General features: G+C 40.7%; 1 non-coding gene across 1 annotated transcript; it reads left to right on the forward strand.

The window, feature by feature from the left end:
* The first annotated feature begins 79,437 nt into the window (after positions 1 to 79,437).
* LOC122744847 lies at positions 79,438 to 79,544 on the forward strand. Its single transcript, XR_006355188.1, has one exon. It is a non-coding gene; the product is annotated as a U6 spliceosomal RNA (small nuclear RNA).
* Positions 79,545 to 144,179: the final 64,635 nt, after the last annotated feature.

Below are 144,179 nucleotides of genomic sequence, written 5' to 3' on the forward strand. Positions count from 1 at the left end.
AGGTGATGTAGGGTTGAAGAAGACCACAAGGGTAGACAGGGGCATGGCAGTTGAGGTGTAGGCTGTAAAGGGTCTTAAACACCAGAAGATTTTCTATTTGATCCTGGAGGCAATAGGGAACTGCTGGAGTTTATTGAGTGGAAGCGGTCGATGACGTGATCAGATCTAGGCTTTAGGAAGATCCATTTGACGTCTGAATGGAAGATGGACTGGAGCAGGGAGACCCTTGAGGCAGGAAAGACCCACCAGCAGGTTATTGCAATGGTGCAAACATCAGGAGGTGAGGGACTACACCAGGATAAAGGCAACGACGTTGGAGAGAAGGGGGCATATTTAAGAGATTTACAAAGGTGCTGGTATAGAGGATTAGGTGCTATTGGGAACATCAAGATTTCCTTGAAAACGTGTGTTAAATGATGGGAAGCCACAGTGCTTCTCAGACTGGGAATAAAGGGGGAAATCATAGGATCATAGATTTAGAGCTAGAAAGAACTTCGTGGGCCATTGAGTCTAACCCCCCTCCCATTTTACAGCTGAGGAAACTGAGGCTTAAAGAGGTTAAGGCATTTTTCCAGGATCACATAACTCGTAATAACTAGCTCAGCCCTGTGGTATAATAGAAAGAGTTAGAAGTCAATTGCAATCCTTGCCTTCAAGGATGTGACGTTCTAGCAGGAGAGAAAAGTTATACACACCTGAAAAGGTAACTAACCTGGTCATGTGATCAACAACAAAATGAAGGGAGGGTAATGGGGCAACTGGGTGGCACAGTGGATAAAGCACTGGCCCTGGATTCAGGAGGACCTGAGTTCAAATCTGGCCTCAGACACTTGACACTTACTAGCTGTGTGACCCTGGGCAAGTCACTTAACCCTCATTGCCCTGAAATGAAGGGAGGGACAATAGGTATTATAGAAGGTTAGAAGAGGATGATGTGACTATGATGGGCTGGACTCATCATGGAGGAGTTTGGAATTTGATCAGGATCCTGGAGCCTAGGCAGGACTGAGACATTTAGGGAAGTGTGAGGTGGTCCTTGCAGGCAATGAAAATAATGTGGTCAAGAATATAGAGTGAGGAATGCTCATTAACATTGTTGGATTTAGGGGCAAAAATGTACTTTAGAACATAGATTGTAAAATATAGGAAGTGGAATGGGACTTATAGAATCTCTGGTCAGTCATTCCTCTTAAGTTATGTTTGGGCCAAAGAACTGGGGCCTATCTGGCTGGAGGGTGGAGGGCATTTGTGAGAGGAGTGATGTGAAGCAAGGATTAGATGCTGATTAGGACTAGATTGTGGGGGTTTTGAATGGCAGCCTTGGGAGTTTGGACATTACTCTATAAGCAGTATAAATCCACGGAAGCTTGTTGAACAAAGGAGCAAGATTATGAAAGAGGAATTTCAGAAAGATTAATTAGGAATAACTTGAAAAAACAATGTCAAGTGCATGAGTCCTTCTGTGTGTATGTGAGGGGGGAGAATTTGGGTGGGGGTGGCTACATAAGACTAATGTTTAATGAAGTATGTAATTATTTCCCAAAGGCAACATGTCAGTCTTGTCATGCAGTGATTACCAAAATAAATGTCCTTGCTAAGCTTGTCAAACAGTCTCTTCTAAGTGACCAAATAGAAGGGAGACTTGGCCTTAAGGCAGTCTAGCCTTCATCCAAGAATGCTGAAAAAGCTGACCTGCCAAACTCAGTGATGGAACAATGAAAAGTGTGTGTACTTATACTTGTGCAAGTGTGTTAGGGGCCAGTTAGTGCCGGGCAGGGGCTTTCCTTAGAGTTGGCAAAAATGCAAAGGCACATGGGGAGCTAGCCTAATTAACCTTAACCTATAAGTTCACAATTATTATGGTGGCTTTGCATGGGCATTTTGTTTGTAGAATCATGGAAGGTCAGAGCTGGGAAGGATCTTAGAAGAATATAGACTTTCAGAGCTGGGAGGGGACTTAGAAGAGAATATCAGAGCTTGATGGCTCTTCAGAACATAGGATAGGACAGGATAGAATGGGATGGGATGGAATAAAGCAGGACAGGACAGAATAGAATAGAACATAATGTCATGGAGCAGAATAAACTAATCCAGACTACAGTAGACAAGATTAAAAAATATTAGCCTAGAATTACCCCTATTTTATTATTTTCAGTTAAAGAAACTGAGGCAGAGTTTAAATGATTTGACAAGGCTCACAGAATTAGTAAATTTCTAAGGCTGGATTTGAACTAAAGACTTCCTGACTCCAGAGCCAACCTTCAATCCACTGAGCCATTGAGCTGAAGAAGAACAGAGAATTAAGATCCATACACCAAAGAGAAACAGCATGGACATCATGTCTGGGCATGAATTCTTCGGGTCCCAGGCCCATGAACCTGGACATCAGTGTGATGTTTGAGACCTATGAGAGAATCTCAGATGACCATCACATTGCAGACTTCACATTGTAGTTGTCCTGGAAGCAAATACTTCCTCAAACCCATGAAAACCAGATTTGAGATTTCCATAAGCTACCTCATGTGATTGTTCCTCTTTCCTGCTTTAGGTATTTGGCATTGGGGTGGGATGGGGGGGCGGCAATGCCCAGTAGTCCTTCTGTTCAAACAGTCCCTATGTATACCTATTCCCTTGACATAATAATTCATTTAACAAGGAGTCACCACAGCTTCTAGGAAGCTGAGATTTCAGACCTTTTTTTTAGAAGTATCTGGGATGCTGATGACTAGGAGTTTTCATATTTTATTTATTTATTTGGATTCCATTATGAAAATTTACTCTGATCTCTAAGGTAAGTGTGTAGTCCTCTTGGGTCACACAAAGTTGGGAAGGATATTATGATCTGAATGGGAATGGGGATATGAGCTCCAAAAGTGTTATGAAAATTTATACTTTAGAAAATCTTATACTCTAGACTAAATGAGATGAGATAGAACTTGGGCAGGCACTGAAAGTAAGGCTCAAAAAGGCAGGGTGTAATTCAATTTATTTTCACATGGACAGATGGACTAGAAGACCTGGTCTCTGGAGCACTTTGGATCTAGAGTGTCACTTGGTGGCTAATGCAAAACCTGCACTCTGAGTAGTTCTTCCAGCCCCACCTCAGGGAGGTACATGTTCATTGCCTTATCATCTATTTGCCTTTTCTTGTCAATATAAAGAAAATGATCCTATCAATGAAAAACTCAATCTGTGTTGGCAGCATGCTGTAGCAGCCCAAAAGTTAACATGCTCTTGGACTTCAAAGGCAGGCATGGCTTTAAGGAGTCAGAAGGTGACACTGTGTTGCACCTGCATCAGATCTCATCTGGAGTATTGTGTTCTCTTCTGGTGCCACTGTCTAGGAAGGAGATTGAGAAGCTGAAGAGTATCCAGTGGAAGACAACCAAGATGGGCAAGGGCCTTTGGTCTTTAGGATATGGGATGTCAGAATTGGAAGGACCTTAAATAAAAATGATAATCATGTGTCATGTGAGGAACAGTTGAAGTAACTGGGATTGTCTAGTCTGGAGAAGAGAAGAGGGAACATGATAAATGACTTCGAGTATTTGAAGGACCGTCATGTGAAGGAGGGCTTACTTGTTCTGTTTTCTCCAAGCAAGAAGAACCATAAACAGTGGTTGGACATTGCAGAGGGCAATTTCAGCTGGTCAGGAAAAATAACAACCACCACAGCTTCGTAATCATCTGAGCTTCCTAATGACCCCACCCCTCTCTTCTAACACTTCTACCATCCTGTTATAGGTCCTCCTCATCTCACTCATGAAATATTGAAGTAGCTGCTGGTGGGTCTTCCTGAATCAAGTCTCTCTCCACTTCAATCCATCCTCTATTCAGCTACCAGAGTGATTTTTTCTAAAGTGCAGGCCTGACCACGTCACCTTCATACTCAATAAACTCTACTAGCTTCCTATTGCATCCAGGATAAAATACAAAACCCTCTGTTTGGTGTTCAAAGCCCTTTATTCACCCTCACCCATGGAAGATGTTTTCAGTCTTTGTATAACTTACTCCCTACCACATACTTTTTTTTTTTCAGGGCAATGGGGGTCAAGTGACTTGCCCAGGGTCACACAGCTAGTAAGTGTCAAGTGTCTGAGGCTGGATTTGAACTCAGGTACTCCTGAATCCAGGCCTGGTGCTTTATCCACTGCGCCACCTAGCTGCCCCCATGCCACATACTTTTTGATCCAGTGACATTGGTCACCTTTCTATCCCTTGAAACAAGATATCGCATCTCTTGGCTCTGGGCATTATCTCTGACCGTCTCCCATGCCTGAAAAGTTCTTCCTCCTCATCTCTGCCAACTGGTTTCCTTTAAATCCCAATTAAAATCCCACCTTCTACAGGAAGCCTTCCACAATCCCTCATCATTCTAGTGATTTCCTTCTTTCATTTATTTCCTTGTTGTCTTATATATAACTTGTTAGTACATATTTGTTTGCTTGTTGTCTCCCCCATTAGACTGTGAGTTCTTTGAGGGTAGGGGCTTCCTTTGCTTCTTTTTGTATCCCAGAGCTTAGCACAGTGCCTGACACATAGTAGATATATAATAAATGTTGGTGGGTTGGTTGATTGAACTGTACAAAATTGGAATGAACTGCCTCATATATTTGTATGTATATGTACATGAACGTATATGTATATATGTGAATGTATATGTATGCATATATGTAAATATATATGTAAATTATGTATTATATATGAGGTAGCCCATTCCAATGTACACATTCCAATATAGATATACATATACACACATATGTATACATACACATATGCATTTGCATATATATGTATATACACATACATACACACATATATACATGCATATATATTGTCCCTCCCAATTACATGTTAAAACAGTTTTTTAACATTTGAACAATGTTTTGAGTTCTAAATTGTATACCTTTCTCCTTCCATCCCCTCCTCCCTCCCTCAGGTGGTAAGCAATCAGATACAGGTGCAATGATGTAAAACATTTCCTTATTATGGACTGCCTCTTAAAAGGTTATAGATTCCCCCTCTGTGTATACCTATTCAAGCAGAGGATAGGTGACTACATGTGACATCCATATTCCTTTCATGTGTGGGTTGGAAAAGATGGGAGCTGAGATACTGTCAAACTCTCAAATCCTAGCATTTTGCAAGTGCTGTCTTCCCTTCTAGAATGTAAGCTCTTTTTTTTCCCTCTTCTTACCTTGGTCTCCATGGTGCCTGGCAATGGAGTAGTCATTTTATAAATGCTTGTTGATTGAATGATTGAGAGGAGAAACAATGGTCACTTAGATGGGTAAATACAAGGTCTATATAAAATTATGCAAAATAATTTCAAGAAGGAGAAAGCATTAACAACGTGAGATATTCGTGAAAGGCTTCATGGAGGAGAGGACATCCTGGCTTGAAAGAACGGGGCAATCACCTGTTCAAAAGGATGGCGATGAGATCAAGAATATCATGTGTAGGGTTCAATCAAGGTGCAGGTGAAGAGGGAGCTCATTCCATGACTTGGAGAATACCTGTGCAAAGGTATGAAAGCGTGAGATGGAGATTTTCAAAGGGTAAATAGAGAGAGTATTTCTATTATAAGACAACAACCTTCAGGCTACTTTCTTAATTCTCTTCTTTAAACGTTCAATTATCTTTCAAAAGAAGCTCAAAAGAGCTTGTTCAGACATGGAAGGTCATCCAATGCATCCTGGGCCCTTGCGAGTCATCTTGACTTTTGTCCTGCCACTGGACTTGGATGACTCTGGAAGAGAGAGTGAAACTGAAGACTGTGTACAACTCTGCCTCGCTTAAATCCAATTCCTAAGCAAGTCAAGGCATCACTCCATCATGTCATTGGTTCTCTCTGAAAATGAAAGACGAACAACAACAGTCTCCTTGAGGGCAGACACTGTCTTTCTACTTGTATTTGAATTTTTAGCATGTAGGCAGTACTTGGAAAAAAGCAAGTATTTAATAAATGCTGATTGACTTAAGTTGATATAGACTTTTGAAGAGGGATATTTTTTTCTTTATAACCTTTATTTTTCATCAAAATCTTAGGGATATAGAATATCTCTTTAAGAAGTGGGAGGCGAGGGGCAGCTAGATGACACAGTGGATAGAGCACTGGCCTTGGAGTCAGGAGTACCTGAGTTCAAATCCGGCCTCAGACACTTAACACTTACTAGCTGTGTGACCCTGGGCAAGTCATTTAACCCCAATTGCCTCACCAAAAAAAAAAAAAAAAAAAGTGGGAGGCAGGGGAGAGTATTGTAGGGATTATCATTCAAATAAATAGCCTGCCTTCTAGGCTAACACTCCAGTCTTTTCAAGGCAATGGGAGCCTTTGTTGTTGAACTACTAATTCTAATCCTTGTAACTATTCTTAGCCCTTGAATAAAACTCTGCTGATCCTGTCAACTCATATGCCATTTCTTTTCTTTTCATGCCTCTAGGCTGGTGTTGTTCAGGCTTAACTTTAGGTTCCTCACAGGCCAGAGGAGGAGAATTAGAAAGGATTTTGTGGATCTTGTCAATGCAGGAATATGACTCAGGCCTACTCATGTGGCTTGGCATCAACTTTTTCCAGGAGGAAAGATCTGCCAATCATCTAGAAAAATAAGAAACTGAGATTCACAGCTGGTCAGAGATAGAGGGGACTTGGGAGGTCCCCAAATCACAGAATTTAAGCAGAAAGAAATCTCCTGAGATTAAGGAAAATTTTTCTTCCTTGCATCATTTCCAATGCCTCATTTTACAGATAAGAAAATTGAGGCCTCAAGAAGTTAAATGAATAGACTAAACGTGATCCAGTTAGCAAATGGCAGAACTAGGATTTTATTCCATGTTTTCTAATTTAAAATTTTTTGGGTAGAGGGCAGAACAACGAGGGTTAAGTGACTTGCCCAGGGTCATACAACTAGTAAGTGTCAAGTGTCTGAGGCCAGATTTGAACTCAGATCCTCTGGAATCCAGGGCCGGTGCTTTATCCACTGTGCCACCTCGCTGCCCCTTCTAATTTACATTTAATAGCAATTTAATAATAAGCGGTTAATCTAACCCTGAACTTTACAGGCAAGGAAACTGAGGCCCCCAAATAGAGAAATGGCTTATTCCAGGTCACACAGAAAGATTTGAATGGGTTTCTACCTATACTGTCTCCTGACCCACCTAGCTCCCCACACTCTCCAATCTCGACCTCCCAATGTTCCAGGCAACACATTCAGATATATATATATATATATATATATATATATATATATATATATATACCCAGGAAGTTCACTGCTCTCCTTTGGGTTTTGAATTCCAGAAGGGGTGAGTTATAGGCTTAGCGATGACTTGGGAGGCCACATCCTATGGTAAAAAGAAGCTAGAATGTGATTCTGCTGCATATTTCCTGTGTAACTTTGGGCAAGTGGCTTCCACAGCTGAAAAATGAATGAGGTGGACTAGATTGTCTCTTAGTTTCTTCCAGATTTGTTCAGTTTCCTCCTGGCTTCCGGCCCTAGATCTGCTTTGTTTTTGAGTCCTCTCAGTCTCAGTTTCCTCTTCCGTAAAATGGACATAATAATAGCACTTACTCCACTGAGGATTGCATAACATGACATAGAAAGTGCTTTGCAGACTTTAAAAGCACTATGTAAATGGTAGCTATTATTATTATTACTACTAATAAAGTGCTTTGTTTTGGGGCAGGGTAAGGGCAACTGTTCACAAGTGATAATATGATTACTCTTAGGAGAGGGACCTGATGAGAGCAGCTGAGGAGCCATTGAAGATTCTGGAGCCAAGGGAGCCACACGACGAAAGATTTGTTTCTAGGAAGCTTAAACTGGAAACTATATGGGAAGGATCAGGATGGGAGAAACTACTCAGGGATATAAGCTTTTGTTGTTGTTCAGTCATGTTCAACTCTGCGGCAAAGATACTAGAGAGGTCTGACATTTCCTTCTGCAGTTCGTTTGTCAGATGGGGAAACTGAGGAAAACAGGGTCAAGTGATTTGCTCAGGGTCACACGGCTAGTAAGTGTCTGAGGCTGGATTTGAACTCAGAGTCTTTTTGACTTCCAGCCTGTTGCACTATGCACTATGGTGTCCCCAGTGGCCCTGGGAGATAAGCTAGGAGACACTTAAAGAGAGAGATATGACATTTTGAGGGTCTGAGCTAAGATGTGGCAGTGTGAATTAGAGAAGGGAGACATTAAAAAAAGCAGATGCTTGGTCTCAATTTCCTCTTTTGAAAAAAGGGAGTATTAGACCAAATAAGGTATAGAATGGATAACAGAAGGTGTAAAAAACAATTTTGATTACATAAAATTAAAAAAGCTTTTAGACAAATAAAACCAGTGTAGTTAAAATTATAACTGAAGAAGGAAAATGGGGGAAATATTTGCACAAATTTTTCTGATAATGGTCTCTTATTTTTTTTAAATAATAAACATTTTTATTTAAAATTGAGTTCCAAATTTTATCCCTCCTTCCCTCTCTCTCCTCCCCCCTCCCTGAGGCAGTAAGCAATCACATATGGGTTATACATGTGCAATTATGTAAAACATTACCATATTAGTCATTTTGTACAAGAAAACTTGAATAAAAGAAAAAATGAAAGAAAGTGAAAAACAGCATGCTTCCGTCTGTGTTCAATCAATATCAGTTCTTTTTTTTTTTGGAGATGGATTAGTATGTTTCATCATTAGTCCTTTGGGATTGTCTTGGATCATTGTATTGTTGAAAATAGTTAAATCATTCACAGTTCTTCATCAAACAATATTGCTGTCTCTGTGCACAATGTTCTCCTGGTTCTGCTTACTTCGCTATACATCATTTCATATATGTCTTTCCAGGTGTTTCTGAAATCATCCTGCTTGTCATTTCTTATAGCCCAATAGTATTCCATCACCATCATATACCACAGCTTATTTAGCCATTCCCCAAGTGATGGGCATTCCTTTGATTTCCAATTCTCAGCCACCACAAAAAGAGCTGTTATAAATGTTTTTGCACAAATAGGTCTTTTTCTCTTTGGGGGGATGTCGTTGGGATATAAACCTAGCAGTGGTATTTCTGGATCAAAGGGTATGCAGTTCCATGGCCCTTTTGGCATAATTCCAAATTGATCTCCAGAATGGTTGGATCTTTTCACAACTCCACCAACGGTCCCAGTTTTCCCACATTCCCTCCAACATCCAATATTTTCTAAAGGTCTCATTTATAAGATACACAAAAGACATATTTAAATTTATAAGAATAAAAGCTATTCCTCAATGGATAGATTTAGTCAAAGGATATGAATAAGCAGTTTTCTAAGGAAAAAACTCAAGCTCTCAATAGCCATATGGAAAAAAAAATTGGTCCCAAATCACTAATAATTAGAAAAATGCAAGTTCTCTGAGGTTCTACTTACATTCATCTGATTGGCAAAGTTGGCAAAAATAAAAACCCAAGGAAAAATGATAAGTGATGGAGAGGCTGTGGCAAAATAGGCATATTAATATACATTATTGATTGATCTGTGAATTGGTCTGGAAAGAAATATGAAGCTATGTCCAAAAAGTTACTAAACTGTACATATCCTTTGAATCAGCAATGTCGCTGCTGGACTCATATGGTAGCACTTATAGCAAAGAATTGGAAATTGAGCCATTAATTAGGGAATGACTAAACAAATTATGTTATGTTGTGCTATATGAAATGAAATGGACGGTCTCATGAAAAATTGAGAAGACATATGACTTGATGGAGAGTGAAGTGAGCAGAACTGGGAGAACAATTTATAAAATAACACCACCATCATGATAAATAGGACATCTAGGTGCCACAGTGGATAGAGTGTTAGGCTTGAAGTCAGGAAGACTCATCTTGGTGAGTTCAAATCTGACTTCAGACACTCATTATCTGTGTGGCCCTGGGTAAGTCACTTAAATCTGTTTGCCTCAGTTTCCTCATCTGTAAAATGAACTGAAGAGGGAAATGGCAAACTCTTCCAGTATTTCTTTCTTTCTTTCTTTCTTTTTTGGGTGAGGCAATTGGGGTTAAGTGACTTGCCCAGGGTCACACAGCTAGTAAATGTTAAGTGTCTGAGGCGGGATTTGAACTCAGGTCCTCCTGACTCCAGGGCCGGTACTCTATCCACTGCGCCACCTAGCTGCCCCTTCCAGTATCTTTTAAAAAAAACAACAACAACCCACATGGGGTCACAAAGTCAGACACGACTGAAAAATTACTGAGCAACAACAACAATGATCAATCACTTTAAAAGACTTTAAGAATTATGATCAACACATTGGCTGACTGTGATTCCAGAGGATCAATGGTGAAGGATGATGCTCACCTTCCAACAGATAGATGATGAACTCAGGGGGTAGGAGACATCTGAGATATCTCTGAGACCAATTTCCATTTTAAGGAAAGTGGCTGGGCCAACTATGTTTTCATTCCACTCTGGGCTAGGCTTTACCTCTAAATCTCTGGAGTTTTCTATCTGCCCTTCCATGCATACTTTCTTCTTCTCCCCTAACCTCCCCACTTTGGCAGCTTCCTTACTTACAAAAAGCTTACTATTTTTTGAACATGGACAATGTAGGAATGTGTTTTGTTTGATTGTGCAAATTTCTTACAATGCTTTGTTTTTTCCTCCCCTTCCCACCCTTGCCCAATGTGGATGGAAGAAAAATAGATTTTTCATAAATTGAAAAGATACGATGAAATGAAAAAGAAATAAAGATGGAGAAATTAGACCACCCCACCTCTAACTTTCTATGATTTTATGATTTCATGAGCTCTTCTTTTTCTTGCTATTTGTAGAATCAGAGGTTCTTAGCACCAGGAGGTCATTCAGTCCCAACTTCCTGTCCTCTGAATTTTAAACATGACCTCTAAGATCCTTTCCTGCTTTATGATACAATGAGATAACTGTTAGGTCCTTCATGAAACCATTAAGGATCTTAGCAGAGAAATGAAGGCATAGCACTGCTTCATGAATACTGGATTGAGAATCAAAGGGACCTGGGTTCAAATTCTAGTTCTGTCACTTATAATCTATGTGAATTTAGGCAAATCACTTAACTGTTGAAAAACAGTTAACTGAAACTTAACTTTTGAAATCTGCTGAATTAGGGGGTTGGACCAGAAAGACTCTGAGGTCCCTTACAACTCTTAGTTTATGTTATTTTTTATTATAAATTCTGAGTCTGAGTGAAAGAATTGGTAGAACCCTTCTAGTACTTGCTATGAAGTTCTACTTTAGGAAAAATATCAGATGAGTGGTCAGGGAAGCAAGGCGAAAAACTCACTCGAAAGCATTATTAATTAGGAATGTTTGAGGAACACTTTAGAGATTATCTAGTCTATGGGGTCCTTAACCTGGGGTCCACCAACTCCCAAGGGGTCTGTGAATTTGGAAGGGAAAAATGACATCTTTATTTTCCCTAATCTTTGGTTTTCTTTATAATCCCACAGGATTTTGTTTTATGCATTTAAAAGTATTATTTAAAGCAATGGTCCATAGGCTTCCCTAGACTGGCAAAGGGATTTACAATACAAAAAAGGTTAAAGAATTCCTTGCCTAGTCTAACTCTTGGTTTTATGGGTAAGGAAAGTGAAGTCCAGATAAGACAAGGGATTTGCCCTATATCAAACAGTAAGCGAGTGAACTGAACTGTGGCTCTACTGGGGGAGTTTTCAGCTTAGAGAGTGAGGGGAGATGGAAATAAAACTTTCTAGCTTCCAAAGGAGAGAGGACATGCTTATCTCCCTGAAAAGTTTCCCTGGGGAGAGGCCTCACAACTCATTTCCAGCACAATTTAAGGCACTAGGGACCTCTCTCAGGCTCAGATTGTCTCCAAAAGGAGAAAGATCAAAGCCAACAAACTCTAAATTAAGAGGGAGGAATTTGGGTTGCCCAGATCATTCGGTCATGAGGTTAGACAAGTGATAACACCCCTGGGAGATATCTCAGCCACTTGAAACCTTTTCCCCTTTCAAAGAGCACCCCTTGATTCCAGCACACTTTTTGCATTCTGAGATCCTGACTAGATTAGAAACATTCTCCACCCCCACGTTTGAGATCTCAAAGGGAAAGACCCACCAGGGTTTCTCTCTGGAAACTTAAAAGAGGTTTGTGACTCTGGGCCCACTTTTCCAAACACATAAGAAAAGGATTTAGGGGATGCTACTTCTTCACCCCTTTTGCTGGCCCACTATTAACCTCCAACTCCCAATTTCCCATATGACTTTGGGATGGAGAGGACCTCTCTTCGGTGCCTCTGCTTTGAGTGTCTATTTTCTAACTTGGTGATGACTCCTTCCTTCGGACCCCTTCCCCACCCTGCAATGTTCTCATAAAGGAAACTGGGCAATTCCTGGAAAAAAGCTTAGAGTATGTTCTTTCTTAACTGAATTTGAACAGAACAGAGAGCCTTAATACAAAGGAATAAAAACTCAAATGGTGGAATTACAGGCAGCAGTTCCTGGAAACAGGAGAGCCAGAGGTCACTATAGTCAGCAAGATGTTAGTAGACTCTTTAAACAGTGATCCAACGTGAAGTGATGAGGACGTGAACGGGGTGGGAATGTAAAGGAAGGGAGACATCATCAAGGGAGAATCTAGACCTCAACTATTCTCTAAAATGAGGGGATTAGAACCTTCCATCTCAAACATTTCCCATTTAGAATGTCCTCAGAATATTCAAGGTGGAAGGGAACTTAGAACGTAAAATGCTAGAGCTGGAAAGAATCAGAATAGATCATGTTAGAGCTAGAAGGGGCCTTGTAGCATAGAATGTGGGAGCTAGACAGGATATAGGATCATAGAGTTTACATATAATATAATATAGATCCAGAGCTAGAAGGGGCCTCAGAGACCACCTAGTTCAACTCTTTCCTTTTACAGATGAGGAAACTGAGGCCCAAAATCATGACTAGCCAACATGAGAAGCAGCGTTTGACTCCAGGATCCCAGAGTCAGTGTGCTTTCCCTTATAGTACACATTTTCCCAAAGGCTTTAGAGCGTTGAATGTTATAACTGGAAGGGGCTTGACAATGTAGAATATAAGAACAGCTGGGAAAGGCCTTAGAACATAGAAGGTCAGAGCTGGCAGGGCCCTTGGAACATGGAATGTCAGAGCTGGGAAGGCCCTTAGAACACAGAAGGTCAGAGATGGGAGGGTCCTTGGAACATGGAATGTCAGAGCTGGGAAGGCCCTTAGAACACAGAATGTCATATTGAGAATGGAACTTAGAGATCTTCATACTCATTACTTTTGTTTCATTCTCATACCAACCCAATAAGAGATGTCATGGACTTAGGAATACTTTTATTAACCCCATTATGAAGATGGGAAATGTGTGGGTCTAAGTAGTTCTGACTTGACTAAGTCCTCAATCTAGTAAGTGTTTAGCTGAGACCTGGAGTCGGGTCTCCAAGTCTGACCCTCTTGGTGCTATGCCCGACTTCCATTTGGAAAGACCAGGGCTCGATGCCAGAGGAGACATGGAGGAGTGAGGATATGTGGGAGGAGGCCAAACCCTACCAAAACAACAAAGAAACCTGTCCAACTTAGTATTTCCTGGGAGACAATTCCCATGTCATAGAGTGGTAGTCACTGAAGACTAGGCTCTGGCACCAGGCTGTAGTGGCCCATTTTGCAGGCCCCTCACCCAGCCTTGGGATCCCAATTGGGCTCATTCCTCTCCCAGCTGCAGGCTTAGGTGTTTGCCTGGCTTTCAAGTCAGCTCCTTAATTGGGGGAGAAAAGCAATGCACTCGCCACCAGGCCCTGAGAGGCCGACTCCCTGAAAGTGAATTGGTGAATGGTTGACTGCTCATTATGTGCCTGAGGGTCGTAATTTTTCCCTCCATGCCAGTCCTGAGGAGGAAGTTTGCAGGATGTTATCAATATCCTGTTTCTATGACCTGCTGTGTAAAAATGTCTCCTGGTCACCCCACCCAAGCTTCAACCTTTTGGCTCCTGTCTACCGGCCGTGTTGTACAAGATTAATGTGTTTTCCAACAGGATTGCTGACAGACGTGGATTGCTAATTGCTGCAGTTTACATATGTCTTGTGTATTTTTCTCCCACTTAAATCCATCTTTTGGCAGAGATGTGAAAGTCAGGCCCTGACTAATTATGATCATAAAAGCAGCTTGGATTTCTGGAGCCCTTTAAGATTTATAAGAAGTGCTTTCCACAAGATAATAACCCTGGGAGAGAGGTAGTGAGGGAGTAGTACTGATCCCCATTTTACAGATGGGAAATCTGAGGTACTGAGTGGAAAAGGAGGCTGAGGCCTTGAAGCAGGGTAGGAAATTTTCCTAGGCCCTGGGGGCAGAGCAGACAGGAATCCAAGTCTACTGATACAGCCTAGAACTTTTGGCACTGCCCTCTGTAGAGACAGACTGAGGTCAGATTTCCTAAGGGCTCCCTTGTTGGAGATGTTGCATGGTTTTCAAGTATGAGCTTGACTAGGTGGTCTCCAAGATCCCCGCCAGCTCTGAGATTCTGTATCTTACCTAAGGTCACACGACTTGTGTTCACACAAATGTGTTTGAATCCAGACCTCATATAATTCTTAACACTGTTTCTACACTACAATCCCCTGATCTAGTCCTGCTGCAAGTGACCCTCAAAACTCCCCTAGTGCTGGTCAGAATCAGATTAAAATGTAACTGGGAAATATTTAACAGAATAAAAAAAATACAAGGTAACACCGAAAATCCTAATTTATGGTTTGACACTTGCTTTACAGCATTATTTGGAAGAGATAGGGAATGAAAATATTATCGTTTTACAGATGAGAAAATGGAGGCCCTCTCTGTCTCTCTGTCTCTGTTTCTCTCTGTCTTTGTCTCTTTCTGTCTCTGTCTCTCTTCCTCTGTCTTTGTCTCTGTCTTTCTGTCTCTGTCTCTGTCTTTTCTATTTCTCTCTCTTTCTCTCTCTCTCTGTCTCTCTGTCTGTCTCTCTGTCTCTGTCTGTCTGTCTGTCTGTCTCTCTCACTTTCTCTCTCTCTGTGTCTCCCTCTGTCTCTCTCTGTCTCTCTCTGTCTCTGTCTGTCTGTCTGTCTGTCTGTCTCACTTTCTCTCTGTCTCTCTCTGTCTCTGTCTCTGTCTGTCTGTCTGTCTCTCTCTCTGTCTCTCTCTGTCTCTCTCTCTCTCTCTCTCTGGGCTAGAACTAACCCTGATGCCTTGGCCAGTGTGGCTAATTACTTTCAGCTAACATTGGATCTCTCCATCTTCACTGAAAGCCCATTTTTTCACTTATGGTTCCAGGGTGGGATGATGCTGTGTGATCTAATGATGTATCTGTGTTCTACCCAAGCTGGCCGAAATAAAGCCTCTTTATTCCTAAGAATGGGGGAATATTTGACCATTTCAGCTAAGATGGACCCTAGGGGGTCATTTCGTCTGACTTCATTGTTCCTAGGAGAAGATCCAGGCCCAGAGATGGGAAATTATTTGCTCTGGGACATACATCAAGTTAATGTCATGGCCAGGATTGCAGCTGAGGCTCCCTGATTTCAGATCTAGGGCTCTCTTCACCATACTATAATGAAGGGGATCTTAATCTTTTTTCTATTCTTTGCTTGTTTGTTGAAGCTTTTGAAACCATTCTCAGAATTTTTGTTTGTTTGTTCATTTTTGTTTATTTTTATTTATATATATATTTTATCATATAAGCATTTTTTAATCCAAATTCTCTTTCTCATTCCCTCCCCCCTCCTTGATGTGGCAAGCAACCAGATATAGGTTATATATATATATATATGTGCAATTATGTAAAACATTACCATATTAATAATTTTATAAAGACTCAAGTAAAAAAAAAGCGCAGAATAGCATGCTTCAATCTGTGTTCAATCAATATCAATTCCTTCTGTGGAGGTGAATAGTATGCTTCATAATTAGTCTTTTGGGATTGTCTTGGATCGTTGTATTGCTGAAAGTAGTTAAGTTATTCACAATTGCTCATAGAACAATAATGCTGTCACTGCACAATATTCTCCTGGTTCTGCTTACTTCACTATATATCAGTTCATATGAGTCTCTCCAGGTTTTCCTGAAATCACCCTGCTTGTCATTTCTTATAGCACAATAATATTCCATTGCAACTATATACCACAGCTTGTTTTGTCATTCCCCGATTGATGGGCACTCAGAATGTTTTATAAATGCATAAAATAAAATGCATTGGATTATAAAGGAAACCCAAAGCTTAGAGAAAGAAAGATGTATTTTTTTTCTCCATCCAAATTTGCAGTGAATTCTCTTTCTAGAACCTCAGCTAAAGAATGCCTGCTATAATCTGTCTCTCCCTCTCTCTCCCTCCCTCCACCCCTTTCTCTCCCTCTTTTTTTCATTCATGCATCACATAAAGGTTTTTCCTCTTTTGGCTATCATGCTGCTGCTTTGTTTCATGCTTCTGGATTGAACCATCCTGATTCTCAGAAGTAATACAAAAATCTGGGAAGCCCAAGATGAGTATTTGATGTGTCTCAGTACAGAACTAAGATATAAAGCAGGAGCCCAATAAGAATCCGACTAATTGAATGGAACCCACGGGATCTGGGGTAGGGAGTGAAGAACAGTGGGTCTGTCATCAGAAGACCTGAATTTAAATCCCACTTGCTACCTGTGTTATCTTGGGCAAGGATTTTCTATTCTATGGGCCTCAGTTTCTTCATCTGTAAAATGAGTGGGTCAGTTGATGATTTCTAAAGTTTGTTGTTGTTGTTTTAGCTATAGCTGATGAACAGAAGGCTATGTAGAATGAATGACATCTTGACAACGAGTCCATGTTTAATAATAAAGTATACTTAGGTAAGGGGCAGGGGCTACATATCTCTGAGTACTGAGGTGAGGAACATAGAGGCCCCTCCCTAGTCTTTAGAGCTAAGCACTGTAGAAGCTATAGGTACCCACACTTTCTTTGCTACCTAGACAGTGGGATCCAAAAAGTGCTGAGTGAGAATCTGTGTAATGACTGGTATCTGTCCAAATGAACATATTTTTCAATGTGCCAAAGGAGCAGAATGATATATGAAAAATATCATGGTGGAGTAGAAAGTATGGAGGGATTGAAAGTCACCTGTGGTTCTTTTATCATTCCTTAAGGGTCTGGATATTTGCCATGGATATTTAGGAAATTTTCATGCTAATCCCACTTTGTATCTGCTATTCTGCCTGGTTTCAACTCCATGAACAAGATATTCTCCCATTGCCCCAGGTTTAATTCATCATTTAAAAAAAATGTTTTTATTTCATTAAATATTGCCCAATGGCATGCAAATTTTAAAAAATTGACTTAAAAAATTGAGTTCCAAATTCCTTCTTTTCCTCTTGCCCCCCCCCCCCCCCATTGAGAAGGCAGGCGATATGCTAATCAACTAGACATGTGAAATTATGCAAGCATGTTTCCATATTAGCCGCTTTGCAAAGGAAAACACTCACAAAACCAAGAAGGATAAAGAAAGTAAAAGGAAAAAGTATTTTTTAATCTGCACTCAGAGTTCATCAATTCTCTTTCTGGAGGGGGATAGTATATTTCACCATGGATCCTTTGGAATCAATTTGGATCATTGCCTTAATCAGAGTAGCTGAGTCTTTCACAGTTGATCATTGTACAATATTGCTGTTACTATGAACAATGTCATCCCGGTTCTGCTCACGTCACCTTGCATCACTTCATATAAGCCGTTTCAGGTTTTTCTGAAACCATTCTAATTTGCCATTTCTCATGGCACAAAAGTATTCCATCAAAATCATTTGCTACAACTTGCTCAGTCATTCCTCACCTGATGGGTATCCCCTCAATTTCCAATTCTTTGCCACCACAAAAAGAGCAGGTATAAATATTTTTGTACATCTAGGTCTTTTTCTCTTTTCTTTACTCTTTTTGGGATATTGTCCTAGTTTTGGTATTTATGGGTCAAAGAGTATGCAGTTTTATAGCCCTTTGGGTATCATTCCAAATTATTCTCCAGAATGGTGGGAATAATTAAGAACTGTGTCAATAGTGCATTAGTGTACCTGTTTTCCATCATTCATCTTTTTTCCTTTTCTGTTATATTATCCATTCCGATAGGTGTTAGGTGCTACCTCAGAGTTGTTTTCATTTGCATTTCTCTAATCACTAGTGATTTAGAGCACTATTGATAGCTTTGATTTCTTCCTCTGAAAACTGCCTTTTCATATCCTTTTACTATTTTTCAATTTGGGAATGGCTCTTGTTTTTATAAGTTTTCTCAGTTCCCTATATATTTGAGAAATGAGTAAGTTTATTGCTTCCAGTCACATCACCATGCTTCTAACTCAAGCCTTGCTTGGCATTACTTTCTTCAGCCTCTTTTCCCCTTTGCTTGAAGGGCTAGAGGGTGGAGTAACAATGTGTTCCTTTATAAAGGGCAGAAAGTGAACTCAGATTTCCCTGCTTTGTATTTGCTGTCCTGCCTGGTTTCAACTCCATGGAACAAGATGCCCCCGTGCTGGGAACCTCCTGTGCCCCTCCTACCTTTTCATGCCTCCTTTTGTGTGTTGTCTCCCCTCATTAGATGGTAAGCTTCTTCAGGGCAGGAACTACCTCTCTTTTGATTAATTGTATCCCTAGCTTTTAGCACAATGTTCTGTACATAGTAGGCATTTAATAAATGTTTATTGGATTAGTTTCCTCCCAAAAGATGAGAAACAAGTAGCAGGAGAGTCCCTATGAGTCTTAAGAAAAGGCTTTGGTGGGCAGCTAAGTGGCATAGTAGATAGAGCACTGGCCCTGGATTCAAGAGGACCTGAGTTCAAATCTGACCTCAGACACTTGACACTTACTAGATGTGTGACCCTGGGCAAGTCACTTAACTCCAATCACCTAGCCAAAAAAAAAAAAAAAAGGCTTTGGTGTCAACCATTTCAACTGGGTTTACTATCCTGTGTGGGGGACATTGGCTTTGAAAGTTGGGCTGTACTATTCTAGGGCTGGTTTTTCTCCCCACTCTCAAGATAATTGTGCATCACCATTAACAGGATCCACTTAGCTCAAGACCAACAGCATCTTTCTAGGGAAAGAGGAAGGGGGGAAGGTAAATATTGTTGGCAGGGAAGAGAAATTGAACCCCTCCTTCTTTGACCTTCTGGCTTTGGATGAATGACTGTGGGTGTGTATAAAACATACGTATGTGTCTGTACAGGTGAATATCAAATCCAATTCCTTCATTTTACTTACAGATGAGGAAATTGGGGCCCAGGGAGGTTAAAGTATTTGTCAGCATCACCCAATTAGTAAGTATCTGAAGCAGGTTTCAAACCCAGGCTTCCCTGATGGCAAGTCCAGCACTCTATCCCTATATTATATATGGCCATGGCTAAGTTGCATTCTTTCCAGAGCCTGGAAAATGGGGACAGTGGTCTACCTCTTGAGACTGTAATGAAGCAAGGGCTTTGTATAGTGCCACATAAATGTGAATTATCATTTATTCCTGAGTAACTAGGATGTCCGGGGTTTAATGCCTAGAACCATGTGGGATCCAAAGATGAATGAGACAGTTCCCCCTCCTTCAAGGAGTCCATAGGCCAGTTGGCAAGATAAGATGTAACAACAACAACAACAACAAAAAAAAACCTGGAGCACAAGCTTGTATCAGGGGAGGGACTGTGTCTGACTTATCCCCAGACCTTTATCTGTCTTCTTTAGTATGTAGTCTCCCTTGGTTAGATTGTAAGAATATTGAGGGCAGGGATTGGATTGTCTTTTTGTTTATTTTATTTATTCTTTCATTTTTAATTCATTCATTCATTCATTATTATTAATTATATCACTAGCACTTATCACAGTGCCTGACAGTAGGAGCTTAATTAATGTTTATTGGATAGGCTTTTTCTCAGCACCCAGTACCTCTTTAATATATGTTTACTGAATAAATTCAAGATGAATTGAGCAAAAGCTATGGGGTCGATGATAAAAATATTTAGTTTCTGTTTTCCCTGGATAGGCCAGCTTCTCCATTTTGGGCCACATAAAGACAATCAAGTTTCCTTGCTTTCGTTTGCTGTTGTTTCTCTTTCCCTGAGTGGTGGTCAAGGTTATTCAGCTGATAAGTGACAGAACACATACATGCTGTGTGCTTGGTAATTTTTTGTTGTTGTTGATTGGCTAATTGATCAATTGAAACTCTGGAGAGGAGGTTTCCAACCCTGTCCTCTTTCTAATCTGATATTCCAGTTGATGCTAAAGAAGATGGTAAGCCCCTCCTCATCCCTGGGACCAGGTTCAGAGAGGATGAAGCATGGTTCTCTGGTGCTGGTGAGAGATTTCCATGTCAAGTGGGAAGGGAGCACACTAAGCATTCCGACTCATCTCCCAGAAAATGCCTCCCCAAGCAGTTCTAATGCACACTTAGGCAGGCTGCTCACAGGGGACAGGAAGTTTGAGAGGAGAGGAGTTTCTCTCAGCTGCTCACACAGGGCAAGGTCACGAAAAGCCCCCAGATCTTCCCTCACATGCCATACCAGGTGGCAGATGCCTTCCTGGTAAGGGCCCCTTGGCCTGTCCACCACAGCCCGGACTGCGGGGCCCTGGGAAGGCCATGTGCCCTTTCTCATTTTCCTGTTCTCCGGAGCCAGTTGTCAAGGTGGTGAGAAATTGTTCCCCAAAGGCAGCTTGGGAATACAAAGGAACATGCTGCAGAGGCAATAAATCACGCTTAATGTCTTCTCTGGGGCCACATGGGCATCCCAAACTTGTCAGGGGATTAATCTAACCCGATGACAGGCAGATCCCAGGAGGGATGGTTATTGAACGGTAGAAATGATGCCCCAATGGAGATTGAAGCCCCTCAGAAAATGTCTTGCTTCTGGGAGATTCCTGCACTTGGGTTTTGGGGACTTGGGTGTTGAGATGGCTTAGAAATAACAAAGGACCCTGTTAGATATCATTAATAGAATATATTATCCTTTATGATGAAGACCTCATGAAACTCATCAATTTCATATGGTCTTGATTTAATTGACCCGGACACCCTGCATGGAAAGCTGTTCTCCTCCACACTTAGAATGCCATCCCTCCTTACTTCTGCCTCCTGGATTTCCTGGCTTCCTTTAGGGTTCACCTTCAATACTACCTTCTGCTACTCAGAGGTAGGAAGGAAACAAGCATGGAGTAAACACCTTCTACAAACTAGGCAAACTAGGTGCTGTGTGAAGTTGTTTACTCATAGGATCTCATTGGAACCTCACTACAACCCTGCGATGAAGGGGCTATTATGATTCATATTTTACAGCTGAGGAAACTGAGGCAAGCAGAGGTTGAGTGACTCGCCCAGAGTCACACAGGTAGTAAGTATCTGAGGCTAGATTTGAACTCAGATCTTCCTGATTTCATCCCTCTATTCACCATGCCCTCTAGCTAAAACAATGTTCTTGTTGTTGTTGAGTTGTATCTGATTTGTGGTGACTCCATTTGGGGGTTTCTTAGCACAGATATGGGCATGGTTTGACATTTCCTTCTCCAGCTCATTTGACAGATGAGGAAACTGAGGCAAACAGGATTAAGTGAATTGGCCAGAGTCACACAGCTAGGAGATGTCTGAGACCAGATTTGAACTCAGCACTTCCTGACTCAATGCTCAGGTGTTCTTTCTACTCAGATGCAAAGATTTTACTTTCCATCTATTCAAGATATCTTTCATGTACCCAATTACTTACAAGTTATTTCCTTCATTAGAATATGAGCTTCATAAGATGGGGGCTTTTTATTTTTATTTTACCTTTCCTCATATCCTCAGCCCATAGCATGGTGCTTGGAACATAGTAGGTGATTAATAATTGCTTGTTGATTGATTGACTGACTGGGTCACTTGTCCTAATAATAAGAAGGTAGAATAACTGGATTTGTATTGGCAGTCATTAGTTGGACCAACACTTTCCTATCAGGGGCTATTCAGCTGTGGGGAGAAGTGGGGGATGGAAGAGATGGGAGCTCCATGGGGATCCCCTTTGGATGTCTTCATGGCTTTGTCCTTTAATGAGAAGCCATAGTACTCCCCCCAGGCACCATGGCTATGTGGAGCCCTGCTCTGGAATACAGCAGCGGGTAGTGGTACTCTGGTGGGCCTAGTGAAGCCAGAATACTGGCTGTGGATACCTGGAACCAGAGATCTCAAGAGAGAACAGTGAAGACCTAAATGGAGGAAGAGAGAGTCAATTTTTAAAAAGCTTTCTTAATAATAATAGCTAACATTGACATAATGCTTTAAGATTTGCAAAGTTCTTTTTGTAGACTTTTTTCAGTTGATTCTTGCAAGAACCCTGTGAGGAAAGTGCTATTATTATGATTTTCATCCTTTTACAGATGAGGAAATAGATGAGAGACCCCAAAGTATCTTGTCCAGGGTCACCCAGCTGGTAAGTGCTTAAGGTGGGATTTGAACTCAGGCTTTCCAGTGTAACTTAAAATCTAAAGCTTGGGGTAGTGGATAGAGCACTGGCCCTGAAGTCAGGAGGACCTGAGTTTGTCATTTAACTCCAATTGCCTTAAACATCCAGGGCCATCTCTAGTCATCTGTGTGTGTGTGTGTGTGTGTGTGTGTGTGTGTATATATATATATATATATATATATATATATATATATATGCATACATACACATCTATCCATCTATCCACCAATCCATCCATCTGTACATACATGTATACATACACACCCAGATGGACCCAGATGGCTATGGAGGAGAGAGTAAAATTGGTGATTTTGCACCTCTCTCACTTTTTCTTTTGGTAGGGCAATGAGGGTTAAGTGACTTGCCCAGGGTCACACAGTTAGTAAGTGTCAAGTGTCTGAGGCTGGATTTGAACTCAGGTCCTCCTGAATCCAGGGCCAATGGCTTTACCCACTAAACCACCTAGTTGCCCACCCCCAACTTAAATCCAATTCACTACAACCCATGAAATCACCTCCTGATGTCATGGTCCTCTTCGAAATCGAAGGACAAACAACAATAAATCCAGAGCTTTCTCTACTCCACTGCCTATCTGCCCCATGTTAAGTTGACCAGTTGAAAAACCTGGGAGTGATGAAAAGACAAAAAATGTAAATAGAACTGAACTGGATGTGAAGCCATCAACTTTAACCTAAATGAATCAGAAACTCTTTTTATTGTGCCTAAAAACCAAAAGCCTTCCCCAAACCAGAGCCACTTTGGCAGGATTTAAGACCTACCTTTGGCTCAGCCTAGATAAGTGACCCTGGCCATGGCCCTTAACCTCAAGACCCCATTCAGGGCCCCTGGGTTCTTTCTGCTAAACTTCTGCTACTGCTGGATGTTCTCTTCCCCTCTCTGGGAGGCGGTTTCTAAATCTATAAAACAACAGGATTTGTACCGCATGATCTCTTAGGTCTCTTCCAATGTTCTGAGTCATCTCATATTAAAATTTCCTCCCTGAGCCTCAGTTTCCCCTTCTCTGAAATGAGGGGGTTGGTCTAGGTGTTCTCTGACATCCTTTCTTGCTCTAAATGTTGCAAATCAATGATTTCTGTTGTCTAAGAAGGTGCTTATTTTTTCTGCTGTGTTTGGAGTCTGGTGCTTCAGACGGGTATTAGATAATGCTATTTTTAGTGTGACTTACAGAATCTAAGGGCTAGAGGTGAGGGGAGAGAATATTTCAGGCATGAGGGACACCCCACATAAAATCCTGGAGATAGGAATGGAATGCCATGGACAGGGCACAACAGCTCAGTCAACTTGGCTGGAATAGAGAGTATGAGAAGGGGAGTCAGAATCAGATTCTAACCCTAAATTCTTGTAATTAACCTGGAAAGCAGACTGTGAAGGACTTTTCATACCAAACTGAGGAATTGGAATTTTATGCTGGAAGCAATAGGGAATCACTGAAGTTTCTTGAGCAAAGGGAGTGATGTGATCAGACCTGTGCCTTAAGAATATCGATTTGGTAGGGAGATGGGACAGGGAATAATGAAACTGAGGCAGACAGAGGGTTAAGCAACTTGAGTAGGGGTCCCATAGCTAGTAAATAGTCCAGAAGCAAAGTACCTTCTAGACCCTTGGGACTGAAGTTTAGAAGATTGGAGTTCAAATTCAGCTGCAGACACTTATTAGTTTTGTGATCCTGGGCGGGTCACCTGACTTGTTTGCTTCAATGTTTTTCAGCTGGAAAATGGGTACCTTCCTAATATGGTGGTTGTTAAGATTAAATGAGATATTCTTTGTGAAGTACTTAGTACCACAGTGCCTGATGCGTACCCTTCCCTTCTAGGTCCAAATATTGATCTAAACATCTAAGCAATTAAGCCAGAATTCACTGCATAGGGTAACCAAATAGAAGTTAGCACAGCAGATAGATCACTGTTGCTAGAGCCAAGAAGATTTGAATTTAAATTCAAATCCAACTGCAGAAATTTACTAGCTATGTAACCCCTGGGCAAGTTACTTAACCTCTATCTGCCTCAGTTTCCTTATTTGTAGATTAGGGATCATAATAGCACCTACCTTGAGGGGTTGTGAGGATCAAATGAGTTAATTTTTGTAAATCACATAGCATAGTGCCTGGCATACAGTAGGTGCTATATAAATGCTTATATCCTTCCCCCCTCCCCTAAGGATTAAATAAGAGGTGAGAAGTGCTCCTATACTTGATTGTAAACCCAGGCAATTCAGTTTATAGTCGAGCCAACAAACATTTATTAAGCACTTACTATTTGCTATATTCTAGATATATAAAGAAAGGTGAAAGTAGTGTGTGCCCACCCTCAAGGAGCTCACATGTAGTAAGGGAGACAATATATAAATAACTAGGTACATAGAAGATATCAACAGAGGGTTGTCTCAGAGGGGAAGACGCCAGCAGTGAAGGGGAGGGGGCTGCATCAGGAAAGGCCTCCTGCAGAAAGTAGGTTTGAGCTGAGTCTTATAGGCACCCAGGGAGACCAATAGGCTGCACAGGATTGCAGCTGATGTTGCAAGATGACATTTGTCTTCCCCAATCTTCTCTGCCTAAGACAAAGTCAGCGTATTGCAGCAAAGAGCTCCTTATTCTGCTGAGCTGACATCAGCGTGGAACCTGCAACCCATGGGGTTTGGGCCAAAAGCAAAAGGAAGAAGTCATGTAAACCCTTTGGATTATTGTTGAGTCGTGTCTGACTCTTCGTGACTCCATTTAGGGTTTTCTTGGCAGAGATGCTGGTGTGGTTTGCCATTTCTTTCTCCAACTTATTTTACAGATGAGGAAACTGAGGTAAGCAGGGTTAAGTGACTTGCTTAGAGTCTTTGTTTTTCAGGGCAATGAGGGTTAAGTGACTTGCCCAGGGTCACACAGCTAGTATGTCAAGTGGCTGAGGCTGGATTTGAACTCAGGTCCTCTTGAATCCAAGGCCGGTGCTTTATCCACTGCGCCACCTACCTGCCCCCGACTTGCTTAAAATCTTACAGCTAGTAAGTGCCTGAGGCCATATTTGAACCCAGAAATATGAAGCTTTCTGACTCTAGGCCCGGGCGCTCTATCCACTGTTTCACCTAGCTGTCCTGCCATGCCATCTACCACTTCCCAAATTCTCCCCCTTACTGCCTACCTGCTGCCTGACTCTAAGCCTCTTAGATCCATGCTCATTCCATGACACTACTCTGCCAAACTGGTGGGTTAATTCCAGTCTGGACCCTAATGGCTTTTCCTCAGTCACTCAAATTTATCAGTGGCAAGTAATTGGTGCAAATGCGTAATGTCAATGCTATGTAAGAAGTAGTGAGGGGGTAGAGGTGGGGGGAAGACCTCCGAGAACAGTTCTGGTGCCTTCGTGGACAACCTCTGAAATCCTCAGCTCATTCCTTTTTCTCTCTCTCAGGGAGGTCCAAGGGTGGGAGGAATTTGTGCCTGGCAAGAATGCAGAGTGGAGCTGCCTGGGCAGACTCAGGCTCAGAGTAAATTATGTGCTATTCTGATCCACAAAACTTTTTATCTCTGAGGCTCTGCTCGTTCTTCCCTCTGCCCAGCCGACTAGGGACAAAGTTGGCTCAGAAAGGACCAGGTTACACCCCAAATTAGAAACCTCCCTTATCTCGTCTGAGGCCGTGACTGCTGCACTCAGCAGTAATTGAAATGCAGCATCGCCATTTTTACCTCTTTTAGAAAAATATATATTTTATTTACCTTATTGAATATCTCCCAATTACATGTAAATTTTTTTTTAATACTCATTAAAAAAAATTCAAATTCTAAATTGTCTCCCTCTTCCCCATCCCATGAGAAGGCAATCGGGATGGTATTGATTATATATGAAATCAGCACAGTCATTTACAAATTTATCTTTTGGGCTATGAATTTATCCAGTTCCTGTTCAATGTGATCAAATGAAAGGCAGCTGCCTTTGGCGTCTCCTCCTCCTCCTCCATCCCCTGCCTGCTAGTGCCCTTCTGCCTCATCCCAGGCCCCTGCTGTGCTCTCCCTGGGCCATGAATGACTATCCCTGAAAGCTTTCCCTCTGAGGGCACCAGAGCATATTACTGGGGAGAAGAGAAGACCGGGGAAGAACATGAAAGCTCTCTTCACCTATAAGAAGGACTTTGATCTGGAGGGCAGAGCATTAGACTTCTGTTTCCCCACCCCACGAGGTAATGAGAGTTAAGTGACTTGCCCAGGATCACACAGCTAGGAAGTGTCAAGTGTCTGAGGTCAGATTGGAACTCAGATCCTCCCGAATCTGGAGCTGGTGCTCTATCCACTGTACCACCCAGCTGCCCTAGACTTCTGTTTAATCCCAAAGTGCTGGACTAGATAGATGGACACAGAGGTTCTTTCCAACTCCCAAATCCTGTGATTCTGTGAACGTTTAATGAGAAGAGATTCTGAGTTGCAACAGGTAGGTAATTAGGATGGAAAGACCTACTTAAGAAGCATAGGAGAGAATGTGTTTTAGTTCAAGAACTCTGGACCAGAAGACCAAGAAACTCGAGCTTTAGTCCTGGCCCTGCCAACTATGTGCCCCGAGTCGGGCTGCTTCCCTTTCCCCTTCCCTGGGCCTCCATTTCATGTGAAATAAAGAGCTTGGACCCAATGGTCACTGTAGCCCATTGTGGCTCTCGGGTAGTCTAGTTCTGTGGGTCTGATTTTCTCCAGCTATCAAATGGGATTAATATATCAACGTTAGCTATTTCATAGGGCTCTCATGAGTTTCCACTCAAGAAGTCAAATGTGGAAGTGCTTTGGAAAACAGGAAATTCTCAACACACGTAAGGAATCATTAAGGACTCAGCAATTTTGAGTGTATGGTTTTTTTCCTCTGAGGAAGGAATAATTCTAGTGCCTTGGGTGCACTAAATGAAATTTTTGGTACTTAAGGAGGATGCTTTTTGTTTGTTTGTTTGTTTGGCAGGCTGGAAGGAGAACAAGAGTTCGATTGTGGACATCATTGGAGAAGAAATTTACCTTGGCAAGTTCACTGCTAATCCCCATATTTATGACCCTTGCTGTGTTTGGAGGCTACAGGACAATTTTACCTCTTTCTGCAGAAGTGACTTCAAAGGTTTAGTCAACCCACAGGTGTTTATTGAAAAGCCTACTCTATTTCCAATTCTGTACCAGGCACCAGGCTATGCAACTTTAGAAGTAAGTCCTCGCCTCTAAGCTTCAGGAAAGGGGCAAGTAGGTGGCACAATGGATGCCAGGAAGTTATCTTCCTGAATTCATGTCTGGTCTCAGACACTTACTACCTGAGCAAGTCACTCAATCCTATTGGCCTCAGTTTCCTCACCTGTAAAATGAGCTGGAGAAGAAAATGGCAAAGCCCTCCAGTATCTTTGCCAAGAAAACCCCAAATGGGGTCAGGGAGAGTTGGACACAACTGAGCAACAACAAAGCTTTAGTTTTCCTCTTTGCAAAATAAGGGGGGTTGGATGAGTTGTTCTATAAGGTGCCTTCTAACTCTAATATTCTACGTTCTATTTTTTTTTAACATTTTACATTCTGAGACTCCCCTAGCTCTGACATTTCCATTTTAAGGTCTCCTCCATCTCGAACATTCTATATGGGGAGAACATGGTACAGGATAATCGATCGATCAATTAATAAACACATATTCAGAATCTACTATTTGCCAGGCATTATGCTAAACTCTGGGGATACAGAAAGAGGCAAAAGCCTACTTCTACTCATGTCATTCCCCAGACTCCCTAAGCAATAAATTCTAGTGGTTCTTATTGCCTCCAGAATTTCGCTGAGAAGGGCAAACTAAAATATATGAAGCAATTGAAAATGAGTTAATAGCTAACCTGTATGTCCTAACTCTGAGTTCTCTTGTAGGTCAGAAGAGAGGCGAGCGTGGGCTGGAGGACTTAGAGAAAGCTGCCTGGGGGAGATGGGACTTATCTCAACCTGTCTTGAAGCATTAGTAGGATTTAGATAGGTGATGGGGAGGAGGGCATTCTCAACCAGGCAGGTCTGTGCTATTTTGGCCTCTGATATGTTCCCCCTCCATAATTCTTGTCTACACTGTGTACTGGAGGGAAGCTAAAGACAAAACAAATGGCTTGTGTGCCAGGCTGTCCATTTACTACTATCAAGATCCTTCCCTTTGCCCACCCGATGGCTGACCTTGACCTTGGATCCATGCTGTCCACTTGTCTGTGCCGTCCACACCTGGATTTAATGTGGGCATGTGGAAGATAAGAGTATTAGATGAGAGGGTGTTGAAGTATACTGAATATTTCTCAATTCACTTTTAAAAAAATCTGGATATAAAAATGAATAGTGGAAAATATATGGTTTAGGAGTCAGGACATCTGGGTTCTGGTCCAAACTCTACCACTGATTCACTGTTTGATCTTGGACAAGTCACCTTCCTTCATCTCAGTCAAATGAGGGGGCTGGGCTAGATCATCTGTTGGATCCCATTCGCTGCTAATATTTCATGGTTCTATGAAAGGAATTAAAAGGTCGCACAATATACATGGAAATTTCCCCCTCACATACATTACCCTTTACTTTTCTTCCCTCAGTAAAGATAATTAGAACTGGAAGAGACATAAGAAATCATCTTCTCCAATTCCCTTTTTTGACAGATGGGGAATCTGAGCCCCAAACAGGTTAAATTAATTGCCCAAAGTCATGTAGGGCATAAATGGCAAAGGGAGGACTCAAAGTAAGGTCTCTCGGTTCCATGTTCTGTTCCTGTTCCCTTGTACCATCCTCTCTCTCCCTGGGAATCCTGTAGAAACATTAGAGTTCATTTAACTGCAGCATTCATTCAAAGAGCATTTATTAAGCACCTACTACATACCAGGCCCTGCACTAGGTGCTGGAGATACGGAGGAAAAAAAAAGAACGTTTTTGCCCTCTAGAGCTTGCATTTTATTGGAAGAATAACATGTATACATATAAGTGAATAAAAAAATAAATATAAATTAATTAGGGAGTGGGCTTCGCTGGCAGCTTTAGGAATCAGGGAAGGCCTCATGTGGGAGGTGGCAGAGCTGAAAATAAAGGAGTTCAAAGGTTCTAGGAGGTGGAGTTGAGGAGGGAAGGCATGCCAGGCATGGAGGACAGCTTGGGGAAGGCATGGAGGCTAGAAATGGACTGTTGTGTATATAGAAAGGTCTGCGGACAAGTTTGGCTGTAATGTGGAGTGGTTTAAGAGAGAGTGATGTGTCATCAGCCTGTAAAGACAGGTTGGAGACAGTTTGTAAAGGGTTTTAAATACTAAACGAAGTGAGGACACCTGAATTTTGTCTCAGAGGGGATGGGGAGCCGTTTCTTAAGCAGAAGAGTGATGTGGTCATATTTAAGAATTTCACTTTGGCAGCTGTGTGGAGGAGAGAGACTGGAGACAGAAGGTTAATTAGGAGCCTGTTGTAATAGTCCAGGTAATGGAAGAATGAGCTAGTGTGGAGGTCGTCCTAGTGTGGAGAAGGGGATGAGTGATGAGGATTCGTGGAGATGAAACTGACCAGATTTGGTAACCGATGGAGGCAAATTGAGGATGATTCTGAGGTTTTGAAACTGGGAGGTTGGCAGCATGACCTTCATACCTCAAGATCAACAATATACCTTCTCAGCCATTCTGAGAGGTCGGTAGTACATGAATTATTGTCCCCATTTTATAGATAAGAATACTGAGTCTCATGGACAGTACCTCAGACCAGATTTGAACATAGGTTCAAATGATTGAAAATAGGTTCATGATTGAAAGTCTTTCGCTCTATCCACCAAGCCATCTAATTTCTCTATTTAAAGAGACAAAGGAATGGCTCTAGTATGTTGGGTGGGTCCTCTGTGGTATGGTAGATAGAGTGCTCAATGGGGAATTGGAAAGATAGACAGCATTGATATGACTCAATTGATTTTTAATTTATGAGGGGCGGTGAGCAGGGGGGGAAAGAAAATATAGAAATATAAATAAGATAAAAACAAATTGGTTTTCATTAATTGAAGTAGTTAAACTTTAATGGCTAGATCCTCACAACAACCCCATGAGGCCAGTGCTATTATTATTATCATCCCCATTTTGCAGATCTGGGTAGGAATCCTGCCTCACTTCCTACCTGTGTGATGTTGGGCAGGTCACTCAAACTCTGTGCCTCAGTTTCCCAGCTTGGACTAGATAACCTCTAAGGCTCCTTCCAGTTCTAAATCTATGAGCCTGTGATTATAGAACATAGATAAGAATTGCCCAAGAAGAAGAACGGATGAGGTATAATTTGAAACAGTAAAGAAACTGTTGATGTAGATGTGGTCACACATTCTTCAAAATATTTGCGTTCCACAATTCCAGAGGACCAAATGATGAAATACTCTACCCATCTCTTCTCAGAAAGGTGATAGACTCAGGGAAGAAATGACCTATCCCTCTATCTATCTACCTACCTATCTACCCATCCATCCATCTATCACCTATCATCTGTCTATCATCTAGCTGTCTATATTCTATGTCTATTTGTCTATCTGTGTATCTATCATCTATCTATCTATCCGACATAGGCAATGTGGGATTTTGTTTTGCTTGCTCATGCCTATTTGTTACAGGGTTTTTTAATCAATGGGGGTGGTGGTCAAAGGGAGAGAAAAAATTTATTTTTATTAATTGAAGAAATTAAATTAAACTTCTCAAAGTATTTCAGTGTCTATCCTCAGTGAGTTCTTCCTGACATTGAGACAGAATTGGCCTCTCTGTAACTAATGTGTAGATGGTTCCATATGACAGATCCATATTGATGATTACAGTGGGTTATTTGGGGACTGGCAGGTTTTAGGGGGTTAACCTTAGGATGATAGGATTATAGATCTAGAGTTGGAACAGACCCCAGAGGTAGTCTAATTGGAGCCCCTTGTTTTCTAGATGAGGAGACTGAGAAGTAGAAATCGCCAGGTCATAAAGTACAGTCTTTGACCCTAACTTCTCTTCCTCCAGATTCAGTGTTCTTCCTAGTTTCTCTTCCATGATCACCGCGCCCCCCCCCATAGATTAAAAATCAATCTAGTCATATCAACGCTAGCTATCTTCTCAATTCAGCACTCCATCTAACATACCACAGAGGACACACCCAGAATATTAGTCATTCCTTTGGCTCTCTTAATAGAGAAGCTAGATGGCTTTGCATCTATCTTTTAAATTTGCCTATTTCCATCATTGCCCATCTAGGAGCCTCAGAGTTAGGCGAATTAACTGATTGGTTGCACAAGCATAACCCCAGTGAACTGCCATATTGGTACGGTGGGAATGGAATCAGGCTTGGAAAGCTGGAGGTGACTGACAGAGTGTGAAGGACATACAGGAAAAAAACACATTCAATTGGGGCAGTTGTTGGTTGCCTGTAGCGTCCGGCAGGAACGACTTCCTCTGTTTCCCGACCTTTGGGGAAGAAGAGCTAAATGGGAAACCGGGGGAAAAAACAGGGCACTGGGAACAACAGAAACGTCTCACTTTCCCCCTCCTTCCCCCAAGTCCTTGGAATGATTTACATGGGAACGAAGGAGCGGAAGTGGTATTTTAGAGGCTGTTTTCCAAATTGGATGAATAACAGAAGATACAATGGTGAAGACAACTGAACCACACTTCCTGTGTTAAAAATCTCAGGTGCCACACAGGGTGTTGGCAATGTCTCTGTGGGGATTTTGCATCAAGGGATTGAAAGGCTGATATCATAGAATCATACAATCATGATATGTCAGATATAGATTGGACTTTAGAGCTCCAATCTCTTCCAAGGGCTCTTAACCATTTTTTGTACCATGAACCTCTTTGGGAGTCTCATGAAGCCTCTGGACCCTTTCTCTCAATAATATTTTTAAATGAATAAAATTAACTGTGTAAGATTGCAAGCAGGAAACCAATTACATTGAAATAGAGTTATCAAAATATATTTTTAAATGTCTATAGATTCTAGGTTAAGCACCCCTAATTTAGCCCAACACCTTCATTTTTATAGATGGGGAAACTGAGGCTCAGAGAGACTGAGTGATTCATAAACTGCAGAACTAAAAGGAGCCATAGATATCATTTAACCAACCTCTTAATTTTGTAAAGGTAGAATCTGAGACTAGGGATGCAAATTGTCTTGTAAGCTTGGAATAGAACTCCTGTAGTTTCTATGGGCCCAATAATGGGATCTTCTGACTCCCAGCCTAGGCACTTGATAAGACACTGGCTCAGATACTGAGCGTGTGCTGTGCATGAGGCCTTCCCTCTGGATCCCAAAGGTTCACCAAAGTGAAGAGCAGTTTGGTAGCACTATGAAATGTGAAAGGTTGGTTTTCCCTGACTCCTTCCTATCCTGGTATTCGGTGTCAGGGAAGTAGAAACACCAGTTTTGTTATTTGAATAGAATTAATGTACCCTCCCTTCCATTTCCCCATAATCCTTTGGCTGCCCCTCATCTGCTTGGTGAGAAGCTGCCTGGAGCCCTATTTCAGCAAGGGTCCAGGTCACTCGTGTTCACTTCTCTCCTGGCTCTGCTCTTGACTCTCCAGCTTCATTCACCTCTGGGCCAACAGCTTTTGAAGATGCTTCTGCCCCCAAGGCCCATTTCACCCCTGCTCTGATTGGGGAATTCTTGCCAGGAGTCCTATTTCATGAAAAGCCCAGGCCATCCATGCTCACTTTTTTCCTGAGTCTATTCCTGACTCCTTGGACTTTCCTACATTGCCCATGAGTAAGCGCCATCCCTCTCCTTTCTCCTTCCCGTTTTCCAGTTCCCTTTTATGTATTATCTTCCCTCATTATTCCTTGAAAGTAACAACTGTCTTTTTGCTGTTGTTGTTACTTGTATTACCAGAAGCTTAGTACAATGTCCTGCATGTAGTAATTACTTAATAAATGTTTTATCTACCATCTATTAATCTATTATATGTCTACCTCAGTATCTATCTGTCTATCTATCTATGTCTGTGTCTGTCTGTCCATCTTCCATCATCTGTCTATCTATCTATCTAGTAGTTATCTATCCATCATGCATCTATTTATCCATTATTTATCCATATCTATCTATCATCCATCTATTTATCATTATCCATTATCCATATACCTACCATTTATTATCTATCCATCATCCATCTATCTATCTATTATCTATTATCTACCTACCTACCTATCTACCTGTCTATCTATGTATCTATGTATCTATCTATGTCTGTGTGTGCGTGTCCATCTTCTGTCCATCCATCCATCCATCCATCCATCCATCCATCCATCCATCCATCCATCCATCCATCTATCTATCTATCTATCTATCTATCTATCTATCTATCTATCTATCTATCTATCTATCTATCTATCCATCTATCTATCTATCCATCTATCTCTCTTTTATTGGTATATTATCTATTCTTTCTCTCTGTCTCTCTCTCTCTTTGTCTCTCTCTCTCATCTGTCTGTCTGATGTGAGTACCTTTTCTGTTCTGCAGTCAGTGTGATCTAGTGGAAAGAATGTCAGATTTGGCATCAGGAACATCCAGGTTCACCTTCATTCACTCTTGTGAAACAAAATCTTAATTGAAAGTGCCCTTATTTTTGGTAGAATCCTGTTTCCAGCATTTCCCAAGTTTACATCACATCATGGGGATGCAAAGGGGGAGGGGCCAAGTGGGGGAAGGAGAAAATTATTTTGTCTTCAAGACACAGAACAAGTTGAAGGAGTAGAATCAGGGGCTTATATTGACTGGGTCTATTCAAGATTAGGGAATGCCCTCTCCAGAGCACAAAGCAAGGAAGAAAATTTTTTGATGCATTCAATTTCATTTTGTTTTGTTTTTTGCAGGGCAATGAGGGTGAAGTGATTTGCCCAGGGTCACACATCTAGTAAATGTCAAGTGTATGAGGTCGGATTTGAACTCAGGTCCTCCTGAATTCAGGGCCAGTGCTTTATCCACTGTGCCACCTAGGTGCCCCCAAATCTCTTCTTTTTAAAAATTATTATTGTTAACTTGAAAAAGCTCTAGCTCTGGAGCCAAATGATGTCGCTTCAAATCCTGGCTCTGATGCTTGCTATGTATGGAACTCTGGGCCATTTATGTAACTCCTTGGGACCTCCGTCTTCTCATCTGTAAACTGGGCGGGGGTGGGGGGAGTAAGGGCTAGGTGGCACAGTGGATAGAGTTCTAGGCCTGGAGTCAGGAAGCCTCATCTTCTTGAATTCAAATATGACCTGATATTTACTGGATGAGTAACCGTGGGCAAATCACTTAACCCTGTCTGCCTCAGTTTCCTCATCTGTCAAATGAGTTAGAGAAGGAAATGGCAAACCACTGCAGTATCTTTGCCAAGAAAACCTCAAATGGGGTCCCAAAGAGTCAGGCATGACTGAAAAGGACTAGAGACCTTTGAGCTCCCTTCTAGCTAGAAATCTATGAAGCTAGGAATGTGTGTGCAGTGGGACTGAAGACCCCTAGTGGAGACTTAGGAACGAGTCCACTTTAGATGTGCCCTGTGTTTTCCTGGGTGAGGATAAAAGGATCATTATTGAGAAGCCTTCCAGACTGAAGCTGGGCTCTGTGCTCCCAGAGCTGTGTTCCTAAATGTATTGATGGGGATAGAGGAGGTGAATTCTTTTTTTTTTTAAGCATTTTCCATGTGTCCTTGGTAATTTGCATGTGATAGAGACAAATAATTTTGAAACACTGACAGATGCTGGCTGAAGCAACAACAGCAATTTTCAGCAAAGGGACTTAAGTAATGAATGAGAGCTGTTAGCTGTCCTCAGGCTGTTAGGGTCCCCAAGAGGCACTTTGGGGCTTTTGTGCAAGGCTCTCAGCCAAAGGATCAGAGGGTTTAGGTCAAAAAGGAACCTTAGGTGGCAGCTAGGTGGCGCAGTGGACAAAGCACAGGCCCTGAATTCAGGAGGACCTGAGTTCAAATTTGACCTCAGACACATGACACTTACTAGCTGTGTGACCCTGGGCAAATCATTTAACCCTCATTGCCCTGCAAAACAAACAAACAAATAGATAAATGAACGAACGAATGAATATATATGTATATAAATGAATAAATAAATAAACAAAAAGGAACCTTAGAGAGCATTATTTTATAGATGAAACAAAACCATGGAATAAACAAATAAAATGCTTCCTACAAGGCCACTCAGCTAGAAAACCTCAGAGACAAGATCTAAACCCTGATGCTATTAGAGGCAACAGAGTATAGTATAATGTCTATTTTCAAAGGACTTAGATTCAAAACATGAGACTTTGGATAAGCCACAAGACATCATCTATAGGCCTCAGTTTCCTTATCTGTAAAAGGAGATTGGACTAGTTGACCTTTAAGGTCCCTTTTAGCTCTAAATTTATGGTTTCATATTGTATACTTCCCACAATGCCAAACTTAACCTTATAAGTTAAGCATGCTAGGCATAGGCACAGTGGATAGAATAGGGAGTCTGGAATTAGGAAGACCTGAGTTTGAATTTGGTTTCAGATAGCTGTGTGATCCCAGGGCCAATCATTTAATCTAACCCCTGTCTGCCTCAGTTTCCTTAAGTATAAAAAGGGAATAATAATATGAATTTGATAGTAATAATAATAGGGTTATTGTAAGGCTCAAAAGAGATAAAATTGGTATAGTATTTAACACAGTTCCTGGAATAAAGTAAGCACTTAATAATTTTTTTTTCATTTCTTTGTTGCATATAGTGAGTACTTAATTAATGTCTGTTGCTGAATTTGAGAGGAGAAAGAGGAAGAGGGTGTGGTGATGGTGTTGGTAAGCATGTATCCTTTGCAATGAGGGTTATTCCCTAGCTCAAGGCTAAACACATCGGGTTGAGTTATCTAAGGAACCTGTGTATGCAGTAATTCAGCAAACAATAATTCAATAGCTAATGAATGAATAAATGAATAAATACATATGAATAAGTGAATAACTAAAGCATTTATTAAACACTTACTGTATATGAGGTATTAGAGATAAAAATAGAAAAGTTATATAGTCCCTGTTCTCAAGGAGCTCATATTCTAAAGGTGAAGACAGCACACGTGGAAGGTTTTAGCTGCAAGTCAAATGGAAAGGTCCTGCAGTCATTGGACTGCAGGGTTCGAGCAGATGGTAATGTACCCAAGATGCTAAGCTACAAGAGAGTGCTTTGGGAATTTTGTGGAAGTCTATGAACAAAGCCAAGGGGAGTTGTCTCCTTAGACGATGGCTATGAGGATTGGACTAGAAGGACTGTAAGTGGTAGGGGATGCTGCCAAGGATCACGGGATTTGGGCTGTGAAAAGACCTTAGAGACAATCCAGTCCTACTCACCCTATTTTACAGATGAGAGGCTAAGGAATAGATAGATAATCAAAGTTCTTCACCCAAGGTCTCCCCAAAGTTAGAACAGTGATTCAGTAGGAGAGGTACTGACTCTGGAGTCTCATGATCTGGGTTTGAATCTTGCTTCTGATGCTTGCTCCCAGTTAGACTTTGGGGCAAGTCCCAAGTCTCAAGGACCTCCTTGGGCCTCAGTCTATTCATCTATAAAATGAGGATATCGGATACTAGCCAGCCTGTGAGGTCCTTCCATTTCTGGGTCAATGTCCCAATGAACATTGGCTGGAGACCTTTCAAAACTATGACGCTCTTGGGTCAAATGAACTGGGCACACAACTCAAGTGCACAGTTAGACACAACTTTCCTAGCTTCTCTCCTCCCCATCCCCCCAGCCTCCATCCCCCCCTCACTCCCAGGCTGCTAAGCCATCATTCTCTATTGGAGCTGTCAGGGACAGTTTGTTTGAAGGAGCTAAAATCAAGCTAAGAAAACACCTTTGGGCACCCAGAATGCCAAACCCATTGTGAAAAATGCATCCAGGGGTGCAGGAGTCTTGGGTTCCTTTTCTCAGACTAGTTCCCACATTAGCTAGTTTTCCCCCCAATCATATCATCCATCGGCTCCCTGACCCCACTCACAGGTTCCCAAAACTACTTGCAGCAGCTTTCAAGGGTCCATGAATTACTGCAGAAGCCACATCCCCTGCTTCCTGTGAAGCACATTCAGATGTCAGCCCTCTGAGAAGTGCTTTCCTCTCCTAGACTAGCTGAGGCCCTGAGGCAAAGGAAAAAGTGCTTATGCGCTTCTAACTAATTGTTATAGGGTTGGCTGGAGTGGGAGTCTGGGAATGCCTTTTGGAACCTGGACAGGAGACAGTGGCTGGAGTGGCCAGCTTGGGACCAATGTCGCTGTTTGAGCAATGAAGAGGAGGATCACAGGATTTAGAGTTAGGAGGAACAATAGTGGTCACATAGTCCAACCACCTTACAGAGTAGGAAAGGGAGGCCTAGAGAAGGTCAATGACTTACTCAAGTTCATACAGCTTTAAGGGCAGAGCCTCAAGACTAAAAATAGAAAGTGTCTGAATTGGGTCCCCTGAAGGATGTGGAGGTTTTTTTTTTCAAAGCCTCCTTTTCCCATAAAGCTCTGTCTCTTCTAGGTGCCATAACCCCCTTTTAGAGTTTTAGCCAATAAGGCTTAGTTACCTTAGGGGTAGTTGAATTTTTTTTTTTTTTTAGTGAGGCAATTGGGGTTAAGTGACTTGCCCAGGGTCACACAGCTAGTTAAGTGTTAAGTGTCCGAGGCCGGATTTGAACTCAGGTACTCCTGACTCCAGGGCCGGTGCTCTATCCACTGCGCCATCTAGCTGCCCCAGGGGTAGTTGAATTTTAATAGAGGTTTTGCCAGACATTAAGACCCACCAAAATCTGTAATGTGACAGGTCAGGAAGGAAGAAAACAAGTATTTATTAATTTCCTTCTATATTTTAGGCACCAGCTTAGGGCCTCACAAATATTATCTCTTTTGAGCCTTACCTGGGAATTAGGTACTATTATTCTCTCCATTTTACAGTTGAGGAAACTGAGGCAGATCACAGTTAAGTGACTTACCTAGGGTCACACATCTAGTAAGTGTCCAAGGCTGAATTTGAACTCAGGCCTTCCTACCTCTAGACCCTGGCTCTATCCACCTCTATCCACTTTGACATCTAGATATCTCCTCTCCTTGCCAACTTCCAACCTCCAATCTTTGACTCCCTCACTCCCAAGGAGGTATAGGGATGGGCAGGGAGACTTGACACAGGAACAATTTATTAGGCAGCCACTGAGACCAAGAGAAATGAAGTGACTTGTCCCAGGTCACATATGTAGTTAATGACAAAGTTTCGTGGCTAATAAGAGACAGTAAAAGTTGTAGGAGAGGAAACCAAGTCTCAGGTTAAGTCCAGTGACTTGCCCATGATCACCCGGCTGAGTCAGAGTTGGGATTTGATCTCAGGGCTCTGTCCACATTTCTCTTCCTACATTTGACTCCGAGCCTGGCCCTTTACTTCAGGGCTTCTGGCTTCCTTAAGGGGCAGGGGATGGAAGCCCACTTACTGAATTCTCCTTATAGATTCATGGGCTTTAGAGACAGAAGGGTCCCTGAAGATCATCCGGCGTCTGACGGGAACAATTGCAGAGTCCATAAAGTGTGATTCAGACATAGGACTTCTCCATTCTTGCCCCACTCTGCCTCATGGTACCCTCCGATTGCTTTTGCTCATCTGAAAATACAAACTCCTCTCTTTGGCCTTTAAAGACTTCCATAATCTGGCTCCACCCTATATTTCAGGGTAATCAAACATTACTGTCTGTCAGACACTCTATCCTCCAGCCAAAGTGACTGCCCCACTCCATGACATTCCCTCTCCTTCCTTACAGCCTTCTTCCATACTGTTCCCTATGCCTAGAGTGCTCCACTTTCCCTTTGTCTCATAGACCTCCTCCTTTCCTTTTCCATTCTGTCCAAATGCCACCTCCTACTCAAGGCTTTTTAAAAACGGCCTTCCTTATTAGTGCTGTTTCCCCAATCCCAATACTTTGCATTTATTTTGTATTAAATTATATTCTATAAGCGGTTCCCTTCCCTCTCCCCGAGTCAAATATAAGCTACCTGAGGTCAGGGGCTATTTCTTTTTGTGACTATTTCTTTTTCTAGGCTATTTCTAATATGGCTAAATAAGCCTTGGTCCAACATCAAACTGATTAATCAATGCTTATTCATTTGAATCGAACCCATTCTCAGATTCTCATTCACCCTGAGGACTCCATGACAGAGAAGAGCTCAAAGTGTGGTTTTCCATTTTAAAATCCGCATCAAAGGCTAAAGGGAATTGCAGGCATTAGCTAGGGGAAGAGGTACAGACAGACCACTTGAAATGATATCAGAATGTTCTTGCCTCCTCTTCTTGTCCTCCTAGGGAGGGAAATAACTGGGAGATCCTGTGGGACTGCTTCAGGAAGCCTGGGAACTTTCCTTAGTGAAATCACTCCTGCCTAGGAAAGCCTGCTCTGTGCTCCCGTTGACCTAGGGGTCAGTCCTCGTGGCCCACACCAGATCCAGGCAAGGTTCTTCCCTGGGAAGGAACTGGGATCTGGGGATAGGGATGGGGGTTGGGGGCAGGGGGAGGAGGGGAGAGGGCTCGTAGAGAAGATAGTCTATGACCATCTTGGCCAGGGGGCCGGGCAAGGAGGAGGAGAAGGGCTTTTGATAGAGGTGACCCTGCTGGAAGGGAGCCTTAGGGAATCCTGGTCCTCCTGGGGGAGGCTCAAAAACTCCAGAGAAGTCTGCTGGCTCCCAGCAGCCATTTCCCCTGATACAAAGGCAGCATTCAAGCCAGGCTTTTGGGGGGAGGAGAAAATTTGAGTGGAGGAAAGCCTTCCAAAGTGGAGCTGATGTGGCCAAGGAAGGAAAATCCCTTCTCCTTAAGGATGAGAGAGTGCTGAAGACCTCGGGCTGGGGCAAGGCAAATACTGCTGCTGGTGGGTGGAGCCCTCTAAATTCAGGCAGAGTGAAGAGCCGGACTTGGAATCAGAAAGAACTGAGTTCAAATCCAGCCTCAGATGACCCTGGCAAATCGTGCCTGCCTCAGTTTCCCCATCTGTAAAATGGGAATAGTAACAGCACCTCCTTCGGCTGGTTTGTTGTGAGGATCAAATGAGATCGTATATGGAAAATGCTTTGTAAATTATAAGGCACTCGGCAGCACCTATTCCAAAACCCCTCCTCTGGCATTGTGGTCTGCAGTCTGAGTTACCCCTGGGGAGGGCACACTGTCAGGTTTTGCTGTGGTGTGCTGATGTTTCCTTAGGTATCTTGCATGGTGCGTAATGTGACCCTGGCACTGTTTGGAAACCAGAACCCATAGTATATCCCAAGGACAACGGAAGACCTTTTAGCTGACCAGACTTTGGCCATCTAGTCTGATCCTTTCATTTTACAGAATAGGAAACTGCTTCCTAGGGAGACCACAGGTAAGTAATGTCAGAAGTGAGAACAGAACCTACCTCTGCACACTCTCCTCAGTGATGACATATTTTTGACCTCTAAAGCAACCACAATGAATTCTTTATGAATGAATTCAATCTCCTGTCACTGAGAATTGGCTTCCCAGTTAATGGGGTCTTTCTTTAGGACAGAGCTGACAATAGCCCCATCCTGGGGGCCTGCCTCCATCCCATAGGCCCCTTTCCTGGCTTGGAATCTCTTCTCTGAACTGAAGATTTCCATTTTTCTAATTCAACCCTGGGAATTTGGGCGTTCCTAAGAAACTCTGGCTCCTGACTGACTGCTCATCCTCTCATTGCTGCTCTCTTGGATCCTGATTTCTGTTCCCCAGAGGGAGGTTTTCCCATAGTTCCAATGACTGCCCTCATTACCACTGTGGGTCAGCTCCCCCAACCCCAAACAGTCACTGGCCTAGCAATTGGTTTCCCTGCCTCATCTCTCCCTTCTCCAATCTATCCTCCACATAGTCCCAAAGGTATATTCCCAAAGAATTGACCTGACCATTTCACTCCCATATTCAAGAAACTGCAGCGGCTCCCTATTGCCCTGGGGATCGGCTTTAAAACCATTACAAACCACCCTTTCCAGCCCCGTTCTACTTTACTCACCTTCCCATGCTCCCCAGTCCAGACATCTTGCTGTTATTCACACAGATCAGTCTCTAGATCTCTTGTCTCCATTCCTACATTCACTAACTATCTCCCATTCCTGGAAGGCACTCCTGCCATACCTCTGCTGTCATAATCTCTCATTCCCTTTTTTCTTCCTCCTTCCTTCCTTCCTTCCTTCCTTCCTTCCTTCCTTCCTTCCTTCCTTCCTTCCTTCCTTCCTTCCTTCCTTCCTTCCTTCCTTCCTTCCTTCCTTTCTTTCTTTCTTTCTTTCTTTCTTTCTTTCTTTCTTTCTTTCTTTCTTTCTTTCTTTCTTTCTTTCTTTCTTTCTTTCTTTCTTTCTTTCTGCAGGGCAATGAGGGTTAGATGACTTGCCCAGGGTCACATAGCTAGTAAGTGTCAAGTGTCTGAGGCCGGATTTGAACTCGAGTCTTCCTGAATCCAGGACCAGTGCTTTATCTACTATGCCACCTAGCTGCCCCTCATTTTTTTTTTAAATCTCAAGTTGGAGGCAGCTAGCTGGTTCAGTGGTGAGATCCCTGGGCTTGAAGTCAGGAAGAGTTTATAATCCAGCCTCAGACATATATTAGATGTGTGACCCTGGACAAATTGCTTTCCTTCTGACTACTTCAGTTTCCTCAACTGTAAAATAGAGTTAATAATAGCACCCACCTCCCAGGGGTGTTGGGAGGATTAAATGAGGTAATATTTGTAAAGTGCCTAGCATAGTGCCCCTGTATGTAGTAGGTGCTCAATAAATGCTTGTTTCTTCTTTCCTTTCTCAATTGTTGCCTTCTACACGGAACCTTTCCCGATCCCTTCAATTGCAAGTGCCTTCTCCTACAAATTACTTTATATTTATTTTATAAACATTTATGTTGAATCCCTCACCAGAATGTTAATTCTTTGAGAACAGGCTTCATTTTTGTCTTTGGATCCCCAGTACCTAGCATAGTCACTGGCTCTGTCGTAGGTGAGCAATAAATGCTCTTTGATTGGATGACTGAGAACAGACTGTCTTTGTTTGGGGGAGTGTCTGTGTATCCTCACAGCCTATTACAATCTCTTCACATATTAGGAGCTTAATAAATGTTGATTTAAATTGAATGCATGCCCCAGTCCTATCACTTCCCTTCCTCAACCTCTGCTCTTAATTCATTCCAGGTATGACCGTTAACACCAAGTCACTAACGCTGCAGCTTGGGCCAATTCAAGTGGGAGCATCACCATCATTACTGGATCTCGGGATTCAGTGCTGCCAAGAGCTATAGGCTTCATCCAGTGCAACCTCTTCTTTTTGCTCAGCAGCAAACTGAGGCTGAGAGACAAAGAATGACCTGTTCAAGGTCACACAGGCAGTTAGCAGCAGAGACAGACATTTAAACTTCTGATTCCCAGCCTAGTGTCCCTTCTGCTATGCCACCCCTGTGCTTATGACAAATATAACCATCCTACAAATCTCATATTTCTGGGATACTTCTCAAAGTGTATACTTAGAGTAAAGAGGAGTGTGGGGGGTGGCTAGGTGGCGCAGTGGATAAAGCACTGGCCTTGGATTCAGGAGGACCCGAGTTCAAATCCAGCCTCAGACACTTGACACTTACTAGCTGTGTGACCTTGGGCAAGTCGCTTAACCCTCATTGCCCTACAAAAAAACAAAACAAAACAAAAAGAGGAGTGTGTATACTTCTCAGAACACTTCCATCACCACTGGGGTGGTGGCACATGCCTGTAATCCGTGATGCTGCAGGGAGCCAAGGTCAGTGGATCTCATTTTTTAAAAACACTTACAATACTGCAGGTCTGGAAGGCATGAATGGAGTATAATCTCAATTATTATTGTGAATGCTGACCTTGAAGAGAAAGCAAGCACCTGAGTATATTTGGGCTTGTCAAGGGAAGTTTCAATAAAATTCATTTTAAAATGAGAAACTTAGAAAAAAAAAACTGGATCACATGGAGTAGTTACTGAGTACCATTGTTTTTGTTTTTGTTGTTTGTTTGTTTGTTTGTTTTTGCTGGGCAATGAGGGTTAAGTGACCTACCCAGGGTCACACAGCTAGTAAGTGTCAAATGAGTACCATTGTTTCAACCAATATAGACGGCCCCAGATATGGCTCTCCTCCTTTTCCGGTTCATAGGCTTCTTGTCCAGAAGGAAAGCACCTGCTGTAGATAAATTGGGAGTCAGGAGACCTGGGTTTCTCAGTCTCTGTTGACATATTGGAGAGATGACTTCACCTCTCTGTTTCCCTTTACATGAAATAAAGAGCTGGGACTAAATCAGGTGTTCTCCACCTAGGCTCCCAAGGGGTTCATGAATAGATTTGAGGGCATCCAAGAACTTGGACTGTAAGCTCCTTGAGGGTAGACATTGTCTTTTGCCTCTTTGTTTCCCGAGTGCTTAGCATAGTGCCTGGTGTATAGTAGGCATTTAATAAATGTTGATTAAATTTTTAAAAGTTAGATTTTTATCTGCACTAATTTTTGGAATGATAACTTTCTGTTTTATAATTGTACATATATGTTCATATTTTCTTATTTTTATATAATTTATCATCGTACATATTTTATTTTACGCATTTAAAAGAAGGATTGTTCTATAAGGGGTCCATAGGCTTGGCCAGATCGCCCAAGCGAGGCAAGACACTCAAAAAATGGTCAAGAACCCCTGCTCTCTGGGGGTCCTTTCTGCTCTAGGTTACTGTGGTCTCTCTCCATAGAGGCTGAGAAATCTGCAAACATCTTTCAAGGTCTTTTTGCCAGCAGAGGGGAGTGTTTCCCACCAACTTGGCTACAAACATCCTGTCCACGCTGCATCTCTGCCTTGGAATCCTGGAGTTTAATACGCTGCGGTCAGGCTTCCCGTGGGGGCTGTTTTTGAGGGGGGGGGCTGTGTTTGAGGGAGAGCTATTCTATCAGGGCAAACTGGACTCTTCCAACTTCCTAACTTGATTTGTTCTTTCCGCCTTCTGTCCTTTAGTCTGGAAAAATCACTTACGACAGTGTTTGTCATCCTCGATGGAGGACAGCTCGGCAATCGACTCTCATCTACTGTTATCCTTATTTTTCTTTAGAAACTCAAGCGAATCTGATGAAAACCTATTCTAACACGAAAGGTCCCACTGACCAAGCATACGTCTCAGCGGCGTCTATTGTGGGGACGGAATGTCCTTACTGTGTGTGTGTGTGTGTGTGTGTGTGTGTGTGTGTGTGTGTGTGTGTGTGTGTGTGTGTGTTGGAATGAATCGAGTCCCAGGCGTCGGAAGACAGGGGTTGTGAATCCTGTCCCTGATCTGGCTGGCTGGGGGTTGGGTTAGGGGGCTGGCTAGGGGTGGGAAGGAAGGGGGCTCAGCTTTCCTATCTATAAAATGGGAACGAGAATATTTGTCCTCCGTGCCTTGGGGGGTTGTGGTCTGGAAGGAATTCTGTAAAGCCTTGAGCACTAAGAAAAATGGGAGCTGGTATGTGGAGGCAGCACGGGAAAGCACCCAGCATCATCTGCTGTTTTGATGGAATGCCTTGGCTGACATGACACATGGTCTAGGATGAACTAAGCCTTGGAGTTAGAGTTCAGGAGAACTCATTTCTTGCCCAAGTTCTATTACTACATTGCTGTGGGACTCCGGAAAAAATGCCTTCCCTTCTCTGTGCCTCAGCTTCCTCCTTTGTAAAATGAAGGGGTGGGGAGGGGGAGGGGGGGAATCAAGCCCCAAATTGGTTGTTCTGTCTCTAAGGTCTCTTTTAGTGGTGACCTTATGGCCAGTGCTTCTTTGGATTATATTATCTAAGTTCCTCACACACTTACTAGCTGTGTGACCCAGGGCAAGTCACTTATCTGCTATGTGCCTCAGTTTCCTCATCTGTAAAACAGGATTATAATAGCATTGACTTCATAGGATTGCTATGGGGATCCAATGAGATAACATGCATAAAGCACATTGTCAGCCTTAAGGTCTACATAAATACTAGCTCTTATTATTATTGGGGATAACAATCTGCAGAGATTATCCTGGGGGAAATTGTGAAGTAGGTGAAGTTTTTCTTGGTGGTTTTCCTTCCTAAGCCACAAACTCTTTCTTTCCCCTGACACTCCCAGACATACAGGTTGCTTTTGTCAGTTTAAGGCCATGAACTGTGTCATTCTACCAGGTCTAGACATAAGAGTAATATTGAGAAGTCCCAATGGCATAGGACTTTATGGGGAAGGTAGTATGGTATAGTGGGTGGTGTATTGAATCTGAGTGTCAGGTGACCTGGATTAAAATCTTAGCTTTTTTGTTGCCTAGGTGGTGATCCTAAAAAAGTTACTTCTTCCTTTTGAAGCCTCAATTTTCCTATCTGTAAAATGGGATGATAACCATTGCATTGTAAATTTCATAGGACTATTACAAAGATGAACATCCTTGTTTGCATCCAAAATCGCTATGGAAAGGGGGAAGGGCGTGATCTTATTAGGAGGCATTTGGAGCCTTGGACCTAGATTTAAATCCTGGCCTTGTAACCTTCACCTTTCTGGATCACAGTATCCTTCTCTACAGATTGAGGTGATCCTATGGAAGTATTTTCTAAGCAGTTTCTTTCCAGTTCTCAACTCCCATGTTGACCAAGCATTTCACACACATTACCTCATATCCTGCTTATACCAGCCCTGTGAGGTATGCAGGGCAGGGTGGGGCTGGGATTACTCAAAGCAGGAACCAGGGGTCGTGAAGGAAGGCAGCCCTTAGGGGACAACACAGAGAGGTTAATGGAGGCAACCTTTTCATATTTCTTTTCCTAAATGTTGTCCTCTCCTCTCCTCTCCTCTCCTTTTTTTTTCTATCATAAAACTCCTTTGTGGAAGGGAAGGATTCATTTTTCGATGAGCCAAGTTGTTGATGGTTTAATAGAGTCTCAAAGCTTCTGGTGGATGCTCACATAGAAGGGGGCACAGTTTTCAGCTTCTGCCCCTTTCTAGCTTGGTTATAACACTCATTTGATGGGGGCAGGGGTGGTATCCTTTCCTCTTCCCTTTTCCTAATGTCTCCTGCCATGTTTTCCTTCCCATTAATGCACTTTCAAAAGTCTCTTCAAACATATTATTTTTAAAAAACAAACAAACAAACCTATTTATTATTTGTTTTTAACATTCTATTCTTTTCAAACTTTGAGTTGCAGATTCTCTCCCTCCTATCTGCTATTCCCCTATCCAGTGGGAAGGCAAATGATACAATATCATATTGTCATGTAAAACATTTCCACATTAGACATATTACAAAAAAAAAGCAAAAAAATAAAGAAAGCAAGAAAATCTATGCTTCGATTTTCACTCAGAGTTGACCAATTCTTTCTCTGGAGATGAATAGCATTTTTTTCATCATGAGTTCTTTAGAATTATCTTGAATCACCATTCTGATCAGAATAGCCACATTTTTTTGACAGTTGATCATCATTACAACATTCATCCTATTATACACAATGATTTCTTTGTTTTTCTCACTTCACTTTGTGTCACTTCATGTAGGTTTTCATGCTGTTTTGTCCAAAAACATCTCCATCATTTATTATAGTACAGTAGTATTTCATCACAATCATATGCCACAACTTGTTCAGCCATTCCCCAATTGATGAAGTAATTCAATTTCCGAATTTTTTCTGCCACAAAAAGATTTGCTATAATTATTTTTGTACATCTAGACAATTTTCCTTTTTCTTTGATCTCTTTGAGCTATAACCCTAGTAGTGGCATTGCTGTTTTATACTTCTTTAGCTATAGTTTCAAATTGCTGTCCAGAATGGCTGAATCAGTTCACAATTCCACCAAAAGTGCATGTGTCAAAATTTTCCCCCACCCCTTCAGACATTTGTTGTTTTCCTTTTCTGTCCTATTTGCCAATCTGATAGACGTGAGGTGGTACCTCAGAATTGTTTTAATTTGCATTTCTATAATCAATAGCATTTTTTCACGTACCTAGAGATAACTTTGAGTTCTTCTTCAGAAAATTGCCTGTTCACATCCTTTGACCATGTATCCATTGGGGAATGGCTCTTATTTTTATAAATTTGACTCCATTCCTTATATATTTGTGAAATGAAGTCTTTATGAAAGAAGTGATGTAAATTCGTTGTCTATGATATGTTTCAGCAAAATATAGTTTCCCTGATTATCTCTTTCAATTATGTCTATTTCTGTTTTGCTTTTTCTGAGGTCATGATTGACAAACCTGCTTTCTTCACTTCAACTGAAAAATAATAGACTGTGTTCTAGCCTTTCATTTCAACTCTGCATGTATCTTTCTGTCTCAAGTATGCCTCTTATACATAACATATTGTTTAATTGGTTTCCAGTCCATTATCCTATCCACTTTCATTATATGGAAGGAGGATGTGAAAACTTCAAGTGGACAGTGGGATGACCATTTGTCAAGAGTTTTCTAAAAGGGGGAGGATAGAAATTGGACTTGATGGCCTCTAAATTAATTTTCCCCTCCAACATTCCATGACCCAAGGACCCTTCCAAACTCAGGCATTATATATTCTAAGGTATCAAGCACCTCTGACACTATATTCTAGATTAGGGCTTCTTAAATCTATTTTTGTTTCATGGCCCCCTTTTGGCAGTATGGTAAAGTCTATGAATTTAATGTGTTTACATAATTGAAGCAAATGCTCAATTTCAGCTAGAGATTAATGAAAATAAAGATACAATTTTCCCCATCTAAATTCACAAATTCCCTGAAATCAGGTTAAAAATCCCTATTCTAGCTTCCCTAGTCCCTTTTTTATGTTCTAACATCCTATTTACTAACATCCCTTCCTGATCTAATGCTCTGTGTTTTAAGGGCCCTCCCAGTTTTAATACTTTATGTTCATTTTAATTAAATTCTTTTAAATAAGTAATTATTAAATGCCCACCATGTATAAGGAAGTATGTTATATGCTGAGTATTAAAAGTCATCCATGACTGGGTGATTTTATTCCCCATTCACTCTTCATTTTTTAGCTCCATTTTGTTCTCTTCCCCCATTAGAATACAAGATCCTTGAGGACATGAACTCTTTCTTTTTGTTTGTATTTGTATCCCAAGTGTTTAGCACAGTGCTTGGCACATAGTAAAAGCTTAAAATGTACTTGTTTCCTTTCTCCCTTCTTTCTTTCCTCCCTTCCTCTCTCTTTCCCTTCTTCTTTTCTTTCTTTCCTTCTTGCCTTCCCTCCCTCCTTCCCTTCTTCCTTCCCTTTTACCTTCCCTTCTTCCTTCCTTTTTAATTCCTTTGTTCCCTCCTTCCTTCTCTTCTTCTTTCCTTACCTCTTTCCATCCCTTTATTGCTTCCTCCTTCATTCCTTCCTTCCCTCCTCCCTTTCTTTCTTCTTTCCTTTGTTCCTTCCTTCCAGAGCTAATATTCTAGTGAACATTCTATGACCATCCCACAACAGACATTCTGGGTGGTTGAAGAGACTTTTGAAACTGTGTTAATAGGAAGGAAAGAACAGGTCAGGAGACAATAGGAAGAGAGAGAAGTAGCTCTGGTGAAGAATTACCTTCCAACTCTTGACATTCGCAGGTTCAAATCGATCCAGTGAACGACTTTATTTTAATGATTCAAAACACTTTTATGAGAAGGCCCATGTTGAGATCTGGGGCTCACAGAGTTTGTGTTGCTGCTCATGGATGTGAGTATAAAGATAGGCAGCTTCTGCCTTCAAGGAGCCTACATTCTAATGGAGGAAGACAAAATACAAAGAGGAACTGAAAAGTAGTTGGGAGGGGTATTGGTACCTGGAAAGTCAGGAGCGTAAAGGGAGGTGAATGAAAGTCAGCTTTCCCAAAATGGAGGTCCAAGAGGGAATTTACCAAAGGGAAAAGGAAACAGTCATAGGAAAATGATGTTCCAGGGGAAGGAGGCCCCAGGTACTGAGGACAAGAGCGCAGTTGAGGTATGGAGTTGAAATCCAGAAAATCAGAAGGCTGCAAGAATCCATAGAAGGGACCTGGGGTGAGTCAGAGTAGGCCCAACAGAGGAGGTAAATTCTGATAACATTTCAATTGAGGACAAGGCTCTGTGGTCTGTTGCCATTGCTTGTAGGAGACTCACCTACTCACAAAGTGTTAGATCCAAAAGGGATCTTGGCGATCTCCCAGACCAACCTCTAGCTTTCAGGTTTCAGTTATCAGGACGTAGGATTTCACTGGTGCGGGGAATTCCTGCTTTTGGAAACTCCCCCCACTGATGCAAATCAGCAACTCATCTGAAACTAATAGTCTCAGAGTTGCCAAATGCACTGAGACATTAAATAACTTGCCCCTGGTCACACAACCAGCATGTTTCTGATGTAAGAGATGGACGCAGGTTTACTGGACTCGACTCTTGGCTTCCATCCATTCTGACAGGCCCCAAGGATACTGATGTTCAGGAAGAAGGAATGGCCCATGGGAACATGTAAGAGCCAAGACTCAAATCAAAGTCTTTTAACTCCAAAATCCAATGCCCTTTTTGCTACACCATGAGAAGCTACTATGACTCTTTAAGGCAGTTTCCTAGAGGACAGCTCCCTTTACTGATGGCCCCAGAGATGGGAAGCTTAAGCAATCCAAAAGATTGGTTGTCTCATTCAGTCCATTCTCCACTCTTGAGAAGATCCAATTTAAGTGCCCCATTCAACTTTTCCTCCTTGCTTTGTGCTCTGGAGAGAGCATTCCCCAATCTCGAATAGACCCAATCAATATAAGCCCTTGATTCTACTCCTTCAACTTGTTCTGTGCCTTGAAGACAAAAGAATTTTCTCCTTCCCCCACTTGGCCCTCCCCCTTTGTATCCCCATGATGTGATGTAAACTTGGGAAATGCTGGAAACAGGATTCTACCAAAAATAAGGGCACTTTCAATTAACATTTTGTTTCACAAGAGTGAATCAGAGCTAAGGAATCATCTCCATTTAGTTTCCAAAGCTGGTTTGGGACATTTCAGAGTTCATGTCCTGTAATAGGTAACAGCACTGGACATGGTCAGAAACATCTGTGTTTGGCCTTCAGTGTGGACAGATGTTGTTGTACTTTCGTCATCTGGCATCATTGTGGGCTTGCGTGTCATGTAGCTCAGATCCTGCTTTGAAGCACATGACTGGGCAGGATACTGTATCCTCATCTCCTTTTTCCCTCCCCATCAGGGAAGCCAGTCATGGTCACCTGGAACCCCCTCCAGATCCCTCAATGCCCCCTGAGCCCTGCTGGCATGATCAACTCATCCACAGGAAGATGATTCTCCACCAGCCCCAAGCCAAAGGGACGCCAAGATCCATTGTTCCAGTTGTGCAATCTGGTACAGACGTTCAGGGAGACAGGCTCTGGACTTAGAGAGAAAGTCCAGACTTGGTCACGTCAGGTCCAAACCCAAGTCCCCCCTTTTTTGTTACAAGAAGCTTGATTTTGGTCAGAGTCCAGTGGCCTAGTAATTCAATCAGACCTGCTGGCTTTTCATGTAAGCACTTCATGGGATCATAGGCTTAGAGCTGGAAAGGACCATAGAGAACATCTGGTCCAATGTTCTGTGGATGAAGACACTCAGATGAGTGAAGGTCCAAGGTCAGAGAGTAGAGATTGGAACCCAGCTCTTCTGATTTTAAATCCAGGGCTTTTTTCCCCCAGGACAACATGATAACACAACCCTAACTAGGGTTGTGCTGGTCAATTAAGAACCAGCTGGTAGGTTGGGGAAAGTATTCTGGATAGACTGCTGGGCCTGGGCAAGTCACTCAACCCTGTTTGCCTCACTTTCCTCCTTTGTGAAATGAGCTGGAGAAGGAAATGGCAAACCACTCCAGTATCCTTGCCAAGAAAACCCCAAATGGAGTCACAAAGAGACTGGCACAACTAAAAAATGACTGAAATAACTTTTATAAGTCTAAGCAATCAACAAAATAAGTCAAACCCTGATTTGTAGCACTTGCAGATTTTCAAGGTAAAAATAAACTGAAAATTTAACAATTGGCTTTCACAAGTCCATTGGAGCCATCTCCAGAATATCCTTGCTCCCAACTTTTTGTAATACTTGTGGGGGAAAAAAAGGATTTGGGGCTCTAGTTGGAAAAAATAAAAATGCCCCCAAACCATTTTTTGTTTGTTTTTGCTTTTGTCCTGACGTTTGATTTCATTGTTATTAGGGAATCCCGTGTGAAGGGAACCCCTCTCCAGCAGAACAACAACTGTTGTAGAATTTATGATCTTAGATCAGGGAAATCAGGGGCTTCATGGAACCTCGGGGTCTAGAATGGATTTCAGGGGGTCTGTGAACCTTCAGTATGGGGTAGCTAGATGGTACAGTGGATAGTGCACTGGCCCTGATGTTAGGAGGATCTGAGTTCACATCTCACCTTGGATACTTACTAGCTATGTGATCCTGGGCAAATCACTTAATACCAATTGCCTTAAATATCTGGGGCTTTTCCCAGGCATCCTGATGTATATTTTGCCATTGGATCCAGATGGCTCTGGAGGAGAGAGTGAGGCTGGTGACTGCATAGCCCTCCCTCACTTAAAATCCAATCCAGTGCAAGTCATGATATCACTTTTCTGATGTCATTGTCCTCTTTGAAAATGAAGGATAAGCAATAACAGCAACGATGATGAGCTTTGATGGAAAACAATTACAGCTTTATTTTTAGTCATTCAGTTGATAAACATTAAGTACCTACTATGTGCCAGGCACTGTGCTAACTAAGCATTAGGGATACCCAAAGAGGCAAAACACAGTCCCTTCCCTCAAGAAGCTTACAATCTAATGGGGGAGACAGTATGTAAACAACAAAGTACAAACAAGATATCTGTTGGACAAATTGGAAATAATGAACAAAGCAAAGGCACTTCCTTTGTAATCTCATGCCTGCTATTTGGCTTTTAAATATGTTAGTCTGAGAAAAAGTCCATAGAATCTATCAGACTACCATAAAGTGCCATGACACTGAAAAAGCTGAGTTGCCCAGAGCACTGGGAAGTTGTGTGACTCCCCCAAGGTCACAAAGCTGGTATTTGTCAGAGGTGGAAAGGGCTAGAACTCAAGTCCTGATGCTTCTGAATCCAGTTCTTTATCTACTATGCTGAAAAACCTATCCTTGCCATCAGTAGATGACTTGTCCAGGCTCGGTATAAGGGACATCTTCTTAAAGGGAAGCTTCATGGAAGGAAACCAGATGACCCAAATTTGAATGTTAACTTTACTATCTCTTAGTTCAGTGACCTTAGGATCAAACTCATATCTTAGAATGACAGTTTCTTTCTTCATCACTTAAACAAGGAGAATAAAGCTCACACTACCCACCTCATGGCAGCGCAGTGGATAGAGCACTAGGCTTGGAATCAGGAAGACTCATCTTCCTGAGTCTAACTGACCTCAGACACTTGCTTTACTAGCTCTGTGACCCTGGGCAAGCACTTTACTCTGTTTGCCTCAATTTCCCCATCTGTCCACTAAGCTGGAGAAGGAAATGGCAAACTACTCCAGTATCTCTGCAAAGAAAAGCCCAAATGGAATCACCAAATGTCAGACATGAAATGACACGGCACCGCCCCCCACCACTACCTACATCATAGGGTTGTTTGGAAGAAAGCTTATTTGAAAACTTAAAACTCTCTCTAGAGACAGAGTAATTATGATCCTCTTCTGGCCACCACCTCAGAGAGCATCATTTGCCACTTTTCAGGATTCTGTTTCCTTGGCATCACTGGGAGAGTTATGGCTGCAGAATGAGAATCTGATCAGGGATGACATGAAGCGTCAGGTTCCTGGATGCCAAGAAGTTCTGAGCTGTCTGAGAAACCACCGCCAAGATTTCCTCATCCCCTTTGTAGAAATTGTCCTTCTCTAAATCTTTCCTCCTCCATGGTCAGTGTCAACGTTGAAGAGCAAAGCCCATCTGCCAGCAGCAAATCAGTTCTTGTTAATGTCCGTGGGAGAGAATTCAGAGTATTTGGATCTGGAACAGAACTTAGGGACCATCTAGCTCAGCGCTTCTCCGTCTGGAGCGTGTGGATGGATTTTAGGCAGTCGGTGAAGTTGGATAGAAAAACAAAATTACGTCTTTATTTCAACATAATTGGTTTTCTTTGTAATCATTTCTATTTTCTTTATGCATTTAAAAATATGATTCTGAGAAGGGGTCTGTAGACTTCACCAGATTGCCCAAAGGGTTCAGGACACAAGCAAGGATGAGGACCCCGGATGTAGGCCAAAGTCCTTATTTTACAGAGTGGGAAACCAAGGCCCAGAGAAAGGAAGGTATTGGTCCCAATAATATACATGGTAGGCTGCAAACCAGTTGGTGAGTTAGAGGAGTATCTACCCCTAGCATATGAAGACTTCCCTTGGTGGAATGTGTGGATGAGAGTAATTTGTTCCAATGTCCACGGAGGCAACTAAAGCAGGCACGGGGGAGCGCTTAGAGCTTGGCTACAAACATCCTGTCCACGCTGCATCTCTGCCTTGGAATCCTGGAGTTTAATACGCTGGGGGAGCGCTTAGAGCTTGATCAGACATGGAAGACACCAAGGTCATCCATTGCATCCCAGACCATCGCCAGTCACCTTGACCTTTGTCTTGCCACTGGATTTTGAAGAAAGGATGAGGCTGAGGAGTTTGTGCAACTCTTCCTCAAATCCAATTCTCTCTCTCTCTCTCTCTCTCTCTCTCTCTCTCTCTCTCTCTCTCTCTCTCTCTCTCTCTCTCTCGCAGGGCAATGTGGGTTAAGTGACTTGCCCAGGGTCACACAGCTAGTAAGTGTCAAGTGTCTGAGGTCGGATTTGAACTCAGGTCCTTCTGACTCCAAGGCTGGTGCTTTATCCACTGTGCCACCTAGCTGCCCCGCAATTCACTCTCAAGTCTAGATATCACTCATGATGTCACGGACCTCTTTGAAAATGAAGGACAGGGGTCAGCTAGATGGTGCAGTGGATAAAGCACTGGCCTTGGATTCAGGAGGACCTGAGTTCAAATCTGGCCTCAGACACTTGACATGAGCTGTGTGACCCTGGGCAAGTCACTTAACCCTCATTGCCACACAAAAAAAAGAAAAGAAAATGAAGGACAAACAACAGTGACAACAGTAGGAGCAGGATTTGAACTTGGCTCATGCTTTATTCTGGATGGCCTTCCTTATATGAGGATCTGGAACTGGCTGTGCTACTTTACTTGCCCAAGCCAAGTTGACCAGACACTGGGGAAGCCAAAGGACCAGTCAGTCAGAGGCCAAGCAGAGAGGAGTTAGGCTGTAACTTGAGCTGTCTGTCACCACATCCATGTCCATAGCCCAGCTAGGAGAAGGCCCCTTCTTCCTCTTCTGTCAAAATGCAACTCGTTAATAAAGCAGATGGTGCTGGCCATGAGTACAAGGTGATGGTGGTGGTGGAGAAGAGAGAGGACTGTGAGAAATGGGAATCAAAGAAAGAGGGAGTGTCTGAAGCCTCCCCCATATTTTTTTTGGGGGGGACAATGAGGGTTAAGTGACTTGCCCAGGGTTACACAGCTAGTAAGTGTTAAGTGTCTGAGGCTGAACTCAAGTCCTCCTGAATCCAGGGCCAGTGCTTTACCCACTGCGTCACCTAGCAGCCTCTCCCCAATCTTTTTTTTTATTGCTGTTGCCTCCACCCCTAGAGCAGGAGATCATCACCCCCTACCTGAATTACCACAAATACCCAAAGATCATTCCCTGCCTTCAATCTTCCCCTTCCCCCACCCCATTCTACCTGGAGGACTTCCTAAATCTCCCTAAATAATAGGCAGCTATATGGCATGGTGTACAAAGTGCTGCACTTAGAGTCAGGAAGGCCTGAGTTCAAATTCGGTTCAGATACTAACTGTTTGACCCTGACCCAAAGTCACTTAACTTCTGCCTCAGTTTCCTCATCTGTAAAATGGAGATAACAATAGTGCTACCTCTCGGGATTATTGTGAGGATAAAAGCATGCAATATTTGTGAAGCACGTTGTAAACCTTACTTACTTGCTAATTATTATTATAGCTTTGATGGAAAGCCTTGAAAGGCTCCCTCCTGCTCCTTAGATAAATCTCAAATCCTAACCTTGACATTCAAGGCCTCTCCACAGCCTGGCTGCAGCCTCATCTCACAAGCTTTTCAAGTCTTGCAAAGTCAACAAGCCAGGTACTATTTGAAAGTTCCAGGGATGCAAAGAAAAATCAAAACATTTTAATGGGAGAGATGATGTGAAAACACCTTTGTACAAACATCTATGCAGGATAAATTGGTGATAATCTTGGACAAAGGCACTGGTACTAAGGTATGATGGGAAAGGCAACCCAGAGTAGGTGTGATCGTTGCTGAGACTGTAGGGAGCTGGGGAAGCCAGAAGCGGAGACAGAGAGGGAGAGAATCCCAGGCAGAGGGGGAGACAGCCAGTGCAAATTCATGGAGTCTGGAGATAGTTTCCTGTTGGAGAACCTAAGGATGCCCCAGGTCACTGGAGTTCGTCTTCTATGGTGGAGTGAGTAGAGCATTGGATGCAGGGCTCAGGTCTGCTCCTTACAAGCGTGGAACCTCTGGAGAAGAGTAGCCTTTCTCTAGATTTCAGTGACCTCATCAATAAAACTAGGGATTTGGGGCACAGTAGATAAAGCACTGGCCCTGGATTCAGGAGGACCTGAGTTCAAATCCGGCCTCAGACACTTGACACTTACTAGCTGTGTGACCCTGGGCAAGTCACTTAACCCTTATTGCCCCACAAAAAAACAAATCAAAACAAAACAAAAACCTAGGGATTTGGTCACCTTGGACGTTCCTAAATCTATGACGTTATGAAGGTCCTTCTCTGAGCCTGCCTCAGTTTCCTCATTTGCAAAATCAGGGGATTTGGACTAGATAGCCTTTGAAGCCCCTTCTAGCTCTAAATACAATGAGTCCATGATCCCTGTTCTACCTTAAACTCATCACGCTGGGCTCCCCATCTACATCAAGTGCATTCCTCCTGTTTTCTGCCTCTGGCCTTTGTTTGATTCAATTAGATTTAACAAATATTTTTTTAATGTGCATACCCACTATATGCAAGTGACTCTCCTGGCCCTGAAGATAAAAGCCAAAAACAAAACAGTCTGGGCCTCCGAAGGAGATTATATTACAATGGGGAGGGGAAGGTCGATAAAACAAGGGCAGAAATGAGTATAATATATGGAAAAAAGCAAAAACAAGTAGAGAATACGGAAAATGTGTATGTGTAAGGAGTTGATAAAATGCTGGGCCTGGAATCAGGAAGAACTGAATTCAAATCTGATCTTAGAAACTTACCAGCAGGGTGACCTGGGGCAAGTCACTTAACTTCTGTTTGCCTCAGTTTCCTCATCTATAAAATGGGGATAATAATAATCCTCCCAGGGTTGTTATGAGGATTAAATCAGATAATATTTGAAAAGCACTTAGCATAGTAATTGGCACATAGTAGGCACTATATAAATACTAGTTATTATTATTATTATTGTTTCAGTAATGTCTGACTGTCCCCATTTGAGTTTTTCTTGGCAAAGATACTGACATGGTTTGTCATTTCCTTCTCCAGCTAATTTTACAGATGAGGAAACTGAGTTAAATCAAGTAAAGTGACTTGCTCAGGCTCACACAGCTAGTAAGTATCTGAGGCTGGATTTGAACTCAGGTTTTCCTGATTCCAGTCCAGCCCCGCTATCCACTCTGCCACCTAACTGCCTTAAATGTGGGTTCAGGTACCAGTTTCTATGCTTAACTAATCTTGCCACCTTGATAAAGTTATTGTGCTCCAGTTTCCTCATCAGTAAATAAAAAAAAAATCCTCCACCCTGACCTCCCTACTTTACTGGGAAATATGAGGTAAGTGTTTAGTACATTTTAAAGCCCTATAGAAGAACTTTGCAGTCTCCCGCGTATAGTTGGGACTTCATAAACATTGGTTAAATGTGGAGTGGGATGTCCACACCCCACTAATCCATATTTCAGCTCACAAGAGCAGCCCAGAGATCATGAACTGTAGCTTAGCCTCCCCAGAGAAATGGCTTCCAAGAAAGTTAAAACATTTCAAAGGATTATACAGTTTGTTTTATTTTATTCCAATTACATTATCTGATAAATTACTTATCTGGATCTGTCTCAACTTGGTAAAGCCTGCATGCAGACACTCAGAGAGCAGAATGTTCTGCGGCTTCCTGATGATGTTTCACTAGTATTAGGAGAAAGTAGGTAGGGAGACAGTCCAGTGTGATGAAAAGAGGGCTGGGGTTCAAATGAGAAGATCTTGGTCTGAAATCTAGCTCTTTGGGTATTCATGTGATCTTGCTGTTTTCGTGTGTGTGGGGTGGGCGAGGGAGGGAGGGAGAGACAGAGACAGAGAAACAGAGACAGCGAGACAGAGAGATTCTTCGTTACCCATTTGGGGTTTTCTTCCATTTTTTCCCCAGCTCATTTTACAGAGGAGGAAAATGAGGCAAGCAGGGTAAAGTGACTTGTCCAGGATCACATAGCTAGGAAGTATCTGAGGTCAGATTTGACTTCATGAAGATGAGTCTTCCTGACTCCAGGGGCAGCACTCTATGCAGTGTGCCAAATCATTTCCCCTCTTTCTTGATTATTCAACCACTCCTACTTGCCCCTTAGCCAGCTATTGAGTAGTGAATTACAGAGATGCGTTTCTCATTATAGCGTTCCTTCACCTCTCTGGGAGATGAGGGCAAAGAGTGCGTGATTTTCCTTTCGTTAGCTCTCAGCCCTGAGATGGCCACAGCTTCTGAAAAAAACAACAACAACAACAAATCCCGATGTTGGAGTGATTTTTATTTCTTCTCTTGGAAATGTTATCCCTTTGATTGCCTTCTTCAAACTACTTTTGCACTAAGTACAGTAAGACTAGCAAAGATTAGTTTAGTGCTGTAAATCTTTAAAACAATGAAAGGTAAACAGATTTCCCCCAATCCCACAGGGAAAGGTTTTTGGCTTTCATAAGAGATACAAGGGAGGCAAAGAAGATACAGGATTACTGTTTTGGGGTCTGAAGTGTGTGTGTGTGTGTGTGTGTGTGTGTGTGTGTGTGTGTGTGTCTACATCAACTTAGCATCTTTCCCTATACCTCTTGTAGGCAGCCATCTGACATAGAATATTGAGCATTAGTCCTGGAGTCAAGAAGACCTGAGTTCAAATCTGCCCTCAGACACTAGCTATGGTCCTGGGCAAGTCATCTGCCTCAGTTTCCTCAACTGCAAAATGAGGAATAATAATAGCAGAGTTGTTGTGAGACTCAAATGAGATGTTTTTAAAGTTCTTAGCACAGTGCCTGCCATGCAGTAGATGCTTAATAAATGCTTATTCATTTCCCTCCTTGTGCCAGATTGGTCCATGTAGCTTTGTTCCGAGGATCCCAGAATTTTCTTTTGCAGCAGTTTTCTCTGTCTATACTCCTTCTCTCCAAGCTCCGTGTAGCGATTTACACCTTCCCTTTCTCTGGTGCCATGCCTCTTCTGTTGTCCAGTCAGAAGCTTGGCTCCTCTTTGAGTCTGTCCCCTGGACTCACCAAAATTGCTTTTAAATGTCACTGAGATGCATGGTTTGCCATTCTTTATGCTATTAAGATGCATCCATTTTGATCCCTTTTGAGGCCGGTTCACACTTTATAAAGAAATCTCTTTAAATCTCATTTTAACATTTTTGGGTTTTGGTCTCTTTTCTGTGATTTGTTGTTGTTCAGCTGTGTCTCTCTGTCTCTGTGTATCTCTGTTTCTGTTTTTGTCTCTCTGTGTGTATCTCTGTCTCTGTTTAAAATGAGGCAGAGTTGTGCATAATCATCAGCCTCACTCTGTCTTCCAGTCATGTAAGTCTAATGGCAGGAAAAAATTCAGGATGACTGCATGACTGTGATGACTCAGGATGCAGTGAATGACCTTGGTGTCTTTGATGTCTGAGACCCATTGCTTATCTTCAGTTTGGTTCAGTCCATCTCCTGAGACTTTTGCCAGGGTGTGGTGGCTGTGCTTCATTAGTAGACACCAAAGGTGGATGAGCAGTCCTGAAAAGGGCTTGGCAAGCCCTCCCACCAGAGTGCTAATCCTTCTGAAACACCCCATATGCTGCAGGTCATGCAGCAAGTAAGTGTCTGAGGCTTGATTTGAACTCAGGACTTCCCAACTCCAGCCTAAAGCCCAAAGGTCTATCCACTTTGCCACCTAGCTGCCATATAGGAATGTTCTTTATCATCATCAGCAACAACAATAGATAAAATGAATGAACAAATAAGTAAATGATCTAGGAGAGAGTGCACCAGTAGGGGCATTGTTAATTTGGTGAACATCCCAAAGATGACAAACAGATTTGTGAAGGCCCTCAAGTTTATGCATATATAAGGTTCATTTGAAGGAATAGGGGGTACTTGGCCTAAAGAAGGTTTTAGGGGGGGCATGAAGGCCATTTCTGAGTACTGGAGGGTCTGTCTTGAGGAAGAGAGATATGACCTGTTCCACTTAGCTCCAGAAAACAGAACCAGGTACAAGTGGAAGGAGTTTACAAAGCAGCAGAAAAAAGGCCGGATGCCAGTATGGCATTTAACAGGTAGGGCTGGCCCAAAGTGGAAGTAGCTATCTTATGGGGAGTGAGGTTTGTCCTCACCAGAGGTCTTTAGGCCGAGGCTAGAGGAACATGCTGGGGGCACACGGTGGAGGGGATTCTTGCTAAGGAACGGATTAGATGAGAGGGTTCAAATTCCTCATTTTAACTGAGACCAGAGAGAGGAAGTTACTCAAATTATTTCACATAGTTTATGGCAGAATCGGGTCTCCTGATTGCCATAACTATGGGTCCACAAGGTATTTTTTCAAGAAAAATGAAGGTTAATGTGTGTGAATTAAAATGTAAAAAATAAACAAAGAAACCAATTTCAAACAAAATCAATGAAGGCGAGCATGTAAGTCAGCCTGAAGACCACCAAGTGAAGAGGATTCGGTATCTACACAGACACAGGGAGGGGGCCCTACACATCATCCATCATGGAGGGGCAGTGATTGCCTTGGGCTGTTGATGGATACCATCGGTTGTACAAGTGGAATGAGGTGTCATGTAATTGAGCACAGGTGTCTAGGCAAGAAGGGGAGGGAAGGGACGATGGGGGAAGGAAGCAGGCAAACTTGGTAAGGATGGGAAAATGGGTTCAGATGGCCTTTGGACCCCTACATGGGGGCCATGGACCCCCCTCATGTCTTTCCCTGCTAGCTATGGAATGGCTGGATTTTTCTTCCAGTGATAATCTCTGAGGAAATATCCTTGGTACCCTAATTAACAGAAGATCTACCATGAAATATATATGCACACATGTATGTAAATACCATGCATACACTCACATATATTATAGAGCATATATTATATTGTAATGGCATATAAATAACATGTATGTATGTACATATTCACGTATTTCTTATTTTTTTCCAGAAAATGATGACGTTGTATGTGTACATGTTTGTCTGTGTGTTTAATGGGTGTTGGGATAAAAGGGGAAATGGAGAAAGAGAAGAGTCAAAGAGAAGAGGAAGGGGAACCAATGGTAAGAAGAAAGAGACACAGATAAGCTAGATAGGAGAGAGGCAGGAACAGAGGCACAAAAACAGAAACAGAGATATACAGTGACAGAGAGACAGGGACAGAGCAAGACAGAAACAGAGACAAAGGTACACAGAGACAGAAAGATAAAGATACAAAGAAAGACAGAAATAGGGAATCATAGAGACAGAGACAGAGAGACAGAAACAGAGACAAAGATTCACAGAGATAGACAAAAAAGAGAGACAAAGAGACAGCCACAGATACAGAAAACGAGATACGCAGAGACAGAGAGATAGAGACAGCAAGACAAATACAGAGACAGGAGAGGAAGGCATGATGTGGAGATTAAGAGCACTGTATTTGGAAGCAGAGGATGTGAATTCACATTTCAGCCTGGTATTTATTAGTTACTTGGCTTTGCACAAGCTGATTTACATTTCTAGGTAATCAGTCTCCACTACATCTGAGACCATCTCCACTTGTCCTGATGTATATCTCACCACTGGACCCAGATGGCTCTGGAGGAGAGAGTGAGGATGGTGACTTTGCACAGCCCTCCCTCACTTAAAATCAAATTTAGTACGTCATGATATCACCTTCCTGATGTCATTGATCCTCTTCTAGAACAAAGGACAAACAACAACAACAACAACAACAATTCTTCATCTGTAAAATGAGTATTGGATGCTGGTTAGTGCAATGAGTAGAGCACTGGGCCTGGAGTCAGGAAGACCTGAGTTCTAATCCTTCCTCAGACATTTACTATGTGTGTGACCCTGGAGAAGTCACTTAACTTCTGATTGCCAGTTTCCTCATATGTAAAACAGAGGTCAAATCTCTTTGGGTTGTTGTGAAGATTAAATGAGAATCGACATAAAATATCTTGTAAACCTTAAAGTTTCATATAATTCTTAGTGATGATAAGATTATCTGTAAAATCCCTTCCAGCTCAAAGTCCTAAGATCTAGAACCGGCAAGAAGGGAGAGATCAGTCAATTAACAAGCATTTATTAAGTGACTACTGTGTTCTAGGTGCTGGGGATACAGACACAAAGAATGGAGCAATTCCTGCTCTGGAAGAGTTGACAATCTATAGGAACAGATAGAAGGTGCACACACAAGGAGAGGGATGGAAACTGGACCAATGCAAATCAGCATCTTTTTTGCAACTTAAAGTCTTAGAGAACAGAATAGGACCTGCACATTCTGGAATATTCCTCCTTAAGACCTGTCCCCTTTTTCTTATCGGTGAGTTCCTACTAGACCATAATTTTGTAGAAAGCCCAGGCATGCCTGTCTTCATTTTCTTCCCTTCCTCCCTCCCTCCTCCCTCCCTCCCTCTTTCCCTTCCTCCTCCCTCCCTCCCTCCCTCCCTTCTTTCCTTCCTTCCTTCCTCCCTCCCTCCTTTCTTCCCTACCTTCCTTCCTTCCTTCTGTCCTCCCTCCCTCTTTTCCTCCCTCCTCCCTCCCTCCCTCCCTTCCTCCCTCCCTTCCTTCCTTCCTTCCTTCCTTCCTTCCTTCCTTCCTTCCTTCCTTCCTTCCTTCCTTCCTTCCTTCCTTCCTTCCTTCCTTCCTTCCTTCCTTCCTTCCTTCCTCCCTCTCTCCCTCTTTCCCTTCCTCCTCCCTCCCTCCTTTCCTTCTTTCTTCCCTCCCTTCCTCCCTTTTTCCCTCCCTCCTCCCTCCCTCCTTTCCTTCCTTCTTTCCTCGTTCAACATCACACAGTCAGTAGGTTTTAGAGGCAGGCCATGACTCTAGCTCTTCTAGGCCCTGAGGCCTGTAACTGAGTTCTATAACCATTAAGCCCCACTGACTCTCATATACATGTACATATAAAAGGAGAACGTTTGAGAGAGTAAGCTAGAGAGAGGGGAGAAGATGGGGGAGGGGTGGGGGGCACATGGACAGGCTGGCTGCTGGGCCGGGCAGTAGCCCCTGCCAGTGCTGAGCACAGGCTGGCCAGGGAAGCCTGCCCTTAGGGCAGGAACTGTCCGCCGGCTCTGTGGCGGTGGGGCTCCCATCTTTGCCTGCTTGCTGTGTGTAGATGGGCCTTCCCCAGCCTAGGGCCAGCTCCTGCACACAGAAGGAACAGTCTGGGGGGCTGAAAGAGCCCTTCACATGTTCTCTCCCCACACTCCTGGCCAGGCCACGGAGGAGGGCGGGATCTGAGCTCTGGGGCCTCTGAGGGGCAGAGCTGCCAGGCAGGCTTTGGTGCCTCTGAACAGCAGGAGGCAAAGGGCTAGGAAAACAAACTCAGGCCAAGTACTTTCTAGCCAGAGACATACCGAGATTCTTGGCTTAACTAGAAAAGCAATGACTGGCTTGGGGGCACGGACAGCCCACTATGAAGGAGACCCCTGTCATCATCCTACGATTCTTTTGTTTTGAACAAACAGGGAAACTGAGGCACAGGAAAGAAAGGGACTTGCCTTCACTTCTACAGGTAGATACTACTTGTACTATCTGCCTCACAGGATGATTGTAAGGGAAGCAGTTTGAAAAACTTAAAACACTATAGATTTCTATAGTCAGCTATTATAATGCTAGAACAATATAATGATATATGTCTTAGCCATCAAATCAAATTGTAAGCACTTCCCTTGTTTCCAACATAGTAGTAGTGAGGTGGGTAGGATGGAGGGAGGTTGAGGCACTCCACAGAAACTGCTGAGGTAACATACTGATCTCCCTCCTCCCTCTCCCTCCCCTCTTTCTCCCTCCTTCTTATTCCTTCAAATGAAGTCTGAAGTCTAGCCAGGCTGGTGAACCTGCCCATCCCCTGATTCTGCTGGGTCATTCCCCCATTCATGCTTTGGTTCCCACTTTTCTTTCCACCTTTCCCTTTTTTCAACCTCTCTCCCATCCAAATTCTACCCACTCTTCAGGACCTAATTCTAGTCTTACTTCCTTCATGAATCGTTCCATGACCATTCTAGGCTACACTGATCTCTTTCTTTCTTTCTTTCTTTCTTTCTTTCTTTCTTTCTTTCTTTCTTTCTTTCTTTCTTTCTTTCTTTCTTTCTCTCTCGCTCTCTTGCTCTCTTGCTCTCTCACTCTCTCTGGAAATGTGCAGTGCTTATCATCTACTTTACTCATTAGTTACTCATCATATGGGATATTTGGGGAGTCAGGAAGGATTAGCTCCTCCGTTGTGAGGGCTTGCTGAGACTTTTTCAGGACTGCTCATTCACCTTTGGGGTCCACCTGTCATCAGACTCTCACCCATGGCTCCAAGAAGTTGTAGCATGCACAGTGACCACATCCTAGTAAACTTGGCAGATGTGCTAAACCAGGTTGAAAGTAACACCAGACCTCAAAACCACCAGAGAGTTAAGGGGATGTCTACCCCAAGCATGTGAAGGTTTCCCTGAGCAGAATGGGCAGATGAGAACACTTTGTTCCAATGACCGTGAAGGTGGCTGAAGCAGATGCCATGGTACGCTTAGAGCTTATTCAGATATTTTGTCCTGCCACTGGACTTTGATGACTCTGAAAGGGAGAGTGAGGCTGACAACTTGTGCAGCTCTACCTCACTTAAATCCAATTCCCACTCAAGATAATAGATCATGTGGGGATGTCATTGGTCCTTTTCAAAAATGAAGGATGGGGGGCAGCTAGGTGGCGCAGTGGATAAAGCACCGGCCCTGGATTCAGGAGTTCCTGGGTTCAAATCCGGCCTCAGACAGTTGACACTTACTAGCTGTGTGACCCTGGGCAAGTCACTTAACCCCCATTGCCCCACTAAAAATTAAAAAAAAAATTAAAAAAAAAATGAAGGATGAACAACAATTTAGTACATGCTGCCTTGTATTGTTAATTCTGTGTTGGTTTGATTTTTATTTCCCCAATTAAATTATAAACTCTCTGACCACTGAGACCCTATATGGAGTCTAAGAACCTTGGTTCAAATCCTATCAGTCAGCTCATTTCCGTAGGCCTCAGTTTCCTCATCTGTAAAATGAAGGGGTTAGACTTGCTGGTCTTGGAAGTTTTTTTCCTCCAGTTCTGTTTTTAAGATCTTATGGTGCTAATATTTGTCAATTGATTGATTTTCCCCAGTTAAGTTTCCTAAGTGATTCTTGTGCTGGTTGGAAAGTGAAGGGGATTAAAATTGGGAGAGAGATTCCAGGAAATAGCTCAAGAAGGAGTCCAGTCCTGTTGGAGATGTGTGGCTTTATTTGACCACCATCCAGGGAGAGGTAGACATCATGGTTAGTCCCTTTGGAGCAGTAATGGAATTTAGAGATTATCTAGTTTATATAGACAAGGAAACTGAGGCCCAGTTTGATTAAACAATTTGGCCATAATCACAGAGATACTATGATACAGAAGTCAAAGGACATGGGTTCAAATTCTGACTCTTCCACTTAATCCCCAGGTGACATGTATTCAAGTTTTAATCCTGCCATTTAGCTAGTTCTATGATCTATATGTCTCAGCTTAAGTTTTCTCATCGGAAATATGGAGATATCTCACAGAGACATTGGGAGGAATGGATTCTATAGATTGTAAGGTGCTTCTCCTTCGGAGCCAGTGCTTTATGAAACTGGACAACTCAGGTACAAGAGGGTTCCTTTGGTGCCCTGAAACTCTTAATTAGTCTTAATTATAGAACTACAGACTTTCAGAGTGAGAAAGAACTTCAACAGCCATCCTTGTCCAGCCCAGACCTGAAAACATTTTGGGCAGATCATTTGCGGAAGTCTCTAATTGGCAACTTCTTTAAAGGTTGATAGATCAATAAAGAGATTAATAGATAGGTAAGTAGATACATAAGTAGATAGCAAAATAGATAATGTATAAAGTGTCTATGATGGCCCAGGCACTGTAGTTAAAGACAACTTTAATGATATTTTTTTTTTGCCCTCTGAGTCAATAATTTCCTGAGCTAGTTTAAGGAACCCAAGAGCATTATAGTTGATTGGGAAATATGGTTGGAGGAGAATTTATTATTTTGGAGGAGGCAGAGAGACGAGTGATTTCCTTTGAATGAACAGTAGCATTTGAACTGGACAATGATGGATGGATACCTCCCAAGAAACAACTTTGACCAACAATGCACACAAATAGCTCTACCTTGCCGATCTATGATCCAAAATATTCATTTTTTTCAGAATCAGAAGGGAAATTGGACTTGGCCCACAAAGACCCTTTATGCGCCAAGGTGAATCTACAAGTGGCTGGACAAAAATATCATGTGAGATGGGAAAAAATAGAATCTGGGTCCCTCCTTGTAGTGTGCAAAAGGTAGGGAGCAGGGGAAATTGCCAAAGCCATTAGCATGGAGTCTTCCTGTGGCATGTGGTGCCCCAACCCTATCCTTCCGCTCCATCATTGCCCCTCCCGTTCTATTGTTTCTGCCTTCCCTGGCACCCAGACTTTGCTTGGCCACCATGTTCCCAAAATATGTTCTCACATTTTTCTTCTTCGATGACCTCAAAAGTAAACAACTCCGAACAGCGGCCAAGGCAGTGACGCATCCGGGCTCCCATGTCCCATTGGCTCTATCCGGTGTTTGTAATTTCCCCAGAGGGGGAGTGGAGGGTGTGTGACAGGTCTGTATGTGTGTGAGGACAGATCAGAGTAACTGGTATATCTAATGGGTGGAGGAAAACGGGCTTCTTGATATCCTGACCCAAGGGTCTCGTTTTGTTTATCAAAGATATCTATGAGTCTCTTCCAAATCCATTTTGTAATCCAATGACATTTGCTCTGTTATATTTGGTTTGCTTTTAAAGGAAGTTTCCGGCTTGAAGATACTGTCATTGGAATCAAAGACTCATGTCTTTCCTGCTTCTGTTTCTTTTATTCCTTGGATGCCTTTGGGAAGAAGAACCACTGACTTCCCATGAAATGGTACCATTCTGGATATTTGGTGTCAACATGAGAGAAAAGGAGGGCTGTGCAGTATGGCTGCCCTGGAAAGCACAAAGGACCAATAGGAAAGCAGACCTAAAAGGGTGCCCATAGGACCATAGATTTAGAACTAGGAGGGGCCTTGGAAACATCTAGTCCAGGAGTTATTAACCTTTGTTGTACATATCATGGACTTCTTTGGCAACAGTCTGGTGAGACCTAGGGACCCCTTTTTACAATCATGGTTTTAAATACATTAAATAAAACATGTAGCATTTACATTGAAATATAGTTATCCAAATTATTCTATTATCCATACATGTTATTTATTTACTTGTTTATTTATTTGTTCATTTATTCACTTATCCCTTCATTCATTTATCTATCTATCTATCCATTCATTCATTCATTCATTTGTTTATTTTTTTGCAGAACAATGAGGATTAAGTGAGTTGCCCAGGGTCACAGAGCCAGTAAGTGCCAAGTGTCTGAGGTTGGATTTGAACTCAGGTCCTCCTGAATCCAGGGCCTGCTTTATTCACTGTGCCACCTAGCTGCCCCCATTATTTATTTATCCATCTATTGATTCATTCATTCATTCATTTATTTATTCATACATTCACCCATTTATTTATTTAACTGTTCATTCATTCATTCATTCATTCATTTTTTATAATTTTAAAAAATAAATTCTTGAACCTCAGGTTAAAAACCCTTGATCTAGTTCAACCTTCTCATTTGATGGATGGGGAAACTGGGATCCAGAGAGTATAAGTAGCTAAAGAGCACAAGATTTAGGAGGCTGCTAAAGGGGTCTGGGATATTAAAAACAAAAGGTTTGGGACCCCTGCCCTAGTCCAATCTTCTCTTCTAACGGAGGGGGAAACTGAATCCTGGAGGGGAAGTGACTTCCTCCAGATCACACAAGTAGAAATTCTAACCCAGTTTCTCAAACTTGAACTTTCTAAAATACCGTTTTGCTCACCTAGAGGAAATATTTTGTTCAATGATCAAATGTATAATTTTAGTATTCGATCTTTTAAGGAAAGCACTCAGAGATCCCTAAAAGCTCACAATTTAATAGATCTATTAGAAACCAGATTTCTACTAATTACAAACCAGCTGTTTGACTTCAGTTAAGATACTGTTCCTCTCTGAGCCTAATTTGTTTTCCTCTATAAAATGACGTCTAGATAGGTCCATGCGTGCTATGTTGCATCCTGAGCCCCAGTTCTGCCACTTACTGCCTGTATGACTTTGGGCAAATCTCTTAACCTCTGTGGGTCTCAGTTTCCTCATCTGTACAATGATAGGGTTGAACTAAATGGTCTCCATTGTCTCTTTCAGATCTAAATCTGGATTCTTAGACTATGAGCTTCTTGAGGATAGGGACTGTGATTTTATCTTTCTTTGTATCCTCAGTGCTTACCACAATACTTGGCACATAGTCTAGTCGGTGCTAAATAAATGTTTATTAGCCTCTGTGATGTTTAAAATCTAAATTGCGGTTGCCTTAAATCAGAAGGTTCAGCTCCAGTCTAGTCTAGAGTTCCAGCCTGGTTGGGTTCTTCCTGAAGTCCTCCTCCATGAGCCTGCTTTAATCAGGAACTCCTTAGCAAGCTGTTTGTGGAAGCTTTTTTTATACATCTGGAACAGAGGCGGTCCTTACACACTGCTTCAAGGTGATTGGTTGGCATCCTCCAAATCCATTGGCTTTGAAGGTGTTCTCAAGTTGAGTTCACAGTCTAGTTTCTGAGAACAATACCTTCTTAAGGGATAGCCAGGTGTGATTACAATCCAATTAACTTGAAGTAGGCTTAATTAGCAGTCAATCACTCTCACTTGAGTATAGATTAATCTCCAGGTGGGTCTTTGAGTATCTGCTAAATCCCATTATTTCATCACAGCTCTAAGTCTATGACTAAAGGTTTTCTAAGACCCCTGTCAGCTCCAAAGAACTATGATTTAATCCAATAATCAACCACACTGTGGCTTCTCTTTGTGGGGAAATACACAACAGCACACACAATCTTTTATGAAGTATGAGACAGTCCTCAAAGAAGATGTACTATCAGGATGAGAGGAGAGCTCCCAGTAGTCTGCTGGGGTCTAGAAACATTTTCTTTAAAAACAAAAACAAAAACAAAATTACTTCAGAGTTTGAGTTCTCCATGCAAGTTTTCAGAGAGGGTATGGTAAAGGTATTTATCTATATTTATACACACAATAAATGTATATATGTTGTTTGTCCCTCCTTCTCCATGAGGACCATGATATCAGAGAGGTGATGTCACGACTTGAAATGAATTATATTTAAATGAGGCAGAATTGTGCTGGGTTCTGAGAATATAAAATAAAAAATGAACTACGCTTTCCTTCAAGGCATTTAAATTCTTCTGGGGGTCAGAGATAGAGGAATGGCATGTTTCTGATAAATAAATACAAAATTTTTTAAAAAATTAGTTTCAGGGAAAGGGAGCATTAATAACTAGAGGACTGATCCGGCTAGGAGAATCAGGAAAGATAACAAATACACAGTCTATTATATGCCTACGACTGGGCTAGAGGGATATTTGTGGGATATGACTTGGCCAGGGATTATGTTTAAGAAAAGATTGTTATTGGATTGGATTGGCTGGCAGTTTAATTACAAAACAAAACAAAAAACAACCAGAAAAAAATCATCATCAACAATAAAACCTGATGCTTCTTACTTTACTTTTGTTTATTTTGATTTTTGGTGGTATTACCTGGGAGTTGGAAGACCAGGTTTCTGGCACTAACCAGATTCAATTCAGCACAATTAAAAATCTATAATGACAGAAATGATGAAATCCTTCCTTCCAAGGAGTTTACTTTGGGCAAGTGACAGAGTCTGAAGACATTCAGTGAGGAGTAAATAGCCCATTCCACTTTTGGACAGCTTTAACTGTGTGTGTGTGTGTGTGTGTGTGTGTGTGTTTGCGTGTATGTATGTATGTATGTATGTATAACATTCTCTTTCTATAGGTGGATTGCAACCCAGCTATTTCCAAACCAGGCTTTTCCCCCATGTTAATCTCCTCTCTCAACTTTCCAGTTTCCCTTTAGTTGCTGTCTTCCCCCATTAGAATGTAGGCTGCTTGAGAGCAAAGATTGGCTTTTTTGCTTAAATTTGTATTCCTAGAATTTAGCATAATGCCTGCTTAATAAATGTGTTATCATTCCAGTCATTCATCCCTCCCTTTCCTCCTTCCTTCCTTCTTCCCTTCCTTCCTTCCTTCCTTCCTTCCTTCCTTCCTTCCTTCCTTCCTTCCTTCCTTCCTTCCTTCCTTCCTTCCTTCCTTCCTGCCTGCCTGCCTGCCTGCCTGCCTGCCTGCCTGCCTGCCTGCCTGCCTTCCTGCCTTCCTTCCTTCCTTCCTTCCTTCCTTCCTTCCTTCCTTCCTTCCTTCCTTCCTTCCTTCCTTCCTTCCTTCCTTCCTTCCTTCCTTCCTTCCTTCCTTCCTTCTTTCCTTCCTCCATTGGTTCCCATAGGTAAAAATAGTAGGGAGTTGTAACAGAGGGATTCTAAGATCTCTTTCAGATCTAAAGTTCTATAATATAGTAATTCTAGATCCTAGAGAGACTAGAGTGCTAGACTTGGTATCAGGATGACCTAAAGTTAAAATTTAGCCTCAGATGCTTACTAGCAATATGATACTGAGGCAATTCACTTAGCCCCTCTCAGCCTTAGTTTTCTCATCTGTAAAAGAGGGATAATAATAGCACCTACTGCCAAGGGTTCTTGTGAAGATGAAATGAAATGATATTTGTCAAGGGTTTTGCAAACCTCAAAGAGCTATGTGACTTCTAGGACAGAATTAAAGAAAAAGTTGGAGGCTGACTATTGTTTTTATGAATATTCCAGGAGTAAAACAATTTAGAGGACAGGAGGAATTGGGGGTGTGTGGCTTGAGCAGCACCATCCTGGGTGTGCTCTGTTCACAAGGCTGTCTCCAGGTTATCTCTACTCTGAAAAGGTCCTCGCTAGCTGATGACACAGCTGTACTCCCAGAGGTTAAGGAACTGACAGGATTCAGCCCATATGTCTTTCCTTTGCAGTTATCTTTGAGGTAGAGCTAGGGAAGGAGGATACGGAATGCAAAGATTCCCTAATGTGCCCGATGCATGACCTCCAGCCTGAAGGAAAGATCACCCTCCCTAGGTGTGAGAGGAAACCCAGGCAGTGAGTGGGTTGACTGAGACTTCATCATGTCTCTCCTGTCGAAGTGACCAGTTGGATCCCATTGGTCATAGTCATAGGATTTAGAACATGAAGACACTCTAAAAATCCATCAACCTAAAGGATGTTAGAGAGCCTTTAGAGCCAGAAGGGAAGTTAAAAAGTGCCAAGTCTTCAGTCTCTAGCTCTGTAAAATAAGGGAATTGTTCTAATCTGCAAGTCTCTCTATAGGGCATATATGCCAAGGAAGTCCAAGAGAGAAAGAAAAAGTCCCATGTATACCAAAGTATTCACTGCTACACTTTTTGTAGTAAAACAATTAGACCAGCAACTGGAAAATGGGTGGCCATCAACTGGGGAAATGGATGAACAAATGTTGAAATAAAAATGTAATGCAATGCTATTACACCACATACAAAAATGAGAAATAAAGGGAATTCACACAAAAAAATTCTGGTAGCATAGTGTAGGAAAAAGAGTAGTGGGCTTGGAGTAATGAAGATCAGGGTTCAAATCTTGCTTCTGCTGCTTACTGTTCATGTCACCTGGACAAGTTACTTAACTGATATGCAAAATGAGGAAGTTGGGCTTTTGTTGTTATCTGTTGAGTCACACTCTCTGACCCCAATTTGGGGTTTCCTTGGCAAAGATATTAGCGTGTTTTTTATTCAGAAGCAGAAACTGAGACAAACGAGATTAAATGACTTGCCAAGGGTCACTTGGCTACTAAGTGCCTGAGGGTGGATTTGAATTAAAGAAGCTCAGTTTTCCTGCTTCTAAGGCTGGACACTCTGTCCACTACTCCACCTAGCTGGGGATTGGGCTATGTGGTCTCTAAGATGACTTCTAGATCTCTAATGCTATGGTTATAAGACTTGTATGAGTTAATGAGGAGTGATGTAAACAGAACCAAAAGAATAATCTATACAGGACCTACAGTAATACAGACTGCAACACTGAAAGCCAGCTGACCTCTGATTAATCAATCAATCAATCAATCAATCAATTAATGACCAATCTTGGTTTAGGAAAGGCTTTTTTTTTTTTTAGTGAGGCAATTGGGGTTAAGTGACTTGCCCAGGGTCACACAGCTAGTAAGTGTTAAGTGTCTGAGGCCAGATTTGAACTCAGGTACTCCTGACTCCAGGGCCGGTGCTCCATCCACTGTGCCACCTAGCTCCCTCTAGGATAGGCGTTTTTAACCTAGGATCTATAAAATTGTTTTTTAAACAATTTACAACCATATTCCAACCTAATTGCCATTGTAATCCTGTGCACTTTATTCATTTAAAAACATTCTAAGAAAGCTTCCATAGGCTTTATCAGACTGCCAGAGGAGTGAGAACACAAGAGATTAAGAACTCTTAGTCTAAGGGAACAAGCTATGCAACAGATTTCTCTCCTTTCTTTCTTTTTTCTTTTTTCATAATAAACATTTTTATTTAAAGTTTTGAGTTCCAAATTCTATTCCTCCTTTCCTCCCACATCTCTCAGGTGATAAGAAATCAGATGTAGGTTATACATGTGCAATTATGTAAAACGTTACCATGTTAGTCATTTTGTATAAGAAAACCTGAATAAAAGAAAAAATGAAAGAAAGTGAAAAACAGCATGCTTCAGTATGTGTTCAGTTAATCAGTTCTTTCTTTGGAGGTCGAAATTGTGATGTTTAAAATCTAATGTGTGGGGGCATTTAGGTGGCACAGTGGATAAAGCACTGACCCTGGATTCAGGAGGACCTGAGTTCAAACCCGGATTTAGATACTTGACACTTACTAGCTGTGTGACCCTGGGCAAGTTACTTAACCCTCATTTCCCTGAAAAAAAAAATCTAATGTGTGGGGGGCAGCTAGGTGTTGCAGTGGATAAAGCACTGACCATGGATTCAGGAGGACCTAAGTTCAAATCAGGCCTCAGACACTTGACACTTACTAGCTGTGTGACCCTGGGCAAGTCACTTAACCCTCATTGTCCTACAAACAAACAAACAAATAAAATAAAACAAAACAAAAACATAAAATCTAATGTGTGGTTTCCTTGTTTCTACCCCCGGTGTGGGAGGATAACTAGCTAAGGTTTACTTATAAGCTAGAAATGTCAGCACCAGTTTTTGGCATTAAGCATTTATTAAAGTAAAGAGAACACATGGAGTCCAAAAAGTAAAGCAAGAAAATCCTATCTTCTTTCCCCTCTCTCTGCCACCAACCTGAAGTCCCTGAAGGAAAAGAGGCCAGAGCCAGCCTCCCTTCCTACTTCCTGTTAGCCTCCCCCAGAAGGGGAGGTCCTTCAAGCTGATTGATTGAGGGTGGTCTTGTGTTGCTGTCATAGTCCATAGCCTCTGAGAACAACACCCCACTCAGGGCTGGCCAGGTGTGGTCTCAATTCAATCAACCCTATGCAGGTCAGTCTCACCCAATTTAATCAGTTCTAAATCTATCTCCAGGTGGTGCCTTTGGGCATCTGCCAAATCCCATTATTTTCTCACAATAGTATGCTTTATCATTAGTCCTTTCTGATTGTCTTGGATTATTGTATTGCTGAGAATAGTCAAGTCATTCACAATTCTTCATCAAACAATATTGCTGTTACTGTGTACATCATTCTCCTGGTTCTGCTCAATTCACTATGCATCAGTTCATATAAGTCTTTCCAGGACTTTCTGAAATCATCCTGTTTGTCATTTCTTATGGTACAATAATAGTCTATCACAATCATATACCATAGCTTGTTTAGCCATTCCCCAACTGATGAGCACTCCTTTGATATCCAATTCTTGGCCACTTCAAAAAGAGCTGCTATAAAAGTTTTGCCCCAATAGGCCTATCTTTTTGGGGGGTATGTCTTTGGGATAGAAACTTAGCAATGGTATTGCTAGCTCAAAGGGGTATACACTGTTTTATAGCCCTTTGGGCATAGTTCCAAATTGCTCTCCAGAATGGTTGGATCTTTTCACAACTCCACCAACAGTAGATTAGTGTCCCAGTTTTCCCACATATCCTCCAACATCCAATATTTTCCTTTTTTGTTATTTTTGCCACTCTGATAGGTATGAGGTAAACCTCAGAGTTCTTTTAATTGCATTTATCTAATCAATAGTGATCTACAGCATTTTAAAATATGACTATAGATAGTTTTGATTTCTTTGAAAACCACCTATTGATATCCTTTGACCATTTATCAATTGGGGAATGACTTGTATTTTTATGAATTTGACTCAGTTCTCTATATATTTGGATTTCTCTCCTTTCTCAAGAAAAGTGTGGGACCATGGGTATGAGAATTGCATACACAGTTGCCTTCAATATGTCATAACAATTTTTCCTTGACCATAAAGAGAGTTAAATAGTGTTAGTAGTAGGTGGTAGGGGAATATCTGTGAATGTCTTAGGCAATGAAAACAAAACGCATAAAAATATTCAAACAAAAATGACAGTATAGATTAGTGGATCTATTAGCTCTAACAATTTACAAGCTTGATATTTTGTGAATTTTGCAAATAACTCATCCTTGTTAAGGGCTGATGACTGACTTACTCACACCTTTCTCAGAGAGAAAGGAAGAAGTCAGTTTGAGTCCTTAACCTTGATCATTATTCATTTGAACAGGGAATCAGAACCTGAGCATTTGGTTCTCTACTGAGTGAGGCATTCTTTCAGTCCTACAGCCAAATATTGGGAATTCTGGTATTTCCACCCCCAGAGAGCCTATATACAGGAGAAGACGCTTTAGTGCAGAGCATTATTCACAGGCAGAAGCCTGATGGATTAAGGTTATAGTAGGTTTAGTTTCAAGACCTAAAAGGTAGAGTGATGAATCAAGCTCTAATTCTTTTTGCTGTTTGTCCTTTGTTTTTGAAGAGTATCAATGCCATCATGGGGTAATACCTTGACTCACACAGCTAGCTCTTCTTGTGGTAGCAAAGAATTGGAAATGGAGGGGATGCCCATCAATTGAGGAATGGCTGAACCCATTGTGGTATATATGACTGTGATGGAATATTATTGTGCTATAAGAAATGATGAGCAGGATATTCTCAGAAAAACCTGGAAAGACTTACATGAACTGGTGCAAAGTGCAGTGAGCAGAATCAGGAGAACATTGTACAGAGTAACACCAATATTGCATCATGATCAAATATGAATGACTTAGCTATCATCAGCAATACAAAGATCCAAGACAAGTCTGAAGAACCTATGAAGAAAATGCTATGCACCTCCGGGGTGTACTTATGGAAACTGAATGAAGATTGAGGCATAATTGTTTTTTTTTAACTTTATTTTTCTTGTGTGTTTTGTCTGTTTTCTTTCAGAAAATGACTAATACAGATATTGTTTTCCATGAGCCCACACATATAATGTTTATCAAATTTCTCGCCTTTTTAATGAGGAGGGGAGAGAATTCAAAACTCACAATTGTAAAAAATGATGGTTAAAATGGTTTTTATATATAATTGGGAAAAATAAAATATTAAAAAAATAAGTTTATAGACTCCATGTTAAAGACCTTTAATATAGTGGAAATAAAATTGGACTCACAACCAAAATACTTAAATATCTGTTCCATCTTTGCCACTTACTTGTTGGATCTTTGGCAAGTCATTTGCCTTCTCTGAGACTTAATTACCTCATCTGTAAAATGGTAGTAATGATATAGCTTGGACTTCCCAGAACAAACAAGAAAATGCATATGAAGAAGCTTTATTACTGGAAAGTGTATTGAAATGAAAACTTTTATTATTACATTATTATTTCATTCATGGTTGTTTTACTTAAAAATTTATATCCTCAGGGCCTAGAACAATGCTTGGCACATAGTAGGTGCTTAATAAATACTTGCTTGGTTACCTATGATGCTAACTTTTCTAAGATTCTGTTCAGGTCCATCTTTTCTATTTCATTTCATTACTTTTGGGGGGTTTCAGATTTATCTAGGTCTCAAAGGGGTAAATTGAAGTCACCAGCTACTGTAGAATTACATGGTAGTCTTGTTGACTATTTCTCCATTTAACTCATTTAACTTTTCCTTCAAAAATTTAGATACTATTCCATTTGCTAAATATTTGTTTAGTATTGATATTAATTCACTGTTTATGGTACCTTTTATGAAATTGTAGTTTCCCTGTTTATTTCTTCTAATTAGGTCTATTTTTGCTCTTGGTCTGCCCAAGATCATGATTGTTACCCCTGCCTTTTTTCCTTAAGCTGAAATACCTTTTCTTTTTATTTTTATCTCTGTATGTATTTTCTTCAAGGATATTTCTTATAAATAACATATATTGGAGTTCTGTTTTCTAATCCATTCTGCTAGTCTTTTCAATTTTATGGGTGAGTTTATCCCAGTCACATTTGCAGTTATGATTGTTTACTGTGTATTTCCCTCCATCATATTCTCTTATCCTTTTCTTTCTCTTTGTTTCCTTTCCTTATCTTTAAGAGTTTGTTTTGGGGAAGCTAGGTGGCACAGTGGATAGAGCACTGGCCCTGGAGTCAGGAGGACCTGATTTCAAATCCACCTCAGACACTTAACACTTACTAGCTGTGTGACCCTGGGCAAGTCACTTAACCCCAATTGCCTCACAAAAAAAAGAGTTTGTTTTGCTTCTGACTAATCTTAATCTGCTCTTTCTCTTATTTTTCCTCTTTCTCTCCTATTTCTCTGCTAAGATATTTTTTCTGTACCCAAATGTATGTGTAGGTGTTCTTCTCTCTTTTCACAAGTTCAGATGAAAGTGACATTCAATTGTCTTCCACTCCCTCCCTTGTATAGACTTCTTTCACATTTCAATTATGTGACATAACTTTCCTAATTATTCCTTTCATTCTTTCTCTCTAAGTATATTCCTCTTTCCCATCTATTACAATCTTCTTTTAAGATTAAAAAAAAGTAACATAACCATTCCTAGGCCTTCTGTCTAATTATTTTCCCTGTATTACCCCTTATGACAAAAGAGTTCTGAGAGAATACATGCATCATCTCCCCATATAAGACTATGGCCCCTATGACTTGTTCAAGTTTACTTTGTAATATTTGATTTCTGTGTTTATGTGTCAAAGTTTCTACACAGCTCTAACCTTTTCATCAGTAATACTTGGAAGTTCTCAGTTCCATTAAATATCCATTTCTTTACTCCCTGCTCTCCACTTCTCCTCCTCAATTATATTTAATTTTTCCAGGTAAGTTATTCTTGGTTATAAGCTTAGATCTTTTGCCTCCTGGAATATCAAATTCTAATCTTACTTCTTTATAATGGCGACTATTGAATTGTGTGATCCTATTAGTTTTTTCTTTCACCTAAACCCCTGGATTTTGACTATAATATTCCCTGGAGCATTCATTTTGGGGGTTCTTTTTAGGAGGTAATGAGTAGATTGTATGCTTACTTTTCCTTCCAATTCTAAGAGACCTAGGCAGTTTTTTGTTATGCTTTCTGGAAATCTGATGTCTAGGTTCTTGTTTTGGTTATGGTTTTCAGGTAATCCAATGATTCTTAAATTATTTTTCCTCAATCTCTTTTCCATGTCATTTGTTCTTGCTGTGATATACCCTGCATTTTCTTTTATTTTTTCAGTCTTTTGACTGCTTCAATATTTCAGACCTTGGGAGATAGTGTAGGCTAGAAGAACCTGGTGTGCTTTGGCCTATAGAGTCTTGAAGAAGCAGATATGACTGAATGACTCAACAATATGTCTTGGCATAGTTTTGTATTTCTTGTTCCAAGCTGTTAATTCTTTTTCCATAGCTTTCTTCCATAGCTCTTACTTCTTTTCCTGTTTTCCCCCTACTGCTCTCATTTGTTTCTTAAAATTATTTTTAGGTTTAAAAACACCTTGCTTTAGCTCTTCTAAGAATTCTGGTTGTATTCATGCCCAATCAGTGTTTTTCTTTGTGTTTTTTCTTGTATGTGTTGGAGTCATTCTCTTTTTCTGAGTTTATGTCTTGAGCTTCACTGTCACCATAAAAGCTCTTTATGATGTATTTTCATGATATAATATTTGTAAAGTGTTTAGAAGAGTTTCTGGGTCCTAAAGGGTGCTTAATAAATGTTTGATACCTTTCTTTTTTTCCCCTCCTGGACAGTTTCTACTATGCAATGGATACTTTTACTCTCCCCTACCCTCGTCTCTTTTAAATTTCCTTTTATATATTATTCCCCCCACCATTGGAATGTAATGTTCTTGAGATTAAGAACTGTCTTTATGCTTGTATTTGTATTCCTGGCACTTAGCACAACCTGGCACATATCTATTGTTTAATAAATTTTTGTTGACTTGAAAAGAAAAAAAAAACTACCAACAAGCACAATGTCTGTCACACAGTAAATGTTTAATAAATGCTTGCTGAATCTATCTGCTCCTTTTCACCCAGTCAGATGGATATAGATACAGATCCATATGTGTCTCTATATACATAGCACTGCATTTACATAGAGATGATATAGTATCTTTAGTGCTGTCCAGATACAGTGCATACTGTGTTACTTAATGGTCCATTTCATGTGAACGCTTTTTTTTATAGATTTTTTTTTTGTGGGGCAATTATGGTTAAGTGACTTGCCCAGGGTCACACAGCTAGTGCCAAGTGTCTGAGGTCAGATTTGAACTCAGGTCCTCCTGAATCCAGGGTTTGTGGTTTATCCACTGCGCCACCTAGCTGCCCCCATGAACTTTTACTATGATATAAACCAACTGTGATATCTTGCCAGCATATAAGCTGCTTAGTTTGTTAATTAAGTTGTATATCTTATAAGAGGCTTTGTAAAAAGGGGAAAAAATTGTGAGTGAGCACTCTCAGATACTTGAAGATAATGTAGCATCCAAATTTGAGCTGATTAAAATGTTATCTGCAAATAAAAAAGTAAAAAAACAAACAAATAAATGGACAAATGAATGAATAAATAAATGAATGAATGAATGCAAAATGAGTGAATGAAGGAATGAATAAACAAATAAATAGGTACATAAATATATAAATAAATACTTACTCATTCTTGGTTGATAGATCTTGCATTCTTTACATTAGAGGTGTCAAAAGCCACTTACTGACCTCATGCAACTCACAACACTCTTGAGTGAGACCACCCCAAATTAAATTGTGTTTGGAAAATATTTAAGATAAGTAAAAATATGACAAAACAGATAATATTACATTTTAAAGCTAGGTCATTCTGTGACCTACAGGGACCACTATGTTTCATTTATTGGTCCCCATTTCTATTTGTGTTTGACATCACTGCTCTAAACATTTTTAGTCAACTGTGTGAAGGGAAAGATTTCGTCTACTATTGATTACCATTTGCAAAATCTTACCAACTTCCTACTAATACTCTCATCAATGATTCTTTGACGTATAGATAGATTATTCTTTTAACAATTTTATACAGATGGAAAAGTTGACATAAAGCTTAGTAATTGTTGATATTTTCCTTGTTGCAGTTATTTTACATAAATAAAGGTATAAGATTTTCTTTAAAAACTGTGCTGTTGGGTGCTCGCTTCAGCAGCACATATACTAAAATTGGAATGATACAGAGAAGATTAGCATGGCCCCTGTGCAAGAATGACACGCAAATTCATGAAGCATTCCATATAAAAACAAAAACAAACATACAAACAAACAAAAACCCTGTGCTGTCCGGGGGGGGGGGGGAGCTAGGTGGCACAGTGGATAAAGGACTGGCCCTGGATTCAGGAGGACCTGAGTTCAAATCCAACCTCAGACACTTGACACTCACTAGCTGTGTGACCCTGGGCAAGTCACTTAACCCCCATTGCCTCACCAAAAATCCCCCAAACAAACAAATAAAAAACTGTGCTGTCTTGCCTTCTCCAAAGCTCTCATAATCAGGTTGCTTCCAATCATTGCTTCTTCTATGTCCACTGGGTCTAATCCAGATGCTTTCCCAGTCTTTTTTCCTCATCAGTGCTTTTTCTATCTCTTCTATAAGCACATCTGGTATTATGATGTTAGAATTTAAGTGGAATGACCCTACTTTCCTTGATGGGGAAACATTTGTTATAAAAATCTTTGTAAATCTTTTCCATCTTTTGTTTGTTGTTCTTCCATTTTCATCCTTAAATGCCTCAGGATGACATGGTGGATCCTGCACCAAGCTTTCTTTAATATGGTTATGCCCGTCATTCCTCTTTCTCTCTGTTTTACAGGACAATACTTCTAAAAATATCATTATAATAGCTAGCATTTATATAACATTTAAAAGTTTGCAAAATGCTTTACAAATATTATCTCATTTTATCCTCACAAAAACTCTGGGAGGTAGGTGCGATTATTATCTCCATTTTATGGATGAAGAAACTAAGGGAGACAGTGGTTAAGTGAATCATTGAGGGGCATATAGCTAGTTAAGTGACTGAGGTTGGATTTGACCTCACGGTTTTCTAACTCCAAGTACAGTGCTCTACCCACTGTGCCACCTAGATGCTTCATAATCTGCCATTATCTTTCTCCACAAGATTTTACTAATGAGTTAATTTCTAAATAGTGCTGTCTTTGACTGCCATGTCCCTCTCAAATAAGTTGTATCATTGATGCCTGAAGGTATTGCTCTCTTGTTTTCTTTCTTATAGGAATCGATTTCTACAAATTAAACCTCTAAATGAAATTATGAGTTAGTACCTATGTCATTTCTTTCACCCATATCCAATTTTTCATCACCAATAACTTGCTTAAATAGGTCAGTAAGGAGTTTTTAAAATTGCATCTTTTTTCTTACTTTTCTTCTTTTTTATTTTTGCTATAATGACTTGGTAACCTGACAGTACAAAGACTAAGTCAAGAATAAATAATTCTAAAATCAGTATTGAGTCTTTACTTATCCATTCAAATCTAATCAGTTTTACTTTTGTGATATTATTTGATGCTCACTATTTCCACCACTTCCTGATTCTTTTTTCAACTAAGATATTTATGATGTTAGGCAATAGTCATCTGTGTTATCTTACAAGTCTTTGGCTTTTTTCATTTCTTATTTCTGATCCATAATTTCTAATTAACCTACCTTTGCATTGAAGTCAGGGAGTATCAAAATAAATTAATTAATTTGGAAGATCTTATGGAAGTAAATTTTGCTCCATTGTCATCCTTTGCAACAGATAATAGTGTATTCGTTGCAATTATTTTCATGGTGGTCTTTTTCCAAAGACCCATCATCACCAGACCTGAAATACAAGTACCACAAAGTGATGTTTTTTGTTGCCTTTGGGCAGATGATAAAAATTAATTCCACCAACTCCTTTATTTGCTCTCCAAGGAGAATCTGTGAGCCATCTTTTCATTTAGCTACAACTTTCTTCTTTCTGGTTTGTTTTATAGAAAGAATGTCAAAGTTGATATGTTTCAGTTCCTTTAATAGTATATCTGGGGGCAGCTAGGTGGTGCAGTGGATAGAGCACCGGCCCTGGAGTCAGGAGTACCTGAGTTCAAATCCGGCCTTAGACACTTAACACTTACTAGCTGTGTGACCCTGGGCAAGTCACTTAACCCTCATTGCCTCATTAAAAAAACAATAGTATATCTGCTCTGTCAAGAACCTCACATTTAGAGAGTTCTTATAGCTAAGATATATAGATGGTCTAAAAACTGTGTGATTAAAATTTGTACCCTCTGTCCTTTTTTTCCTACCACTGTGAGTATGGAAGAAGAAAGGAGCCACAGAGGACCAAGGACCATTTTGTTTATTTCTTTGTTTCATGAGTTGCCATGGTTAAAAAAAAAAAGCAATTGCCAAGTGGTCAGCCTATTAGTGATGGATCTCTTTGTACTTAGCAAAGCTGGTCCTTAGAAATCAGATTAAATTTGGCATTCAAAGCCTCTAAAAGTTAGAACATGCCAGAACTTGACTACGCTGGCATAGCTTTTGGGATTCCATGGTAATGTCTGTGCCATAATGAAGTATCAGTTTAAGACTCTCTAGAAGCCTTAAATTACATCATACATACATACATTAATATTCCTGGTACCTACAATAGTACTTTCAGTATAATAGTTAATAATTATTAATAGATTGATAGATAGATTTTGTATGCCAGGTATTGTGCTAAGTATAGAGGATATAAATGAGAGTGTGCGAAACAGTTCTTGCCTTTAAGAAGCTCACATTCTAATGGGGGAAGACACACATAAAGGACCAGTTCTGAGTGAGGACCCATAGTGGAGAAGGGAGAGACCATAGTATGTCATCCCCTTGGGCCCAGAGGTAATTCCTTAATGTTTAACTTATAAACTAATTTATCTTTTGTGTGTGTGTGGGGGGGAGGCAATGAGGGTTAAGTGACTTGCCCAGGATCACACAGCTAGTAAGTGTCAAGTGTCTGAGGTCAGATTTGAACTCAGGTCCTCCTGAATCCAGGGCTGGTGCTTTATCCACTGCACTACCTAGCTGCCCCCAAACTAATTTATCTCTGCATCATGTAGACCTTAAGTAGAGATTGGAAAAGCATTGACTTTCACAGAATTCCTTAAATTCTTTAAAAGCACAGGGGTGGATAAGGAGGCTGGAGACAAAGTGAGATAGAAAAGGAAAATTCCTTTTAAAAAAAAAGCATGAGCTTGTGTTTCCCAGCTTCCATTTGTTTTCTGTGAGACTCTTAAAGCTCAGGTCACATTTCTGGCCCTGGTGGGACTTTGGGCTGGGAGAGGAGGAGATCAATACCATGAGCAAATTCTCCTTTTGGTGGTCAGGCTACCTCTGAGCTAGTGTCTTCAGAGGACCTCCTTAATTTTTGCATTGGTTAAATGAAGGGTTGGACCAGTTGAGTCCTAGGGGCCCTTTGCATCTCTGTTTCCTATGATCCTCTGACGTCCACAATTGATCATGAAAAATACTCTTTACAAAGTAAAGAAATCCCAGTAAGTGCCATCTTCTCCATGAAGCCTTCCCTGATGGCTCCATCTTCTATTTCACATAGTATTTTGCTCTGAAAAATTTTAACATACTTATGCAATGTGTATTATACTTATTTTTACGTCAGATCACCCATGAGACTGTAATGTCACCAAGGATAAAAACTATCTCCCTAAGCTTTCTATCTTCCCCAGCACTCAATACAGTATTTTCAATATTGAATGGGGTGGCAGGATTTAGAGGTAGAAGGAACATTAAAAATCATCTAACTCAACTCTCTCATTTTACAAATGAGGAGACTGAGGCCAAGGTGTGTGTGTGTGTGTGTGTGTGTGTTTGATTTATCCAAGGTCAGAAGGGTAGCAAGCAGCAGAGTAAGTCTTCTGATCCAGGCCTCCCGCCTCTAAATATAGCACTTTTGCCATGCTGCCAATATTTGTTGAAGTTGGCAGCAGGTCATTCTCCTCATGGCATAATTCCCATCAAGCCCTAGTGGCTTTTCAATGATGTGTAAGATCATTCATTTTCAGTCGATATTACCACGGGAGGGAGTCACATGGAGCCATTTTTCTTTTGTCTTGAAGGGTGGATTCTGATCCTTGGTCAATGCATCTGCCTTTGGTTATTTCCTAAGAACTGGGAAAAGAAAAAACAAACAGATCCTGGGAAATTTTGGGGAACCTTTGGCAAACCTAGACTGTTAATGTGTTTTTAATATGCTCCAATATTTCTCACAAAACTCAACCTATTAATGAATTCTTGCTGGGCCCTGACAATGATCTGTTAACTTGACCTTTCCTTCCCACCCCCCACTGGCATCTTTATCAACCCAAAACAGCCATGCTATTCTGAGTCCAGCTGAATTATGTCCCTGAGGTTATCAAAGGATGGACAGTAGTTCCTTTTGCCAGAACAGCTAAGGTCTTGGGGTGAAGAGGCAAAGGTCACCTGCCACTGGCTGACTGTTGTGGGATGGATTCAATCAAAACTTGACTGGCATAGCAGCAAATGACATGGAACGTTAATCTGCAGTCTCAGCCAGGATACGCTGAAACCAACTGAGCTTTAATGTGAGGCTTGGTTTTTTAAGAGTGGACTTGTTTTTTCTAGCAGAAGCAATGCCAGGGAGTTCTACCATGATGTAACTTCTTTTCTCCCTTTAAGTTGAAACAGGCTACCGAAGAATGTTAAGAAAAGAATGGAGCTAAAGGAAATGGATTGAAATTTGGGCTCTTACTACCTGTATGGTATTGGGCATATCACTTAATCTCTCTGGAACTCAACTTCTTTATCTGTAAAATGAGGGGGGTGGGTGGATGGGGTATCTCTAAAATGTCTTTCAGGAGGCAGCAGAGCACAATGTCAAAGGCACTAGATTTGAAGTTAGAACCCACGTTCAAATATTGATTCCAGAAACTTTGGGTCAAAGTTCATAGACCTAACACCAATTCACCATTAAGAAATATGCTATCTCAACTCATTGTTTTGTAAAGAATTAATTGTTATTTGAGGTTTTTATGCCTCAGCGCACACTGGCCTGGGGCTCCGCAAACTGCAGGGTGCTCCACCCACTGGTTGTAGCCGTTGCCATAGTGCTGGCACCTCACATCATCACCATTCGCTGAAGTCTACATGGGCCTGGCAAAATTATAATGATTGGAAGCCTAGTGAGGGCAGTCATGTAACCGTCAGAGCAGCCATCCCATTGGCTGGGGCTGTGTGGGGTTTTTCTGGGATTGGGGGAGGAGAATTGGGCATTCTAGCTGGATGCTGGAAGGACAGGAGGTCTGCTGTGTATTCTCAGCCAATTCCTGGGTGGCAGTATCTTTTGAGATTGTATGATTTCCCTTTCCCCATTTTTATTTCCTTTCCCTTGATCCTACTGATCCTGTTTGTGTGTGTGTGTTGTTGTTGTTGTTTTTTTTAAGTTCGTTTTTGTTAAAATAAATCCTGTTCTGTTTTGAGGGAGGCTGCCGGTCTCCTTCCTTGCCCCAATATTGCAGCGAGCCACTTAGCTAACACTCTCCAATTAAAAATTGGTCCCCACAGTTTATTAGACCATGACTAATTAAAGAAAGAGGCTAACTTTCAGTAGACTTTGGATGAGTTTCCATTGTCATATAACATGGAGGTGTCAAATACAGGCTCCTCATAAAGCCTATAACATTCCCCAATGAAGTCCAAACCATTGAAAATATAATTGGGGAATATTTAACAAAATACAATAAAACATAGATAATGTTAATTTGTGGTTTTCTAAGTTAACATGCAGCCCACCCACAGGGATCTATTGCTATCTGGATTTGACAGTACTGATACATGCCTTGGTACCAAAGAATAGTGACCTGAAGTCAGGACACTTGGATTAGAATCCTGGCCATAGTAATTTTTTTTTTTGCAGGACAATGAGGGTTAAGTGACTTGCCCAGGGTCACACAGATAGTAAGTGTCAAGTGTCTGAAGTCGGATTTGAACTCGGGTCCTCCTGAATCCAAGGCCAGGGCTCTATCCACTGCACCACCAAGCTGCCCCTGCCAGAATACTTCTAACTATTACCAGAGACAAGTCATTTCATCTATTAACTTCAATTTCCTCATATGTAAAATGTGTCAACAATACTTGCACTATTTCACAGTGTCTTGGGAAAGTTCTTTGTAAACCTCAATGCATTATAGAAATATGAGTTATTATTATTATACAAACACAGGCTGAGACTGAGAGCCTAAGAACTGGAAGCCTGCTGTTTGGCCAAGGATAAATGGTAAATGGTATCGCTCATTTTATTCTCAGTTTCCTTACCTGAATAACAAGAGGGTTGGACTCCTATGGCATGTTTCTCACTGGAATGAGGAAACTTGGACCCAGAAAAGGGAAATAAATGTCTAGTATGGTCAAAAGAATGCTAGATTTTACATGGGAAGATATGGGTTTAAATGTCTATTTCTGCTACTCACTCTGTGTGTGTGTGTGTGTGTGTGTGTGTGAGAGAGAGAGACAGAGACAGAGACAGAGAGAGAGACAGAGAGAGACAGAGACAGAGAGAGACAGACAGAGAGAGACAGACAGAGAGAGACAGAGAGACCATGAGCAAGCCAATGCTGGACTGGGGGCTTGGGACACCTGGGCTCAAGCCCCACACCTCCTGGTAACTCAATCTGAGATGAATCGTTTATCTCAGGGTCTCATTTCTCTCTCTAGCTATGTGAGTATTTAAGGAGGATGTTCCATACTTGTACCTGCATAATTAGAGAAGACCTAGGCTTTTCTATGGAATCAGTCAACCAGAGGTATGAATTAAGTGTGAAGAAGGCCTGGATATTTCTGTTGAATCAATCAATGAATCCAAATCATTTTAGCTTGATGTGATAGGAAGCTTCTTAGGAATGAGGATTCTAGGAATAAGGACTCAGTCACATTCTGTGGGGTTTGTTTAAGAACTAGCAAGCTGATAAGAAATGACAAGCAGGATGATTTCAGAAAGGCCTGGAAAGACCTGTATGAACCAATGTATAGTGAAGAGAGCAGAACCAAGAGAACGTTGGACACAGAGACAGCAATATTGTTTGAAGAGCTGTGAGTGACTTAACTATTCTCAACAATACAAAGATCCAAGACAATCCCAAAGGATTATTGATGAAATATACTATCCACCTCCAAAGAAAGAACTAATATTTATGGAACACAGACTTCATGAAGCATTCAGTTTTTCACTTTCTTTCATTTTTTCTTTTATTCAAATTTTCTTCTACAAAATGGCTAATATGGTAATGTTTTACTTAATCATATTTGTATAACTCATATCTGATTGCTTACCACCTCAGGAAAGGGGGGAGGGAGGGAAAGAGGGATAAAAATTGGAACTCAAAATTATAAATAAAAAATATTTATTACTTTAAAAAAAAAGCTAGCAAGCTAGTTTGGAACTTAGGCAGCCTAAAGGAGAAATCATTCCAACAGAGGCTCTTGTGGGGGAGGATGAAGGTAGTGCGAGGAGGAGAACCCCTGTTTTCACCTCTCCCTGACCAGAAGAGGACCTTGTGAACTTGAAAAGCTTAGAGGATTTGGATTTCACATCAGCATCCTGGTGTGATGGTTGTTATTCAGTTGTTTTTAGTCTTGCCCAACTCTTTGTGATGCCATTTAGAGTTTTCTTGGCAAAGATACTAGAGTGGTTTGCCATTTCCTTCTCCAGCTCATCTTAAAGATGAGAAAATTGACACGAATAGGGTTAAGTGACTTGCCCAGGATCACACAGCTAGTAAGTGACTGTGGATAGATTTGTTATTATGAATATGAGTTTTCCTGACTCCAGGACTGGTGCTCTGTGCACTATGCCACCACCTAGCTGCTCCAGTAGTGTCCTAGTACTGTCACTGGAATGGCAGAGTCTATATTGGGAACCAAAGACACATTAGACACATTGAGGAAAGGAAGCTTCAGATTTCTATAAGGAGCCTACTAGAAATCTTTGACATGCCAACACAAGTACCCACAAAGAAGAGAAAAAGGACTTCCAAAGAAAGACTCCCAGGAATTGTGAGTTATAGTCTTTACCACATGTCCTCTACTCTTGTGCATCCTCTCCTTTGGACTCCATAGATACTTGTGGTAGGGTGTACCCCAAGTTTTTATTTATTTGTCTGTTTGCTGTAGGGATGGGGGGGGTGTAAGTATCAACTACTCATACTAAATTACTTTAAAAAATATCTGTTTCTGAAAGCTATTTATGTCTGACTGGCTAAGTCCGGTCAAGTCAATAAGCATTTATTATGCACTTACTATGTGTCAGACATTGTGCTAAATGAATATAGAAAGAAAGATGGCCTTTGCTCTCAAGGATCTTACATGAAAAAACAACATATTAAAGGAAGTGAAAAGCAGAAGGGCAAGGGAATTGGGTTACCTGCACAAACACAGGGTAAAGAAAATCTGGAAAATCAGGAATACAGCCTGGAGCAGAATAAAGATATGGCTTGTGTGAGTGTGCTCCTTTAAAATTGAGTTCCTGGGAGGAATTAATCAATCAAAGGAATGTTGAGGGTGAGAAGTCCAGGGGTAAAGTGAATGTTTAGGCAAAGAGGTTTCTGTGGCATGGTAGTGGAGTATAGCTTGGAGAGGAGAGGCTAATTGATATCACTTGTTAATTAGTAAGGGACGCACACCAGTGAGGGCTCATGAGTTATACTGTTAGAAAGATAACTTCAATCTCTCTGGGTTTGCCCCTGAATCCTTGAACAAAAACATAATAAGTGCCTTCTTAAGACAGGCCTTCTAGAATAGGCTTGGGGGGTAGTAAACCAGAGAACATGTACCGTAAAAAAATGAGGAACTAGGACTCATGATCTCTAAAATCTTTTCCCATTCTCCCATTCTGTGTTCTAAAATCTCTTCCAGCTTGAATAATGTCTGAATTACCCAAAGATGGAGACAAGCATCAAATAAAAGGGTTATCCATGTAGCTCCTTACGCTAACCATTCCTTAGGGGGATCAAGAATTTATCACAGTAGGGGCAGCTAGGTGGCACAGTGTATAAAGCACCAGCCCTGGATTCAGGAGGACCTGAATTCAAATCTGACCTCAGATACTAGCTGTGTGACCCTGGGCAAGTCACTTAACCCTCATTGCCCTGAAAAAAAATGAACTTATTGCAGTATCTGAATGTGGAGAGATCCTAGATTTCTTCTGTATCCTCTTCATGTGTCCTAGCCCTAGTAATGCTGAGCCTAGGCAAACTTGTTTTCATAAGGTTTTTTTACTTCCAAAATTTTTCTCCCTCCCTCCCTTCACTCCCACCTCCCCAAGACAGAAAGCTATCTGATATAGGTTATATATGTACAATCACATTAAACATATTTCAGCATTAGTCATATTGTGAAAGAAGAATCAGATCATAAGGGAAAAACCTCAAAAAAGAAAAAACAACAACAAAGTAGAAATAACATGGTTCGATCTGCATTCAGAATCCACAGTTCTTTTTTCTGGATGTGGAGGGCATTTTCCATCATGAGTTTGTTCTTTGGAATTGTCTTGGATCATCACACTGCTGTGAAGAGCCAAGTCTACCAGTTGATCATCACACAATGTTGCTGTTACTGTGTACAATGTTCTCCTGGTTCTGCTCATGTCACTCAGCATCAGTCCACTTAAGTCTTTCCAGGTTTTTTTCTGAAATCTGCCTGCTCATCATTTCTTACAACACAAAAGGATTACATTACATTTGTATAGCACAACTTGTTCAGCCATTTCTTAACTGATGGGCATTTCCTCAATTTCCAATTCTTTGCCACCACAAAAAGAGCTGCTATCAATAATTTTGTTTATGTGGGTCCTTTTCCCTTTTCTATGATCTCTTTGGGATACAGACATAGCAGTGGTATTACTGGGTCAAAGGCTATGCACAGTCCCAGAGTCCTTTGGGCATAGTTCCAAATTACTCTCCAGAATGGTTGGATCAGTTCACAATTCTACCAACAATGCATTAGTGTTCCAATTTTTCCACAACTTTTCTAACATTTATTATTTTCCCTTTTTTGTCACATTATCCAGTCTGATAGGTGTGAGGTGTTACCTCAGAGTTGTTTTGATTTGCATTTCTCTAATCAATAGTGATTTAGAGCATTTTTTTCATATGGCAATAGATAGCTTTGATTTCTTCATCTGAAAACTGAGCCTAGGCAAACTTGTAAAGCGTTTTGAGTTAAAATTAAGAGTTGGAAAAAATCTTACAGGTCCTTTCTTTGTCTTTTTTTTAACCCTCTAGGTGCCCATTGCCCTCCCACTATACAGTATCCAATCAGAACGTATCCATTTCAATCTAATTCTCATTTATTAAGCATCTACTATTTACAAGGGCTTATGCTAGGCACCCTCACAGGGATGGAGTCATGTTGGTCTCTTTGCATACATACATTTACACATAAACATATATGTATTTATGTATATACATAAATACACACACTATATATGTATGTATATGTATACATGTGTATGCCTTTAGGGTTTTGAGGCTTTAAAGCTGCCTCAGGAAAGTGGAGAGAAATAATATAAAGGCATGACTGACTCTGCCATAAATCCAAATAGATCTCTTGTGTAGTGCCTTTTCATTTCATCCAAGGGCTGGAAGAATCATTTGCCTGATTCAATAGAAGTATTCTTCTCTGACAAAAGCATCAGAGAATCTTATCAGTAATTTTAATTGGTATTAAGATGACTGATTCAAATGACTCCCATTTTTTAATACTATAAAGACTGGGTGGCCCAATAGATAGAGCACTGTACCTGGAATCAGGGAAACCTGCATTCGAATCCATCCTCAAGATATTTACTAGCTGTGCCAACCTCTGCCTCAGCTTCCTCATATGTAAAATGGGGAATAATAATAAGATCTCCCTCCCAGGTTTGTTGTGAGGAACAAAATGAGATCATAATTTTAAAAGGCTTATTAGCACAGTAGCTGGCACATAGTAAGCCCTATATAAATGTTAATTGTTGTTGTTCTTTTTTTTTTTTTTTTTTTTAGTGAGGCAATTGGGGTTAAGTGACTTGCCCAGGGTCACACAGCTAGTAAGTGTTAAGTGTCTGAAGCCGAATTTGAACTCAGGTCCTCCTGAATTCAGGGCCAGTGCTCTATCCACTGCGCCACCTAGCTGCCCCATTGTTGTTCTTACTATAGCACTTTGTAAACCTTAAAACACTACATAGTTACCTATTGTTATTAGCTCTTATTAACAGCTATTTAGGTGTAATTGTTAGTCTCTGTTTCAGGCTTCATTTCAAATTTTGGAATGAAAGATGATATTGCAAAATGGATCTCAAGTCAGCCATAAGTAGGGAGAATCAGGAGATATTGTACTGAGTCCCAGCCCAGGCACTTTGCATGACAAGGGGGAATGGCAGTGTTTACACTAATGGAGGCCAGGTTCTCCCAGGGACTCAGCAGAAGCTGAATGAATGGACTGTGGAATGAGTCTCTCTCCCTACCATGTGAAGTCCGGAGAACATGTGGCTGCTGCATGATTTGGGGCAGAGGGCAAGCTTTGTAGTCTCAGAATAAAAAATACCAAATTGCTCAAGAGCCCAAGTGTGGAGAGATGAAAAAAAGAACGAAGGGAAAAAAATTCTGGAAGCAAACTCAGTCGGCAAAACCACCCGCCGCCCTCCACCATCAAAGTCTTCCAGCCCCAACTCCCTTCCAACCCCTTCCATTCCTTTACTCTGATGATACAGGATGATGCTCATCCATTTCTCTCTGAAAACGTCAAGACCCTGCTCTGATCCATTGTCCAACATGAGGGAGAGCCAAGGGTGACCTCATGCTGGCTGGCTTCAGGGCTGGGCCACTTCACAGGAACCTTGGCTAACATGCCAGGCTAGTCAATGGGTATCCTCAGGCATATTAGAGTCCTGGAGTGCTTGGAACACATGAAGCCTGGGTTGAAATTGCATCCTGAGCACAGAAGGTAAGCTTGTGAACCATGCCCAATGAAGGTGGATATGTGTATTCAGTGATAGATCTAAGGGATAGTTCCAGAACACCCAGCTTTGGGGAGGATTCAGATGACTGGAGCTAGGCAGGGGTCAGCCAGTGGGAAAGAAGAAAGGAAGCTTACTAAATTCTCAAAAGGACCCGAGATTCCCCTATGCCACAGAATGCTTTGTTAAGCACTTACCACGTCTAGAGCACTATGCTAGGCACTGGGTGGAGGAGATTACAAAGTTTGGCTAAGACAAGGTCTTTGCTCTCATAGAGTTTATAGCCCAGTCAGTGAGCATATGGAATATATCACTATAGAGAGCTATAATAGAGAGGTCTAAAATGTTACATGAAGAGAAATTCAAAAACAGAGGTCAAAATAATACTGAGGTTGGTTACCTAGTAACAATCCCTCCCTACTGCCTTCTACACACATACTCCTCAAGTTGCCTTTAAAGCAAAACAAAAGGAAACAAAACAAAACAAAATTAAAAAAAATCCTTCCCCTTTTAAGGCTGCTCTTGATGGGGCATAAAGCAAGGTATAGTGAAAAGAGCATCAGACTTACAGAGAGAAGTCTTGGAATCTTGGATCCATCGTTGACTGGCTCTGGGACTTTGATCTCTGAATTTTTCATTTACCTCCTCCCTAAAATGGACTGGTCTCAGGAAGGAAGACCTCAGTTTAGAAACCTGTCATAAATATTTGCTAGTTATGTGATCCTGGACAAGTAAATTCATGGCTCTGTTTCTCTGTCTGTAAAATGAAGGGGTGGGTGGGATCCAAAAGCCTTCAAGGTTCCTTTCAGCATAAAATTTGTGCTCCTGTTTAGAGTAAGTATTCTTAGCTCACTCAGGGATGTGCCGGTAAATGTTTAACAATCAACTCTCCAGAAAAAAGGAAAAAAAAGAAGCCATGGCCCCCTGTGCATGCTACGTAGTCCATGTGGGGATTACATCAGTCAAACACTTTAGGCATGCTTTTAAAGGCTGGGTTCACTGGCCCAGTCTTCTATTCCAGTACCGACCTCATGGGATTGTTATGAGAATCAATTAGGTAATATGTGTAAAGTGCTTTGTAAAGCATAGAAAATTTTATAAATGTCAGCCATGACTCTTATTTTAACCTGCTGTCCCCTGGGTTCATTGTGGAATTACGATGTTAAAATGATATATAGGAGAGCCCTTTGGAAGCAAAGAGCATCCACAATTGGGAGGGATTACCACGTACCCAGTGTTTGGTTTGGGAAAGTTTCATTCACTGATGACTGTGTTAAAATAAAATACACATGAAGCCTAATCGTAATCTTTACTAATGGTGATAATAATGATTAATTTGTTGAGGAGAGCTGTGCTTTTCGTTTATAAAAAAAAAAAGCTTGCTTTCCAAAAATATTAAAAATTGTTCTTAGAATCGTAGAGTGTCAGAGCTAGAAGAGCTCTTCAAAATAATTTAGTCTGGCCATCCACCTCCCCTTCACAACCATTTTACTTGCCCAAGGACACACAGTAATTTTGGAGCTAGAAGTAGGAAATTTTCTGCCTCCTAATATTTCCATTATGTCACATCTATAATGTTATTGTTGTTTAGTTGTTTTCAGTTGACTTTTCGTGACCCCATTTAGATAAAGGAGTACTTTGCCATTTCCTTCTCCAGCTCATTTTACAGATGAGGAAACTGAGGCAAACAGGGTTAAGCGACTTGCCCAGGGGCACACAGCTAGTAAGCATCTGAGGCTGGATTTGAACTCAGGAAGATGGAGCCTTGGTGATTCCAAGCCTAGTGCTCTATCTACTGTAACAGTTAGATGCCTGTCACATCTGTAATATTAACCCCAGAATTTCCAGCAGAAGGGGGCACAGATGCCCCACTACAAAGTGTTCTAGGAAAAGCTCGATATACCTCTTACCTTATTAACCTCACCATCCACACCAAACAAACATATTTCTCCTTTTAATTTGAGGGTGTTGACCCTGAAACTAGGTGGTGGGTAGTTGAATAGGACAGATTTCTGGAGTTGGAGTCAAGAAGACTTGAGTTCAAATCCGATTCAAATACTCAGTGGCTGTGTACCTCTGGGCAAGATACTTAATTTTTCTTAGCCTCAGTTTCTTCCTCATTTGTAAAATAGGTCTGATAGTAGCACTTACACCACAAGGTATTTCTGGTCATTAAACAAGCTAACATTTGTAAAAAAACACTTTGCCAACCTTAAAGCAGCATATAAATACTGATTATTATTATTACTATTTGTAAGACACTCAATGTATTGGTAAGGAACCCCAGAGCATCATCTCCTCTGTCTTATTCCCTGGAGCCCTTTCCAGCCTAGGGGCACACACAACAGTATGGCCAACAGGGCAAAGGGTTAAGGCTGTTAAGGGAGAGGGTCAGAGAGAGAATGCTGGCTGACCCTTTCAAAGAATCATGTACTTTCCCAAAGAAATTTTATTAAAGCTAAAGAAAGATGGTCTGTATCCAAAGATAAGGGACATTTGTATTTGGAAGAAGTCCAAATACCTTTGGAACTGAATGTCTTTCCATTAGGAAAAAGAAAAGGAGGCATCAAAAGAGGAACAGAGAGACATAAGGAGAGCCCAACAAAGCTCTATCCATGTGGCATGTGGGCGCTAGGGTTGCATCTGGTTTGCATTAAGTTTTATAAGGTTGATAGCAAATGGGGGTATTAGAACTAATTTATTTATTTGGACAGTGACAACTCAATCATGGAAACTGTGATCGAGAGAGGACACCATACTTCTCTTTCTACTCTAGGAAAAGTTCCCATGGAAAGAGACACCAATAGTGACAAAAACTTGGTGACTGTGCAAAAGCTAAGATCTTTCAAATAATTAATATCAAATAGTCCTGGAAAAGATAAGATAAAACATCTCTCCCTCTCTCCTTTCAATAGAATCTCGGGGGACTATTGGTGTGTGATATTGTATATGCTGCCAGGAACAGTCACTTGATTGGTTGGTTTTGATAAAACCTACACCTATGTGTTATGATGGGTAAAGCACCAGACCTGGAGTCAGAAAGATATGGGTTTAAATGTTGTCTCAGATATATACTATCCATGTGACCCGGGCAAGTCACTAAACCTTTGTCAGCCTCAGTTTCCTCCTCTGTAAGATAGGGATAATATCAGCTCCCTTCTTGGGTTATTGTGAGGATAAAATAAGATAATATTTGTAAAGCTAATTATAAATCTTGAAGTGCCGTGTACATTCTAGCTGCCATTATTATTTTTGTGACATATTTGTAATATGCGGAAGTAAATATGACTTGTAAATAAATCTCATTAATAAACCCTTCTAAATGAAGGCTGAATTTGGAGCTACTGCCATCCAGTATAGAATGATGTCCCTGAACTCATTTTACCTTTAATCTTACTTCTTCCCTCATTAAAGTATAAGAGGGAGCCAAGGTGGTATAGAGGCAATAAAGTATATAAACTCTCCCAACACTCTTCTCCAAACAGCCATATCGTAATACCTCAAATTGAATTCTGGAACAGTGCAGCCAATAAAGTGTTGGGGTGAGATATTTTTTCAGCCTAAGACAATTTAAAAGGTCAACAGGAGAGGTCTGTGACACTGGGGTGGGGGCCATCCTGGAGCACATGCAGCAGCAGCAGTAGCCTCAGTGATTGGCTTTGGAGGTGGCTGTGATGACAGTAGCAACAGTAGCAGCAGCTTTGAGGGAGCTCTAAGCATAGAGATGGTAAAGGAAGCAGAAAACTAGTCAGAGATTGTAGGGGATCCTTTCCTGGAACCAGGACCTGGTGCTGTTTATAAGCTCTATTGCCCATATGTTCTGGGTTTTGGCTCACAGTTCCAGGATGGAGAGGTGAACTTGTGGTTGATCACAAGGGATAAGAGAACAGGAACCTGATAACAGTCCCTGTGCTGAGAAGGGTGCTAGCACTTGTAGCTGCAGGGGAGCAGGGGCCCTTCCTGGGAAAAGATCAGTGTGCATACCAGAAGATTAGTGACCACAACTCTCCCCAGATCACAGCACTTTGTAAGAACTGAAAACTTGCAGACTCCCATAACTATCTCTGAAAACATCAGTATGAAAAATCCTTAAGTTTGGGAAAGGGCTTCTTACTCCTCCCCTACCTCCTACCTTAGGAGCACAGCCCAATTTTAACAAAAAGATGAAAGTCAAGAAATAGTCATTGAAAATGAACAAACAAGGGGGCAGCTAGGTGGCACAGTGGATAAAGCACTGGCCCTGGATTTAGGAGGACCTGAGTTCAAATCTGACCTCAGACACTTGACACTTACTAGCTGTGTGACACTGGGTAAGTCACTTAACCCTCATTTCCCAGCAAAAAAAAGAGAGAGAGAGAAAAAGAAAAAGAAAAGAAAATGAGCAAACAGTAAAAAAAGAATTTGACTATAAGAAGCTGTTGTGGTTCCAGGGAAGAACAAGAAATAAACTCAGAAGACAACAATGTCAAAAGAGCCACGTACAAAGCCTCAATGAAAAAAAAAATGCTAATTGAGCCCAACAAAAATTCCTGGAAAAGCTAAAGAAAGAAATGAGTAGTAGAGGAAAATGTGGGAAAATAAATGAGTGATGTAAGACAGTTGTGAAAAGAACATTAACATCTTAGTAAAATAGGCACTAAAAATTACTGAAGAAAATAACTACCCTACATAAAAGAGGCATGCAATGAAGAGCTTTTACAGTGAATATTTTATAGGAAAGTAGGAAATGGCAACAGGCAATTGTTGAACCTCACTGTCATAGGAACTGGTTCAAAGAGGAAAGAATATAAACACATGTCTGTATATATGCACACACACACACATACACACAAAATCAGTAGAATATAGAAATCTTTCTTACCCAACAGGGAAGTAGGAGGGGAGACTAAGAGAGGGGGATTATAAAAGGGAGGAAGTGGTCAGAAGCAAAACAGACTTTTGAAGAGGGTTAGGTTAAAAAGAGAGAGAAAAGAATAAATAACACAATAAAATGGAAGGAAATACACAGTAATCATAACTCAACGTGACTGGGATGAATTCACCCATAAAACAGAAGCAGGTAGCATAGTGGATTAGAAACCAGGATCCAATAATATGTTGTTCAAAAGAGACATACTTGAAAGAGAAAGACACTTGAGAGAGAAGACATAAAGGGCTGGAGCAGAATCTAATATGCTTCAGGTAAAAGGCAATAGACAAAGCAAAAGCAAAAATAGACCTAACTAAAAGAGATAATCAGAGAAACTACATTTTGATAAAAGGTATCATGGACAATGAAGTAATATAAATTATTTTTCACAGCAATTTTCTCTGGTGAAGACACAATTTCTCAAATACCTAGGAGACTAAGTCAAATTTATAAAAATAAGAGCCATTTGCCAATTGAAAAATGGTTAAGGGATATGAAAAGGCAACTTTCAGAAGAAGAAATCAAAGCTATCTATAGTCATATGAAAAAATGCTCAAAATCACGATTGATTATAGAAATGCCAATTAAAACAATTCTAAGGAACCAACTCACACCTATCAAAAATGACAAATGCTGGAAGGGGTAATGGAAGATAGGTACACTAATGCACTGTTGGTAGAGTTGTAAACTGGTCCAACTATTCAAGAGATCAATTTGGAACTATGACCAAAGGGGTATAATACTGTGTATATATACCCTTTGATACAGTAATATCACTACTAGCTCTGAATCCAAAAGAGACCAAAGAAAAAAGAAAAGGACCTATTTGTGCAAAAATAGTTATAGCAGATCTTTTAGTGATGGCAAAGAACTGGAAATTGAGGGGATGTCCATCAATTGAGCAAGTTATGGTATATGATTGTTATGGAATACTATTTTGCTGTAAGAAATGATGAGGAGAAGGATTTCAGAAAAACCTGGGAAGACTTACATGAAATGATACAGACTGATATGAGCAGAAAAAGATCATTGTAAACAATAACTGCAATACTGTAATGATGATCAACTATGAAAGACTTAGCTACTCTGATCAATACAGTGATCTACACAATTCCAAAAGACTCATGATACAAAATTCTATCCATCTCCAGAGAGAGAACTGAGAAATGCTGAGTGCTAATTTTCTCACTTTGTTTTTCTTGCTTTTTGCAGTGTGTCCAATATGGAAATGTTTTACATGATTTCACATGTATAATTGATATCATATTGCTTGCCTTCTCAGTAGATGGGGGAGGGGCTTGAGAGAGGGAGGGAATTGGGAAGTCAACATTTTTAAAAGAATATTAAAATTAAATAAGTAATAAATTCTTTAAGTTAAAAAAAATGAAGTATAAGGGAGAAGAGTCAATTAGGACAATAATAATTAAGTCAAGTCAATCACTCCATAACACTTAATGTATCTATTTTAATCAAGTGAGAACAGCTCTATTGAATCAAACCATTAATCAAGGACATTAAACTAATTGTGATACTATGTCTAAAGGGAATATCGTGTTTAGAGTTATGAACCTGGAATCAGGAAGATCTGAGTTCAAATATGGCCTCAAATACTCACTACTTGTGTGATCCTGGACAAGTCACTTAATCTCTGCCTGCCTCAGTTTCCTCACCTGTAACACAAGGGAGGAGGCCCTCTAATGTCTCTTTGAGTTCCAAATCTATGATTATGATTATTTGAGTTGGGCTTTCAAGAGTACATAGAAATCCAACAGTTGAAGAGGGGACAGCAGACACTACATAGTGGGCAAAGTCATCAGTGCTGGAGGTGGCAAGGCATGTGAAGGAATATAGAAAAGTAGTCTAGAATGTGGAGTTCAGAGAGGGAAGCAATGCTCACAGGAGAACCCCTCAGACTCCTCTTTTTCTTCTATTCCCAATCATAATAAGCTCAGCCTTCTAGTTTCCTAAACCATAACAGATTAGAAAGGTATTGGTGTCACTCGAAGAGGCAATCACACTGACAGCACTGAGGATTTACAATTGACAGGTTGACAGGGTACCGGAGGAGAGAGCAAAATGATAAAAAGCAGACACAAAGGCACAAAGCACAGAGGTCTGAGCCCCTCTTCCCCCTCTCTAAGACTCCAGGACAGTGATTTTCATAATGATGACCTTGAGTCTTCACAATAGGCCTCTGGGGTGTCTTAGACTTCATTAGCATTGATAATCTCCAGTGATGAGGTCAAAGTCAGGATTCTGACAATGAATAAAAGCTGATGTCAATTCCTTATTTTTTTTCCAATTCTTTGGAAGGCCAAACTCACTTTGTGGTTATTTGAGAAACTACAGAGAATCATTTTTCCTGGATATGAGTCTCACTGGATTAGGTTAGCCTACTTTAAAAGATGCCAGACATTTTTTTTCAGTTGGATTATAAATTTATGACTGGAAGTGACCTGAGGAATTGACCTCCTTTCTGTAATGAACTCATGAAGAAACTGAGGCTCAGGGAAGTTAAATGATTTGCCCAAAGATCCCCAAGTAGCAATAATCAAGATTTGAACTCCAAATTCAGCACCCGTTTCCACCTTCCTGTGCCCTTTGGATCATATAATCCAGTTCAGACAAATACTAAGAGCTAACACTTATATAGCGTGTTAAGGCTTACAAAGGGCTTAACATGGATTTATCTTTACAACAACCCAGTGAGGTAGGGGCTGTTATTATAGCTATTTTTCTTTTGACTGGTATTTCTCTAGTGTAGGAAGCTCCTAGTAAGGCTCATTAATGTTTGTTCCATTAGGTTTGCAAATGACACAGAGAGAGAAGGGAGAATAAACATGTTAGATAGCAGAGTCAGGACCCCAAAAGATACTTGACAGGCCAGGGTGCCAATCAAGATAGAAGTCAGGTCTTGCACTTGGGTGCAAAAAACTCAACTTCATAAGGAAAAGAAAGACATGGATATATATCAGGTATTATGAAAATGATGTTGGGGTTTGCAGACAGAATGTGAGTAGAGCGAAGCCACAGTTTCAAAAGTAAATGAGGTCTTAGGGGCTATAATGGGGGTGGGGATGGGGTTTAGTATCTAGGACCCGGAAGGTTGTGGATTCTCAGACCTTATCTGGAGGTCACTGATAAGCTGGAAAGTGCCCAGAGGTGGGTAACTGAAATGGTAAAAGGTCTTGATCAATCAATCAATCAATCAATCAATCACCATTTATTAAGCACCTACTATATGCTAGGCACTGTGCTAAGTGCTGGGGATTCAAAAAGAGGCAAAAGATAGTACCTGCCCTCAAGGAACTTACAATCTAATATAGGAGACAAGTTGCAAACAAATATATACAAAGCAAGCTATATTTAAGATAAACAGATCAGTTGAAGGAAGCAGGCAATATTGAGCCTTGAGAAAGGAAGGCTGGGGGTAGGGTTGAGAGGGGAATGTGATAACTCTTTAGGTAGAATATGAAAGGCTGTTATCTGGAAGCAAAATTAGTTTTTTTTCCTGTTTGGTCCCAGAGGGAAGAACTAGGGATGATGGGAAGAATTTGATTTCTGATTAATATTATGACAAAATTCCCAACAATTTGAGCTGTCCCAAAGTGGAATGGGTTGCTCCAAAAAGTGATAGGTTCCCCCTCCTTGTTGGTACTCTAGTAGAAGTTGAATGACTACTTGTCATGTATGGTATAGTAGTACTTCCTTTTGCATATGGGCTATACTAGGGGACTGCTGAGGTTCTTTCCAATTCTTGGTGGTGGCAATGGATAGAATGCTGGATGTTTAAGTGTTCGAATATAGCCTCGGACAGTTACCAGCTGTGTGGCCCTGGGCAAGTCACTTACCCACTATCTGTCTTAGTTTCCTCATCTGTAAAATGGGGGTTATAATAGCACCTATCTCCCAGGATAGTTGTGAGAATCAAATAAGATAATAATTGTAAAGTGATTTGCAAACCTTAAAGTGCTTTATAAATAATAGTTAATATTATTGATTATGGTCATCTCATATTTGGTCTTGACCTATAGATTTACAGAATCTCAGAGCTAGAATGTACATGATCCTCCAACTAGTCCAACCCATAGTTGAAAAAGACCCTCCTTCTAACATATCTCATAGGTGTTTGCCTATAATGTATTTGTAAAATCTCCAATGTGGGAACACACACCACCTCCCAAAGCATCCCACTGCCCTCTTTGCACAGCACTAATTTTTAGGAAGTTTTCCTTTACATCAAGCCTAAATTTCTAATTTCCCACCTATTTGTTGTTTCTAGATATGTCCTCTGAAGCCTACAAAACAGGTCTAATTCCTCTTCCACACGAAGGCCCTTCAAATACTTGAACAAAGCTATCTATGATTTGGCGAGGGAGGGGGGCGGCAACGAGAGTTAAGTGACTTACCCAGGATCACATATGATATCTTCTTTTAGATTTTTCCAAGCCAGTGGCCTTGTGTTAGAAGTTCCTTCCTGAAATGAAGGGTATCAGGTACATCCCATCTCCCTGTTCCATTGCTCCCATTCATGTAATGCATATAAATCCCTCAGGAGAAATGGTTAGAACATATTCTTCTTTGTGGCAGCTAGGTGGCACAGTGGATAAAGCACCGGCCCTGGATTCAGGAGGACCTGAGTTCAAATCCAGTGAATTGCCACCAAAAAAAAGTTATAAATAATAGCACCTGCCAGTGAACAACTCTCCCCATGATGCCTGTATTGTTTCAATCATTTTTAGAACTACCCTTGGGTAAATCTTTGGTAGTGGTTCACAGGTATTCCTTCCTCCATGATCGTGCTCCTCTCTTTGCCTCCTTTAGCTCTCTACTTGGAACTGTTTTTCCTATAGTTCATACATCCTGTTGCTCTCAGTATATGTCACCACATATTCTTCTACCTGGATCTCTTTCACCATCCTGCATAGTGTTTCTATAGCAACATTTCTTGCTGGTTTCCTTCCTGAATTTTTTATCAACCTCCAGCAGATGGCAGTTGTTTTCTTTCTCAGGGGACCAGTTCTTCAGAATCTTTGTTCACCTGTTTCTTGCTTCTAAAATGCAGTACCATTCTTAAAGCTTTTTTTTTTTTTTTTACTGACTGAATGTTGGTTTTCAAAACCCCTGAATTGAAACATATTGTTTTCCATGGATCTAAATAAACACTCTCCTTTTCTGGCTTACAAATAAGACCATCCCTAATACTATGTAGGCTCATGGTGATTTACCACACTTTGATATGGTCTTTCCTATGCCAGCCCTTTCCCTGAGTCAAGTGGCTCAAGGAAAGTCCCCTACCACTCCCTCCCCTTTTAGTTCTCAGCTATTTCCTCTGTGGCAGCTGGGCAGGGTTATTCAGATTACCCAGATTTACTTCCCAAGACATCTAGGGGAAGAAAAGGATGGGAGAAGCACAAATTCCTGCAACACTTTTTTTTCTGCCAGGAAGAGAAAGATTTGGAATCTTTGCTACACAAAAAAATGAAAGGATGGTTTTTGGCAGTCATAATATGAATGAACTTTGCCTCTTAAAGAGGATTCATTTATAAGGTCGCTTTTAGCCAAGAAAGTATCCTAATTCTATATTCTTCATTATCTAGGCAACTACCTTCTATATGTCCTTGGAAGGTCAGGATGGTACAAGGAGAAGGTTCTGAGACTGTGAACTTAGAGACTTAAGACCTACTCCTTGCTCTGCCAGTCACATGATGGGTGATGTTAAGCAAACTAATTTCCCTCTGTGGGCTTCAGTTTTCTCCTATCAGTTGATGGTATAATGGAAAGAACACAAGAATTAGAATCAGAAGGCATTTTAAAATTCCATTTTTCTCTGGTAAGTTACCTCCCCTCAATGGATTTCAATTTAATAAAAGGAGAGGGAAGGGGAGCAGGTGGCAGGGATGACAAACTAGGTAATCTCTAAGGCCCCTTTTAGTCCCACAATTCCATGACTCTGTGATTCAATGGAGAAGCCCATTGGATTGGATAATTGAAATCAGCAGACCATCCATGCAGCTGGGTCAGGGCCATACTTCCCCTGGTTCAGAGAAAAGGGCCTCAGCACAGCTGGCTGGCCCAGCAGCTGGGTGGCAGGGACCAACCCCTAAAGCCCACAGATAATTTGCAGCAGAGACTCTCCATCTGCATGAAGAAATTCAGGAGGGTGCCTGCCTTCACTTTCATTTCTGGGAGGTTCTAGTCTGCAAGGAAGCACCTGTGAGCTTTGAAAATGTGCTCAGCCACCAAATCGTTCTGTTTTCATAATAAATAAAAGCGGGATGTTTTCTGCAGGTCAGCTTCAAAGATTGCTGGGGAAAGAATTCCCTTCTCATGCTGTCTCCAGTCTCATGATTTATGCTAATCAGCCACATTTTTTTAGTCTCAAGTGAGTTCCTGGGCAAAAATGCAAAGCCTTCCTAATTTTAAGCAGTGCAATTGTCCTGGGAGATTTTTTTCCAGTTTAACCTCATTAGATGACACATCTCTTTCCCCACACACTGGCCTGGCTCATAGCCATGATTTCTGAGCATGGCATCTGCTTTTAAGGAGGTCCCTTCAGCTTGCCCTCTTGGAAAATGCAGCTTGTGTCTGATGTCGCTTTATATCAATGACTCCAATGGAGTTCTCACCAATTTGGCATAGAGGTGACCATGCCTCACAGGCCATGTCAGTGGAGCACCAGCTCTAGTGACATGGCCTGAGGATAGGCCCAGTGACAGCATGTCATTTAGGGACTCCTTATCAGGTGGCTGGCTACCAGAGAGAAAGCCATGCTTTCCAGTCATAGCAACTCTCCAATATAAGCCAAAAGGACTGCAATCTATCTTGGTGAAGGGCATGGGGTAAAATGATAGCTGGAGAATTTTAATATGGATGTCATCTTTTATCTGCCCCCACTGTGCTTTCTAAATAGGAAAGACAAAATGAAAGTCAGAGTCTTGAGAAAAAAAAAAAACTAGGATATTGGAGGCCTAAAAACACAGAGGTGTGAGAGAAAGTAGCCTGAATTTGGGAGTAGAAAATCTGTTTGAAGACTAGCCCTGTTCCTTACTGAGGCAAATCACTCATTTTCTCTGAGCCTCACTTTGCCCATCAATGAAGGAGGTTGAATGAATGAATGTATGAATGAATGAATGAATGAATGAATGAATGAATGAATGAATGAATGATTGCTCATTATATACTCACTAAGTGCTGTGTTCTCTACTAAGAGGTGGGGATACAAGTAGAAAATGAAGAGAATTCCTACTCTCCAACAGCTCACATTCTAATGGAAGAGACAACACATCTAGGAGAGCAAATTCTGAGAAGGTTCCTGTATACTTTGGAAAAGGGAGTTACCTCACCTGGGAATTCTCTATACCGCTGAAATGGGAGGTCCAGTCCCTATCTTGTATGTGTTTATGTTGTTTCTCCAGATAATGTTGTTACTTGAGGGTGTTTTTTTAAAACTTGTTTTCATATCTCTAGCACCTGGCACAGGGATCTATAATAGATGCTTAACAAATATTTGTCAGTGGATAGATTTATTGGAGACTTTCCAGCTTTCTAAAAAAACCATTCTGAGGAAGAGTATTCCTTAGACCCTATTCATTCATCCTTTATTCATTCATTCATCTATGCACCTATTTATTCACCCATTCATCTATTTACTTATTTATTCATCCATCCATTCATTCACTCATTTGTTTCTTTGTTTGTTTATTTTAGCAAGGGGCCACAAAGCAAAGTGAAAAACTTTTTTGTAAAATTATTTACAGAGGCCTCTTGAGGGCCACTTGGATTTCTAGGCCTTGGGCAAGGACTTTTTGGTAAAACTAACATCTCTCTGTGGGATGAAGTTATTTAGAATAAGGAGAGACCAATAGAATGCAGACTCCCCCAGCTAACTCCAGTAGACATTCCCTTTGGTACGGGTGCAAGGTCTGCCAGGGAAACCCTCTTGGCCCATCCTTAAGACTGCATTAGTGAAAAACAGTTGTTTTAAGCCATGACCCCTTTCACTCAGCACACGCTACTGTCTCATTTGACCCATACAGAGATTCGTCCATGGCAATGGCTTTCAAACACAACATTTATTATACTTAGCCCATAGATTATAGGGAGCCGAGCAATCATGAGGGGCAGTGCTGGGCCCGGCATGCACATGGCATCTGTTTTTCATGATCCATTCCCTCCCTTCTCCCCGGTCGTGAGAGAAGGCTCAAGTGACAACCAAGGGACTGATCTCACTGCAGACTGACTAATTAGGAGGCATCTGGAACTAATTAAGTGGTGGAGTCGCCTTGAAAGGAGAGTGCTGTCTTTATCATAGAAATAGCAGGGCCAAGACAGAAGAAAAATCATTGATGATATGCTCTGTTTCCTTGCAGGCAATTTTCAAGGAAGCAACCAAGGTTTGGAGGTGTGTAATGGAGTGTGTGTGTGTGTGTGTGTGTGTGTGTGTGTGTGTGTGTGTGTGTGTGTGTGTAGGGGGAGGATGTGGTAGGGAGGTGGAAATGTAATTCATCTCATTCTTAAGTGATGAATCGATATTAAATGATGAATTAATTCATCTTATTCAGCATATTACAAGCTTGGACTTCATTTGAATACAGATTCTGTGATTGAAGGATGATGAAAGTGAAGGAGGAGGAGATGATAATGTTGACAATGATGATGAAGATAATTGTGGGGCTTCATTATCCCAACTTCCATTCATATTGGAACTCAGCTACTGTTTGTTGCCTTCAGGACTGGAGGCTGGAGGGGGAACCTTGAAGGACTAGGAGGCGTCACTACTGTATCCCCTTCTAGCATATTCCCCCGGTCAACTTCACTTCTAGGCATGGCATAACTGATGGACAAGACATGGAATCTCAGCTATGAGATAGTTTCATGGATGGGCCGAATCAGGTTGCTTCTCAGGGATGGATCAGCTGCTGGGGTGACCAGAAGACTCACTAATAGACTTTAGTCGCTATACCTCTGATGGTTCTTTTTTCCCTTTGAAGCTCATGGGATTGTGCCCTGGTCCCTTACATGCCTGACACCCATTTTCCTAAGATCATAAGAGAAGGAACACAACAAAGAAAGAAGGAATAAGAGGTACCATGTGTTTCTTCATCTGTAAATGAGGTGGTGGGGGTGGGGGCAGGACTCATTGGCCTTTCAGTTTGAAATTTCTCGTCCTGTGAAGTTTTCTGCAGCTACAAAAAAGGTGATTTCATCTACTTGTGCAATAAGTAGTAGAACATTAAATGGAAAAGAATAATAGTCTAATAGTGATTTATCCCAGGGCTAATTCTATTGAACCCCTTCAAAAAGGAGAATAAGATGATAATCATTCATATTTGTATAGTTATATATGTATATGTGTATATATACATGCACACATACATACATACATCCACACATACATATATGGAGTGGAATGAGAAGAGGACCTTCCCTTCAGAATTATGATAAAATACATAGTTAGAAAGAAATTTGGAAGAATGAGCTAAGAAAGAATCACAACCTAAAGAGCTATTATGGCAGCAGGGACACTCAAGACACACATAAATAGAGAAGAGAATGACTCAAAAATGTCTATTAGCCTCAAAACAAAACAAAAGCACAAGTTTGGGCCACAAACTTAGCTACAATTCATGAACAAAATAAAGAAAGAGTTTTAAAAAGTTAAAATGTTTAAATTTTTAAAAAAATTATTATAAAGCAAGCATTTCCATTACATAATATAACAAAAAGATGATTGCATATGGAATTGCAATTCTATTATGTACAACTTGCTATTTTAAAATATATATATAATAAAGTTTCCATGTAAATTACTTTTTTCCCTTTTTTTCTTCCCTCCCTGCCTTCCCTTACCTTAGAGATGGTTACTATTGGACACAAATACGTATATGTATATGCACATATGTATGTCTGTGTATATAGAAAATCATTCTATAATACTTCTATTTATCAATTTTTTCTCTGATGCTTTTATAAATAATAGATGGAATGAGAGTATTTTAGTAGCAAATTTGAAGAGAAATGAAAGCTATGGAAGAAAGAATTGGAAAGGGAATTAACAGGTTGGCACAAGAGATACAAAACCTTGCTCAAGCAACATATTCCCTGAAAAGTCAAATAGACCAAATAAAAGCCAATGACTCCATGAGGCAACAAGAAATATTAAAACAAAGTTAAAAGGCTAAAAAACATGGAAAACAAACAATAGTAAAAATAGCAAAAACAACTGACTTAGAGAAAAGACCATAGCAAATTTAAGGACAAAACAGGATGACAAATTTAAGAATAATTAGACTATTCAAACATCATGTCTCCAAAAAAATAGCCTTGACATCCTATTTCAAGAAGTCATAAAAGGGGGGTGGCTAGGTGGCTAGGTGGAGCAGTGGATAGAGGACTGGCACTGGACTCAGAAGGACCTAAGTTCAAATCTGGCCTCAGACACTTGACAGTTACTAGCTGTGTGACCCTGAGTAAGTCACTTAACCCCAATTGCCTCAAAAAAAGATAAAAAGAAGTCATAAAAGGAAACTGCTCAGATTTCTTAGAACCAGAGGGCAAAGTGGAAATAGAAAGAATCCAGCAGTCATGTCCTAAAAGAAACCCCCAAACAGAAATGTCCAGGAACACCATAGCCCAAATCCAGAGCTTTCAAGTCAAATAAAAATATTTCCAGCATCCAGAATGAAAGAATTCAAGTGGGGGCAGCAAGGTGGCACAGTGGATAAAGCACCGGCCCTGGATTCAGGAGGACCTGAGTTAAAATCCGGTCTCAGGCACTTGAGACTTAGTAGCTGTGTGATTCTGGGCATTCAAGTACTGAGGAGACAGTCAGCATCATACATGATTCAGCAGCCCCCACAATAAAGCAGAGGAGAAGCTGGATTACAATCTTCTAGAAGGCAAAGGACTTATGGTAAAAAAAAAAAATAACTTATCTATCAAAACTGAGTATAGTAACAAAGGGGAGAAAATGGACTTTTAATGTAAAAGAGGAGTTCCGAGCATTCCTGATAAAGAGACCAGAGCTGTGTAGAAATTTTAAAGTTTGGACACAGGAATGAAGAGAACTATAAAAAGGCAAAGATGAAAGAATGATGATAAAGGGCTAGACAAATGCAATCTGCTTACATTCATATATGGGGAGATGACATGTATCTCCGTAGAACCTTATCATCATCTGGATTCACAGAGTCAGTCCAATTAAACAAGGCCTGGGAGTGGTTCTGTTACATCTTGATGATCCTAAGAAAAAAAACGGAAAAAAAGAAAAGGAAATATATGGGTGTGGGTAGGAAAAGAGAAGTTAGAGAAAATTATTTCACATAATGAGTTTGTAGAAATAGATATATCTACCCAAACAAGGAGTGGTGGAGAGAGGCTTACACTTTAAACTCAATCTCATCTGAACTGGACAAAAGAAGGATAGACACATATACATACAGAAGGGGTTACAGAAATATATTGTACTCAATAGGAAATTAGGAGGGGAAAGGGATAAAGGGGAAGAAAGAATTATAGAGAAGGTAGTTAAGGGAGGGATTAGTTCTAAGCAAAACAAACTCTAAAGATATACAAAAATATAGGGTTTTTGAGGTGACAAAGAATGGTAATCTGAGGGGCAGCTAGATGGCACAGTGGATAGGGCACCGGCCCTGGAGTCAGGAGTACCTGAGTTCAAATCCGGCCTGAGACACTTAACACTTACTAGCTGTGTGACCCTGGGCAAGTCAACTAACCCCAATTGCCTCACTGAAAAAAAAAAGAATGGTAATCTGAGGGAATGCCAATAAATTGGAGAATGGATGAGCAAGTTTTGGATATAAATATGATGAAATATGACTGTGTCAAACTCTTATCAGCATAATGACCAACCACGACTCCAGAAAACTAATGATGAAACCTATCTACCATCTCTTGACAGAACGGTGAATGACTCAGAATACAGAATGAGACAATTTTTTTTTAGAAAGGGGAGGCAGTGGACAGATGCAAAACATTTTTCAGGAGGCACAGGGAAAGGAAAGAGAGAAAGAAGGAAAAACAGGGAGGGGGAGGCAGGATCGAGGAAAATACATAGGTAGTTGTCACAACTGCAATATGATGTTTACAAGAAACACACTTGAAGCAGAAGGATACAGGGTAAAGGTAAGGGGCTAGCACAGAATTTATTATGCTTCAGGAGTAGCAATTGCTGTCCCAGAGAAAACAAAAGTAAAAGTAGATGTAATCAAAAAAGATAGACAGGAAAACCACATTTTGCTAAAAGGTACCAAAGACAATGAAGTAATGTCAATAATAAACATTTATGCATTGAATGGTATAGCCTTTAAGTTCTTAAGAGTTAAATGAGTTACAGGAGGAAATAATAAAACTATACTAGTCAGAGACCTCAACTTTCCCCTCTAAGAACTACATAAATCTGACCAAAAAAGAAATAAGAAATAAGTTAAAGAGATGAATAGATTTTTATAAAAGCTAAATATGATAGACCTCTGGAGAAAACTGAATGGAAATAGAAATGTATATATCTTTTTCTCAGTGGTACGTGGCACCTACACAAAAATTGACCATATGTTAGTCATAAAAACCTCACAACCAAATGTAGAAAAGCAAAAGTATTAAATGCGTACCTTTCATATTATAATGCAAAAAATGCATTCAATAAAAGACTGTGGAAACATAGATCAAAAATTAATTGGAAAGCAAATAAAAATATTTTGGGACATGCCCAATATCAAAATTTGTTTTAATTGACTACACAGGTTTGAAATGGATTTTGTTTTTCTCAGGATCTCAATTGGGAGAGTGGGCGGGGGGGGGGGGGAAGGAGAACTAAGAACATGGATCTTCACTAATTAAAACATGCATGCACACATATAACATGGAAAAGCATTGGCTTTGCACTCAGAAAACTTGTGTCTGGAGCTTGCTCTTGTCAATTAATACCTTTGTGCCACCGGGCAAGCCATTTAGTTTCTCTGAACCTCAGTTTCCTCACCTGTAAAGGAGGGAGGTTGATTTAGGAGGTCTAGAAGTTCCTTTCTAGTTCTCATTCTTAGATTCTCCATTTTACAGATAAAGAAACTAAGGTCCAGAGAAGTAAAATAACCTGTACAGGACACACAAGAAGTAAATATTTTTATTTATTTATTTATTTTGGTGGGGCAATGAGGGTTAAATGAATTGCCCCGGGTCACACAGCTAGTAAGTATCAAGTGTCTGAGGCTGGATTTGAACTCAGGTTCTCCTGAATCCTGGGCTGGTGCTTTATCCACTGCACCACCTAGCTGCCCCCATAAGACGTAAATATTGCAATGGGAACGCAGAATCCTGACTTCAAGACCAGTGTCTTGAGAGTAGTCCATGAGCTAAAGGTCATATACCTTATTCATGACTCCTTTTTTAATGTAATAACCATTTTTATTTATAGTTTGGGGTTCCAATTTTTATCCCTCCTTTCTTCCATCCTCTAGCCCTTTCCTGAGGCAGTAAGCAATCAGATATGTGTTATAGATGTACGATTATGTAAAACATTGCCATATTAGTCATTCTGTACAAGAAAACTTGAATAAAAGAAAAAAATGAAAAGAAGTGGCAAATGGCATGCTTCAGTCTGTTTTCCATTAATATCAGTTCTTTCTTTGGAGGTGGATAGTATGCTTCATCAATAGTCCTTTGGGATTGTCTTAGATCATTGTATTGCTGAGAATAGTTAAGTCATTCACAGTTCATCAAACAATATTGCAGTCTCTGTGCACCATGTTCTCCTGGTTCTGCTCACTTCACTATACATTAGTTCATACAAGTCTTTGCAGACCTTTCTGAAATCATCCTGCTTGCATGCCTCTTATTTTAGACACAGTTATAATAAATTGTATTATCTTGTTTTCTAGCCCATAGTAAAGCAGAAGTGTGAGGACATAGCAGTGAGAAGTGACAATTGATAGGTTGACAGGTAAATAGAAATTAGTAAGAACTACTTAAAAATACAAAAAATGGAACTTGGAAGCAATAGCATTTTGGGGTCAATCACTTAATCTCTTAAGTTAATCACTTAAGTTAATCATCTAGTTTAGTGCAGAAAGTCTTGTATAATAATAAAAGCTAGCATTTGTATACTGCTTTAAGCTTTGTGATGAGCTTTACAACTAGTATCTCATTTGATCCTCATGACAACTCTGAGAGTTAAGTACTATTATTATCTCCACTTTTGCAGATGAGGAAACTGAGTCAGAAAGAGGAGGATAAGTGACTTGCCCAGGGTCACAGAACTAGTGAATGGGGCCAAATTTGAACTCAGATCTTTCTGAAGCCAGGTCTAGAACTCTATCAGTTGTACCAACTAGCTGTTTTATATATCTTAACAGGCTTCAAGGACAACATTGTTTATTAAGCCCTCACAGGTGGGAAGAGCTGGTCTGAAGTTGAGGGAAAGGGCCTAGATGGGAAAGGCCAGATTTCCAATCCCTCCATGGTACTTTCTTGTTATTCCCCAGAGAATCTGTTTCCCTACAAAAACAACCAATATTCATAAGATGACTCGGAAACATTAAGCAAAATACATTCAGTGTACTTTGTTAAGGAAGTCAGAGAATCATGAAATTCATTTTAGGATGTTTTCTGTCCAAAGTCAAACTAAAAAAAGATTTGTTGCTCAAAAGGATAAACCCCCAGATGTCTGGGAAACTTGGTGATTCAGGAGAACTCATTCTCTAATTTATCCTACTCCCATCCAAGTTGTGGTGTCAGTAAAGACCCACAAAGACAAAACCATACATCCTTGAAATAGTCAAGTAAGTATGGTGGGCAGACCAGTACACTAGATGATGGAAGAGACACAAAGTGGAGTTGATATAAAACTGTAGGCAAATGAGACTTTCTGAGTCCCTGTTTCCTCATCTAGAAAATGGAGGTAATAATACCTACCTTAGAGGGTAGCTGTGAGAAACAAAAGAATAATATATGGAATCAACAAGCATTTATTAAGCATGCACTGTATGCCAGGCACTGTACAATTTGTAAATGTCAATTTCTTTGATGATCACTACTATTGTTTAGGAAAATGTATTGTGAGTCTATCCTCAATGCCTTAGATAGAGCTGGGATAGCATTGCTTTAGCTATACCCTTCAATGATGCTGATTACAACCCATTTATTGACCGGAACAACAACCAACATTTATTAACTTCTTCATTAAAAGCCTAGCCCAGTGCTTCATTGTGTCTTGGTGAGCACTTTTTAAAATTTTTTTAAAAGTTCCAAAGTTAAACACAGAACTTTCACATATGCAACAATACAAAATGAGGATAGTATATGAAACTGTGACCATTTCCTACTGCTTGCTTTTGTAAAAAGTATATAAAAATTCTCATCTTGATTTCTTCATGTTACTGTCCTGCTTGTTTGTGCTATCTTCTGAATTCCTTTCTGTACATTAAAAGAAAAAAGAGTTTGTGACCCTCTTTTGGGGGGGTGCTAATTATTGCTAATTCTCCCTTCTTACTTTCCATCACTTAAAAAAAACAAACAAACAAAAGAATAGTCTAATACAAAACTGAAAGAAAAAAAACTGGTAGAAAACAAAGAATATCAAGCAAGAAGAATTCATGTGGTGGTCATGTCCAAAAATCTACCCCTGCCTCTTGGGCAGTACACCTCATCATAGGTTCTCTGGAGAAATGGTTGAGCATTGTATTGATAAGGGTTCTCCAGTCTTTCAAAGTTATTTGCTTTACAGTCTTGCTGACTTTGTATGAGTTGTATTCCTGGCTCTGCTCACATTAGTTCATACTACTCAGGACACTCTCCTTGAGCCATTTCTTACAGCATTATTATTATTATTATTATTATTATTTCATTATATTTTATTCTATTATTATTCTATTATGTCCATATACCATGATTTGTTCAGCACCCATGCCCAAATTGTTGGACATCTTCTTAGATTCTAGCTATTTTCTTATGGTGGTGAGTTCTTGAAGGTCATAGTGGACAAATACATGCTCTGGTACGTCCTACCCAGCTGGAAAGGCTTCAAGTATGGGACTTGTAATGGACTACATGGCTGTCATCCAAGGACCAATCTAAGTATGGAAAAATTCATGGTTAAGTTGACTATAGTGAGATGAATTTTTTTTTGAGGGGGGCACAAAACTCTCAAAGACATCTACCACATTGTTGCATCCGTGGTGTGAGGATGCATGATGCCACTATTCATTCTTGAAGTCTGTAGGGAAGTGAGTATGGTAAGCAGAGCTAGGTGCTGGGAGAAATAGAAAATTCATTCTTAAAATTTGCTGTGGTTTGTTTTGTTTTGTTTTGTTTTGGAGGGGAAAGTGCACATTGATTTGGGTGATTATTCTGTTGGAGGCTGAAACTTAATTTTTTTTTTCTGGTGAATAAATGTGGAGGATTAAGGAAAGACTAAAAAGGTCAGATAACACCCTCATTTTAAGGTAGGGAGACTGAGGACCAGGGCAAAGTCATTTCTTCAAAGTCCCATAGCATGGAGGGGGGTGTGTGTGGAGAGGGTCTTCTCTTTTCCTGCAGAAGAAATTTCACATAATAAGAATAACTTGATTTATAGTTACTTTCCTTGAAATAGGCCAAGCACTTTACACGTATAATTTCTAGCAAAATGTACACATAGTTAACCTTTGAGGGTCAACAGTACAAAGGGCTACTGCCATACCCTCCCACAGAATGTCCCTTGGGGCCAGTCAGAGACAGGATTCTGGCCTGGATGGAACATGGGTCTGATCCAATGTGGTATTTCTCATAGAATCAGAGAATGTCAGGGCTGGAAGGGACCTTAGGCAACATCTAGTTATAGAATCATATGATTTAAGGCTAGAAGATCCCTTAGGTATCTCTGTTTAGAAGTCATCTACCCTAACTCCCTCAGTTACACTTGAGAAAGTGAGCTTAGATGATTTAGGATAAGAAGCTGGTAAGAAGGAGAGTTGAGATTTTAATCTAGATCCCCATTCTCTCATCTTTTAAAAAAAACAAGTCCCAGAGAAGAAAAATAATATGCCGAATAATACAGGAAGGTAAATTAACTTAGAATCAGAGCTGGAAAGTCAATCTCCTCACTCAGTCTAGTGAATTCCTTCCTCAATCCATACATTTGTGATCATTATTCTAATTGGTCCATAAAATAGGTATGATATTAACAGGGGTGTGCTGGAGCTGGCTCATATCAGGTAATGAGAGTTCATTGTTAAGTTTTCAAGAATTCTTTATATCTCAGAAATAAAAACCAATTGCAGCTTGATTTATTATCTATTGATTATCAGGACTTAAGAAAGTGATGGATAAAATGCTAGTAATGAAGATTACTAGCTGAGTACATGTGTGCTGAGTACATTTTTTTCCATGTGCAGTCATGCAAAACATATTTCCATATTAGTCATGTTGTGAAAGAAAACAGACTGAAAAGAAAAACAAAAACCCAAGACAAATAAAGTTTAAAAAAATGCTTCAATCTGCATTCAGACTCCATTGGTTTTTTTTTTCCTCTGGAGGTAGATAACATAAATCCTTCAGAATTATCTTAGATCATTGTATTGCTGAGAATAGCTAAATCATTCATAGTTGATCATCATTACAATATTGCTGTTACTGTGCACAATGATCTACTGGCTCTGCTCACTTCACTTTGCATCCACTCATCTAAGTTTTTCAATGATTTTCTGAAAGCGTCCTGTTTGCTATTTCTTATTCCATAATAGTGTTGCATTGCAATCACATGGCACAACTTGTTCAGTCATTCCCCAATTGATAGATATCCCTTCAATTTCCATTAATTTTTTGCCACCACAAAAGGAGCTGCTATAAATGTTTTTGTACATAGGTCCTTTTACTTTAAAAAAACCAAAACTCTTTGGGGTACAGACCTAGTAGGGGTATTGTTGGGTCAAAGGGTATGTACAATTTTCTAACCCTTTAGGTATAGTTCCAAATTGTTTTCCAGAATGGTGGGATCAGTTCACAGCTCCACTTACAGTGCATTAGTGTTCCAATTTCCCCACATCCTATCCAATATGCCATTTCCCTTTTCTGTCATATTAGCTAATATGATAAGTGTAAAGTGGTACCTCGACATTATTTTAATTTGTCTTTCTCTAATTAATAGTGATTTAGAGCTTAAAAAATGTATATAACTATAGACAACTTTGATTTCTTCTTTTGAAAACTGCCCATTCATATCCTTTGACCATTTATCAGTTGAGGAATGACTTGCATTCCTATAAATTTGACTCAGTTTTCTATATATTTGAGAAATGCCCTTATTAGAATAACTTATTATAAAAACCCTGCCCCCTCCAGTTTTCTGCTTTTCTTCTAATCTGGACTAAAGACAGACATAAGTTACGTGATTTGCCCAGGTCATACAGCTATTAGGTGTCTGGGGTTAGATTTGAATAATAGGGAAGGATAATTGTAGGGAAGGATAATGGAAGTTAAACTTATAGAAGTTGATGAGGTTACCAACAGAAAGTATACATAGAGAAGAAGGCCTAGAACCAAACCTTGGAGAACATCTACGGTTACTTGGTGTGATGTGGATGATGAACCAGTAAAGGAGATGAAGAAAGAATAGTCAGATTTGTAGGAGGACCAGGAATGAGTGAGAATACCCCAGAGGATAGAGTAGTTAACATTAAATACAGCAGAGTAGTCTAGAAGGAAGATTGAGAAAAGAACACCAGATTTGGCAATTAAGAGACCAGCCTTGGAAGGAACAGTTTCAGCTGTAATATATTCAATGGGTTGCAGATTAAGCATGAATAACAGACAACTTAAAAAAATTATCATAAAAGTATTTTGTTATTTTCTAGTTACATGTAGAGATAGTTTTCAACATTTGTTTTTATAAGATTTCTAGTTCCAAATTTTTATCCTTCTCTCCCTTCCCTCCTTCCTCCCCAAGACAGCAAGCAATTTGATATAGGACAACTTTTTTTAAAGGAGTTTGATAAATGGAGGAGAGAGAAAATAATAGCTTGAGAGATTGGTAGCTTCTAGTGAATTTTTTAAGGAGAGTAGGAGATGTTTGAAAGAAAAGGGGAGGAAACAGGAGGTAGTTGATGTTTTGAGAGAAGGAAGAGATGAATGAAATTTCAGTCCGTTGGAGAGAATGGGAGGGGATGGTGTAAATGACCACATCCAGGGGTTGGATTTGTCAAGGAGAAGGGTTATCCCATTATCAAAGACTGAGGGATAGGAAAGAGTAGACAGCATAAAAGGTTTTCAGATGAAGCACCTGGGAGAGGAAGCAGCTCACACTGAGTGGCCTAAATTTTTTTCAGTAAAGTGAGAAAGTTCTCAGCTAAGAGAAGGAGAAAGGGAGATGTGGGAGGCTTGAGGAGGAGGGAAGAGAAGGTTTGGAATAACTTGCGTTGGAAATGAAATAGGGAATCAATTAGTGAGGAATAAAAGGATTTCCTTACTGCAGTACAAGCCTAATCAAAGTTGGATACTGTGAATGTATAATGTTCCCAGGCAGTACTGTGGTTTTGCTTCTTCCAGTCCTATTTGGCAGCCCATGATAAGGAACAGAGGAGGCAGATGGCAGAGGTAGTCCAAGGTTGGAGTTTGGCAAGACATGAGCAGGAATGGGACAGGGAGGCAAAGGGCTTAAGAGCAGAGGTAAGATGGCCAATGACAAGGATGAGATTGGAAAGGAAGGAAAGTGAAACCAGGGCTGGGATTTTGGCCTGAGAAAATGTTGAGAGGTGGAGGGATTGGAAATCTGGATGAGAGCAAACAAGAGGCTTAATAGGGTTGAGGCATAAGGGGAAAAGGAATGATAAAAGGTAATGGTCAGATAGAGGATTGTCAAAGTTTCTCACTTGGGAAATGGAACAATTGTGGGGAAGGGTAACATCCAGTGTGTGACCATCCCTGGCTGAAATATGACTGAGGTGGAAGAAAGAGTTTGATCATGGATTTGGGAGTTTAGGGAGTTTGGGGAGCTGTCCAAAGGGAGGAACATCTGTGCAGACAAACCAGTACTGAAATCAAGACCCAGATCTGGTCCATCAACACCCTCTTCAAGAGGCTCATGTACAGGGCCTTCTCCCACAATGACATATAACCATTAACAACTATTATTCATTTAGCTATCCAACCACTTCTGAAACAATCTATTACTAGCTAATCAACTTCTTGCTATCTTCTCCATAAAAATACTATGAGCTACTTTATTGAAAGCTTTGCTAAAATCAAGGTAAGCTATATCCACAGCATGCCCCTCATCTATTAATATAGGAATTCTATTGAAAAAGGAAAGGAGGTGCAGCTAGGTGGCACAGTGAATAGAGTACCAGTCCTAGAGACAGGAGGATCTGAGTTCAAATCTGGCCTCAGACATATGACACTTACTAGGTGTGTGACCCTGGGCGAGTCACTTAACTCCAATTGCCTCATCAAAAAGAAAGAAAGAAAGAAAGAAAGAAAGAAAGAAAGAAAGAAAGAAAGAAAGAAAGAAAGAAAGAAAGAAAGAAAGAAAGAAAGAAAGGAAGGAAGGAAGGAAGGAAGGAAGGAAGGAAGGAAGGAAGGAAGGAAGGAAGGAAGGAAGGAAGGAAGAAAGGAAGAAAGAAAGAAAGAAAGAAAGAAAGAAAGAAAGAAAGAAAGAAAGAAAGAAAGAAAGAAAGAAAGAAAGAAAGAAAGAAAGAAAGAAAGAAAGAAAGAAAGAAAGAAAGAAAGAGGAAAGGAGCTTTTCTTGATGAATCTTTGGAATTGTAACGATTGGAATGACGCCACCTGCTGGATACTTACTGTAGAAGAGTTCTGCCCATGAAGCGAAGGTCTTTGAGGGCAAGACCAGGAGTCAGGAAGTGACGCGGGCTAGTGGGAGGAGGAAGGAAGAGACTGGCTCTCGCTCTCGCTCTCTGGCCTCTGGACTCTGGTGGAGAGTGGAGCTAGAAATGTGCTCTCCCTTTAATAGATAGAAATCTAGGCCTTTCTCTCTCTCTTTACCAAATTCTTATTCTCCTTAATAAATGCTTAAAAGTCTAACTCTTGCTAAAGCTTATAATTTATTGGCGACCACTCATTAGATATTTTAGACAGACTAGCTAGAATTTTAGCCCTTAACAGAATCCTTACAATTTTCCTTGTTAAATGTTTGCCATCTATCTCTTTAGTGACCCATTTTGGAATTTTTCCAAGAATCAAAGTCAAAGTAGCTAGCCTATAGTTTGCAGACTGCTCTATTCCCTTTTTTGGGAATTCAATCTCCAATCTTGTGGTCCCTCTCCTATTTCTCATGCTCTTTCAGGTGCTGCCTCAACAATCACACTTGACAGCTCTTCCAAGACCAGAGGATGTAGTTCAACTTAATCAGGTGAACTGACTCCATCAAAGGCAGCTGGGTTTTCCCCTACTGTCTCCTCAATTAACTTGCCAAGAACCATTTTTGTTCTTCCATTTCCAAAGTGAAGATGGTTCTTCTTGTCAAAAGAAATGGAAACATAACAATAATTCAGGAACTCTATGTTCTCTCTGTGGCCAGGAATCATCCTATCTAGAGGCTCAAGACCTCAAAGTCATCATTGACTCTCCCATCTTTATCATCCACCACAACTGATCACCACATTAATTCAGATTTTTTTCACTGTTAGACTGGACTATTAAAATGGTCTCCTAATTTTTCTCCACACTTCAAAAATCTCCCTCTTCCAATCCACCCTCCATTTAAAAACCAAAGTGATTTTCCTTCAGTCCAAAATTAATTATATCACCCTTTCAATAAACAAACTCTGGTGACTATTCTGGCTTTTAAAGCCCTTGGCAACTCATTCCCAGTCTACTTATACATTACTCGGCTTCCATGACTCTCCTGTGTGCCCCTTGCATGTAGTATTGCATCTTCTTTCTCCTTTCCTCTAGCTATCCTCCATATCTGGAATGTGCTCCCTTTTCAACTCCCCATCTTTCCTTTCCTTCCTTCAGGATATAGCGCAAGGCATCATCTTCTATAGTAAAAGTTCTCAAAGTATGGTCCAGGGCCACCTGAAGATCCCCAAGACTCTTTCAAGGGTCTTTTAGCTTCTATTTCAATAAGTATTGATAGATATAACCCACATAATCAAAAACTCTTTGGGGAAGGACCTTCACCATTTTTAAGTGTGTAAAGGGGTCCTGAAAGAGTTTATCAAATGCTGTTTTGTTAGGAAACCTGTCTTGATTTTCCACCCCACTCTCCTCAACTACTAGTGCCCTCCTTTTTCACCACCTTGTATTTATTTTGCATTAATTCAGTTATATATGAATATATGTGCATATATTACATATTTCATGTGTACAGTATGTACATGTTATTTCTTCCAATAGAATCCAAACTCTTTGAGTTTCTTTTTGTATTAGAGTCTCCAATTGTTTTTATATTAGAATCCCCAATGCCCAGGACAGTTTCTGGTGCATAGTAGGTGACTAATATAGGTTCACTCATTGTTTGACAAGCAAAGAATCTTATCTCTTTTGCCATATCTGTACCTCCCTTCCCATTCTTCCTTCTACCATTCAACTTTAGGTCTTAGTTCTCTCTTACCTTAGGGGATCACAGAATCTCTGAACTGAAAAGTACCTCAAAAGTCCTGAGCCAGAATCCCCTCTTCCATTTATCTAACAAATCATCTCCATGCCTTCTCTTGAAGGTCTCCAATGAGGGATAACTCATTATCTCTGTTTTACTTTGGAATCGCTCTGTTAGGAAGATATTCCCTACATCAGACCTCTCTGTTGGAAGGGACCATAGAATTCCCTAAATGACTTCCCTCCAATTCTGCTGCAGTGGAAATCCTGTCCATTTGTCAAGGCCCAACTCCAATGCCAACCATCCCATGAAATTTTCCCTTTCTTTGTAGCCCCAGTGCTTGACTCAGAGTGAGGACCTAATAAACATTTATTGACTGACTGACTCCTCTGGTCTGTTGTGATCTCTACCTCTTCAGAACTCCTAAAATTCTCTAATCATATCTTTCAGCTGGCACCTAACAATAAGAGTCTGTGTAGCAACACTTGATTTGGACCCTCCAAGCATTCAGGGCCTTGCACATAGTAAGCACTAAAGAAATGTTTTCAACTGATTGATTACTGAATGGGCCCAATTTTCTCCTGGGGGAAAACAATACTCAGTATATTATAGATCTTTATGGTCAGGGGGCTAAGTCCCACTGTGATAACCTTCTGGTTCTGTTTAAAGATTTATACTTTTATGAGGCAAAGGATTGTACTGAGAAGAAATCTATATTCTTGCTGCCACATTCTATGAGAAAGCTAAAGGAAAGGAATGCCTGCAGGCATGCTTGGATTAAAATAAATCTGAAAATACAGCATCCCTTGGAGTGAACTTGGCCATGAAAATAGGTTCTATGATGGATGTAACAAGCACTTAAGAATTTATCTAAGAACACTCAAGAAAGTTGGTTAAAACTGAATCTAATTCCAAAGGATTCCCATGGTGTTTTTGAAATTTCTGATTTTGATTTGTTTTGATTTCTGAGTTTCTGATTTTGAAATCTTTCAAGTGATTTTTAGGAATCACAGTAGTTAACAAACAATGTGGGGGAAAATACGAAACTTCCTGAGGGCAGAGACTCTCGCACCTTGAAATCTTGGCATCCTCCCAATGTAGGATAGTACCTACCACATAGTAGGCACTTCACTAATGCTTGTGGAGTGAGTAATCAGAGCTAACATTTAGACAGTGCTTCAAGATTGACAAAACACTCTCTCTATTAGTTCCTGTTATCCTTATACTAATCCTGGGAGGTAGGTGCTATTATAGATAATGTGCCCTGGATCACATAGCCAGTAGGTAAATGGAGTCAGGTTTTGAACTTAGCTCTTCCTGATTCAGCATAGTCTCTGCTATGCTACACTGCTTTTTAATGAAGTCCTAAATTCTATACCTTACCACAGGAAAGTCACCTACCTTCTCAGTCTTGATTTCTTTAACTGAAAAATAAAGACCACCACCTCTACCATCATCATCATTGCTAGAATATATACAATGCTTCAAGGTTTGCAAAGTTCTTTACAAGTATTATCTCATTTTATCCTCACAATAACCCTGAGAAATAGGCATTATTATTATTACTCCCATTTTATAGATGAGGACATTGAGGCAGACATTAATGACTTGCCTAGGGTCACATGGCTAGTAAGTATCTGAGGCAAGATTAAAACTCAAGTCTTCCTGACTCTAGACCTAGTGTGATACAAATGTGAATTATAATTCATCCCCAACTACCCTCCCCCAACAGTTAGAAGTGACCTGTTTTTTATCTGATTTAACAACACATCTCAAGCATTTATCACAAGGTAGTTTGTGTTACATGAACTATGTCTATCTCTTCCTCTTGAGTGTAAATTCTGTGAGGACAGGGACCATATATTATTCATCTTTGTATTCCCAGATTCTCTGTGTCAAAATTATTCTATATAGTAAGCATTTAAAAAATATTTATTGAATGACCAAATGGATGTTCTTTCATTTACAAATGGAGAAATCCTGTGATTTACAGCTGGAAGGGCTCTTTCCCCTTATTTTAGTTTAGTTTGGTTTAATTGATGACTTCTGTTTTTACATTATAGTCATTTTGGCTATCCCTTACTCATTCCCACTGCCCAATATAGACTTCCTTTTAACAACAACAAAGCAGGTAAACAAAGCCATATGGTAATGTAATGGCTACCAGTTCCAACATGCTATTTAACATTCCACATGTGAAGTCTATGTTGGAAGGCAGGAGCTATATTTCTTCATGTCTTCTCCAAGGCTGAACATAGTTATCATACAGTACCCAGATCTGGTTTAGTATTTGTAACCTGTGACCTGATTCCCACCCAAACCAAAAAAAACCACCCCAAAACAACCCACTGGATTCAACCCAATACTGGGTATGGCCTCAAGAATCTCTTATTTCTTTTTGGCTCATTGCCCTCCCTTAGGGTTACTCTGGGAAAGTCTCTTAGTAGACTTATTGCTTAATTTCAGCTCCTGCACAAGCACTCAAGGTACAATACAAATATTGGGTACTGGACAGACTTTATTATTTCCTTGGCATGAAATTCATAAGGTAGAAAGTGTACAATAGGAGCTTACCAAGAGATACAGAAAATGCATATGGCACTTAGATAGACCATGGGGTCCCGCCAAGAAAGGGACTGAACTTGGAGATGCTATCTGGGTTATCCTTCGATGTTCTAGTGACTTCCTCTTTCCCACATGGCTCCCCAAAGACTCAGAGTATCACCCTATGATTTAGATTCCTTCCCATGGAAGATAAACACACTTTGGGGGCTGCTAAACAAGTGAGCCCCTTCCCACTGGATTTGAACTATTTTAGTAATTTACTGACTTTGTTTTCCAAGTAGGGTGTTGGACAGGAACTATGTAGACAATTCTCTCCTTTTCCCAAGAAGCACACTGCATCAGGAAAGCCCCTTCTTTCTTTAGCCCTGAACCTTGAACTCTTGAACTTGAGAAATCTCAAACTTAGGGTTACCCATGACACACTTCCTAAATCCAAAGATTTCTCAAAGGGCATCTCTCCCTTTTCAAGCTAGATACTAGGATCAGGCTGACCAGGAAATTCAAGTCTTCTCCATTGGAGTTTGGCATTCATAAACATTGCGGAATTCCTTCTCAAGCCAAGTAGGCATGCTCATGCCTTCCTCTGCCACATGCTTCTATAGGAAATTCATCAGTGTTCTGATGCCTACTGCAGATTGAGAGATCTCAGCATCTCTCCCTTCAGGTTGTTCACAATCACATATCTACCTTGGCCATGTGTTTCTGCTATGAATTGCCACCAAATGATCCTGGGGAGAGGACACAGCAAATGGATATAGTTCCCTACTGCCACCTCTGTTGAAGTGCAAGGCTGCTTTATGTATAATGGTTTATCAAGAAGGGAGGTTAAAAGGATAGGGAAGGAGGAATATGGGAGTGGAGTGGGAGATCAGAAAGAGAAGAGAATGGTGGGAGAGGAGAGGAGAGGAGAGAGAGAGAGAGAGAAAGAGAGAGAGAGAGAGAGAGAGAGAGAGAGAGAGAGAGAGAGAGAACATAAAGAGAGAAGAAAAAAAACCAACCTTTGCCCAAACTGACATATTGTATGGGCTAATTTATCTATGTGGTTGTTGACCTTAAAAGGGTCTAGTTCACTTGAAAGGCCTTTGTGTCCAAACTAGGGAGTGAGTACAAGTAGGCAAATGTCTCCCTTTTGAGGTCATTCTCAGGGAAACCTGGGCCAGCCTGGAGGGAGGTCTGAGAAGGCTGCCCTTCTGAGCCAGCCTCTAGACTAAGGTGGGGGCAGGGTGGGGGCTGGGGGACCTCCCATAGGGCATAGCCCACCAACTAGGAAGCATGGATTTTTTTTCACCCCCAGAAATAATCCTCGGTGAAGCGTAAATGGTCAAATATTAACTTTCCACATAACAGGGAACCAGAAAATACCTGTCTGTTTCTTGTATTTGATGCAGAAAAACTATTTAAATCTACTAAAAATGTTTGGGGGGGACACATTTTATGGTGTACATGTGTGTTTAGAGGGGCAAAAGTTGAGTTGGTGAATATAAGCTTTTAGGAACCTTCCTTCCCACCCTCCCTCATTGTAGTTTTCTCAAATTCCTTCCCTTTCTTTTCCTCTTTCCCTCCTCCCTTCCCCCATTGAAAAAGAGGCTCCTTTTCATATTTTATATGTTGTGATTTCATTGAGGCTTCCAATTGGCCTTCAACAGTTCATTTATGCCGGTACCTTCTCTAAACTCTGCCGCTCTGTTCTTGCTTGACCACCCACCAAACCAGGCTGTCTAAACAGCATCTGTTTGAGGCCCAGGCTCATCCAGTGTGTTAAAAATGAATTTGGTGCAAAGATTGTCCTCCTCTTTTCTTTTTCAAGGGGCGAATAGGGGAGAGGTTGAGTGAGAAAAAAAGTTGAGCCCATTTGGGACTCATTATCAGAGGGCTGGAATTAAAATGGCACTGACGAGAGAGACTTGGTAAATTCCCATTCTCCATTTCTCCTTCTTTGTCCTTGTGCCTTTTAAGATTTCCTCCACCCCCAATTCATCTCACCAGACAGGGAAGCCACTCTATCCTTCAATTCTTTGGTTAGTCAGGTCAAATCTCTGTATCAGGCACAGACTCATTATTAGTAGCCAGGGCCCATTTAAACTTAATCCCAAATGCATTATCCAGTGAGCTCTACTCACCTTCTGGACTCAAGGTATTCAAGGCTATTACCTCTGGAATGCAGGCCTTCTTTACAGGGGTTGGCCTATGCAGGCAGAGAGTTGGGCTTTTAGGGTGGGGAGATCAGAATGCCTTTTAATTTCATTGAAGCAATTTGGAGGTGCCTTTGGAAGATGAAATATGATTATAAACCCTTGAAACCAGTGATTGTCTCTGAGAATAATTCTCTCAGCAGGATAAATGTAACATATGTATCAATTTGTATCATGGTACTTGCATAATTATACATGCACACAGTGCATATGTATTATGTCTGTCTATACATATTCATGTGCCATCTATATTAAATGCCTTATAGGAACAGTACCACATTTATGTGCTGTACAATTTTATGGCTATGCACATGCAGGTGTACTGTGTTATGCATACCAGTTATGTTTACATATATGCGTAGAACTGGCTGCTTATATCACTAGTGTCTGCATACACATTATAGCTATTACATTGTATGTATATACATATTTCCTATAAATATGCATGTATAGGTGTGTACAAACACATTTGCACATCGTGCATTTGAGTGCTTGCTGCATTTATACATCCCATTTTATATTTATATACAATGTACACATATTTTGCAAATGCATGTGCATGTATATTTTATGGCACATGCATATGAAGGCATACTGCATACACATGTATACATGTGTATAGATGCTCCTGTGCTCTCTCTGTGTATGTTTTAATACCTCCATGATTCAGTGGACATGTGAACTTAATCTAAATGGGAGATCCCACCAACCAAGTCATCTGGAACTCATCCATACCTTCTAATCTTGACCATATTCTCTCATAAATTCTCCACAGAGGGGTCCACCCAGTGTGCTGATTGGCTTCATGTATAGGTTTTGACTGCTACGGTACATAGGCTGTCTGTCTGATTATCGTTAAATTATTTTAAGATTACTGATTAATATGAAATATTTTATTCATTTTGTATTAATGCTATACTATAGTAATGTGCCTAGGGCTAGTGAAAACACAACGATTAAGTAAGACACGAGCTTTCAAGGAGAGTACTTGTTTATAAATCACAAAGACAGATAATATAATATACCATTATGCAAGAAAAGTGCATTGGAAGCATCAAGAAAAAGTACTATATGATGTCTGGGGGTGGGAGGAGGAAGGAAGGGTTATTAAGGGAGGTTTCCTGGAGGAAGGGGAATTTTTTGTGGGGCATTGAAGGTTAAGTGATTTGCCCAGGGTCACACAGCTAGTAAGTGTCAAGTGTCTGAGTCCAGATTTGAACTTAGGTCCTCTTGAATCCAGGGCTGGTGCTTTATCCACTGTGCCACCTAGCTGCCCCCAGGAGGTGGCATTTAAATTAGACTTTGAAGGATGAGTGGCCTTTCAACTGGGAAGAAAGAAAGAAAAGGAAGACATTCTAGATTTAGGACATAGCCTAGACACATCTTGGAGGTGGGGAGGTATGTATCAAATATGGAGATGACAGGATGAAATAGGATTGTAAAGGCAGAGTAGCCCCAGTCCCAGAATGTGGAGGGTCTTAGATATCACCTAATGGAGTTTGAATTTTACTCAACAGCAAGTGGGGAACCATTGAAGGTTTTCAATCTGAGGAGAGATATGTGTACATGTGCATGTGTCTGTATGTATATGCAATAACATTGATTCCCATTTCTGTAGAACTTTAAGGTTTACGGAGAATTTTCTTCACAGCAACTCTGATCTATTTGGTATTAATTAAATAACTCTGGTTCATCGATGATAATTAATACTCCAAGGATCCACCAGTTTGTCACAGTGAGAGCACCCTTCACAATCCCAGAATGCTTTACAGAGTTACTGTGGCTCAAAAATCCACCCCCACCCTGCAATCAACCTGATGAGGAGCCCCTCCAAGCTTTGATAGACTGGATCTAGGACACAGATATACACCTGTCATAAAGTCTGACATAGATAGAGCTATGTACTTTCAAGATAGATAAGGTAAATATCAGCAATATTTTAGATTTTAAATTTTAAAGACCTATGCTGTCTTCTTACAACTTATTGACCTCCAACTGCTTTTTGGTCCAGTGATACCAGTCTCTCCGCTATCCCTTGCACAAGACGCTTCACCTCCAGATTCTGGGCATTTTTCTTGGCTGTTTCCCATGCCTAGAATTCTTCCCTCCACCTTCCAGTTTCCTTTAAGTCTAAGCAAAAATTCCACCTTCCATGAGAAGTTATTCCTGATCCCCTTAATGTTAGTAGCTTCCTTCTGTTGATTCTCTTCAATTTCTCCCATCTACATCTTGTTTGTACATAGTTATTTGCATGTCTCTCCCATTAGACTGTGAGGTCCTAGAGAGAAGGAGCTGTCTTTTGCCTTTCTTTGTATGCTCAGCACTTAACACACTGCCTGGCCTCTAATTAGATAAATGTTTAATGGCTCATGATAGGATAAAAATTTACTGAAAAATGACTGGACAACAACAAAAATGTTTACTAACAGATGAGAAAACTGAGGTAGGGGGTAAGTGACTTGACTGTGTTCACACAGTGACCTGGCATTTGAACTCAGGGGTCCTGATTCAAAGTCCCATGCTCTTTCTCTGATGCCATGCTGAAGCCCTGTCCTTACTGCTCACAATTCCCCAAAGCCCTTACTGTGGCCTCTCAGTGATGTGCCCTCTTCACCAGAGGTCAGCAACCTTTTGGAACTCCCATGTCAAGTCTAGACTTCTTCACTTCATCACAAGAGAGATCTGTGTGCCTGTGATGGGGAGGGAGGGGTTCCCAAACCTGCTGGATGACAGGGGTGAAAGGCTATCAGTTAACACCTCAGCAGGGATTAGTTAACAGAAGTTGTCTTCCTAGCTGGTATGGGACCATTGGGGCAGCCTGGTACTAACTCCTTACTTATTACTCTTCCAGGGGTAGCATGAATAATGATGGTTGACATTTATATCACAGTTTAAGGTGTGTAAAGCATTTTATACAAATTGCCTTAGAAACACTGCATATAGAGCTAGATAGGGAGACCAGAAATTTTTTAACCTGGGGTCTATGAACTTTCTAAAAATACTTTTATAACTTTGTCAATATAATTTCTTTTGTAAACCTACATATTTGATTTTATGCATTTAAGAAAATTATCCCCAGAAAAAGTCCATAGGCTTAACCAAACCACCAAAGGGTTACCCAAAAATGTAAAGAATCCCTGATCAAGTCCAATTTTCTTATTTTACAAATGGGGAAACTGAGGCACAGAGCAGCAAAAAGACTTCCCTAAAATGTCACAAATTAAGGAGTCAGGATCCATTCCTAATTCCTCTGACTCCCCATGCAGTAGGATCTCCCAACTCACTTATAATAGCCCTATACCACAGGTAGTACATCTATTATCATAACAATATTTCTGATAAGGAAACTGGGACTCAGAGCAAATGACAGAGCCAGGATTCGAACTCAAATCCTTTGATTTCAAGTCCAGTGGTTTTTTCACTGTACCAGAGTACCTCAGTTCAGTCATTTATCAAAACAGCATTTACTAAATGCCAACTATAGTCCATTGCCAGTTGTCTTGATTTTTGTCCCTCGACTGGACTTTGATAATTCTGGGAGAGAGATAGGCTGATGACTTTGCACAGCCCTGCCTTACTTAAATCCAATTCATGAGCAAGTCAAGATGTCATCCTCCTGTTGTCACTGGTCCTCTTTGAGAAGGAAGGACCAACAATAACAACAACATGTGTCTGGTACTGTGATGGGCTCTGTGTATACAAAACCACCAAAAAACAGTCCTTTTTCATTGCTCTTGGGCTTGAGTTTAACAAAATGTTTTCCTCCCAAGAGATCTTCAAAAATAGGTGGGGCAGGGGGCAGCTAGGTGGCACAGTGGATAAAGCACTGGCCCTGGATTCAGGAGTACCTGAGTTCAAATCTGGCCTCAGACACTTGACACTTACAAGCTGTGTGACCCTAGGCAGATCATTTAACCCCCATTGCCCTGAAAAAAAAATAGGTGGGGCAGCTAGGTGACACAGTGGATAAAAAACCGTCCCTGGATTCAGGAGGACCTGAGTTCAAATCTGGCCTCATACACTTGACACATACTAGCTGTGTGACCCTGGGCAAGTCACTTAACCCTCATTGCCCCACAAAAACAAAAAAAAACAAAAAAGCAAAACAAAAATAGGTGGTATCAGTATTCTTATGCCCCTTTTAGAGAGAAAGAAGGCTAAAGCTAACAAGTGGCATGGTCCCACATGTGTATGGTTGGAATAGTCTGAAACCAGGTGTTTTGACTCCAAGCACAAGACAAGTGGGTGACAGCAGGGAAATGTGGCCCTCAAACACCCACCCAGCCCTGACCTGGTTTGCTGCAAAGTTGCCCTGGGGATCTGGAGTATTGGGCAACCTCTCTCTTTAACCACCTATGACTGCCATGCTGAAGCTTTATCCTGCTTTCCCAAATATGGCCTAAACACCGCCAAGAAGCTTCTTCCCTCAATCACAGAGTCCTTGTCCACATTCCAAGCCCTGGAGCTGAGGGTGGTCACACAAATACTTGGCACATTAATCAATTAATATCCTATCAGGGTGTTTTCTAGGGTCAGGTTTTGATAAGAAAGCCCAGGTCATAGAGAGGGCACAGTGGAGGGAACAGCTAAGATTGAAAGGCAGCCGACTTTTCAAGTTTCCCAATTTTTCAGAAGGCCAACTTTCCTAATGAGACCCTAGGATCAATGGGTATTAGCAACTGATTTTATCCCTCTTTCCTACAGCCTGGACTCCGCACCTTAAAGGGCTATATGATCTGGTACCAAAGTTCCCCCTTTCAGTTCAGGAGGTAGCATTGCTGTAAATTATTATTATTATTATTATTATTATTATTATTATTATTATTATTATTATTATTATTATTTTTGCAGGGCAATGAGGGTTAAGTAACTTGCCCAGGGTCACACAACTAGTGAGTGTCAAGTGTCTGAGTTCGGATTTGAACTCAAGTCCTTCTGAATCCAGGGTCCATGCTTTATCCACTGCGCCACCTAGCTGACCACGCTGTAAATGTCTAAATACTTTTTTTTAGCTGGGTAGGGTGTGGACACCCAGGCTCAGGATGAGATGGGATCATAGACTCTAGAGTCAGAAGATACCTTAGAGAGGAGGTGTCTTGATGATGTTCTATGTCACCAAGTCCAATCCACTCATTTGTCAGGGGTGGAAACTGAGGCCCATTGGAAAAGTAATTTAGTCCTTAGACTTAGAGGTGGAAGGGACATTAGAAATCATTTCATACATCTCTCTCTCTTTTTATAGATGAGACTAGGGGAGGTTAAATGATTTGCCCAAAGTTAAAGCCTGAAGCTGAGATTTGAACCCACATCCTTTGCTGAACAAATCTCACACACTTTCCACTGTAGAACTCAGTCTTCCAAGCTCAGAGCAGGGATTTGAACCCTAATGCTCTGAATTAAAATATAAATCCAGGGCTCTTTCTCCTACACAGTTATTCCTTCCACATCCTGACTTTCCCCATAGTGGCTTCAATATATAGCAAGCAGGTCAGCATGAGACATTAAATGGGAATTTGGGGGAAGTTTTGCAGAAGTTTCAGGTGATATGCAAAGGCCAGCAAATGACACAGGAAAATTTTAGAAACTCAGAAATGCATAAAATATATGTGTAATACTATATAATATCAACATATTTTTATCTTTAAAAGTGCTGTAAATATCCCATTTAAAAAAAGAATTCACACTTCTTCTCTGGTCTGAAGGGATGGGCAAAAAGTTTTATGTAGATTTTCCAGATAGTAGGGGTGCTGTACCCCTAAACTCCATAATGTGGAAGGGATAACCGTACTGTGTTGTCTCTCCTGGAAGTGGAGGAAGGGCGTCATTGTTAGATTTCAGATTTTAGTTGCGATGTAGGCCTATGATCACATTCTTACCTGGATTGAAAATAAAAGCATATGAATCAGGAATTTCACTGAAATACTCTCTTATGTAAGAAAAAATAGTGCACATAAACAGAAGTTTGCTTTTGCCAATACCAGCAAAATCGGCAAACATGGCGCTTTTCTGGGAGTCCAAGAAATTCTCACCATATTCTGCCATCATAAGGTTGGCTTCTAGTTATTTCCCCTCTGCAATAAAAGTCAATAATTCCTTCAGAAGTTTTTATTTTAGCTGCAGCTAGGTGGCACAGTGGATAAAGTGCCAGCCCTAAATTCAGAAGGACCTGAGTTCAAATATGACCTCAGACACTTGACACTCACTAGTTGTCTGACTCTGGGCAAGTTGCCAAATCCTCATTGCCCCGCAAAAAAAAACAAACACCAAAAAACAAACAAACAACAACAACAAAACCACCAAAAAACAAACAAAAAGAAGCTGTTGTTTCAGATTTGTAAGTTTAATATAATTTCATTTGAAATTAATAATGCTATACACAATGTATAACTGCTAAAAAAATTAAAATACTTTGGGAATGGGAAGAGGAAAATATAAGTTGTCCTAAATTATGTTCAGTGAGTCAGTGTTTCTGAGAACATTTGGCTGGCTAGACTTATGGCAATGGGGGTAACTAGGAGCATGAAGCCGACCTGCATGGGGGAAAGGCTATTAATGGAAGAGTTAGTGTGATTCCCCATAGGTAATATAGAATTGAAGCTCCTAAAGGTCCCATTATATATTTATCTTGTGATGTGGGCAGTCAGCAATAATTGGAGAAAGTTTTCTCTTGTAGTGCAAAAGGGGTAAGGATGGAGCATCCAAGACCTATTCCTGGAGAACCCCTGCCCCATTGGATCTGCCCACACCCTCAGTACATTTTTGACCTGGAAAACAGGATGTGGTTTTGAGAACAGCACAACCCATGGCCATGCAAACATGTCTTCAACCTTCTCCTCCCCTAATCCCCTTCACCTCCTCCCAAGATTTTCTTTCTTTTCAATTAAAATTTGCTTCCAGAAAGGGATCTGACAAATTGCATACATATGCACATATACACATACACATACATTGCATACATATGCACACATACACATACACAAAATATAGATAGATATTGATATTGATATAGAAGGAAAGAAGGAGGGAAGGAAGGAAGGAAGGAAGAAGGGAGGGAGGTGAGGAAGGAAGGAAACAAAGAAACAGAAATAAAGAAAGATATGCTCAAACCCTTATAACAAATATTCACAGTCAAGCAAAACAAATTCCCGCACTAGTCAATGGGTATTTCTGAAGTGCTTATGATATTTTCTTGCTTTGAACAAAATCAGTGAATATTAATAAAAGATGAAAGAATAAAAATGAGAAAAAGATATGGATTGCAATTTTTAAAAAGTCTGATTCCTCCTATTTAAACAGGTATTAAATGTATAATGAATGGAGGAGAAGTCATGGACACATTATACCAATTTCATTCAGAAATTTAGCCAATATGAAACAAAATTGTTATATTGAAAACACAAAAAGAGCTTCAAAGCTGTCTTAACCAGAAAATACTTAACTGATAATTGAAGATGGAAACTAAGAGCACTAAGAGCTTCAAATGTAATTTTGTTCATCCAATTTCATGGGGGAAGAATAAAAACAATAGCTAGCACTTTAAAGTTTATAAAGTACTTTGCAATATGTTTACTCATTTGATCCTCATAACCACCTTAAAAGATAGGTGCCATTATTCACCCCCTCCCCATTTTATGAGGAAACTGAGGTATAGAAAAGTAAAATGACTTGCCTAGGGTCATACCATTAGTAAGAGTCTAAGGTAGGTTTCAAACTCAGGTCTACCTGATTTCAAGTCCTACACTCTCTCCACTGTGCCATCTCTGAATGATGATGCTAGATGATGAAATATTATGAACAAAGCTGCTTCATGAAACATTGAGAAAGGGATTGGGGATAGAGCACTGGCCCTGGATTCAGGAGTACCTGAGTTCAAATCTGGCCTCAGTTACTTGACACTTACTAGTTGGGTGACCCTGGGCAAGTCACTTAACCCCCATTGCCCTGCCAAAAAAAAAAATGCAGAATGCCCTCTCTAGTGAGGAGGCAATACAGGAGAGCATTTTAAGCAGTATGAGCTCTATGTATCAAGAAGAGTGAGAGTTAGAGGCAGCTGAGTGATGCCTGGGGGTAGGTGCCCCAGTGAAGACCCAACTTATTGAGATGTAGGGGGATAGACATAGAGGAGGTGCTTTGTATAAATACTTTGGACTAGCACTGCAAATAGATAATGACTTGAGTCCAGAATTTAATAAGGTGAGACTCTGTAGGAAACACACCTTACTGTGAATAAGATTCATAGACAGATTCCCAGACCCCTACATTTTATATGTGAAGATGCTGAGACCAAGGGAAAGGAAGTGACTTTCCCAAATAGTTCAGTCTAGAATGTCTGATGTGTCCCAGTGAAGAACCAAATGGAAAAGGGAGCTCCAATAGTCATTCCTGTGACCTTTAGACTTCCTCTGAGTCTCACACTGTACTTTGTAAAAAGTATTACTTATTTTTAACATTCTTTTCTTATTAAACTTCAGGTTCCAAACTCTTTCCCTCCCTCCCACTCACAGAGAAGGCAAGCAATATGATATCAATTATACATGTGAAATAATGCAAAACATATTTCCATATTAACCATATTGTAAAAAAGCAAGATAAATGAAGAAAGTGAGAAAATTATACGTCAATTTGCACTCAGAGTCAATCAGTTCTCTCTCTCTCTCTCTCTGGAAGTGGAGAACATTTTTTCATCATGAGTCCTTTGGAAACATCTTAGGTCATTGTATTAATCAGAGTTGCCAATTCTTTCAGCATTGATCATCATTACAACTTTGTGGTTACTGTTCACAATCATCTCCCAGTTGTTCTCACTTCACTTTGTATCAGTTCATATGGGTCTTCTCATCCCCGTCCCCAAAGACCCCCCCCATCCTTTCTTATAGCACAATAGTTTTATCTCAACCATATGCCATACCTCTTTCAGCCATTCTCCAATTGATGAACATTCCCTCAAGTTCCAATTCTTTACCACCTCAAAAAGAGCCTATATAAATATTTTTGTACACATGGACCCTTTTCCTTTTTGTTCTTGATCTTTTTGTGATGCATACCTAGAAGTGGTATTGCTGGATCAAAGGGTAGGCACAGTTTTATAGCCCTTTGGGCTTAGTTCCAAATTGTTCTCCAGAATAGTTGGACCAGTTCACTGATCCACAAACAGTTCATTAATGTACCTATTTTCTCTCATCCCCTCCAGCATTTGTCATTCCTGAAAGGTGTGAGGTGGTACCTAAGAGTTATTTTAATTTGCCTTTCTTTAATCAGTAGCAATTTAGAGTGATTATAGATATTTCTTCTTCTGAAAACTCACTGTTCATATCCCTTGACCAGTTATCCATAATTGGGGAATAGTTCTTATTTTTTTGTAAATTTGACTCAGTTTCAAATATATTTCAAAACTGAAGCCTATATAAAAGAAAATTGCTATAAAATATTTTTATATCACTTTATTGTCCTTGGTACCTTTTAGCAAAATGTACTTTCCCTGATTATATCTTTCAATCAGGTCTAATTTCGCTTTTGCTTTGTCCAAAATCATGATTGCCAACCCTCTTCACTTCAATTAAAGAACAATAGACTCTGTACTAGCTGTATGTTCCTGGGCAAGTCACTTAACCCTCATTGTCCTGAAAAAAAAAAAGAAGAATAGACTCTGCTCTAGCCCATTGTTTCCACTTTATGTGTGTCATTCTGTTGCAAGTGTGCCTCTTGTGCCGATTTTGTTCGATTATGATTTCTAATCCACCCATCCGGCTGCTTCTCTTCTATGGGTTAGCCTATTCCAATCACTAACTGCATATCCCTCCATCCCATTTTCTTCTGTTTATACTCTTTCTTTATCCTGTCCCTCCTCAAAGTCTGTCTTGCTTCCAACCACTGCCTCCCCCTATCCTCCATCCCCCTCAATATTCTCCCCATATCTTTTACCCCTTCCCTTCCTATCTCCCAATTGGGTAAGATAGGTGTCTATGACCAATTGCATGTATATGTGTGTATGTGTATGTATTTTTTCCCTCTTTGAACTACTCCTCTTCACCTTAGAATTACAACCCATAACTTCTTATGGATAATAGTTATAAGTTAAAACTATCTCTTCCCAGTGCCAGCAAAAGGTCCCCTCTAATCTCTTTCTGACCATTTGTCTGATCCCCTTAGCATCTCAAGACTAAGAACTCCTGAAGCTACTGCTGCCACCTCCAAGGCCCACCACTGTTGCTGCTTCCTGTCCTCCTAAGTTTTCTTAGGCTGCAAAATTGTCTCACCCTGACCTTTTGTTGCCTCTAACTCTCCAACATTTGACTTGAAGCATTATTTTAAAGTTGGAAGGGAGTGTTGGAAGAGTTCAGCTGGGTTGCCTCTTCTAATCTGCCATCTTGGCTCCACCCCCTCTCACTGTACTTTGTCACACTCTTTTGTCTACTTTAAACCCAATTCAGATTAGATTCACTATCATTCTTAATGAGGTAAGAGAAGTGATAAAGTGGGGTCTTTATTTTTTATCACTTTTTACAAGAGTTTGCTGACATATTGTATAGTGATAACATAATCATGAAAAGAGCCAGAGTCCTGGGAAGGTCTGTACAGAACTGATTTCTGTTCTCATTCCAGTTTTAACTTGACATCTTTTCATTCTAATTTCACTTAGACCAATAACATGGATGTGGAAATGATTTGTTCTATAAATTTGTCCTTAGAAATCAGGATTCTAGAGCTACAAGGGATGCTGGAACATGGAAGGTGAGATCTAGCAGGGCCCTTAGAGCATAGAATGTTAAAATAAAAAGGAAACAGGGGACAATTACTCTGCCCCTCCCATTTTACAGATGAAGAAAGTAAGACCTACAAATATGACTTGAAAAAATCATTTACTGGGGCAGCTAGATGGTGCAGTGGATAGAGCACTGGCTCTGGATTTAGAGTACCTGAGTTCAAATCCGACTTCAGACACTTAACCTTACTGGCTGTGTGACCCTGGGCAAGTCACTTAACCCCAATTGCCTCACCAAAAAAAAATTAATTTACAATTGTCATTTCCTTTCACTCCCTTCTAACATTTCTGCAATCTTGTGTCTGAACTCATTCAACTGAAACTGCCTTCTCTAAAGTTATCAGTGATTTCAATTCTTGGACATAATGGCCTTTCCTCAATCTTTATTCTCCTCAATTTCCCTGTAGTCATTGACAATGTTGACCATTTTGGTCTTCTAGATAATCTCTCCTCTATAAGGTTTTTTGCTATAGTGCTCTCTCTAGGTTCTCATCTTACCTGTGTAACTGCTTCTGTGTCATGCCCATTAAACGTGCATGTCTCTCAAGTCTCTATTCTAGTCCCCTTCCTCTTTTCACTCTGTACTTTCCCATTTGGTGATATCATCAGATTCCATGGGTTCAATTACCAACTCTATGCAGATGATTCTTAGATTTCTATATCTAGTCCTAGATGGTCTCCTAAGCTAGAGTCCTGAGTCATCAACTGCCTTTTGGACATCTCAAACACAACATATCCAAACAAAATTTTTTATCTTTTCTCCAAACTCTTCTTCCTTCTGTATTTTCCTAACACTGTCAGAGTGGCTACCATCCTCCCATTCCTCCAGGCCTGCAGTCTTGATGTCATTCTTGAATACTTACCCTACATACCCAAGTCATTGCTAAATCTTGTAATTTCTCTCTTTATGATATCTTTTGCATATGTATCCTTTTCACTCACAAAATCACATCTCCAGTTCAGGCCTTCATCACCCCTTGTCTGGACTACTGCAATAGCCTTCCCTGCCTTAAGCCTCTCCCCAATCCATGTCTTCTTCCACTCAGCTGCCAAAGTGATTCTTGGAAAGGTCCTGATGCCAACCTCCCGCTCAAAAACTTTCAATAGCTCCCTATTCCCTCTACGATCAAATGTAAAATCCTCTGTTTGGCCTTTGAAATTCTCTATGACCTGACCTCATCCTGTTTTCCAGCTTTCCTATGTCTTACTCCCCACCATGTGTTCTACCATTCAGCTACACTGGCCCACTTGGAGTTCTTCAAACACAGCATATCATCATCTGTGCCTTTGGTCTAGTTGTCCCCCATGCCTGAAATGCTCTTCCTCCTTACCTCTGCCTATTGATTTTCCTGGAATCTTTCAAGACAACTAAAATTCCACCTTCTACTGGAGGTTTTTGCTGGTCATCCCAGTTGTTAATGTCTTCCTTTCAGAATAACTTCCTCCATTCTGTATCTATCTTGAATGAACTTAGACATTTACAAGTTGTCTTGTAAACTCCTTAAAAGCAAATTCCTCTTTTTTGGGGGGGGTGGAGGGTGGGGATCCTTTCTTTGTATATCCAGTATATTAGCACAGTGCCTAACACTTCATAAGCATTTAATAAATGCTTACTTACTAACTTAGAGAGGGTTTCCAAAAGTCATACAGATAGTAGCAGCAGATCTAGGATTAATAATAATTATAAGTAATGATTAACAATAGTTACATTTATATGGCATTTTATGTGTATTGTCTCATCTGTTCCTCACAGGAAACTTGTAGGGTAGGCATTGCAAATGTCATATAGCTATTGTAATGATAATTGATGATGATCATAGTATTACAAACCCTTTTTGATTCTCTTTTTTTTTTTTTTAGTGAGGCAATTGGGGTTAAGTGACTTGCCCAGGGTCACACAGCCAGTAAGAGTTAAGTGTCTGAGGCCAGATTTGAACTCAGGTATTCCTGACTCCAAGGCCAGTGCTCTATCCACTGTGCCATCTAGCTGCCCCACCCTTTTTGATTCTTTACCCTGACTTCCCCCTCCAGTTTTCATTACCTGGTAATTGGGTTTTTTTCCATCATTTATTTAGCTGTATCCAAAGAGTTTTCCCCAGCAGAATATAAGCTTCTTAAGGGGTGAAACTGGGTACTTCTTGTTATTGGAGGGGTTTTTGCATCCTCAGCACCTAGGACAGTGCCTGGCCAACAATAGGCCCTTAATAAATGAATGTTAAATTGTTGAATAATAATAATGGCTCATATTTACATAGCACGAATGAACAATATGATGTTGTAGAGGCAGAAAGCAGGCCCTGCTATCAAGATGTGGGTTCAAGCCCTGCTGAGTAATCCTGAACAAGACTTAAGTTCTGTGTGTCAGGCAGTATTCCTGACTATAGTCCAATGCTCTATCCCAGTATATTACATACTGGATGTGTGGTCTTGGGAACATCACTTCCCCTCTCTGGGCTTCAGTTTCCCCCTTTGTAAAATGAGGAAGAGTGTACTAGATAATGTCTCAGGTCCATGCCAACTCTGTCTCTGCCCTGCCTGGGGTTCCTGTAGCTAGCTGGTCAGTATCAGAGCCTTGATCTGAGCCTAGGACTCCTCCCTACTCCACTTTCCCTCCAGCTGCCTTTGGATCTCTGATGAGATCAGACCCGAACAATGCATCCAGCAGATCTGGGCACAAGGGCAAAGGGCATGTGTTCAGGGCAGTCACCCAACTGTAAATATCTATTTTTGGATGACTTCCATTCTTGGAGCTTTCTCTGGATTTTCCCCAAAACAAGAAACCTGGGAAAACAAGATTCTCACTCCAAAGTCAGAGAGAAGCACTGTGTCCGTGTAAGGTAAGAGGGATTTGTCAGTTGCATGGGGATGCTTGGTTTGTGCCCCAGAAGCTGCCTGGAAGAAACTCCCAGTTGGTAATGACTGAACATTGCCCTATTCCTTACTCTCCTAACAACACTGACTTCTCACTGACTTCTCATTTCCTTAAGACATTGTAACTGCTGCTTGAAGAACCTTCCTCCCTTATTCTAGCCTCTCCCCAGGGGACTGATTGCTTGGGACTGGCTCCTTCCAAACTGTTATGAAAACCCATGTTCCTTTCAGAGATAAGAATTAGGACCAACTGGGAAGAGCAATAATGGTCCATATTGTTCTAATGTTTTAAGGTTTGCAAAGTAACTCTCTCACACAGAGCAATAAATTTGATATGCCCATTTTACAGGTGAGCAATCAGGATAAAGAAGGGAAGTGACTTGCTTGAATTAACACAGCTGATAGTAATAAATTGACAAAGCACTTGAAACACATTTTCTCATCTGACCCTCCCAATACCTGTGAGGTAGATGCTATTATTATTTCCATTAAAAAATACGACCTGTGATTTCATTGGTAGAAAGAACTCCTTGTAAAGAATTCCTTCTGCCAATGCTTTGCAATATATGTTGTTTGGTCATTTCAGTCATGTTCAACTCTTTGTGACCTCATTTAGGGCTTTCTTGGGAAAGACACTGGCATGCTTTGCCATTTCCTTCTCCAGCTCATTTTACAAATGAGGAAGCTGAGGCAAACAGGGTTAAGTAATTTACCCAGGGTCACACTAGCTAGTGTCTGTGGCCAGACTGGAACTCATGAAGAGGAGTCTTCCTGACTGTGGGCCTGGCACTCTAACCACTGTGCGGCCTGGTCATCTAACCACTGTGCCAGCTCGCTGCCCATTTGGAATAGAGAGACTTAGATAATTGCCTAAGAGAACTAAGAGATTAGGGGATTTGTTTAGGGTCACAAAGCTAGTGTCTGAGGTAAGATTTGAATCCAGATCTTCTTGAATCCAGTATCAGCACTTTGTCTGTCAGGCCAGGTGACTTCTCAAACTAAGGGTTGTTGTTTTCACAAAAATGCCAGAAAGACCAATGAGGCAATAGCTTGGCCCAGCTTCTCAATGACCTTCCTACCCTAGGAGAATAATTAAAGAATGTTGTGGAGAAGTCCCAAGGCAGGAAGGAGACATTGGTGAGGGAAAAAGAATGTGTGAGCTGATTTTTATGTTTATGGAGTTCCTAGAATACATTAAGTGCTACTGAGCACATAATATAGAAATGGACTTTTGTCCATGAGCTGATGTGACTGGGATGAATGGGATACTGAGAAAGAGAAGAAACACAGGAAAGGTCAGGAATGTTGACCTCTGCAGCATGGAATGAACTGCTCCATCCCTTTTCTTTTTTCTTTTTTTTTTCAGGGCAAGGAGGGTTAAGTGACTTGCCCAGGGTCACACAGCTAGTAAGTGTCAAGTGTTGGAGGCTGGATTTGAACTCAGGTCTTCCTGAATCCAGGGCCGGTGCTTTATCCACTGTGCCACCTAGCTGCCCCAACTCTATCCCTTTTCAAAAGCATCTCCAGTCTTAGAAACCCAGCTGAAGTTCAACCTCTTCTGTGAAGTCTCAGAATCATAGGGTTTTGGAATAGAAGTAACCTTATGACTCACCTAATACACACCATATACTGTACTAGGCCAATGACCAAAACTCCTGACCCTGGGATAGGACATGAAAACTCATATGAGAGGAAGAGGGAACCTTTTGTTGTTGTCCTTTCAGTCATATCTGATTTTTCGTGACTTTAGCTGAGGTTTTCCTGGCAAAGATACTGGAGTGGTTTGCCATTTCTTTCCCCAGTTCACTTTACAGATGAGGAGATTGAGGTAAATAGGGTTAAGTAACTTGTCCAGGGTCACACAATTAATAAGTGTGTCTGAGGCTGGATATGAACTCATGAAGATGAGTCTTCCTGATTCTAAGTCTAGTGTTCTATCCTCTGTGTCATCTAGCTGCCCAGAGATAGAGCATAGCATATCAAATAGCTGCAGGATTGAGTCACCGAAATCCAAAGGACCTTGAAGAACACTTCTGCTTAAGACCATCCAAGACTCAGTGCTCCTGCACTAGATATCAGTTGCTCAGGAAACTGTGAGGAGACAAGAAATGTGTGTGTGTGGGTGGGGGGGGGGAATGAAGAGGACCAATGCAGGAACCAACAGGAGATAACCTTCAAGGAAGAATTCAGGGGAAACTTTGTCATACAATGACAGGTTGAAACAATTGAAGATGTTTAGCTTAGAAAGGAGAAGACTGGAGTGGGCTTGGGAATGGAAGTAGATTTCTGAGCTTCAAGCATTTGAAGAGCTTTCATGTGGGAGAAAGATCAGATTAAGTACTAGGGCCAATAGGTAGAATTCTCAAGCAAATTTCAATTTACCAAAGTTGAGATACAGGGCATGGAATGCTTAATTTGAAAACTTGGGGGCTAGGGGCAGAATCCCAGTTGATTTATGTACTATCTGTGTGATTTGGGGCAAACAGCTTCCCATTTCTAATTTTCTCTTTTGTAAAATGAGAACTTGTTCTAAATGATCCCAAATGTCCCTTCTGACTCTCAATCTATGATTTTATCAAGATGAGATTGATAATGATTTTAGTTGTCCTATAATGGTGTAGGCTCTCTTGTTAGGTAGGGACCTTCCAGTCTTGGAAGTATTTAAGCAAAGGCTAATGGCCATCTATTAGGAATGCTAGGCAGAAAATTACTGTACCAGATGAGTAACTGGATTAGATAGACCTTCGAGGTCTTCTCTAGCTCTAAGATTCTGGGATTCAATGATTCTGGAAACCATTACCAATTTCAGCATTTGGAGGCACCAGAGAGAAACATCTACCTTTCCCTTGTCCACCACTGAGATGAGGAAACTCTTGGTTTCTGGTTCAGGTGAATTTTGCCCTGAAATCTGGAGATAGTTGGAACCCATCTATTATATTAATGACGTCAAGCCTTCAATGGAGCTGGCCCATGCATATGGTATAAGTTTCCTTAAATGAGCCTGCAAACAGGGTGATCTTTAAGACCTTTCCACTTGGAAAGGAAGCTAACTCGTGTAAAACATCACAGCTTAGAATTTAAACAAAAGGAAGACGTGTTCTGCCTTGGATAAGTAGAGTATTTACAGTTTTAATCCAGGATGACACATATGCCTTACAAATAATAAATAAAGGTTGAGTGTCAGGCAATGGAACTCATAAGGTGAAGATTAATATCACAGTCATTCTTGAATACTAAAATGATGAAGGGAAGGGTGCTTTTGTTTCCATGTTCTTATATGAATAATCAGTTGGGAAAGCCAATGTGGAATGATTCCCATGTTTGAATCATTATATAAATTCTCTTCCCATTGTACAGGTCAATTCAATCTTTCCATGTTTCCTGGGACTTCCAAGAGTCACTGAGCCAGAAAAGCTGAGAGCTAGAGGAGATAAAAATGAACATTGATATAGCATTTCAAATGCTTTCTAAAGCACATCCTATCATTTGAACCAACCAAGAAGCAGAGTATAAAGAGTCAGGAAGACCTGAGTTCAAAACCAGTTTTAGATGTTTACTAGTTTTGTGATTCTGAAAAAAAAATCACTTTATCTCTATCTGCCTCAGTTTCCTCAACTATAGCATGGGTGGTACAGTGGCCTGGAGTCAGAAAGACTCCTGAGTTTATATCTGGCCTCAGACACTATCTAGCTGTCTGATCCTAGACAAGACTCTTAATCCTGTTTGCCTCAATTTCCTCATCTGTAAAATCAGCTGGAGGAGGAAATGGAAAATCACTCTAGTGTCTCTGCCAAGAAAACCCCAAATGGGGTGACAAGGAATTGGACATCACTGACAAATTACTGAAAACCTCACAGAGTTGGCATAAGGATCAAATGTGATAATATTTGTAAAGCACTTAGCACAGTGCCTGGTGCATAGTAGGTATTTAATAAAGGCTTGTTTCTTCCCCCTTCCTCTAACAACCCTATGGGGTATCTGCCACAGGTTATCACAATCTGAAGCCTAGAGATACCAAATGATTTGTTTAAGGTCACATAGCTTATAATAGTTCTAGGGCTTGAACCCATTTCTTCTGATTCTTAATTGAATGAATTTTCATTATCCTGAGCTTCCCCCACTGAATTCCCATTTATGGCAAGGTCCACTGCATAGACACTACTAGAGTCCACAGGAGTTTTACTGTAAACCGGAATCCCAGCTGAGCGGAATCAAGCCTCAACCCACAAGGCCACTTGGTCCCCCAGGTGACCTCCTCTAATTCAAATGAAGTCATGAATCATTCATTTGGCCCCTGTGTTTATGTTAGCTTCATTTATGCATTCGCTTGACAAATTTACTGGGAAATAGTGGTTGTCAGGACAAGGCATTCAGTCGAGATCTTAGGACCACACGATTTAGATCTGGAAGCCTTAGGGAGCATCCAGTGCTGTATGCTTTCTGGGACTCAAGAACACTTGTAGGAGTCAGGCTATAGTAAGACCTGGTGGAAATAACACAGGGCTGGAAATAAAAAATAGTCAAGAATAGATCATAAGATAGGGAGTTGCCTAGAGGACAATATTATAGGAGTTCATCATGACTGGGAACAAGCTAATGAGATGTTAGAGCTGTACTATAAGAACCAGAAATTTATAGAATAAATAGATAACAGTCCCACTCTACTCTCCTCTGGTCAGACCGAAGCATGGTGGTGAACACTGAGGTCAGTTCTAGCACCCACATTTTCAGGAAGACATTCAAGAATGTCTAGAAGAATACAACTGGGGTCCATATGACTTAAGTCAATATCATATGACGATAAACTTGGGATGTTTAATGTGAAGAAGACAGGGCAAGGAATGGGGGAAGAGGGGACCATGCATGGTAGTTGTTTTTTAAGTACTTAATTGACATCAAGTAGAAGAGGGATTAGATTTGTTCTGTTTGGGCCTGGAAAGCAGAGCTAGAAGCAGTAAGTGGAAGTTACAGTGAGAGAAATCTAGGCTTGATATCAGGAAAAACACACTAACCATCACAAAGTAGAATAGTATAGTAATGGTTCTCCCTTACAAGATATTGTCATTTAAAGGTTGGATGGCCATTCTTCAGGATTCTTCAATTTTTTAAATAATATTTTCTTTTTCCCAATTGCATGTAAAAACAATTTTTAACATTCACTCAAAAAAAATTTAGTTCTAAGTTCTCTCCCTCCCTTCTGTCACCACTCCTTGAGATGGTAAGTAATTTGATAAAGGCCGTACATGTGTAATCATGCAAAAAATATTTATGTAATCATATTGTGAAAGAAAACACAGACCCAAAAAACATCCATGAAAAAAGATAAAGAAAATAAAAAATAGTATGCTTCGATCTGTATTCAGACTTCATCAGTTCTTTCTCTGGACGTGGATAGCATTTTTCATCATGAGTCTTTTGAAAGTAACTTGGGTCACTGTATTGTTGAGAATAGCTAAGTCATTCACAGTTGGCCATTGTAAAATGTTGCTGCTACTGTATACAATGTTCTCCTGCTTCTGCTTACTTCACTTTGCATCAGTTCATCTAAGTCTTTCCAGGTTTTTCTGAAATCTTCCTGTTTGTCATTTCTTATAACACAATAGAGAGGATTCTTTGATAGGTATGGGTTGGATTAGATGGTTACTAAGGTCCCTTCCAGCTATGGAATTCTGTGATTCTGAGGGGTGTGTGTGTATGTGTGCGCGTGCGCATGCATGCACGTGTGTGTGTGTGTGTGTGTGTGTGTGTGTGTGTGTGTGTGTGTGTGTGTGTGTGTGTAGTATCAGGATGGAGAGATGGCAGAGGAGAATAAACAGAGGGTAATTTTCATCATACTATTCTGTAAATACATGTTTTTAATGCTTCCTTATTGAGAAAAGCTGATTGTCATCTTAAAAAACTAATATACAGAGTAATTTCATTTCTAATGGTGATACTTTGGAATGCTATTTTCCCTGGTGTACGGCATATAGGAACTCATTTTGTGTTGTGCAGTGAGTGATGATTTGGGTTTTGGGTGTTCTGGTAAACATTCAAATCTTCCCATTGGACTGTACTGTACCATAGGAGCAGTTTTCATTTCTTTTCTAGGGCCCACAGATGCCTTACCTGGTTTTGCCTGAAAGTCTAGTCCCCCCTCCAGGCAGCTAGGGGGCACAGTGGATAGAGCACTGGCTCCAAAGTTGGGAGGATCTGAGTACAAATTTCACCTCAGACACTTACTAGCTGTGTAACCCTGGGCAAGTCACTTAACCCTAATTGCCTTTAAAACATCCAGGGCCATCTCCAGTCATCCTGATGTATATCTTGCTACTGGACCCAGATGGCTCTGGAGGAGAGAGGGAGGTTGATGACCTTGCACAGCCCTGCCTTACTTGAATCCAATTTACTGCATGTCATGACATCAGCCCAATGTCATGGCCCTCTTGAGAATGAAGGACAGGGGGCAGCTAGGTGGCACAGTGGATAAAGCGCCGGCCCTAGATTCAGGAGGATCTGAGTTCAGGTCTGGCCTCAGACACTTGACACTTACTGGCTGTGTGACCCTGGGAAAGTCACTTAACTAACCCTCATTGCCCTGTGCCCCCCCACCAAAAAAAAAAAAGAGAATGAAGGACAAGCAACAACAACAGCTCTCTCTCTATCACTAACAAGTCACTTAATCTCCCCTCACCTCAGTTACCTTATCTGTTCCTTTTCCTTTCATCCAACCCTGTGATCTAATTTTCATTGGTACGGGTAATTTGCATTACCAGTTTGGTAATAGTTTCCACTTCACGGATTCACTGGTAACTTCCAGTCTTAGAGAGTTGTCTGGCTTACCAAGAAGTATGACTTGTCTTTGGTAAGATAGGCAAGTATAGTCAATTAAGCACCTACTATGTGTCAGGCACTGTGCTAAGCACTGATAGATATGTGTGTCAGAAGTAGGACTAAAATCCAAGCCTTTCTGACTCCAAGGCCATGTACAAATCAGTTTCACTATATTGCTTCATCTTATAAAATATTCAAGAAGAGATCACTGGTGGAAAGAACCCTGGTTCTGGAC

The sequence above is a fragment of the Dromiciops gliroides genome, chromosome 2 (assembly GCF_019393635.1).
Source record: "Dromiciops gliroides isolate mDroGli1 chromosome 2, mDroGli1.pri, whole genome shotgun sequence".
NCBI classification, from domain to species: domain Eukaryota; kingdom Metazoa; phylum Chordata; class Mammalia; order Microbiotheria; family Microbiotheriidae; genus Dromiciops; species Dromiciops gliroides.